Below are 144,179 nucleotides of genomic sequence, written 5' to 3' on the forward strand. Positions count from 1 at the left end.
TATATAGATCTTTCTTTTTCTACTTGGTTGATTTCAGCCCTGAGTTTGATTATTTCATGCCATCTACTCCTCTTGGGTGTATTTGCTTCTTTTTGTTCTAGAGCTTTCAGGTATGTTTTTAAGGTGCTAGAGTATGCTTTCTCCAGTTTCGTTCGGGAGGCATTCAGAGCTAGGAATATTCATCTTACCACTGCTTTCATTGTGTCTCATAAGTTTGGGTATGATGTGTCATTCTTTTTATTAAACTCTAAAATGTCTTTAATTTCTTCCTTGACCAAGTTATCATTGAGTAGAGCATTGTTCAGCGTCCATGTGTATTAATACCCTCCATTGTTTTTATTAATATTTAAGACCAGCCTTATTCGGGTGTGATCAGATAGGGTGCATCTTTTATCTGCTGAGGTCTGTTTTGTGATGAAATTTATGGTCAGTTTTCGAGGAGATACTGTGAGATGCTGAGAAGGCATATTATTTTCCTTTTGGATGAAATGCTCTATAAATAACTGTTAGATCCATTTGGTACATAACATCTGTTAGTTTCACTGTGTCTTTGTTTAGTTTCAGTTTCCATAATCTCTTCATTGCTGAGAGTGTGGTGTTGAAGTGTTCCACTATTATCGTGTGAGGAGTAATGTGTGCTTTCAGTTTTAGAAAAGTTTCTTTTATGAATGTGTGTGCCCTTGCATTTGGAGCATAGATGTTCAAAATTGCAGTTCATCTTGGTAGTTTTTTTTAAACATTTAATATTTTTTATTACGTATTTTCCTCAATTACATTTCCAATGCTATCCCAAAAGTCCCCCATACCCACCCACCCCCACTTCCCTACCCACCCATTCTCATTTTTTGGCCCTGGCGTTCCCCTGTACTGGGGCATATAAAGTTTGTGTGTCCAATGGGCCTCTCATTCCAGTGATGGCCGACAAATCCATCTTTTGATACATATGCAGCTATAGTCAAGAGCTCCGTGGTACTAGTTAGTTCATCATGTTGTTCCACCTATAGGGTTGCAGATCCCTTTAGCTCCTTGGGTAAGTTCTCTAGCTCCTCCATTGGGAGCCCTGTGATCCATCCAATAGCTGACTGTGAGCATCCACTTCTGTGTTTGCTAGGCCCTGGCATAGTCTCACAAGAGACAGCTATATCTAGGTCCTTTAAGCAAAATCTTGCTAGTGTATGCAATGGTGTCAGCTTTTGGAAGCTGATTATGGGGTGGATACCTGAATATGGCAATCTCTAGATGGTCCATCCTTTCGTCACAGCTCCAAACTTTGTCTCTGTAACTCCTTCCATGGGTGTTTTGTTCCCAATTCTAAGAAGGGACACAGTGTCCACACATTGGTCTTCATTCTTCTTGAGTTTCATGCGTTGAGCAAATTGTATCTTATATCTTGGGTATCCTAAGTTTTAGGCTAATATCCTCTTATCAGTGAGTACATATTTGTGAGTTCCTTTGTGATTGTGTTACCTCACTCAGGATGATGACCTCCAGGTCTGTCCATTTGGCTAGGAATTTCCTAAATTCATTCTTGTTAATAGCTGAGCAGTACTCCATTATGTAAATGTCCCAGATTTTCTGTATCCATTCCTCTATTAAAGGGCATCTGGGTTCTTTCTTGATTCTGGCTATTATAAATAAGGCTTCTATGAACATAGTGGAACATGTGTTCTTCTTACCGGTTGGGACATCTTCTGGATATATGCCCAGGAGAGGTATTGCTGGATCCTCCGGTAGTACAATGTCCAATTTTCTAAGGAATAGCCAGACTGATTTGCAGAGTGGCTGTACAAGTTTGCAATCCCACCAACAATGGAGGAGTGTTCCTCTTTCTCCACATCCTTGCCAGCATCTGCTGTCACCTGAATTTTTGATCTTAGCCATTCTGACTGCTGTGAGGTAGAATCTCAGGGTTGTTTTGATTTGCATTTCCCTGATGATTAAGGATGTTGAACATTTTTTTCAGGTGCTTCTCTGCCATTCGGTATTCCTCAGGTGAGAAATCTTTGTTCGGTTCTGAGCCCCATTTTTTAATGGGGTTATTTGATTTTCTGGAGTCCACCTTCTTGAGTTCTTTATATATTTTTGATATTAGTCCCCTGTCTGATTTAAGATAGGTAAAAGATCCTTTCCCAATCTGTTGGTGGTCTTTTTGTCTTATTGACAGTGTCTTTTCCTTGCAGAAGCTTTGCAGTTTCATGAGGTCCCATTTGTCAATTCTCGATCTTACAGCACAAGCCATTGCTGTTCTATTCAGGAATTTTTCCCATGTGCCCATATCTTCAAGGCTTTTCCCCACTTTCTCCTCTATAAGTTTCAGTGTCTCTGGTTTTATGTGAAGTTCCTTGATCCACTTAGATTTGACCTTAGGACAAGGAGATAGGAAGGGATCAATTTGCATTCTTCTACAGGATAACAACCAGTTGAGCCAGCACCATTTGTTGAAAATGCTGTCTTTCTTCCACTGGATGCTTTTAGCTCCCTTGTCGAAGATCAAGTGACCATAGGTGTGTGGTTCATTTCTGGGTCTTCAATTCTATTCCATTGGTCTACTTGTCTGTCACTATACCAGTACCATGCAGTTTTTATCACAATTGCTCTGTAGTAAAGCTTTTGGTAAGGCATGATTATTCCACCAGAGGTTCTTTTATCCTTGAGAAGAGTTTTTGCTATCCTAGGTTTTTTGTTATTCCAGATGAATTTGCAGATTGCTCTTTCTAATTCGTTGAAGAATTGAGTTGGAATTTTGATGGGGATTGCATTGAAACTGCAGATTGCTTTTGGCAAGATTTTTACAATGTTGATCCTGCCAATCCATGAGCATGGGAGATCTTTCCATCTTCTGAGATCTTCTATAATTTCTTTCTTCCGAGACTTGAAGTTTTATAATACAGATCTTTCACGTCGTTATTTAGAGTCAAGCCAAGATCTTTTATATTATTTGTGACTATTGAGAAGGGTGTTGTTTCCCTAATTTCTTTCTCAGCCAGTTTATTCGTTGTGTAGAGAAAGGCCATTGACTTGTTTGAGTTAATTTTCTATCTAGCTACTACACTGAAACTGTTTATCAGGTTTAGGAGTTCTCTGGTGGAATTTTTAGGGTCACTTATATATACTATCATATCATCTGCAAAAAGTGATATTTTGACTTCATCTTTTCTCATTTGAATCCCCTTGATCTCCTTTTGTTGTCAAATTGCTCTGGATAGGACTTCAAGTACAATGTTGAATAGGTATGGAGCGAGTGGACAGCCTTGTCTAGTCCCTGATTTAAGTTGATTGCTTCAAGCTTCTCACCATTTTTTTTAAGTTGGCTACTGGTTTGCTGTAGATTGCTTTTTATCATGTTTAGGTATGGGCCTTGGATTCCTGATCTTTCCAAGACTTTTATCATGAATGGGTGTTCGATATTGTCCAATGCTTTTTCTGCATCTAACGAGATTATCATGTGTTTTTTGTCTTTGAGTTTGTTTATATAATGGATTACGTTGATGGATTTCCATATATTAAACGATCCCTGCATCCCTGGAATAAAACCTACTTGGTCAGGATGGATGATTGCTTTAATGTGTTCTTGGATTCAGTTAGTGAGAATTTTATTGAGTATTTTTGCATCTATATTTATAAGGGAAATTGTTCTGAAGTTATCTGTACTTGTTGGATCTTTCTGTGGTTTAGGTATCAGAGTAACTTTGGCTTCATAGAATGAGTTGGGTAGAGTTCCCTCTACTTCTATTTTGTGGAATAATTTGTGCCGAACAGGAATTATATCTTCTTTCAAGGTCTGGTAAAACTCTGCACTAAACCCATCTGGTCCTGGGCTTTTTTTTTTTTTTTTTTTTTTTTGGCTGGGAGACTATTAATGACGGCTTCTATTTCTTTAGGGGACATGGGACTGTTTAGATTGCTAACTTGATCCTGGTTTAACTTTGGTGCCTGGTATCTGTCTAGAAATTTGTCCATTTCGTCCTGGTTTTCTAGTTTTGTTGAGTATAGCCTTTTGTAGAATGATCTGATGTTGTTTTGGATTTCTTCAGGATCTGTTGTTACGTCTCCCTTTTCATTTCTGATTTTGTTAATTAGGATGTTGTCCCTGTGACCTCTAGTGAATCTACCTAAGGGTTTATCTATCTTGTTGATTTTCTCAAAGAACCAACTCCTCCTTTAGTTAATTCTTTGAATAGTTCTTCTTGTTTCCACTTGGTTGTTTTCACCCCTGCGTTTGATTATTTCCTGTCCTCTACTCCTCTTGGGTGAATTTTCTTCCTTTTTTCTAGAGCGTTTAGATGTGTTGTCAAGCTGCTAGTGTGTGCTCTCTCAAGTTTCTTTTTGGAGGCACTCAGAGCTATGAGTTTCCCTCTTAGAAATGCTTTCATTGTTTCCCATAAGTTTGGGTATGTTGTGGCTTCATTTTCATTAAGCTCTAAAAAGTCTTTAATTTCTTTCTTTATTCCTTCCTTGACCAAGGTATCATTGAGAAGGGTGTTGTTCAGTTTTCACGTGAATGTTGGCTTTCCATTATTTATGTTGTTATTGAAGATCAGCCTTAGTCCATGGTGGTCTGATAGGATGCATGGGACGATTTCAATATTTTTGTATATGTTGAGGTCTGTTTTGTGACAAATTATATGGTCAACTTTGGAGAAGGTCCCATGAGGTGCTGAGAAGAAGGTATATCCTTTTGTTTTAGGATAAAATGCTCTGTATATATCTGTTAAGTCCATTTGTTTCATAACTTCTGTTAGTTTCAATGTGTCCCTGTTTAGTTTCTGTTTCCACAATCTGTCCATTGATGAAAGTGGTGTGTTGAAGTCTCCCACTATTATTGTGTGAGGTGCAATGTGTGCTTTGAGCTTTATTACTAAAGTTTCTTTAATGAATGTGGCTGCACTTGCATTTGGAGCATAGATATTCAGAATTGAGAGTTCCTCTTGGAGGATTTTTCCTTTGTTGAGTATGAAGTGTTCCTCCTTGTCTTTTTTGATAACTTCGGGTTGCAAGTCGATTTTATTTAGATATTAGAATGGCTACTTCAGCTTGTTTCTTCAAATCATTTGCTAGGAAAATTGTTTTCCAGCCTTTCACTCTGATGTAGTGTCTGTCTTTTTCCCTGAGATGGGTTTCCTGTAAGCAGCAGAATGTTGGGTCCTGTTTGTGTAGCCAGTCTGTTAGTCTATGTCTTTTTCTTGGGGAATTGAGTCCATTGATATTAAGAGATATTAAGGAAAAGTAATTGTTTCTTCCTATTATTTTTGTTTTTAGAGTTGGCATTCTGTTCTTTTGGCGGTTTTCTTTTTGGTTTTTTGAGGGATTACTTTCTTGCTTTTTCTAGAGTGTGATTTCCGTTCTTGTATTGATTTTTTCTGTTATTATCCTTTGAAGGGCTTGATTCGTGGAGAGATAATATTTGAATTTGGTTTTGTCATGGAATTCTTTGGTTTCTCCATCTATGGTAATTGAGAGTTTGGCCAGGTATAGTAGCCTGGGCTGGCATTTGTGTTCTTTTAGTGTCTTTATAACATCTGTCCAGGCTCTTTTGGCTTTCATAGTCTCTGGTGAAAAGTCTGGTGTAATTCTGATAGGCCTGCCTTAATATGTTACTTGACCTTTCTCCCTTACTGCTTTTAATATTCTATTTTTATTTAGTGCATTTGTTGTTCTGATTATTATGTGTCGGGAGGAATTTCTTTTCTGGTCCAGTCTATTTGGAGTTCTGTAGGCTTCTTGTATGTTCATGGGCGTGTCTTTCTTTAGGTTTGGGAAGTTTTCTTCTATAATTTTGTTGATGATATTTGCTGCCCCTTTAAGTTGAAAATCTTCATTCTCATAAACTCCTATTATCTGTAGGTTTGGTCTTCTCATTGTGTCCGGGATTTCCTGGATGTTTTGAGTAAGGATCCTTTTGCGTTTTGTATTTTCTTTGATTGTAGTGCTGATGTTCTCTATGGAATGTTCTGCACCTGAGATCCTCTCTTCCATCTCTTGTATTCTGTTGCTGATGCTTGCATCTATGGTTCCAGATTTCTTTCCTAGGGTTTCTATCTCCAGCGTTGCCTCACTTTGGGTTTTCTTTATTGTGTCTACTTCCTTTTTTAGGTCTAGTATGGTTTTGTTCATTTCCATCACCTGTTTGGATGTGTTTTCCTGTTTTTCTTTAAGGACTTCTACCTGATTGGTTGTGTTTTCCTGTTTTTCTTTAAGGACTTGTAACTTTTTAGCACTGTTCTCCTGTATTTCTTTAAGTGAGTTATTAAAATCCTTCTTGATGTCCTTTATCATCATCATGAGATATGCTTTTAAATACGGGTCTAGCTTTTCAGTTGTGTTGGGGTGCCCAGGACTAGATGGGGTGGGAGTGCTGCATTCTGATGATGGTGAGTGGTCTTGATTTCTGTTAGTAGGATTCTTACATTTGCCTTTTGCCATCTGTTTATCTCTGGAGCTGTGCAGAATACATTTGGCGGGGTCTCAGAACCAAGACGCCTGGTGCCTGATGCTCAGGCAAAGCACTCTCATGCTGGGAGGACTGCTTTCCTCTGGCCAGAAAAAGTGGCCTGCTATCTGGGGCCAGAAAAGGGGACTGCCTTAGAAGCTCTGTGGCTCCCGCCTGTCCCAGAAGCTTTTAGCTTCTGTATTCCATACTCTCACCTGTGCAGAATACTCTCAGCTGGGTCCTGGAACCAAGATGTCTGCGGCTGATGCTCAGGCAATGTGCTCCCAAGCCGAGCAGATTCCGGTAGATTTTTTTATAGATATTTTCTCCATTTACATTTTCAGTGCTATCCTGAAAGCCCCCTATACTCTACCCCTCCCCCTGTTCCCCATCCCACCACTCCTGCTTTCTGGCCCTGGCATTTTCCGTACTGGGGCATATAATCTTCGCAGGACCAAAGGCTTTTCCCATTGAGGTCCTACTAGGCCATCATCTGCTGTGATTGCTGGGAGGGTGTCTATGAGGTAGCCTAGAACTTCACTACTACAAAGGCAGGAATATTTAAACTAGTTCTGGGCATGGGATTTCAAACCGGTCTAGACACTGAATGAGGTTCTGTGTAGTCTGACTATGAAGTACTAGTGGAGTCACACAGAAGGGATCAAAGTGTACCCATTAGAGAGTGTGGTAAGTCTAGGTGTTGAGGGGTATGGTGGAGTAAACACATAAGGGGGCTCTGGGTGCATCCTACTTGAAGCCTAGAGCTTTGCTGCAACACAAATGGAGTAAATCAGACTAGGTCAAGGCACAGGATGTTGAATACAGGCTAGACAATGAAAGAAGATGGGAGGGTCTGTGTAACAAGTCAGTTGATGGGAGCCACATAATATGGATCCATTGATGGGAGGCCACACAATATGAATCAGGCTAGACCCTAAAGGAGGAGGTGTGAAATCTGGTTACCCAGTGGCATGGGGGAAGCAGCACAGTCAGGACTGTTGGTTTATTTCAAGTAGGGTAAGTCCTGGTTAAAGACTAGAGTTTGTCTATATTGAAGACTGAATTAGTCAGAGCAAAATATGTGGAACCCTTAGAAGTGTCAGGGTCCAGCCTTGATACAGGATCAGAGTTCTCAACTGGAATCAGGCATATCTGGAAGGCACATAATAAACACACCAGACAACTTTTTCGGGTACAAGCTGACAGGCAAATTTCAGGGCTTGATGTTGTGCTTTCTATTTGTCTCTCTGTCTCTGTCTCTGTCTCTGTCTCTGTCTCTCTCTTTCTCTGTGTATGTGTGTGTGTGTGTGTGTGCTCGATCACCTCTTGAGGCTACATATACTCTGCACTCTCCTGTGCACTCTGATTCTCTGTGAGGTTTTCTTTTCTTGAACTCCCATACTCCTACACACCTATGTGTTCTCTCCTTTCACTCACAAACACACCTAACACATACCCCATGCACTCTCCTTTCACTCACACACACTCTCTCACACTGTCCCCTCATGATCTCTCTCTCTTGCCTTTAACTTGCAGCAGTCTTTTATTGTTACTCCCAAAGCAGGTAGAAAAAAAGACATTGTATAATCATAGCCAAATCAAATTCAAAAGAATAGCCACATCCTACAAAGATTCAAGAATTACATTTGTTCCCCAAAGTTTCAAGCTTCCCTATTCCCAGGACTGTAGCCAAAATAATAATTGCAAACTTGTCATTATTTAAAATTTAACTTTAGATTTATTATACTTCAATAACTCAGAGCTCTGAGGTTAGCTACATGCATTTTCCTGTGAAGCTCTAATGATAAATGACATGGGCAATACTGCCAGGCAGTAGCCAGAGAGTCAAGTTACCCTTTAACTCAACAGTTCTGTTAGCTTTCTGCTTCTATATATTGCACACAATGATTCTCCTAAGAGTCCCAGTGTTTTGACTTAATTTTACTGATGTATGATTTTATGTATTCTATACTTTTTTATCCATACATATCCCATGGAGACCAGGAACCATTCTCAAATGTTGTATAAAACACACTTAATCTTTAATCCCAGCACTTGGGAGGCAGAGACAGGCAGATTTCTGAGTTTGAGGCCAGTCTAGTCTACAGAGTACGTTCCAGGACAGGCAGAGTTACACAGAGAAACCCTTCCTCAAAAACAACAACAACAAGAATAACAAGAAGAAGAAGAAGAAGAAGAAGAAGAAGAAGAAGAAGAAGAAGAAGAAGAAGAAGAAGAAGAAGAAGAAGAAAAAGAAGAAGAAGAAGAAGAAGAACAACAACAACAACAACAACAAACTTATTTCATAACTTCAAAAGCTTTTTCCATTCTCAGTGTCCCATATTGATTCTGCTTCATTTTCTAATAATTTCTTCATGCATTCTTTGCAAGTCAAATATTATTCTGAAACTACCATTGTGCAATTATTACATCATATCCAAGAGTAGAGCATACAGCATGCACCTGGACCATTAAGGCTGTGCTGTGCTCCTATGCCTCAATTTTAGATTGTTTAAGAATCATTATGCTAAGGAACATCTAGTTTCACAGAATTCACCAGAGCAGAGGGGGAAAGAAATGGGAAAGTCAGATATAATAGAATAATTATGTACACCAAGACCAAGTGAAAAGCAGTCACACACACATGAATCTATACAGCTGTTGTCCAGGTTAGGAGAAATGTAAATAACTGTTTTACAAATAGCTGCCCACAGGCTACTGAGATGTCTCCATATAGGCCTACTGTGGGCAGTCCCCTGGTTTCTGTCCCCAGAAAGGAAGCCTAGAGATCAGCTGCTGTGCAGGAATGGCTGGCCATATTATACCATGACAATGATTGTGCGACCCATGCTAAATATGATGGGTCTTGAAAAACACTATTGACAGGGATTCCAGGCATACTAGACCCTGGAGGAGGAAATGGGAAACCTAGGTACTTGAAGGGATGGTGAGGGATGGAGAGAAGCAACCTATGAGTAGTTGCAATTAGGAATGATTCTTCTTGAAGCAAAGAGCTTATTTGAAAGAGCTGGTAGAATTAGCCACAAGTGCAGGCATAGGATATGGGTCCCTTGATAGGCCTTGGAGGAGAATGTGGGGGAGTCTGTGTTCTAAGTAGGTTGATGGTCAAACAAAAGGGATTATGCTATATACTTGAGCATGCTGTGGAAAGTCTAGATACTAAATAGCATGGTGGAGGCAGCAAGGAACGTGCCTATGGGTGGAGACAGATAGGGTGGATCATTGACAAAGCCCAGAACTAAGTAGCACTGCAGTCTTGGCTACTCATATTAGGATAATACAGAGAGTTTGCTATGCTGTTAATGACTAGTGGCAGCTGCTATGCAGGGAGGGTATGAGGGCCAATTTAATGCTGCCACCTGGACCCTGTTACCTTGGAGTCAAATTGCACCCATTACATTTACTTCATCTAGATGAGCAGCAGCATCTCCAACCCTAATATCTGGCACAAGGAATAGGGCAAGAACAAAACCCTTCAAATGTGCTTGTGCCCCTTTCACAAGTTTGCATTTTAAAGGATTCGTGAAGGGCATATATTCTGGGCCTTCCCATTGTGGAGGTCTGGTTTTACACAACATATCCACTCTAGCATTGCAATTTCCCTGAACCTTAAAACCCCTTCATCAACAACAAGCCAAGGGATATCAGGCTTATCCACCTCCTTTTCAGTAGGTTATCTTTTGATAAACACTTCAGCCAACCATTCAATTAAACTTCTGACAATTTTTTTTTAATTATACAAGCTTTCATATTAAACCTAGAATCTCCACTCAGAGGGCCCATGTCAATAAACTCAGCCTTATCTAGTTTTATGTTCCTTCCACCATTATCCCACACCCTTAAAATCCATTCCCACACATATTCCCCAGACTTATGCTTGAATTAATTAGCAAACTCATTAAGGTCCTTAGTAGTGTTGTGCATTTCTTCATGTATTACACTTTCTATCTTCCTTCTCGGGGCCTGTTTTGCCTTGAGTGTAGTTATAGGTCTAGAAGAAACTATTGGTGGGCCTTGAAGAACATCAGTATTGTCTTGCCCAACATTTTCTTCAGGGAAAGTCACTGCTGATTTATCAGACTCCGAGAGATTAATTTCCTCATGTGAAAAAGTCATTATTTTCAAGGAGTGGAGCTGAAGGTACTACTTTGTCAGGTGGGCTAAACCCTTGAGAATCTGATGATTCAAAGTTCTCAGCTTCAACAGGCCCTCCAATACATCCACATTCCAAGTTATAGGATCCCTTTCTTTGCCAATTAATGCCATTACTTTAACTGCTGACCTCCTCTCAGGCTGAGACTTGAATGTTTGCTGTAATTCAGCCTACCTTATAGAGAGGGCTTCAGTTTGGTTTTCTGGAACTCAAGCCCTATTGCTGCTGGAGGGAAGATTCTCTACAAGGGCACATTTAGAACCCTTTAAATTATTTATTTGCATCTGGAGCCTTTAAATTTTATCATATAGTTCATTCTTTACCTTCATCAATTTTTCCAGAGATACTAAGAGCAACAAGACAGTAAAATCATTTTTTAATCCCCCCCCAACTTGGTCACCTAATTCATCTCCAGTTACAATCGATACATCAGGATATTCAAAGGCACTTTCTGCCCAGTCCTTTCTGCTGCGGCAGACAGTAAGCTAGTCTGCTCCAGTGAATAAACCATATCCTGACCAATCCTTGAGGATCCTCTGTACTCAGAGCAGTTGAGGATCAGCTGCACTCAGAGCAGTTGAACAGCTTTACTGCTCCAATGAAAACCCAACAGTATGAAGGACTCCCAGAAGATCTACTATAGCTAGCACTGCAGATTAAAAGGTTCTCTGCCTCTGTGAAGTGCCCCCAGTTGGAAGGCCCCACAGGTGGTATACAGCCATGGCTTCAGACCTACCAGGAGAACTGAAGTAACACAGGGATAAAAGAGGCAGACTCCAGACAGTCTCTCATACCAACAAACACCAGGTATATCGAGATGGTGAAAGGCAAGGACAAGACTATAAGCAACAGAAGCTATATTGGGCATCAACAGAACCCAGTTCTCCCACTACAGCAAGCCATGTATACAACAACACACCTGAGAATTAGGAATATTTCCTCAAATCCTATCTCATGAAGATAATAGGTGCCTTTAAGGAGGATATCAATAACTCACTAAAAAAAGTACAGGAAAACACGGGTAAACAGGTGAAGGAATTGAATAAAGTGATCCAAGACCTAAAAGTGGAAATTGAAACAATAAAGAAAACACAAATGGGGGCAAACTTGGAAATGGAAAACCTAGGAAAGAAGTCAGGAATTACAGATGTAAGCATCACCAACAGAGTACAAGAGATCAAAGAGTGAATCTCAGGCATAGAAATACTGCAGAAGAGATTGACACAACTGTCAAAGAAAATTCAAAACATAAAGAACTCCTAAACCAAAGCATTCAGGAAATTCAAGACACAGTGAAAAGACTAAATCTAAGAATATTTGGAATTGAGGAGAATGAAGATTCCCAGTTCAAAGGACCTGAAAATGTCTTCAACAAAATCATAGAAGAAAAGTTTCCCCAACCTAAAGAAAGAGATGGCCATAAAGGTACAAGAAGCCTATAGAACTTATTCTTCTGCCCAAGTAAATGGGACCAGAAAAGAAAATCCTTCCCCCGCAAGATTTGAGGTGTCCACCCAGGAGGGCTCTGCCTGAGCAGGTGAGGGAGGCATCTTGTGTCCCATATCCCTCAGATTCTAGTCTGCGCAGGTAAGAGTGGGGACTACAGAAGAGACACAGCTTCTGGGACAGACCCTGTTTCCGGCTCCAGACATCTGGGCACCCACCCAGCCAGAGGAGAGGTGTCCACACAGGTAGGCTCTAAAGGCACAGATGGAGGAGACATCTTGGATCCCAGATCCCTCAGAGACTAGTCTGCACAGGAGAGAGTGCTGACTACTTAAGCGACACAGCTTCTGGGACAGGCAGAAGCTACACAGCTTCTGGGATAGGCCCTTTTTTGTGCCTTCATCTTCAGCCAGGAGGCATGTCCGAACCCAAGATATTTGTGCACTTTTCCTTCAAGAGGAGAGCTGGACTGCAGAGACTGACCACTGAGACTCAGGAGTTTTCATGGTCTGCTGAAAGAGGCTAACAGAATCACAGGTGAATGTGTTTCTGTACAGTGTGCAGTGAGCATGGTTATGTGTGTTACTGTACCCTGAAGGATTAAGCAGGAATGTGAGTGTGTCTTTCTGTAGAGTGCTGGATAGCAGTGGGCATATGAATTCATGTTTTTGTAGTGTGCATCAATGGCAGTAATCATGAGTATGTGTGTCACTGTAGAGTTCACTATGCAGTGGGCATGTTTATGTGGGTTTAGGTACATTGCAGTATGCTGTGAGAATGTGAATGTGTGTTTCTGTTAAGTAGAGAATGGCAGTGGGCATGTTAATATGCGTTTCTAGAGTGCAGGAGAGATGTGGGCATGTGAATGTTTGTTTCTTTCCTCTGCAAGATAGCAGTGGACATGACAAAGAGTTTTTCTAGAGTGCAAGATAGAAGTGGGTATTGGAATGTGTGTTTCTTTAGAGTGCAGGATAGCATTGGGCATGGGAATGTGTGTTTTTGTAGAGTGAAGAATAGTAGTGGACATGTGAATATTCATCTTTGTAGAGTAATGTGATGGTAGGAGGCATGTGAGTGTTGTTTCTTTAAAGTATAGGTTGTTGGCCTGTGAAATTGTGAATCTGTGGAGGGAAGTACCTTAGCTGGCATTTGAATGTGTGTTACTGTAGATTGCAGTATGCAGTGGGCATATGAATGTGTGTTTCTGTAATGAGCAAGGCCTCAGTGGGAATTGGAGTATGTCTTTCTCTAGTGTCATATAGACATATGTTTGTGATTGTGATTGTTTTTTAAGAGTGCAGTGATGATGGCAGTGAAGATGTGAATGTGTGTTACTGTAGAGTGCATTATGCAATGGGCATGCTTATGTGTGTTTCTGTACAGTGCAGTGTGCATTGGACATGTGAATGTGTGTTCCTATAGAGTGAAGGATAGCAGTGGGCATATTTATGTGTGTTTCTGTAGAATTGAGGGCAGCTGTGTGCATGTGAATGTTTGTTTTGGTAAGGTGGACAGTTGGTAGTGGTCATGTGAATGTGTGTTTTTGTAGAGTGCACTGATGGCAGTGAGCATGTGTGTATGTGTTTCTGTAGAGTTTAGGATACCAGTGGTTTTTGGAATTTGTGTTCCCCTACAGTGCAGTATGCCTGTTAATGTGTGTTTCTGTAGAGTGCAGGATTGCAGTGGACATGGGTATATATATTTATTAGAATGCAGAATAGCAGTGGACAAGTATGTATTTCTATAATGGACAGGATTCCAGTGGAACTTGGAATGTGTGGTTCTTTAGAGAGTAGTAAAACAGTGTACCTCTGAATGTGTTATTTTTGCACTCTGCAGTGATGCCAGTGGAAATGTTAGTATGTGTTTCTGTAAAGTGCTGTATTATAGTGGACATGTTAATATGTGTTTTTTTTTTTTAAGTACAGGATCACAGTGGTAATGGGAATGTGTTTCTATAGAGTGCAGGATAGCAGTGAACATGGGAATTTTTGTTAACATACTGTGTGGGATAGCAGTTGGCATGTGAATGTGTGTGTCTGTAGAGGGCAGTATACCATTGGGCATGTGGATATTTGTTTCTGTAGGTTGCAGTTTTCAGTGGGCATGTGAATGTTTGTTTATGTAGAGAGCAGTACATTTTGAGCATGTGAAAGTGTGTTTCTTTTGAGTGCATGCCAACAGTGGGCATGGAATTGTGTGATTTGGTAGAATGTAGGATAAGAGTGGGTAGGTTTTTTTTATTTTTTATTTTTTTATTTTTTTTATTCTGTAGAGTGCAGGATAGAAGTGAGCATGTGAATTTGTGTTTCTATAGAGGGCAGTATAGAAGTGGTCATATGAATGTGTGTTTCTGTAGAGTACAGAATGGCAGTGGGCAAGTTGATTTCTGTTTTGTAATGAGCAGGATCACAGTGGTAATTGGAATGTGTGTTTTTGTAGAGAGTAATATAGCAGTGTGCATGTGAATTTGCATTCCTGTCAAATGCAGTGATGCCAGTGGGTATGCAAATGTGTGTTTCTGTAGAGTACAATATGCAGTGAGCATGTGATGTTAGTTATTGTACAGTGCACTTTGCAGTGGGCACGTGAATGTGAGTTTCTGTAGAGTGTTGTTTAGCAATGAGTATGTGAAAGTGTGTTTATTTAGAGTGCAGTTTGGCTGTTGCATGGCAATGTGTATTTCTGAAGAGAACATTCAGGTAATGGGCATTTAATTTGTGTTTCTGTCAGGTGCAGTATACAGTTGGCATGTGAATATATTTTTTATAGAGTGCAGAGTTGGTAATGGGAATGTGTATATGTGCTTCTGTACAGCTCATTGATGGCATCAAGCACATGAATGTGTGATATTCTAGAGTGCATTTTGCCTTTGGCATGTGAATGCATGTTTCATTAGATTGCAGGAATGCAATGTGCCTGTGAATATGTGTTCGTATACAGTACAGTATGCATTGACATGTGAATGTGTGTATCTGTAGACTGTAGAATAGCAGTGAGCATATGATTCTGTGTTTATGTACAGTGCAATACGTTTTGAGCCTATTAACATGTGCTACTGTAGAGTTTAGTTTGCATTGGAAATGTGCATTTGTGTTTCTGTAGAGTGCACAAGAACAGTGGGTATGGGAATGTGTGTTACTGTAGAGTGGAAAATTAGAGTGGGTAAATATTTGTTTGTTTCTGTAGAGTGCAGTATGCAATGGATATGTGAATATGTGTTTATATAGAGTGCAGGATGGCAGCAAACATTGGAATGTATGTTTCTGTGGTATTTCTTATAGCAGGGGGCATGTTAATGAGCTTTTTTCAGGCTGATGGAGATATGTGAGCATGTGAATGTTTGTTTCTGTATAGTTCATTGATGGCCGAAGGCATGTGAATGTGTGTTTCTGTACAGTGAAATAAGTATTGGGCATGTGAATGGGTCTGTTGGAAGAGTGAAAGATAGCAGTGAGCGTGTGAATAAGTGTTTCTGTAGAGAGCAGTATAGCATTGGGCATGTGGATATGTGTTTCTGTATGTTGCATTTTGCAGTGGGCATGTGAGTGTGTGTTTATGTACAGTGCAGTTTTTTTCTGGGCATATGAATGTGTGTTCCCATAAAGTGCAATTTGTAGTGAAAATGTGAATTTCTGTATCTGTAATGTGCAGGACAGAAATGGGAATGAGAATGTGAGTTTCTGTGGTGTGTAGGATAAGAGTAGGTAGGTATTTCTTTGTTTCTGTAGAGTGGAATATGCAATGAGCTTGTGAATATGTGTTTCTTTAGGGATCAGGATATCATTGAGCATGGGAATGTGTGTTTATGTAGAGTGTAGTATATAAATGGGCATGTTAATATGTTTTTCTTCAGATGGCTGGATATTTGTTAGCTGGATATTTGAATGTTTGTTTCTGTATAGTTCACTGAGGCATGTGCTGGTGAATGTGTGTATCTGCACTGTGCAATATGCAGTTTGCCTGTGAATGTGTGTTTCTATACAGTGCAGTATGCATTGTGCATGTGAATGTGTGTTTCTGTAGAGTCCAGAATGTCAGTGGGCATGTTGATGTGTGTTTTTTCTTGTGAACAGTATCAGAGTCATAATTCGAATTTGTGTTTCTGTAGAGAGTAATATAGAAGTGTGCATGTGAATGTGATTTTTGGTAGAGCGCAGTGAAGCGAGTTGGTATGAGAATGTGTGTTTCTGTAGAGTACAATATGCATTGGACATGGGAATGTGTGTTTCTATACAGTGCACTTTGCAGTGTGCATGGGAATGTGACTTTCTGTAGCATGAAGTTTAGCAGTGAGCATGTGAATGTTTGTTTATTTAGAGTGCAGGTTGGTTGTCGCATGGCAATGTGAACTTAGGTAGGGAGCATTCAAGCAATGGGTATTTAAATGTGTGTTTCTGTAAGGTGCAGTGTGCAGTTAGCATGTGAATGTATTTTTTGTAGAGTGCAGCGTTGGCAATAGGAATGTATATGTGTGCTTCTTTACATTTCATAGATGGCATCAGGAATGAGAATGTTTGATACTGTAGAGTGTAGTATGCACAGGGCCTGTTTATGTGTGTTTCTGAACAGTGCAGTATGCAGTTGGCATGTGAATATTTTTTATCTTAGAATGCGGGATAGCAGTGTGGCTATGAATGTGTGTTTCTATACAGTTCAGTATGCATTAGGCATGTGAATGTGTCCATCTGAAGAGTGGAGGATAGCAGTGAGCATATGAGTAAGTGTTTCTGTAGAGGGCAGTATAGCATTGGACATGTGGATATGTGTTTCTGTATGTTCCATTTTGCAATGGGCATTTGAGTGTGTGTTTATGTACAGTGCAGTTTTTTTTTTCTGGGCATATGAACGTGTGTTCCCATAAAGTGCAATTTGCAGTAAAAAAAAAAATGTGAATTTGTGTTTCTGTAATGTGCAGGACAGCAATGAGAATGCGAATGGGAGTTTCTGGGGACTGTAGGATAACATTGGGTAGGTATTTCTTTGTTTCTGTAGAGTGGAATATGCAGTGAGTTTGTGAATATGTGTTTCTATAGGGTGCAGGATAGCATTGAGCATGGGAATGTGTGTTTATGTAGAGTGTAGTATATAAGTGGGCATGTATATATGTGTTTCTTCCAACGGCACGATATTTGTAGGCATTTGAATGTTTGTTTCTCTATAGTTCACTGAGGCATTGTGGATGTGAATGTCTGTATCTGCACTGTGCAATAATCAGTTTGCCTGTGGATGTGTGTTTCTATACAGTGCAGTATGCATTGTGCATGTGAATGTGTGTATCTAGAAGAGTACAAGATAGCAGTGAGCATGGGAATATGTCTTTCTGTAGAGGGCAGTATAGCATTGGGCATGTGAATGTGTGTTTCTGTAGAGTCCAAAATGGCAGTGGGCATGTTGATGTGTGTTTTGTTATGAACAGTATCAGATTTGTAATTGGAATGTGTGATTTTGTAGAGAGTAATATAGAAGTGTGCATGTGAATGTGCTTTTTGGTAGAGTGCAGTAATGCTTGTGGGTATGTGAATGTGTGTTTCTGTAGAGTAAAATATGCATTGGGCATGGGAATTTGTGTTTCTTTACAATGAACTATGCAGTGGGCATGTGAATGTGACTTTCTGTAGCATGCAGTTTAGCAGTGATCATGTGAATGTTTATTTAGAATGCAGGTTGTCTGTTGCATGGCAATGTGTGTTTCAGTAGGGCGCATTCAAGCAATGGGTATTTAAATGTATGTTTCTGTAAGGTGCAGTGTGCAGTTAGCATGTGAATGTATTTTTTGTAGAGTGCAGCATTGGCAATGGGATGTGTATGTGTGCTTCCTTACATTCCATAGATGGCATCCGGCATGTGAATGTTTGATACTGTATAGTTCAGTATGCAGAGGGTCTGTTTATGTGTGTTTCTGAATAGTGCAGTTTACAGTTGGCATGTGAATATGTTTTATCTTAGAGTGTGGGATAGCAATGTGACTGTGAATGTGTGTTTCTATACAGTTTAGTATGCATTTTGCATGTGAATGTGTGTTCCTGTAGACTGCAGGATAGCAGTGAGAATGTGAATGTGTGTTCATGTAGAGTGCATTATGTTTGAGGAATATGAACTTGTGTTTCTGTATAGTGTAGTTTGGAGTGGAAATGTTAATTTGAATTTCAGTAGAGTGCACAAGAGCAGTGGTAATGAGAATGTGTGTTTCTGTACAGTGCAGGATAAGTGTGGGTAGATGTTTTTATGTTTCTGTTGTGTATAGTATACAGTGGACTTGTGAATATGTTTCTATAGAGTGCAGGATGGAAGTGAGCATGGGAAGATGTGTTTCTGTAGACTGTAGTATAGCAGTAGGCATGTTAATATGATTTTTCCTCAGACTTCAGGAGATCTGTGGGCATGTGAATGTTTGTTTCTTTATAGTTCAATGATGGCAGTGGGCATGTGAATGTGTGTTTCTGTACCCTGAAGTATTCACCAAGAATGTGAAGGTGTGTTTCTGTAGAGTGCAGAAAGGAAGTGGCCATGTAAATATTTGTTGTGTAGATTGCAAGACAGCAGTGGGGCATGCGAATGTTTCTTATTGTATAGTGCACAAAATGCACTTGGCAATTGAACGTGTGTTTCTGTAAAGTTCAGGATAATGGTGGGCCTATGAATGTCTGTTTCTAAAGGACAGTATGCAGAAGTCATGTGAATGTTTTTTCTGTAGAGTATAGGATAAGAGTCGGTAAGTATGTGTTTGTTTCTATACAGTGAAATAGGCAATAAGCATGTGAGCATATGTTTCTATAGAGTGCAGGATGGCAGTGATCATTGGAATGTTTGTCTCTGTGGGATGTATTATACCAGTGGGCATGGTAATGTGCTTTTTTTTCAGCCTGAAGGAGATCTGTGGGTATATGAATATTTGTTTTTCTATAGTTCATTGATGACCGAAGGCATGTGAATGTGTGCTTCCATACAGTGCAATAATCATTGGGCATGTGAATGTGTCTATCTGAAGAGTGCAGGATAGCAGTGAGCATGTGAGTGTTTATCTAGAGCACATTGATTACAGTGATCATGAGTATGTGTGTTCCTGTAGAGTGCACTATGCAGTGGGCATGTTTATGTGGGTTTCTGTACAGTGTAGTATGCAGTGGAATGTATATGTTTGTTTCTGTTAAGTACAGAATGGCAGTGGGCATGTTAATATGAAGTGGGGGGCGCTATGGGGGACTTTTGGGATAGCATTGGAAATGTAATTGAGGAAAATATGTAATAAAAATATTAAAAATTAAAAAAAAAAGAGTTTAGAGGCTAACCTGTAGCAGGGTAGGTAGAATACTTGCTAGAGCATGGAGAAAGCCCTGGTTTCAATCAGCAATATATAAAAGCGAATGTAGTGGCTGAGTGGAATCCCAACACTCAGAAAGTACAGAAAACAAGATCAGAAACTCAAAATCATTCCTGGCTACCAAGTTCAAGGCCAGCAAAGACATTAGGAATGCAAATGTGGGTAGTAGGGTAGCTTAGTTACCCAAGGAGCTGAAGGGATCCGCAACCCTATGAGTGGAACAACATTATGAACTAACCAGTACCCCGGAGCTCTTGACTCTAGCTGCATATGTATCAAAAGATGGCCTAGTCGGCCATCACTGGAAAGAGAGGCCCATTGGACATGCAAACTTTATATGCCCCAGTACAGGGGAACGCCAGGGTCAAAAAAAAAAAAAAAAAAAAACCTGGGAATGGGTGGGTAGGGAAGTGGGGGGGGGAGGGTATGGGGGACTTTTGGGATAGCATTGGAAATGTAATTGAGGAAAAGATGTAATAAAAAATATTTTAAAAAAATATGTGTTTCTAGAGTGCAGGAGATATGTGGTCATGTGAATGTTTGTTTCTTTCCTCTGCAAGATAGCAGTGAGCATGACAATGAGTGTTTCTAGAGTGCAGGATAGAAGTGGGCATTAGAATGTGTTTTTCTTTAGAGTGCAGGATAGCACTGGGCAGGGGAATGTGTGTTATTGAAGAGTGCAGAATAGTAGTAGACATGTGAATATTTATCTTTGTAGAGTAATGTGATGGTAGGGGGCATGAGAGTGTTGTTTCTGTAAAGTGTAGGTTGTCTGTCGGCATGTGATTTGTGATTCTGTAGAGGGAAGCACCTCAGATGGCATTTGAATGTGTGTTACTGTAGATTGCAGTATACAGTGGGCATATGAATGTGTGTTTCTGTAATGAGCAGGACGGCAGTGGGAATTGGACTATGAATTTCTGTAGTGTCATATAGAAGTGTGTTTGTGATTGTGATTTTTTTAAAGAGTGCAGTGATGATGGCAGTGAGGATGTGAATGTGTGTTACCTTAGAGTGCATTATGCAATGTGAATGTTTATGTGTGTTTCTGTATAGTACAGTGTTCTTTGGATATGTGAATGTGTGTTCCTATAGAGTAAAGGATAGAAGGTGGCATGTGAACGTGTGTTTCTGTAGACTGGAGGGCAGCTGTGTGCATGTGAATGTTTGTTTTGGTAATGTGGACAGTTGGTAGTGGTCATGTGAATGTGTGTTTTTGTAGAGTGCACTGATGGCAGTGGACATGTGTGTATGTGTTTCTGTAGAGTTTAGGATACCAGTGGTTTTTGGAATTTGTGTTCCCCTATAGTGCAATATGCCTGTGCATGTGTGTTTCTGTATAATGCAGTGATGGCAGTGGGCATTTAATTGTATATGTTTATAGAGTGCACTATGTAATAGGTATGTGAACTGTGATTTTGTAGAGTGCCTTAGGTAGTAGGAATGCGAATGTGTATTTCTGTAGAGTATAGGTCAGCAGTGGGCAATGGAATGTGTGTTCCTGTAGAGTAGTATAGCAGTAGGCCTATGATTTTGTGTTACTGTAGAGTGAAGTGATGGCAATGGACATGTGATTTTGTGTCTGTGAATTGAAGGAGCACAGTGGTGACGTGAATGTGTTTTTCTGTAGAGACAGGAACAGATGTGGGTGTGTGAATCTGTATTAATGTAGAGTGGAGTGATGGGAATGGGTATGTGAATGTGTGTTTCTGTAGGGTGCAGGATAGCAGTGGGCACATGAAGTTGTGTTTCTGTATAGTTCAGTATGCAGTATGCCTGTAAATGTGTGCTTATGAGGACAGCACTCTTTCCAGTGGGCATGTGAATGTGTGTTTCTCTATAGTTCAGTTTGCAGTTGACATGGGAACGAGTATTTTTTTTAATAGTGGTCATGTGAGTGTTTGATTCTCTAGAGGTCAGATTGGCAATGGGCATATTAATGTATGTTTCTGTAGAGTTCAGGAGATCAGTGGACATGGAACACTGTGATTCTGTAGAGTGCAAGATCATAGTGGCTATGTGAATATGTCTTTCTGTAGAGTGCAGTGTGAATATGTGATATGTGAATATGTCTTTCTGTAGAGTGCAGAAGACATGGGAATGTGTTTTTGTGTAAAGTGCAAGAGCAAAGAGGCAATATGCATATTTGATTCTGTAAAGTGCAGTATGCAGTATTACTGTGAATGTGTTTTGTGTAGAATGCAGGACAGCTTTGGTTATGTGAATGTGTGTTTCATTGTAGTGCAGTGATGGCAGTGGGCATTTGAATGCATGTTTCTATAGATTGCACTAAGTAGTGGGCATGTGAACTGTGCTTGTATAGAGTGCAGAAGGCAGGAGAAATGTGAATGTGTATTTTTATAGAGTGTAGAACAGCAGTGCACATTGGAATGTGTGTTCCTGTAGAGTGAAATATAGCAATGGACCTGTGAATGTGCATTACTGTAGAATGCAGTGATGGCAGTGGGCATTTATATGTGTTTCTTTTGAGGGCATTGATGGTGTGTGCATCTGAATATGTGTTTCTAGCAGTGCACTATGCTGTGGGATTGTTACTGTTGTTGCTGTAGGGTGCAGGATGACACTGGGCATGTGAATGTGTGTTTGTGTAGAGGGCAGGACATCAGTGGACATGTGAATGTGTGTTTCTATCGGGGGCATGATAGCAGTGGTCATTGGCATGTGTGTTTCAGTATTGTGTAGTATACCAGTTGGCCTGTGATAGTGTTTTCTGTAGAGTGCTGGATATCTGTATTCGTGCTCATGTTTGTTTCTGTAGAGTTCAGTGATAGCAGTAGATGTATGAATGTGTGTTTTCCTAGAGTACACTGAGGAGAGTGGGCATGAAAATGTGTGTTTCTGTAGAATGAAGGAAAGCAGTGGGTCTGGAAATATGCTTTTCTGTTGAGTATAGTATAGCATAGGTCATGAAAATGTGTGCTTCTGTAGAATGCAGTGTTGCAATGGCTATGAGAATATATGTTTCTCTTTAATGCAAGATAGCAGGTGGCGTGTGATTGTTTGTTTCTGTGGAATGTAATTGGATAGTGGGTCTGTGAATGTATATTTCTGTATTATGCAGTATGTAATGGGTATGTGAACATGTGTTTCTGTAGAGTTCAGTGATGGCAGTTGACATGCCACTCTATGGTTCTATAGAGTACAGTCGTGATAGTGGTAATGGAGATATGTGTTTCTTTAGAGTGTAAGATTGCAGTGGGCATGTGAATGTGTGTTTCTGTAGAGTGCAGAGATGGCATTGGGAATATGACTGTGAGTGTCTATAGAGTGGAGTATTGTAGATGGCATGTGAATGTGTGTTTCTCTAGAGTACAGGATGTCAGTGGTCATGTGAGTGTGTATCTGTAGAGTGCAGTATGCAGTGGTCACATGAAGTTGTTTTACTATAGAGTATAGTATGCATCAGGTATGGAAACATGTTTTTATGTAGAGTGCAGTACAACTCTTTGCATGTGAATATGTGTTTCTGTAGCATTCAGGATAGTAGTGGGTATTGGAATGTGTGTTTCTGTAGGATGTCTTATAGCTTTGGACCTGTGAATTGTGTTTCTGTGGAGTGCAGTCATGGCAGTTGGCATGGGAATGTGTGTTTCTGTAGAGTTAAGGATAGCTGTGGGCATGTGAATTGTTTTTTCTGTAGAGTACAGTGATGACAGTGAGCATGTGAATGCTTGTTTCTGTAGTGTGCACTGAAGGCAGTGGGCAGGAAAATGAGTGTTTCTGTAGAGTGAAGGATAACAGTGGGCCTGGGAATATGGGGTTCTTTATAGTGTAATATAGCAGTAGCAATGTAAATTGGTGTTTCTGTAGAGTGCAGTGTTGACAGTGGTCATGTGAATGTGTGTTTCTCTTGAGTGCAGTGATGGAAGTGGGAATGTGACTGTGAGTTTCTGTAGAATGTACTCTGACAGTGTGCCTGTGAATATATGTTTCTGTAGTGTGCAGAACATAATGAGTATGTGAACATGTGTGGGCAGGATATCAGTGGGCATGTGAATGTGTATTTCTATAGAGTGCTATATGTAGTGAGCATGTGAATGTGGTTTTTTTTTTTTTTTTTTTTTGTAGAGAGCAGTACATGGGGTTCATGTGTTTGTGTGTTTCTTCAGAGTGCAGGATAGCAGTGGACATTGGAATGTGTGTTTCTGCAGAGTATAGTATGGCAGTGAGGCTGCGATTGTGTGTCTCAGTAGAGTACAGTGAAGGCAGTGGTCATGTGAATGTTTGTTTCTGTAGAATTAAGTATGGCAGTGGACATGTGAATGTGTATTTCTCTATTCTTCAGGATAGCATTGGGTATGTGAAGATTAGATTTTGTATTGTGCAATATGTTGTGGGCACTTGACTGTGTGTTTGTATAGTGTGCAGTATATAGTGGGCATGTGAACTTATGTTTCTGTAGAGTTCAGTATTCAGTAGGAATGAAAATGTGTGTTTTAGTAGGGTGCAGTCATGGCGGTTGCCATGTGAATGTGTGTATAGAGTGCAGTATGCAGATGGAATGTGAATGTGTGTTTCTGTAGAGTGAAGGACAGCAGTTTCCATGGAAGTGTGTGTTTCTGTAGAGTGTAGGATAGCAATGGGTTTGTGAATGTGTGTTTTTGTAGAGTGCTAGACATCAGTGTGTATATAAATGTTTGTTTCTATAGAGTGTAGGAAAGGAGTAGGTATGTGAATGTGTGTTTCTTTATACTGCAGTGATGGCAGTGGGTATGTTAATGTGTGTTTAAGTAGAGTGCATTGATGGCAGTGGGAATGTGAATGTGTGTTTCTGTAGAGTGCAGGATAGCGGTAGGCATGAGAATGTGTGTTTCTGTAGAGTATAGTATACAGTGGGCATGGGAATGTGTGTTTGTGTAGAGTACAGGATGGCAGTGAAGATGTTAATATTTGTTTTTTAGAGTGAAGTATGCAGTTGTCATATGAATGTGTGTTTCTGTATAGTGCAGGACAACAGTGTGCATGGGAATGTATGTTTGTGTAGAGTGCAGGATAGAAGTGGTTATTTGAATGTGCATTTCTGTACAGTGCAGTGATCACAGTGTGCATATGAATGTGTGTTCCTTTAGAATCCAGACAACAATGTGCATTTGAATGTTTGTTTCTGTACAAGCAGTAGCAGGCATGGGAATATGTGTTTCTGTAGAGTGTAGGATAGGAGTGGGCATGTAAATGTGTGTTTCTGTAGATTGCAGTGATGGCAGTACCCACGTTAGATTGTTTCTCTACAGGGTACAATATCTGCTTGTTTGTGAAAATGTGTTTCTGTAGAGTGCACGACAGCAGTGGGCAATTGAATGTGTATTTCTGTAGAGTGCAGAATGCAGTGGGCATGTGAATGTGTGTTTCTGTAGAATGCTAGATAAGAGTGGGCATTTGAATATTTGTTTCTGTAGTGGAGTATAACAGTGTTCCTGTGATTGTCTTTGTAGAGTGCAATGATGGCATTGGCCATCTAAATATGTATTTTTGTACAGTGCAATGGGGATGTGAATGTGTGTTTCTTTAGAATGAAGTAAAGCAGTTTGCATGGATATGTGTGATTCTCTATAGTGCAGACATCAGTGGGCATGGGAATGTGTGTTTTTATAGAGTGAAGGATATGAGTAGGTATGTGAGTTGTGTTTCTGTAGAGTGCAGATATGGCAGTGAGATTTTTTTGTTTGTTTGTTTTTCTTTGGTTTTTCGAGACAGGGTTTCTCTGTATAGCCCTTGCTGTCCTGGAACTCACTCTGTAGACCAGGCTGGCCTCAGACTCAGAAATCCACCTGCCTTTGCCTCCCGAGTGCTGGGATTAAAGGCTTGCTCCACCACGCCCGGCGGCAGTGAGAATCTTAATGTGTGTTACCGTAGAATGCATGATAGCAGTGGGAAGTGAATGTGTGTTTCTGTAGAATGCAGGATTGCAGTGGCATGGGATATGTGTCCATATGGTGTAGAATAGGAGTTGGTATGTGAATTTTTGTTTTTGTAGGGTGCAGTATGGCATGAGAGTGTATGTTTCTGTAGAGTGTAGGATGGTTGTTGGCGGGAACAAGTGTGTTTCTACATAGTAAAGGACGGAAGTGGGAATTTGAATGTGTGTTTCTGTAGTTGCAGGTTGTCAGTGGAATTTGGAATATATTTTTCTTTACAGTGCAGTACACAGTGTACCTGTGAATGTATATTTCTGTAGAATACAATGATCGTAGTGGGCCTGTTAATATGCATTTCTGTTTGGTGCATTGATGGCAGTGGGCATGTGAATGTGTGTTTCTGAAAAAGTGCAGTGTCTTAGTTAGGGTTTTACTGATGTGAACAGACACCATGACCAAGGCAAGTCTTACAAAAACAACATTTAATTGGGGCGGGCTTACAGGTTCAGAGGTTCAATCCATTATCATGAAGGTGGGATCATGGCAGTATCCAGGCAGGCATGGCACAGGCAGAGCAGAGAGTTCTACATCTTCATCCAAAGGCTGCTAGAGGAAGACTGACTTTCAGGCAACTGGGGGGAGAGTCTTAAGCCCACACCCACAGTGACACTCCTACTCCAACCAGGTCACACCTATTCCAACAAGGCCACCCGTCCAAATGGTGCTATTCCCTGGTCCAAGAATATACGAACCATCACTGTGCAGTATGAAGGGGGAATGTGAATGTGTGTTTCTTTAGAGTGCAAGATACCAGTGGGCATGTGAATGTGAGTTTCTATAGAGTGAAAGATGGCAATGGGCATATGAGTATGTGTAGAGTACAGTATGCAGTGGTCATGTGAAGGTGTGTTACTATACAGTGTATTATGTAGTGGGCATGGTAATGTGTGTTTCTCTATAGTGCAGGATAGTAGTCAGTATTGCTATGTGTGGTTCTGTAGAGTACAGTATAGAAGTGAGCCTGCAAATGTGTATTATTATAAAGTGCTGTCATGGCATTTGGCATGTTTATGTGTGTTTCTTTAGAAGGCAGGAGCGCAGTCACCATGTAAATGTGTGTTTCTGTAGAATATAGTATGCAATGGGAATGTGAATGTGTTTTTCTGTAGAGTGCAGGACATCTGTGTGTATGTGAATGTGTGTTTCTTTAGAGTACAGTGATGGAAATAGCCATTTGAATGTGTGATTCTGTAGAGTGAAGTAGCTAGGGGGCATGAGTTTGTGTGTTTCTTTAGAGTGCAGTAAAGCCGTGGATATTGGAATGTATGTTTCTGTAGAATATAGTATGGCAGTGGGAATGTGAGTGTGTGTTTCTGTAGAGTCAGGACAGCTGTGGGCATGTGGATGTTTGTTTCTCTATAGTGCATTGATGGCAGTGCTCATGTGAATGTTTGTTTTTATTGGGTGCAAGATACCAGTGGGCATTGGCATGTGTGTCTGAGTATAGTATAGTATAGTATAGTATAGTATAGTATAGTATAGTATAGTATAGTATAGTATAGTATTGTATAGTATAGTATACCACTGGGCCTGTAAATGTGTGTTTCTGTAGAGTGAAGAATAGCAGTGGGCATATGAAAGTGTGTTTCCCTAGAGTGCACTGAAGGCAGTGGGCATGTAAATGAGTGTTTCTGTAGTGTGAAGGATAGTAGTGGGCCTGAGAATATATGTTTCTTTCCAGTGTAGTATAGCAATAGGCAAATAAATGTGTGTTTCTGTAGAGTGCAGTGATGGCAGTGGAATGTGACTGTGGGTTTCTGTAGAAATTCCTCTGGCAGTGGGCCTGTGAATGTATATTTCTGTAGTGTGCATTACATAATGGGTATATAAATGTGTTTGTCAGTAGAGTGTAGGATATCAGCAGGCATGTGAATGTATATTTCTATAGAGTGCTGTATGTAGTGGGCATGAGAATTTGTATTTATGTAGAGAGCAGTAGGCAGGGTTCATGTATTTGTGTGTTTCTGCAGAGTGTAGGATAGCATTGGGCATTGGAATGTGTGTTTCTGCAGATGTGTGGCAGTGGGCCTGTGAATGTGTGTCTCTGAAGAGTGTGGTGAAGGCAGTCGGCATGAGAATGTGTGTTTCTGAATAGAGCTGAAGAGCAGTGGGCATGTGGATGTGTGTTTGTGTGGAGTTCAGGATAACAGCTGAAATGGGAATGTGTGTTTATAGAGTGTAGGATAGGAGTAGTTTTGTGAATGTGTTTTAATGTCGAGTGCAAGATAGTAGTTGGCATGTGAGTTTGTGTTTCTGTAGAGTGTAAGATGGATGTTGATGTGTAAAAATGTGTTTAGGTAGAGTGCAGGATGGCAAGGGGAATTTGATCATGTGCTTCTCTTGAGTGTAATATGCAATTTCTGATGAGTGAAGTATGCAATGGGCATATGAATGTGTGTTTCTGTAGAATGCAGGGAATGTCTGTTTCTTTAGAGTGCAATGATGGCAGCATGTATGTGAATGTGTGTTTCTATAAAGTGCAGTATGCAGTTGGAATGTAAATGTGTATTTCTGTAAGTGCATTTACAATGGGCATGTAAATGTGTTTTTCTAAAGAGGGCAGGATAGCAGTTTACATGTGAATATGTGACTCTCTAGAGTGGACATGTGAATGTTTTTATCTTTAGAGTGCAGCAACCAGTGGGCATGAGAAAGAGTGTTTTTGTATAGTGCAGGATAGCATGAGGAATGGGACCATTTTTTTTATGTAGAATGCAGTGATTGCAATGAGAATGTGAATATTTGTTTCTGTAAAATGCAGCACAGCAGTGGGCATTGAAATGTGTCTTCCTGTAGAGTGTAGTATAGCAATGGGTATGTGAATGTGTGTTACGGTAGAGTGTAGTATGAAGTAAGAATGTGAATATATTTTTCTGTAGAGAGAAGCACAGATGTGGGCATGTGATTGGGTGTTACTGTAGAATGCAGTGATGGCAGTAGGTATGTAAATGTATGTTTCTGTAGAGTCATGGATAGCAGTGGGCATATGAATGTGTGTTTCTGTAGAGTGCAGTACTTATTGAGCATGTGATCCTGTGTTTCTGTAGAGTGCAGTATGCAGTGGACATGTGAATGTTTATTTCTGTGCAGTGCAGTAGGCAGTGGGCATATGAACATATGTTTCTGTAGAATGCAGGATAGCAGTGGGCATGAGACTATTTGTTTCTGTAGAGTGCAGATTAATAGTGGCCATATGAATGTATATTTCAGTAGTGGGCAATGTGGAACCAGGCATGTATGTATATGTTTCTGAAGAGTGAAGTATGCAATGGGCATATGAATGTGTGTTTCTTTAGAATGCAGGGAAGCAGTGGACATGGGAAAATGTGTTTCTGTAGACTGTAAGATAACAGTGAGCATGTGATTATGAGCTTCTGTAGACTGCAGTGATGGCAGTAGGCATGTGAATGTTTTTTTGTGTGTGTAGAGTGCAAGAAAAATATGAGCATGTGAATATATGTTTCTTTAGAATGAGGTGATGGCAGTTGGCATTTGAATGTATATTTCTATAGAGTGCACTACATACTGGGCATGTGAACTGTGTTTGTGTAGAGTGCAGTAGGCAGTAGGAATGTGAATATGTATTTCTGTAGAGTGCAGCACATTAGTGGAAATGGGAATGTGTGTCTGTAGAGTGCAGGACGGCAGTGGGCATTGGAATGTGTGTATCTGTAGAGTGAAGTATGCGGTGGGCCTGTGAATGTGTATTTCTGTAGAGGGCATTGATGGCAGTGGGCATGTAAACATGTGATTCTGTTGAGTGCATTGATGACACCAGACATGTGAATAAGTGTTTCTGTAGTGTGCAGCATGTAGTAGGTATGTCAGTGTATGTTTGTATAAAGTACAGTTGCAGTGGGCATGTGAATGTGTGTTTCTTTAGAGTGAAGAATAACAGTGGGTATGTGAATTTGTGTTTCAGTACAGTTCAGTATACAGTGTGCCTGTAAATGTGTGATTGTGAGGAGTGCACTCTTGGCAGAAGGCATGTGAATATGTGTCTCTGTAGAGTAGAGTATGCAGTGGACATGGGAATGGGTATTTCTGAAGGGTGCAGGATAACAGTGGACTTGTGAGTGTTACTGTATAATGCAGAGTGGCAGTGGCCATACGAATGTGGATGTCTGCACAGGGCAGTGTGTCACTAGGCCTGTGAATATATGTGACTGTACTGTGAAGTATGCAATGGACATATGAATGTGTGTTTCTGTAGAGTTCATGAGTTCAGTGAGCATGGGAAAGTGTATTTCTGTAGAGTGAAAGATAACAGTGGGCATGTGAATATGTGTTTCTGTAGAGTGCAGTGATGGCAGTGGGCTTGTGAATTAGTTTTTGTGTAGAATGAAGGACACTTGTGGAGATGTGAATGTGTGTTTCTGTATAATGCTGTGATGGCAGTGAGCATTTGAATGGATATTTCTCTAGAGTGCACTATGTAATGGACATGTGAACTGTGTTTGTGTAGAGTGCTGTAGGTAGTGAGAATATGAATGTGTATTTCTGTAAAGTATAGGACATCAGTGGGCAATTGAATGTGTGTTTATGTAGAGTAGTATAGCAATAGGTATATGATTTTGTGTTACTATAGAGTGCAGTGATAGCAATGGACATATGATTTTGTGTCTGTGAAGTGCAGGACCACAGTGGCAATGTGAATGTGTTTTTCTGTAGGAACAGATGGGCATGTGAATCTGTGTTACAATAGAGTGCAGTGATGGCAGTGGGCATGGTAATGTGTGATTCTTTTGAGGGCATTGATGGCAGTGGCATGTGAATGTGTGTTTCTATGCCATGCAGTATGCAGTGGATATGTGAATGTGTGTTTGTGTAGAGTTCAGGACATCAGTGTGCATGGCAATGTGTGTTTGTAGAGTGTAAGATAGGAGTAGGTATGCGAATGTGTGTGTCTGTAGAATGCAGTGATGTCTGTGGGCATGTGAGTGTGTGTTTCTGTACAGTATTGGATAATGGTTGGCATATACAAGTATATTTCTGTAGAATGCAGTTGGCATGTGAATATGTGCTTCTGTAGAGTGCAGGATAGCAGTTGACATGTGAATGTGTCTTTCTATAGAGTGCAGTACATATTGGGCATGTGACCATGTCTTTCTCTAGAGTGCAGTATAGAGTGCGAATGTTAATTTTTGTTTCTGTAGGGTGGGAAACAGCAGTGTGTTTATAGAGAGCAGGTCAGCAGTGAGCATTGGAATGTGTGTACCTGTAGAATGAAGTATGCAGTGGTCCTGTGAATGTGTATTGCTGTAGAGTGCATTGATGGCAATAGGCATGTGAATGAACATTTCTGTAGAGTGCAGTATGCAGTGGGCATGTAAATGAGTGCTTCTGTAGAATGCAGGATAGCAGTGAACATGTGAATGTGTGTTTCTGTAGAGTGCAGTACATATTGGGCATGTGGCGATGTGTTTCTGTACAGAGCAGTATAGTGTGGGCATGTGAATGTATCTTTCTGTAGAGATCAGGATAACAATGGGCATGTGAATTGTGTTTCTGTACAGTGCCAGATGGCAGTGTGCATGTAAATATGTGTTTCTGTGGAGTACAGTGATTACAGTGGGCATGTGAATGTGTGTTTCTGTAAAGTGCAGTATGCATTGTGCCTGTGAGTGTGTGTTTCTGAGGAGTGCACTTTTGACAGTGGGTACGTGAATGTGTGCTTCTTTTTAGCACATTTATGTAAACAGGCATGTGAATGAGTGTTTCTGTAGAGTGCAGTGATGACGTGGGCATGGGCTCATGTGTTTCTCTAGAGTGTACGATAGCAGTGGGCATGTGAATGTGTTTCTGTAGAGTTTAAATATGGAAGTGGGCATGGTAAAATATGTATTTCTGTATAGTGTATGAAAGCAGTGGCCATGGGAATGTGTATTTCTGTAGAGTACTGTAAGAGGTGGGCATGGCAATGTGTGTTTCTATGCAGTGCTGTTTACAGTGGTAATATGAATGAGTGTTTCTGTAGAGTGCAGTGATGGCACTTTAGATGAGACTGTGTTTCTATAGAGTACATTGATGGCAGTGGGCATGGGTCATGTGTTTCTTAGAGTGTAAGATAGCAGTGGGCATTTGAATGTGTGTTTTTATAGAGTGCATTACATATTGTGTAAGTGATCATTTGTTTCTGTACAGTGCAGTATATACTGTACATGTGAATGTGCGTTTCTGTAGAGAGATAGAAAACATTGGGAATATGAGTGTAGGGCAGCAGTGGGCATTGGAATTTGTGTTCCTATAGCGTGTAGTATAACAATAGGCCTGTGCATGTGTTTTCCTCTAGAGTGCAGTGATAGCAAGGGGTAAGTGCCTGTGTTTCTGTAGAGTGCAAGAGCACAGTGTCTATGTGAATGTGTGCTTCTCTAGAGTGCAGCATAGCATTGGGAATGCAAATGTGTGCGTGTGTGTGTGTGTGTGTCTTAGTTAGGGTTTTACTGTTGTGAACAGACACCATGACCAATGCAGGTCTTATAAAAAACAACATTTAATTGGGGCTGGCTTACAGGTTCAGAGGTTCAGTCCATTATCATCAAGGTGAGAACATGGCAGTATCCAGGCAGGCATGGCACAGGAGGAGCTGAGAGTTCTATGCCTTCATCCAAAGGCTGCTAGTGGAAGACTGACTTCCAGGAAACTAGGGTGAGGATCTTATACCCACACCCACAGTGACACACCCATTCCAACCAGGTCACCCCCATTCCAACAAGGCCACACCTTCAGATGTTGTCACTCCCTAGTCCAAGGATATACAAACCATCACAGTGTGTGTGTGTGTGTTTTTAATTCAGTGATGGTAATGGGCATGTAAGTGATTGTTTCTGTAGACTGGAGGACAGCAGTAGGTATTGGAATCTGTGTTCCTGCAGAGTGTACTGTAGCAATAGCCCTGTGAATGTGTGTTACTGTAGAGTGCAGTGATTTCAGTGGCCCTGTGATTGTGTTTCTTTACAGTGCAGAAGCACAGTGCCCATGTGAATATGTGTTTCTGTAGAGTGTAGTATGCACTTGGAATGTGAATGTGGTTTTTTGTATAGACAGGGACAGAGGTGGGCATGTGAATGTGTGTTACTATAGAGTGCAGTGATGGCAGTGGGCATTTGAATATGTGTTTCTGTATGTAAAGCAGTAAGCATGTGAATGTGCTTTTCTGATGACTGCAGATATGGCAGTGAGCTTGTGAATGTGTGTTTCTGTACAATGCAGGATAGCTGTGGTCATGGGAATGTGTGCATCTGTGGAGTGCAGTATGCAGTTGGCTTGTTAATGTGTGTTTCTATAAAGTGCAGTATGCCATAGATATGTGAATCTGTGTTTCTGTAGTGTGTAGACTTGAGTGGACATATAAGTGCATGTTTCTGTATAGTGGAGGGTAGAAGTTGTCATGTGAATGTGTGTTTCTTTAGAGTGAAGTGTTGGCACTCGGCATGTAAATATGTGTTTCCATACAATGTAGTATATTGTGGGCATGAGAACGTGTGTTTCTGTAAAGTACACTATGTAGTGGGCATGAGAATGTGTATTTGTGTAGTGTGCAATATGGCTGGGGCATGAGAATGTGTGTTTTGTAGAGTGTAGGAAGCAGTGGCCATGTGAATGTGTGTTTCTGTGGAGTGCAGGATAGCAGTGGACATGTGAATATGTACTTCTGTAGAGTGCAGGGATGGCAGTGGACATGTAAATTTGTGGTTTCTTAGAGTGAAGGGTGGCAGTGGGAATATGTATGTTTCTGTTGAGTAAAGAAGTGGTCATGTGAATGTGTGTTTCTGTAGAGTGTAGGTTTAGTATCTCTCATGTGGGTTTGTGTTTCTGTAGAGTGCAGACTAGCAGAGGGCATTTGAACATGTTTTCCTGTGGAGTGTTTAATTCCAGTGGGCATGTATTTGTTTATGTAGAGTGCAGGGCTGACAGTGGGCATTTAAATATCTTTTTCCTTAGGATACAGCATGGCAGTTAGAATATGAATGTGTGTTTCTGTTGAGTGTAGTATGCATTGGGCATGTGAATGTGTCTTTCTTTAATGTGAAGAATAGCAGGGGTTGTGGGAGTGTGTGTTTCTGCAGATGGTAGTATGCAGTGGGTATGTGAGTGTTTTTCTCTAGAGAGTGTAAGATGATAGTGGGCATGTGAATATGTGTTTCTGTTGAGTGCCGGATAGCAGTAGGCATGTGTTTTTGTGTTTATGTAGAGTGCAGGTTATCAGTTGGCATGTGCGTTTGTGTTTCTGGCAGAAGACCTGGGAATGTGTGTTTCTGTAGAGTACAGGAGGGCAGTGGAGATGGGAATGTGTGTTTCTGTAAAATGTGTTATTATGTAGTAATGTTAATGTGTTTTTATGTAAAATGCAGTATGTAGTGTGCATGTGAATATGTTATTTTTAAAGTGCAGTATGGCAGTTGGCATGTGATTATGTGTTTCTGTAGAGTTCAGGGATGACAGTTGGCATGTAAATGTGTGTTTCTATAAAGTGTAGCAATGCAGTGGCTATGTGAATATGTATTTCTCTAGAGTGTACTATGGCAGTGGGCATGTGAATGTGTATTTCTGTAGAGTGTAGGATAGCAGTGGTCATGTGAGTGTGTGTGTTTTTTTAGCATGCAGGATAAAAGTGGGCATATGAAGTTTTGTGTAGAGTGCAGCTTTACAGTTATCATATCAATATGTGTTTCTGTAGAGTGCTTGATATCAGTGGGCATGTTTGAGTGGAGGTGCCTACAGAGACCATCGTATATTTTGACATTTAGTTACAGATTTTACAGAGTTCAGATGTGGGAAATGTGCCTGTGAGTGTTTTTCCTGGGGAGTAGAAATGGGCACAGTAGGCATGTGAGTCCTGATACCTACTGATGCCACAAGTTGGCAGTGTGCCTGTGAGTCCATGTAACCCCAGAGCAGAGTTCAGCTTGGAACTCTGAGTGTATGTGTCTGCAGTTTCATGGTGGTGAGTAAGTGGCTACAGTTGCAGACGGCCCAGTGTTCAATAGACATGTGAGATAAGATGCCTGCTGACAGAGGACATAGGTGGCATTGGCCATGTGAGTGCGGGTGCCGGTAGAGAGAAATGGATGCTATGCACATGGGACTGCAGTCTCATATCAATTCTTGAGCTGAGTTGTTGACATGTTACTGCAGATTCCTTTACGGGCCAGGTAGTCATTGGTTTGTGAGTACAGGTATCTCTAGAGTACAGAGAGATGCAGTGGGAGAGTTCATACAGGGACATGCAGAGGTCAGAGGGAACTGAGTATGTGAATGCAAGTGCTGCAGAGACCAGCAAAGGGCAGTGTGCATAGGCATGTAGTTGCCTGTACAATCCAGGGAAGAGCTGTAGGTATGTGACTGCAGGTGCATGCAGAGGAAAGAGAAGGCAAGTGGACCTGGAGTCCAGGTGCCTGCAGAGAGCAGGTATGACTGGACATGGGCATGTAAATACCTGCAGAGAACAGAGAAGTCAGCTTGTGAGTTCTTGCTCCTGCTGAAGACAGGATTGCAGTTTACCCATGAGTGTATATGTCTCCAAAGGTCAGAAGGGGGAGTTTGGCCTGTTAATTCAGTTTCCTACAGAAGCAAGGGAAGGGAAGTGGGCATTTGAGTGCAGGACACTTCCGAGGGCTAAGTTAAGTAGTAGGTATTTAAGTGTCCATGCCTGAAGATGCCATGAATGCAGTGGGCATGTGAGGCCAGGTGCTAGTAGACACCAGGAGGGCAGTGGCCTTGTGAGCATAGTGAAGCACCATGACCAGAGGTTGGCAGTGGACATGTTTGTTCAGATTCATACAGAGCCAAGTAGTCACTGTGTATGTGTACTGGCTAGTTTTGTGTCAACTTGACATAGCTGGAGTTATCACAGAGAAAGGAGCTTCAGTTGAGGAAATGCCTCCATGAGATACAACTGTAAGGCATTTTCTCTATTAGTGATCAAGGGGGGAATGCCCCTTGTGGGTGGGACCATCTCTGGGCTGGTAGTCTTGGTTCTATAAGAGAGCAGGCTGAGCAAGCCAGGGGAAGCAAGCCAGTAAAGAACATTCCTCCATGGCCTCTGCAGCAGCTCCTGCTTCCTGATCTGTTTGAGTTCTAGTCCTGACTTCCTTGGTGATAAACAGAAGTATGAAATTGTAAGCTGAATAAACCCTTTCCTCCCAAACTTGCTTTTGGTCATGATGTTTGTGCAAAATAGAAACCCTGACTAAGACAAAGTGGTACCAGCATAGTGAGGTATTCCTGTGACAACCTGACCATATTTTGGGGAGGACTGTGGAAGGACTTTAGAACTTTGGGATTCAAGATCCATTCGTTGTTAAGAGATCTGTCAGATATTGTATAGGAGCTTGAAAGATAATGTTGAGAACAGTGCCGAATATGGAGTTCTGGCTTGTGAAATTTCAGAAAATTAGACTCTTTTCAGGGCCATTGCTGTTTTGATTGTGAAGATTCTGTAGTTCTGGTTAGCTGGGGCTGAAGAATCAGCAGTGATTAAGAAGATACCAGAACTTGGCAAAACTTGGCATTACTGGGACTATGGATGCTGGTTAGCTGGAGCTAAAAAAATTAGCAGTGATTAAGAAGAGACCAGTAGCTGGGCATGGTGGCGCATGCCTTTAATTCCAGCACTCAGGAGGCAGAGGCAGGTGGATTTCTGAGTTCGAGGCCACCCTGGTCTACCGAGTGAGTTCCAGGACGGCCAGGGCTACACAGAGAAACCCTGTCTTGAAAACAAAAACAAAAGAAGAGACCAGCATCATTGAGGTGACATCTTCTAGGAAGTGTTTTCTGAAAGTACAAAGAGGCTGTGTTCCAGAGACAGCCAAGGTTGTACTCCTGCTGCAGCAGGACTTGGTAATGTGTAAGGGTCACCCAGGTGGTACTGGTTTTGGAGGCATGAAGGGGTCACACAGAGCAGCTGAGGTTCAGCACTGTGAGAGGCCATGGAAGGCCATTGGTGAAGGTGTATCCAAGTGACTGCAAGTGCAAGGTTTCAGTTACTAGGTAGGTATAGATCCCAGAAAAGATGAGGGTTTTAATATGCATGTAACTACAGGGGTCTGCAGAGGTCACAGGGAGATATTGGCATGTGAGTCCATGTTCATGATGAGCCCAGGCTAGCAGTTTCCATGGGTGTAGGTATCTCCAGAGGTAAGAGGTTGGAGGTCAGTCTGTGAGTATAGCTGCCTACAAAGTGAAGAAAGGGGGTATGGGCATGTTTGCAGTTGCCTGCTGGGGCCATATGGCTTCAGTGAGCATGGAATTGCAAGTACCTACAGCATGTCTATAAGTATGGGTTCCTGCAGAGGTCAGAAAAAGGCAGTCGGCAGTTGTGTGTAGTTACCTGAAGGGGGTAGAGAAGGGTAGATTGCATGTGACTGTAGGTGCCTTCAGAATCCAGCAAGAGGCAGTGGACATGGAAATATAGCTTACTGTACTGGCCAAAGAGAAGCAGTGGGCATGTGAGGGCAGGTGCCGAAAGAGACTAGATGGTGCTTCTGTGCATGTGAGTGCAGGCTTCTCCATAGGACAGGCTGGCAATGAGCATGTGAATGCATGTGCATGAACAAGACACATGGGGGCATTGGTCCTTGAGTGCAGGTGTCTGCTGAGGTCATAGATGTAGTTGGACTGTGAATGATGATATCTACAGAGGCCTGTGTAGGCTATGGCTATGTAAGTGCAGATTCTTACAGAGGGCAGATTGGGTCAGCATGTATGTGAGTGTAGGTTCACGCAGGGGACAAAGTCAGTGGGCACATGTGTAAGTTTTTCTAATTGGAAGATAACAGTGGGCACATTAGTGCAGGTGCCTACAGAGTTTAGGGTGTCCATGGACATGTAGGTATAGATACCTTCAGCAACCAGAGGTAGGCATTGGACAAAACAGGGCAGGTGCCTGTAAAGACAAAGGGAGGCAGTGGACATGGAACTGTGTGTGACTGTTGATACCACAGTTCAATGAGCATGTGACTGCAGGTGACTTCTGATGCTAGTGGGGCATTGTGTGCATTTGAGTACAGCATTCATCAGAGAGCAGACTGGAGCAGTGGGTATTTGAATGCATGTACCTGCAGATGCCATAAAGGCAGTGGACATACCAGTGCATGTGCCATCAGATGCCAGCAGGGTAATGAGTATGGGAGTGTAGCTAGCAAGGAAGCCAGAGGTGGGCATTAAACATGTGAATGCAGATTCTTGTGTGGGGCAGGTAGTAGTTGTTTATATCATTAGAGGTATATGGATAGACCAAATATATACAGTGTGAAGGTGAGTGTGGGTGAATGCAGAGGCCATTTCGGGGCAGTGCACTGTGAGTGCAGGTGCCTGCCGAGGACAGGGCATGATAGTAAGTATGTGACTACACTTGCCTGCAGGGAACAGAGGAGGGCATTGGCCATGTGTGTTCAAGTACCTGTAGAGAGCAGAGTGGGCCCATGGAATATGATTATAGGTGGCTGCAGAGCCAGAGAGAGTAAGTGGCCCTTGTTTGCAGATGCCTATATGGGGTAGAGTAGGGTGGGTTGCAGGTGATCTTAGATGCTTGTAGAGGGAAGTGGAGGGAGCAGTGTACATGTGGCTGTAGGTACATGCTGAGGCCAGCAAAGGCAATGGGCATGTGAGTATGCTCATCCAAGGGGCAGGATGACAGTGGTCAGGTAAGTGCAGGTATCTGCAGAGACAAGAGAAAGGAGTGGACATGTGAGTGCAGGTTTCTCCAGAGGCCACACAAGGTTCCTGAGTAGTCAAGATGTATATTGGATATGATAGTGCAGATTATTAGAACAGAGAGTGTAGCCACCTGCGGCCACACTAACTGAGTTCCTAAGTGGGAGGCCAGAGCTGTATAGAAGTAAACGGTGAGAGAAATAATGGAGGCTAAGACATGTTTCTGTTCAAGGCCCCCAAAGTTTACTAAGAGTCTGTGCTTATAAACAGGGGAGGCCCATCCCCTGACAATCCATTCTTGATGCCTGTTGACATCCTGCAGGCCAATCTGCCTAATGCTGTCTCCAATCTGCCTCTGCCAGATGAAGTCTCTGGAATATCTCCAGAGCCTCTCAGCAGGTAGCAGTATCTTGGAAAAGAGCAGCAGCAGGTGACAGAAAAATAGAGCCATCTAAGTCAGAAGGGTCCACCCCAGGTGGTCTCATTCTCAGTAGCAGAGAGGTCTGAATCAACCTGCTTCAAGGCTGGGGGAGGCTAAGAGGGAAAGGTAGTGGGATTATGAGTTCAGGTGCCTGCCTAAACTGGAATTTGGGGGGGGGCTGTGAATTCACATGCCTGCAGAAGCAAGAAGAATGTCATGGGCACATGAATTTAGGTGTCTGCAGGGTGGACAGGTGCAGAGTAGGCAAAAAGAGTGCAGGTGTAGTGTAGAAGTGTGTATCAGTTTCCTGGAAGTAGAAGTCCAGAAAGTTGTGAGCCTGACAATATGGAAGCTGGGAAAAAAATCTGGGTCTCTGAAGTAACAGCAAGCACTCTTAGTCACTAAAAATTCTCTTCTGTCCAATGACATCTTAAGAGAAGAGCCATTAGAATGTATTGTTCTTATCTGGCTCAGATAAGAGTGCCATGCCTTTTTGCAATATTAGTGTACAGGGAAAATTGAGCTAAAAGGGCCATTCTGAGCCTTCTTTTTGAGTGTGATTTAGATGTTGCAACATTAGACTTTAGGTTACATTGTAGTTTATGGAACCTGTTGTTTTATGTTTTGCAATTTTTCAACCAATTGGGAAGGGAATCATTAATAAAATTCATTGGTCTGTCTGTGAACAACAAAAAAAGAGTGTCATGCCTTTACCGGGGACCAGAGTTCCAAGTCATATTTCCATATATTGAATCATAACTGCATCCCTGGGATAAATCCTACTTGATAATGATGAATGATCATGTTGATATGTTCTTGGATTCAGTTTGCAAGAATTTCATTGAGTATATTAATAATCTTTGGCCTAAAAGACTCCAGTGCTCTCAACATTGAACTACTGTTGTTTATAGTCAGGCCACACTGAGATGGTCCTGAACCATATAACTCATTAACTCTATAGGAAATACATATAGGAGATTTATAAAAAATTGGTCTGTCTTCTTTATATGCTATTTGTCTGTTAGAAATTATAGAAACACATACACATCACAAATGGCTGCCTGTGGTCTAACAATTAAAAGCTTATCAATTAATTGATATAGTTAAATCTGTCTGTATTTATTTTCATTAAATCTAGTCTGTCTATAGTATAAATTTAGACAATGGCTAAAATATATAAATTAAAGGAAAATGATACTTCACCACAGTTATAAAAATCCATACTTTGAAAACTATAAATTAATCACTTTCAAAATTGTAAATGCTCTCATGTAAAGATAGCAACTTAACATAGGAACCATATGTTGTGTTCCTTTCATCTTTTCGTCTATCATACATTCTATGCTGACTGCAGTTGCCCCTCTCTTCCTCCCCTCTATCCTCTCTATCCTCTCTATCCTCTCTATCCTCACAGGATAAACAATGTTTCTCAGGTATGCCTGACTTGAAAGTCACTTCTATAGCTCACATGCTTGAAATGGGCCTAAAGAGTTTTTTTGGCAAGCATTGACATCTTTCTTTCCTCTACCTCCCATCTCCCCAGATCCATCTCCCCTCAGAAAAGAACAGGCCTTCCATGGACATCAAGCTAATAAGGCATAACAAACCACAGTTAAGTCCAGGCACCTCCCATTATATCAAGGCTGGACAAGGTGACCCACTAGGAAGAAAAGGGTCCCAAAGGCAGGCAAAAGAGCCAAAGACAGACCTTGATCCCACTGTTAGGAATGCCACAAAAACACTGACCTACAAGACCATACCATATATGCAGTGGCCCCATACAGGCTGCCTGATCTCTGTGAGCTCACTTGGGTCCCGGTCAGTTGATTCTGTGGGACTTGTTCTTGAGGTCTCTCTGACCTCTCTGGTTCCTTCAAACCTTCCTCTCCCTCCTCCCCAGGACTTCTCAAGCTCTACCTAATATTTGGATGAGGGACTCTGCATCTGCTCCCAACTGTTGCTGGATGAAGTCTCTCTGTCCTCTCTGATGATGATCATGCTTGCTTCCAGTCCTAATACATCCTGCAGGCATGACAAACTATAGGTTAGAAGTTTTGTGGCTGGGTTAGTATCCCAATCGCTTTACTTGAGGCCTTGCATGAAGAAACCAATTCTTATGTCTAATGCAACATGGTGTTCTCAAAGAAATTGTTCTTTGTGATGAACTTGACTTTGTTTTCGTTGAGAATTTGTTTTATGTATTCTTCTGTTTCTGTTTCAGGCATTTGGCTATGTAGGAACTTTTTTCCACAATGTCTAGCTTCATTTAAGGGTCATATAGGTTGAAGTATTTTAAATCACCACTTTGTAAGCAATCATTCTAAATAGATTCTACTAAATAAACCTAGTCTACCAAAGTTTATAGATTTTTCATCTGAAGCAGATTTTATATAATTCTGGGTTATACTCATTGTTTCTAGTTCTACATATAAGAGGAGATTTAAACTATCTAAGCCTTCTAAAAGTACTAGGTATCTGTAAATTTGTATGTAATTATTCAATTTTCAAAACATGAAACTTTATAAGGAACTACTGTCTGTGACTCAGGAGTTATATTTTTATGTGATCTTACCAACTGAAATGTCTACAGATAATCTTCTGTTAAAAGAAACTGCACATGTTTGAGATGCTAAGACATTACTCACAGGATAAACAATGTTTCTCAGGTATGCCTGACTTGAAAGTCACTTCTATAGCTCACATGCTTGAAATGGGCCTAAAGAGTTTTTTTGGCAAGCATTGACATCTTTCAATTTACCCCCCCCCAAAACAAAACAAAACAAAACAAAACAAAAACCATGGGCACAAATCAGACTCACCAGGGATAGTCTAGCATTGTGAGACAGATGGTTAATTGGCATTGTCTTCAGAGAATATTTTACAGACAAGGAGAAACATAGTCAAAACTGAAATAAAGTTATGCTTGGCATGGTAGCATGTTCCTGGAATCCCAGCCCACTGGCAGCAATGTTTCATGAAGAAACACTGTCTTTAACCAATGTAATGCACTTGCTTGCTTATGGCAGTCCTTCCAAGAGTAACTAAGTGCCTAGAGATTATGAAAAATAACTCCAGGGTAGAGAAAAGACCCAGTAATCAAGAACACTGGCTGTTCTTTCAGAGGACATAGATTTGTTTCTCAATATCCAGATGGCATTTTATAATGGTCAATAGCTCCAGTTATAAGGGTTCTGACACCTGCTATGACCATGTGCACTGCATACAACAATCTCACACTAAATAAATATGTTCTAATTTTGCTTCCTACTTGCAGTTTATTATGTATGGGACATAGACACTTTCCACTGCAAAGCTGGGATATAAAGGTAAAAAGTGGCTGAAAATAAGGACATTGAAGTGTTGTTCATTATCCACCAGGAAAGACTACTCAAACATAGATATAAGCCAAAAACAAGTGTATACTTGGGGGCTGGAAATGACAGTGAGTGATTGGGATCCCAGAGTAGCCCTGAGTCTTTCTCAGAGTGAGTTTTTAAGCACACAAACCATATCCTGGGTTGACATACTTCTTTTAACAAAAACAGTTAGCCAGAAGTACAACTCTAGAACCTAAAAGCAAGGTTACTACATTAACAAACGTTCTCAGAATGAAGGATTTGATGGATTAGGCCTTTGTTTTAATTTTGGTGGTAGGTGCTATCTATGTGCTAAGTTTTAGAGCCTGAATGGTACTTCCATGAAGTCAGTTACTAAGGTCTGGGGCCTACTAAGTCTGAAGCTTTGTTACATTTTCTACTGGTCTTAGTGAATGAGTCATAGACTCATCCTGCTCTAAAGTGATGTTATTTGTCATAGGACCATTAATTTTACTAAAAAGATACATAATTGGATATATATTTTAATATGTGGCTGTCCACTATTAATCCAGTCAGAAGGAGAATTAAAGGCTCAGTCAGTGCTGAGAGCAGTTATCCAGGGGTCCAAGAGAATAAAGACTGGTAGCAATTATCCGATTTATGTTTTTGTCTCTTTCTCGTTTTGAGATTTTTGCCCACTGTTTCAAGACTATTTTAATCACTCCTGGTCAATCATACAAACATTTTTTTTATATAACCAGACCTAATTTTATTTATTTCATAAGAAGTAAGTCTGAGCATCTCCAATTTTACAGAACCATTTCTGCAAGGGAATCTAACTGATTTTAATTGAGAAAAAAATGTAATCATACCTCTAGTTCTTCTTGAATGTATCTTCTTAGTTTGGAAAGAATAAAAGAGACACATTTAGTCAAACCATTACTAGAACACTCCAACCAAGTATTCTTAGGGGCTCAGTATTGTTGATGTTATCTATATGAATTAACTCATAAGGCAGTATAGCAGGCATCAGATTAAAGTGAAGTTCCTAGATTTTATACAATTTTTGGATATTAGACATGCCTTATCCCCTTATACATCCTCTAACATTAATTTAGGCGGTCCCCAGTCTCAGTGAGTTAGGTTAGGCAATGGACTGACTATCCTCTTAGTTCATATCCCTGTGTATTATGGGTCTTGGGTGTGTAAGCATAACCAACATTCCTGGATGATTTATGGCTGGGAATTATTAATGTTATCTCCAGAATCCTTTCCTTTGAAAATGAGTCTTATTCTCTGGACTTTTCCTTTTTTCCAAAGGCTAGAATCTTTTAAAGGAATTTTTCAGGAAACCTCAGTTTTATAACCTCAATTTTTTTTCAACAGAAACTCCTTTGTTCTGGCAAGTAGAGGTTCAGATACAGAACATGCATAGAGTCATAAACTCTGTGTTCCTATTTTAAATGACAAATTCCCTTATCTTCCCTTTTCTCGTTACAAGCTGTCACGTACAGTGGGCAGCATTAAGAAAAGATCAATATGAAATATATATAAGTTGCTGGTTTGTAGTCACAGTAAAAAACACCTGCCTTGTATTTGTCTCCCTCAGTTTCCAGTCCAGACCTGAGAGCACTGAATGTTGTGTTCTGACCTATATTCATACCTATAGTACAAAACACAAGACATAGGAGGACATAGAGGGGCAGAGATTAAAAGGACCTGGGTGCACAGTGAATTCTCATTTCAGTCGGTCCATAGTCCAGAGATCATTGATTTTGTAGCAGCATCTTTGCCTACACTCTCTGGGTATGTGGGCCATGGTGTAATGCCAACTACTTCCACCACCACAGGAGTGGAGAGAATCACCTTGCATGGTCCTTTCCAGGTTAGTTCTAGCATTCCTTTGCCTACTCACTTGATACAGAAAATATCACTGGATGTGAAGAGGGAGAAACTGGAGTTGAACCAAGAGGGTTGCTGGGTCTCTCAATAAAATACCCTTTTAGGGAGAACTGGAAGGCCGATTGTGAAGTGAAAATGAAATGGGTTAGAGATTTCTACTAGTTGCTGGTCTCTGAGCCTGGGAAGCAGTGGAGGCCCCGCTGGTCTTAGGGCCATTTGTTAGGCAAACAAAACTGGCAACTTAGAATAACAGTTTGTAGAAGAATCCATAAAGACTTTAGAGGACCAAGCTTTATTAAAGGTCCATTTTACAGCAGGGAGAAGCCCTATTTCACTATAGAACATACTTTGGACAAACCTATTATTAAAAGTATACATTTTTTTTTAAATACTGGAGTGTAGGCTTTAATTTTTTTTTCAAAACCTACTTCTAATAAGGGTTCTTAAATGCTTTAATTTTCATTCTAGTTCATCACCCACCAGACACAGTGGTAATGGAAGGTTAATAATGCAAAAAAGGATATCGACCTGTTTAGAAATAGTTCTTTGGAGAGAATCCAGTCTGCGTGTCAGGATATCAGCACTTCAATTCACATAAATTACCAGCAGTAGCTTGATCCACTCATAAACACTTTTCATGAATCCATGAGGACAATGATAGATTTAGGAGAAACTGTGAAGCTCTGTCAGTTGGCCTGAGTCTGTGGAAGCAGCAAGAAGCCACCGGAACATCACCAGATGTTCTTTGTTGCACTTCTCTTTATGAAGTCACAATAAACAATGACTAGCAAAGACTGGCCTCTAGTAGCCACAGAACATAGTTAATGCTAGATTGTTTGGAAATGTCCCCTGTCAAATCTGTTAATCCATAACTCTTCACTTTAGCCTCAAGAAGATTTTCTTAGACAAGGAAAGAAATCAACCACAATCATTGCTAAAATAACACAAGAATAGCTACAGGCCACATATTAATATTTTTCACCTCTGAAAACTCTTGAGCCAGGCCCCCAAAGTTCCAATTACCCGCAGGACCACTGTCTTCCATGTACCTACTAGGATGATCTAGTAAGCCCAAATTAAATATTTTATCTGCTTTCTTAATCCAAAGTCTCAACCTCCACATTCTACCAATAAAAAGTCACATGGTCAGGCTGTCACAGGTTTGAACTTCTGTCTTTGTATTTCTCTCATTATGAAAAGACACTATGACCAAGTCAACTCTTTTTTTTTAATTTATTTTTTTAATTAGGTATTTTCTTCATTTACATTTCAAATGCTATCCCAAAAGTCATCCAGATGCTTCCTCCCACTCCCCTTTCCACCCACTCCCACTTCTAGGCCCTGGAGTTCCCCTGTATTGATTCATATAAAGTTTGCAAGACCAAGGGGCCTCTCTTCCCAATGATGACTGACTAGGCCATCTTCTGATACATATGTAGCTAGAGACACAAGCTCTGGGGGTACTGGTTAGTTCATATTGTTGTTATACCTATAGGGTTGCAGACCCTTTAGCTCCTTGGGTACTTTCTCTAGCTCCTCCATTGGGGGCCATGTGATCCATCCAATAGCTGATTGTGAGCATCCACTTCTGTGTTTGCTAGGGCCCAGCATAGTCTCACTAGAGACAGATATATCAGGGTCCTTTCAGCAAAAATCTTGTTTGTGTATACCATGGTGTCAGCATTTGGAGGCTGATTATGGGATGGATCCCCGGGTATGGCAGTCTCTAGTTGGGCCATCCTTTCGTCTCAGCTCCAAACATTGTCTCTGTAACTCTTTCCATGGGTGTTTTGTTCCCAGTTCTAAGAAGGGCAAAGTGTCCACACTTTGGTCTTCATTCTTCTTGTGTTTCATGTGTTTTGCAAATTGTATCTTCTATCTTGGGTATTGTAAGTTTCTGGGCTAATATCCACTTATCAGTGAGTACATATCATGTGAGTTCTTTGGTGACTGGGTTACCTCAGTCAGGATGATGCCCTCCAGGTCCATCCATTTGCCTAGGAATTTCATAAATTCATTCTTTTTAATAACTGAGTAGTACTCCATTGTGTAAATGTACCACATTTTCTGTATCCATTCCTCTGTTTAGGGGCAACTGGGTTCTTTCCAGCTACTAACTATTATAAATAAGGCTGCTATGAACATAGTGGAGCATGTGTCCTTTTTACCAGTTGGAATATCTTCTGGATATATGTCCAGGAGAAGCATTGCAGGATATATCGGAAGTACTATGTCCAATTTTCTGAGGAACCGTCAGACTGGTCTCCAGAGTTGTTGTACAAGCTTGCATTCCCACCAACAATGGAGGAGTGTTCCTCTTTCTCCACATCATTGTCACCTGAATTTTTTATCTTAGCCATTCTGACTGGTGTGAGGTGGAATCTCATGGTAGTTTTGATTTGCATTTCCCTGATGAATAAGGATGCTGAACATTTTTTCAGGTGCTTCTCAGCCATTTGGTATTCCTCAGGTGCGAATTATTTGTTTAGCTCTGAGCCCAATATTTTAATGGGGATATTTGATTTTCTGGAGTCCACCTTCTTGAGTTCTTTATATATATTGGATATTAGTCCCCTATCTGATTTAGGATTGGTAAAGATCCTTCCCAAGGCAACTCTTATAAAGGAATACATTTAATTGGGAGCTGGCCTACATTCAGATGTTTAGTCCATTATCACCATGGCAGGAAACATGTTGGCATGTAGGTAGCCATGGTGCTGAAAAGCAGCTTAGAGTTCTAGAACAGGAAGAGATAGTAACACTGGGATGGCTTGAGCATGTGAAACTTAAAAGCCACCCCCAATGGCACGCCTCCTCCAACAAAGCCACATATACTCCAACAAGGCCCTACCTTCTAACTGTACCACTCCCTATGAGCTTATGAGGGCTGTATATATTCAAACCATTACACCAGAGAAAGACACTGGTCAATATAGGGAAAAAGAAGTAACAGACATAAGCACCATTATTATAAAGATAACCAGGGGTGACCAACAAACATTCATATACCAAACATTCATACTACTGAACAGACAGGAGGATACAGTGACTGTAAGAAGAAACCAAAGTGCAGCCATTTTGAATAAAACTTGTATTTTTGAATGGGAGGTGTCAAATAAAGTTTAAGTTCCCAAGACCTCCCTAAGAAACTGACATCCTGCATGACAGCAAGTGACATTTACATGGATAACTGACATCTAGGCTGACAAGTTGTGATATGAAGGCTATACAAGTTGTCCTTCTACATTTGAATAAGCTAACCCAGGATAAATGTACCATGAAGACATGATCCTAAGGAAGTCCCAATCTCTAAATCCTGATTGGTAGGATAAATTGGCATAGATGTTTATGGATTGGAATCATAAAATCACTTGTGGTGGTTTTAATATTCTTGGCCCAGGGAGTGGCACTGTTAGGAGGTGTGGCCTTGTTGGAGGAATTGTGTCACTGTGGATGTAAACTTTGAGACCCTCCTCCTAGTTGCCTGAAGATAGTCTTCTCCTGAATGCCTTTGGATCAAGATGTGGAATTCTCAGTCCCTTCTCCAGCACCATGCTTGCCTGGATGCTGCCATGCTCCTCCCATGATGATAATTGACTGAAGCTCTGAACCTGTAAGCCAGCCCCAATTAAATGTTGTCCTTATAAGAGTTGCCTTGGATCTCTGCTTAGGTTCCTAGTACCCTGCCTCTCCACCTTCCTTCCAAATACTTCAAATTTACTGTGACCCCCCTTCCTTTCTCCTTAGCCTGATGCAGCAGCACTTGGTCTCCTCACAAACCCACACTCTCCACAGGTGCCATGGCTCATCACACCCCACCTGAAGCAGGACAATCATTGAATAGGCTTGGGCACTAACACAAACCCCAGTCACCTGCTGAAGGAAGAGGTGTGGACACTGTCAGTGGCCTCCCTGTGGATGTTAAACCTACAGAACTCTCCTGCTCTTCTGGCAGTTCAAGGGATTTGAAGGGTCCCTGATCAAGCTCACCTTGAGACATCCTCATGGTTTTGAGACCTTTGACAGCCCAGCATTAGCAGAAGTAGCCAAATTCACATTCAATAGTATTCACTTTGATCTGGAGAACCCACAGACCCTGAGGCTAGAGTTTGCCAAAGCCAACAGCAAGATAGCCAAGAGCAAACTAATAATGACACCAAATCCCACCAATGTCCACCCTGCCTTAGGAGCACACTTGATCACAAGAGACCCTTATGACTTGATGTGGGCTGCTCTGATTCCTGCATCCCTATACCACAGAGCTGACCCCAGCCATTTCACCTAATATATTAACCTACACAGCTGCCACTAGTGTTGCTATGTTGTCCCTACATGTTCAGATGCACTGGTACTCCTCATCTGATAATATTCAGCAAGGATTGCATTTTGTCACCTAGAGATGGTCATTTTTTTTGTGGGGCCAAAACAGAGCTCTGCCTTCACTGCCACTCAAGGCCTGTACGGAACTTCTGCTTCCCTCTAGACAATGAATCTGAAGCCTGACTCAGGGAATGGCTCTTGTTTTCTTCCCCAGTTCTTCCAGACCTTCAGGAGGATCAGGGGAATTTACTGGGATACCTAGGCCCAGCTTGAAGACATAACTGGGACCCACAGCCTGACCTCCTGCTCAAACTTGTTTCTATAGTTCCCCATCAAGGAAAAGGAAGGTTTAATTTTGCATGTTAATGAATTGTTATACTTGTTATATATTGTGCATATGGTTTGTTCTCACACTGTCACTGTAGCAACAGGTCTTGGCACTAGAGGCTGGTCAAGCCTATTCCTTTGACTCCTGCACCTACCCTGCTTCAGGTGGGGCTGAGTCTTGTGACCACATCTGCCTTAGGGGCCCCAGCTCCTAACACATGCATACACACTTGCAGTCTCTATCCTCATTCAGCAGGAGATCCACAGCCTCTGAATTTCACTTCAAATCAGAGTCCTGCATTATCTCCTACTCCAGGGGCCCAACAAGTCTAAGTAGCCTTCCTTATGCTTGCCTGACTCAGTGTACCCCACTCTGCCACTGCTCTTCATTCCTTCTGAACTTTGAAACCAACCAAACCATGAAAAGTATTTATGGACCCCGTGTAATAAAATATATAGAGCATAAGGGTTTTTCATACATATACCATTAATTATTGAAGAGGCCTTACTGAGCTTGTTAGGTAAGTTTAATGTGTGACACCTGAGGAAGAAAAGGGTTTCCATTCTTAACAACCAGCCTTTGGTTTAAGAAGAATGACATGGATGATAAATTGTGCAGTTTTGTTTAATGTTACAAGCATGTACTTGCTTTACCTTTCACATCAGCTCCAATGTTGGGTCATTTCACACATGGGCAACATCTGCAGGTAACTGTTGTAATTGGTGACTTTATGAGAATGTGAAAGTGGATCATAAATGAAATGCAAAATAAAAACCTAAAGTGACAAAAAGTGCTGCATTGGCTATTGAATCTATTCACAGTAACAGACAACCTAACAAAAACAGAAGTGGATACCAGGAGTGGGGTATTTCTGTGATATCCCTGTCCACAGATTTGTTTGGAAGAATATGGAGGTTGGGACTTTAGAAAGCAGTGAAATGCTTTATGTGTGGCTTAATTGGTCATCCTAGTAAGAATATGGAAGATACTGGTGTTAAGGGTGATTTGAACTATGCAGACCAAGCCCAAGAGGTTTCAGGGGAGAAGACTTGTAGTATGTGGTCTAGAGACTGTTCTTGTGATATTTTAGTGAAGAATGTGGCTGCTTTTTGCCTTTGTCTGAAGAATCTACCTGAGGCTAAGGAAAAGAGATTTATATTAATTGCATTGACAATGTAAGTCTGAAAAAAGCCCAGCAGAGACTTTGTTTTCTGATTCAGCCTCATGAAAAGTGTTCTGATCAAGCTTATCAAGCTTAAAAAGGAAAAATATATAATACATGTTTAATGTAATAAAAGAGCACCAGGAAGTGAAATGGAATTGAATCCTTTGTTCAAGGAGATAAACAGATTAAGGAAGTGATGACCTCAGGGCAAGATCCCACCCTGTATTGTTTATTGTTTATGTTTGCAGTTAAAAGAGTTATGTCATGTTGGTTGTCATTAGGTGATTATTGTTTTCATTTTGACTTTTAATCTGGAATAAACTACAATCCAGAGAAGGAGTGTGCACTTGTGATCCAGATTTTGAGGCTGAAAAACACAAGTTTTTGTTCTGGATCTTGAGGACTAGTGGCCACAAAAAGCTTAGGTTCAGGCATGGTGGCACATGCCTTTAATCACAGGAGACAGAGATAAGCAGATCTCTTGAGTTCAAGGCCAGGCTTGTACAGAGCAAGCTCCAGGTAAAGAAAAGCTTAAGTCCATGTGTGTTGGTACATGCCTTTAATCCCAGCATTCAGGAGACAGGCACACAGATCTCTGAGTTCAAGGTCAATGTACAGAGAAAATTCCAGGACAGCTAAGCTTAAGCAGCGAAAGAGTTTGAAAACAGAAAGCTGGTGGTAATGTAATAGAAGGGGGACCATGCTCCAGCTCCAGCAAACAGCAGAACTCAGCAGATTTCCTCATGTGTCTCTGACTTTAAAGTCAAGAATAGAAGGGACTACTAAGAAAAATCAATCGATGCTGGTTAGTTGGATCTAAGAAATTAGCAGTGATTATGAAGAGACCAACATCACTGAGATCAAATCTTCTGGGACGTATTTTCTGAGAACACAAAGAAGTTTTGTTCCAGAGATAGCCAAGGTTGTACCTCATGCTTCAGCTGAACTTGGTAATTTGTGAGAACCACTTAGGTGGTACTTGTTTTGAAGGCATGAAGGAGTCATGGAGAGCAACTCTGGATTGACACTGTGAGAGGCCAGAGAAGGCCATTGGTGAAAGTGCAGTCACAGTTGCAGTTGACAGCCCAGGACTGGAGGGGTAGTGTAAAGAAGTTGAGATTTGGCACCATGAAGGGAGCCTATCAGACTCTTTTGGTGAAGCCTAGTTGTAGTAGAATATCACAGTGTGTTGGTGAAAACAGTACCATGGTATGACTACCAATAACAACAGCAGCAGTGGAAAGGAGTCAACCGGAATGCTACAGAGGGCAGAGCTGGAGATGTTACCCTTTGGAGGAGCCCAGACATTGGAAAAAGAATCTGTAAAGTTGAAGTTGCCTTGGATACCTGAAGATTTTAGGGATATATCAGAGCTATGGGATACCTGTCAAGCAAAGCAGCTAATAGGACATGGAACCAGCCCAAGAGATTTTTGCTGTTGAATGCTGGATCTGCCAACAGCAGTCAACTTGAATAAAAAGAGTCAGATATCTGAAGAGCACTTTGACTCCAGATGTGAAAATGTGGAGTTTGAAGTTTGCCCAGGTGGTTTTCTGTCTTGCTTTGGTACCTAATGAGAATTGCCTTGGTCATGATGTCTCTCCTCAGCAATAGAAGCCCTAAGGCAATACTGTTACATTCTGGCCTAAGGTCACAGTTCAGCTACCAAGTCTGTTCTGCAGGCCTGATTGAACAATTGCAGGCTAAGTACAATAAATTTTTGTCATCTGTTTAAATTACTTACAAAGATGAACTTTCACAATTGCAGTCAGCTCCCAAGTGTGTGGTGGTTTTCTGAACTAGTCAGTTTGTTTTGTGTAGTTGAAATAAGGATTTTGGATTTTTGGTTCCCAACATTATATCTTACATGGATCCTGGATATTGAATCAGCAGCCATGTCTCACCTCTCCTATGTGTGTCCAACCGAAGTATTTTTTTTTTCTTTTGGGGGTGGAGGTGTCAGACCCTTCTGATGCATCAGGCAGTGATTGTTCAAAGGGAGCCCTGGGGACATAGAACAACTCAGACTATGCACCTCCAGGAATTCCTTAGTCTACCCATCTCTGAGATCCCTGGTTTCTTGATGTCTGGTCTCTGGAATCCCAGTGGAACCTCTAGAAACATTGTGGGGCATGCACCAGAAAAGACTGTTCAGACATGGGTTTAAGCCAATAAATGTCTTTATTTGCAGCCTGGTGACTGCAGGGTGTATTTGGGATCCCTGTGTAACACTGAGCTTTTCTCAAGATGAGCTTTTAAGCATAAAAACAGTGATCTGTGGTGACAGACTTCAGTTAACAAGAACAGTTAACCAGAAGCAGAACCACAGAAGACAAAAAGCAAGGTTAGTACACTTAAGCGACTTTCCCAGAACAATGAACTTGGATGGATTAGGCCTTTGTTTTGTTTTTGGCAGGTGGTACTGTATTTGTGCAGTTTTGCGTGCTGAAGGGTACTTCCAACATGGAGTCAGTTGGGCTAAGGTCTGGTGGCCTTCTATTTCTAGGACTCTGTTACTATTCTAAAGAAAAGTTGATGTTTCTCAACCTAACTTAATACTGTTGAAACAATGATCTCCCCCTTCAGAAGGGGGAATTTTGCCAGAAATTTTATTCTTGGAAAAGGAAGATGACCCAGCTGGAGGAAGAACTTGACTTATGGAAAGAGATTTTACATAGTTCTAACAACTTGTCAGGCCTTGTTTTAGTCACTATTCTATTGCTGTGAAGAGACTCCATGACCTTATCAACTCTTTGTTGTTGTTGTTTTTGTTGTTAGTTTATTTGGCTTTGACAATTACTGGGGGGTAACCCCTAATCTAGTTTTCTAACTGCTGGCCTTGTTGCCTCATGGTGGTGTTCCCAGATACTTGGAGTTTCTCCTGGCCAAAGGCTTATGGTCCATCTTCTTCATGGCAGCTTCTCCTATCCTCTTCTTCCTCTTTCTCTCCTTGATCTCTCCTCTCTCTCTTCATACCCAACCACACTCAAAACCCACCTTCCTCTAATCCCTCCAGTAACTGGTTGTAGCCAATTTTATTTAACCGATAGTTTTAAATTAAGGAACAAGATTTGCACAACGGAAGCTTGTAAATGTGAGAATTCACTCATAGGCCTAGACCTTTGGGTACAGGATTTAGCATTACAATACAATACATACCATCTGACAAAACCTCAACACCCAAAGACCTATAATTAAATGGTTTCCCTAATTAGTACACATTTCACATTTTTTGAAGGCTTGGCGGGGGGGGGGGGGGGGGCAAAGAGGAAACAAAGCTTCAAACTGTCCCTTTGAGCCAAAGGCACTTAATGTCAAAAGAAAAAGGACAGTAGAGTCACTCCATAGGCATTCCTGTGTGTTCAGAACTCCAAACTTGAACAGTATAAAAGACACTGATTTCCTTGAAAGAACAAAGTGCAGTATGAATATAAAAGACTGGAACCCCACTCTTTTCTGAAAGTAATATGTAAGATAACTCTCACCTTATATGATTAGTATTACTCAAGATTCACACATGACAAAAAATAGCTAAAAAATAATCTGTCATAAATTCTCACTATGCAATCACAATACACTCTGCTAGTTTGAATAGAATCTGCTAGTTCAAATAGAGTTGGAGAGAGCCTCAAAGATCACGTTTTCCATTCCTCATTTCATGAGTAGACAGAGGTCGAGGCAGACGAGGTGCTGGACTCCAGGGTCTAACCCTGTGGCAGAGTCTGGCTAGGACTTCATGGTTCTCGGCTCTCTCCTCTTCAAAAGGCTTTCAAAGTAAAACATGGCGATGATCTCCAATGATACACAACACAATAAAGCACAAATGCTGACTCGCACCAGGCATTTGGTCACGTGAGACAGTTCCTTTGGCCACTGAGTGGACATGGAATCCTCCTCAGTTGGAAATACTTTACATGAGATCAGTTCAGATTTCCGGGGGAGGCCAGCTGCGAGTAAGAAACACCTTCTTGAATCTGGAAAAGCTCCTCTTGGCTGTCAGCCTGCAGTGGGCAGGTGGTCGGCTGCACATCGGAATCCCAGGTTGGGTGCAGAGCTATCTGGTGTGTTCTGGCTTCGAGCTGCACAGCTGTACCTATAGCAATAGGACTTATGGCATCGGTAGGATCCACCCTTCTTCACTCAGTCTTTCCCAGAAGTGGGACCCTTTGGGCTGAGCTTTTCCTCAACAGAATGGTGAACGGGCCACCAGTCTGAGGTCCACTCCCATGCGTTCCCCACTATGTTGTATAAGCCATAGCCATTGGGAGGAAAGGAATCAACGGGGGCAGTTCCTTGGAAGCCATCCTCGCCAGTGTTGCTGACAGGAAACTTGCCCTGCCAGATGTTGGCATAATGCTGTCCTTTGGGCTGCAGTTTGTTGCCCCAGGAGGAAAAACCTGTTCTGTAGGCCTCCTTTACAGCTGTATTCCCACTCTGCCTCAGTAGGCAACCTCTTCCCCACCCATGTTCAGTGCTGCAGACCCTCTGGGTCCCTGTGTCTGCGTGGAACGGGGTCTCTCGACGCAGGTGGGCAAAACGTGGATCAATGACAGACAGATGCACCAGGAGAGGTTGTGTGTAGAATCTGAAGGTAATTTTACAACTCGAGCATCAGACTTTTTATACAGAAGACAATAAGGAAGTTGAATGACATACCCGCAAGGTACAAAATGAGGTAACCGGATGCTTAATGACTCTTACACAGAATAGAGGAATGAAAACACAAAGACTGGCAGGAACTGGGCAATAAAATAACTGAGACAAAGTCAGCCCTATCTAAGGTCAGCTATAGTCTTAGAAGCCAGGTGTGAGAACTTTTCACTCCTAGGGCAAGGGCTTTCACACCCAAGTCATGGTTCTAACTAGGGAGTTCCGTTCTAGCTAACCATCTCATGAATAATGCAATACTCTAAAACCACAGCCCGATCTGCTTCCTAAACCATTGTAAATTCCTGTAAATAGGTGTAACTCAGCTATAATTCTAAGCATCTATTCTGGTTTCCCCTATGGTCAGAAACTTCTTTCTTCCTAGGTGATGGTAGATTCCTGTGAAGGGCAGTGACCTAACTTTTACTCAAAGAGATACTGAATTCCATGCCCAAGGTCTTGCTAAGGATGAAATAGGACTGTTGGAACACTGGCGGACAGCTTTAGCTATGTCAGAATTCAATCTTAAAAGGCACTTATGATAGGAAAATATTGAAGGAGGGCACGTGGATCCATATACTAGATTAATGCAAGAATGGAACTCGGGAGTGAAAAATTACTGTATGAGTAGGGAACACTAGACTCCAGGAGGAGAGCTTCCTTTAAACTCTTTTGCCTCATGAGTGACTTTTAAGCCTCTTGGCTTGTCCAGTTGACTCGACCAGAGAGCATAGCAGTTCAGTAGGCAACAGAGTCGTTCCAGGAAACATGGAGAACCAGATGATTTGACCTGTGCAGAATACTGGAGTCTGGACCCTCTGGGTGTCTCCAATTAGCTCTCTTGACAGGCAACCACCATGGAGCAGCTGCAACTGCCTGGTGGATATGCGTTTTTACTTGTTCGCTCAACATGTCTTCAAAAACGAAAGAGTCTCCAAACTTCTCAGCCTCTGTCAAATAGCCAGTGGAGTTCACAAAATTCTCAGAATTCGCATTGCTGACTTCATGGGCATCAATGTAAAAGCCATCAACAGTGACTCTCCTGGCAGGGACTTCTCCATCCTGCCTGATCTGAGGATCATCAGTGCCCATTGTAAATACTCCAGCAGGGATGGGGACCATCTTGGTGAGCTCGAGCTGCCAAGGGCACAAGGTCAGGCCCAGGGCATTCGCCTCCCAGGAGTAGCACTGCACAGCCACTGAGCTGCCTGCCAGCCCTTGGGGTGTTCCACAGCCGAACTAACCTGGGAGGGACACTGTACCTTCCTGAGCCTCAGCCTCCTTGCTCCCACCACCTAGCACACCAACACCAGCAGCAAGAAAGCGACCTTATCAACTCCTATAAGAAAAAACATTTAATTGTGTATGGCTTACAGGTTCAAAGGTTTAGTCTGTTGTTGTCATGACAGGAAGCATGGTGGCACACAATCAGACGTGATGCTGGAGAAGTAGATCTACATCCAGATCTAAAGGCAACAAGAAAAGAGAGGCACTGGGTCTGGCTTGAGCCTCTGAAATGTCAAATCCCACCACCAGTAACACTTTTTCCAACTAGGCATCAAGTAGTACAAGGCCACACCTAATTCTTCTCAAGTAGTGCCACTTCCTTATGGCTAAGCATTCAAATAAATGAATCTGTGGGGTATCGTTTTTTACTCAAACTATCATGGAACCCTTTACAGAATAAGACTGAGTCTCAGACAAGGAAGGGTCAATGATGCACAGAATCATACTTTGACTGAGACAGCATATCTCTAATTCTGTATTTAAGCATTCATCTCAATTCAGGACCCCAAGAACAGACTTCAGGAAGTCACTTATTCTCTTCCTAATGGCTATATTGATTAAATCTCCCTTTTCTGCCTTGCACTTAAAAAATGTTTTAGAGATAAATTTCAGTCATGCATACTATCAATGGTGTTAATTGTATAAAATGTACTTTTAAATATTAAGTTGTGGTAAAGGCAATTGGTTACTATACTTTAGTACAATTACACTGAGCTGCCTGCCAGCCCTTGGGGTGTTCCACAGCCGAACTAACCTGGGAGGGACACTGTACCTTGTCATGGCCCAGGGCATTCGCCTCCCAGGAGTAGCACTGCACAGCTATTCTGTAAAGGGTTCCATGATAGTTTGAGTAAAAAACGATACATTTCAGAGGCTCAAGCCAGACCCAGTGCCTCTCTTTTCTTGTTGCCTTTAGATCTGGATGTAGATTGTACTAAAGTGTAAGATCCAAATATCTGCTTTATGTTCTAGTGACTAAGTTCCTCTGAAACATACTTTTTTATAGATATTTTCTTTATTTACATTTCAAATGATATCCCTTTTCCTACTTTCCTCTCTGAATGTCCCCTATACTGTCCCCCTGCCCTGGTCCCCAACCCACCCACTCATATTTCCTGGCCCTGGCCTTCCCCTCTACTGGAGCATATAATCTTCACAAGAACAAGGGCCTCTCCTCCCATTGATGGCCAATAGGCCATCCTCTGCTACATATGCAGCTAGAGACAGGAGCTTTGGGGTACTGGTTAGTTCATATTATTGTTCCACCTATAGGGCTGCAAACCCCTTCAGCTCCTTAAATACTTTTTCTAAATCCTTCATTGGGTGCCCTGTGTTCCATCCAATAGATGACTGTGAGCATCCACTTCTCTATTTTTCAGGCACTGGCATAGCCTCACAAGAGACATCTATGTCATGGTCCTGTGAGGAAAATCTTGCTGGCATTTGCAATAGTGTCTGCGTTTGGTGGTTGATTATGGTATGGACCCCCAGGTGGGGCAGTCTCTGGATGATCTTTCCTTCTGTCTCATCACTAAACTTTGTCTCTGTAACTCCTTCCATGGGTTTTTTGTTCCTCATTCTAGGAAGGATGAAGTGTCCATGCTTTGGTCTTCCTTCTTCTTGAGTTTCATGTGTTTCGCAAATTGTATCTTTGATAATCTAAGTTTATGGGCTAATATCCACTTATCAGTGAGTTCATATCATGTGTGTTCTTTTGTGATTGGGTTACCGCACTCAGGATGATATCCTTGAGATCCATTTGCCTAAGAACTTCATAAATTCATTGTTTTTAATAGCTGAGTAGTACTCCATTGTGTAAATGTACCACATTTTCTGCATTGATTCCTCTGTTGAGGGACATCTGGGTTCTTTCCAGTTTCTGGCTATTATAAATAAGGCTGCTATGATCATAGTAGAGCATGTGTCCTAATTACATGTTGGAGCATCCTCTGCGTATATGCCCAGGAGAGATATTGCTAGATCTTCTGGTAGCACTCTGTCCAATTCCCTGAGGAACCGCCAAACTGATTTCCAGAGTGGTTGTACCAGCTTGCCATCCCACCAACAATGGAGGAGTGTTCCTCTTTCTCCAAATCCTGACCAGCCTCTGCTGTTACCTGAATTTTTGAGCTTAGGCATTCTGACTGCTGTGAGGTGGAATCTCAGGTTTGTTTTGATTTGCATTTCCATGATGATTAAAGATGTTGAATACTTTTTCAGGTGCTTCTCAGCCATTTGATATTCCTCAGTTGAGAATTGTTTAGCTCTGTACCTCTTTTTTAATAGGGTTATTTGGTTTTCTGGAGTCCACCTTCTTGAGTTCTTTGTATATATTTGATATTCATCCCCTATCTGATTTAGGATTGGTAAAGACCCTTTCCCAATCTGTTGGTGGCCTTTTTGTCTTATTGACGGTGTCTTTTGCCTTACAGAAACTTTGCAATTTTATGAAGTCCCATTTCTGGATTCTTGATCTTACAGCGAAAGCCATTGCTGTTCTGTTCCAAAATTTTTCCCTTGTGCCCATATCTTCAAGGATTTCCCCCACTTTCTTGAAACATACTTTTGAGTACTTTGTAAATTAGTGGTGTGAGGAGAAGATGCTAACTGCTATTCAAAGAAAATGCCCTTGGTACTGATTAGTTTGAGCTACTACTATAAAGAGTGAGTGATTGTAATGATTAGCACTGAAAAAAAAATACCACAAGGTGGCAGTAACATGCAAAAAAGCTTGGTTTGAGATGGCAGGCTAGGAGCTGGAGAGATGGCTCTTCTAGACGTCCAGAGTTCGATTCCCAGCAACTACTTGGTGGCTCACTACTATCTGTATGGGATCAGATACTGTTTTCTTATATGTCTAAGGACATATAAAAAACTCATATACATGAAATGAATAAATCTATTTTTTTAAAAAAACAAAGAAAGAAAAAGATGGCTGGCTGGCTTGGTTTTGTTCTTCTTGTGCTGTTGTTTCTTATTTTTTTTTTCTTCCTACTTTTTGGCATATTTTCCTGTAGCCCAGGTTTTCCTGGAACTCGCTATGTTGTTGACATGTTTGCATGTAAAAAGAAATGCCTTCCTTGTTTAGAGGTGATGGTTTGACAAAGCTTGTTGACAGGCCATACAGGAAGAGTAGAGTCTGGGTTTGAGAGCTCCAAAGAGCAGCAACAACAGAGGGTTTGTAAAGTCCCAAGGCTTATCTATAACTAGCAGATTTTTGGTGTTGTTTTATGGAAATGCAAAGCAATCAGACTTTACATTGGCAAAATTTTGCTTACTTGGGGATATATATCTTAAAACTATGGGATTTATAAAAATTTGACTGTGTCATTGATAAACTTTAGTTGATAAGCTTCTGTCTGCTGTGGAGAAAGTAGCAACCTCAAATCCAAACTGCAATTGTCAACTTTTGTTCATTTTTACATCTATTAAAATATACTGTAAATGAAGGATGTTATACATAAAAGGGGAAATAATTTGATTTCATTTATTCCATGAAGTTTTCCTTCAGAGTCATGATAGATGAAAATATCTGCCAGTTAGTTTTGTTTACTATTGTGACATTCAGAGTTAAAATTTAAAACACGTAAAATTTATATAGTCTGCATTTCTGCCACATTACATGCTAAGCTATATAATATAAATCATAGTTGCTCAACATATTATTTATTTGATTGTCCTCTTTCAAATTTAAAGAGACAATAAAATGATATACAAGGAACATTTTATATTTTGAAGAACATGTCTGCATTTTTGGTATTTGTTTGCAAAATTAATAGCTTTTCTGACTGAGTCCTAAAAATCTTTCAACCCAAGCTACAAGTTGTACAAAAAAAAACTCAGCTTAGACTTTAGTTTTAGTTTTATCTCAGTCACCAGATTTCATGAGCACTTCTCTGCCGGGAAAGATCCACTGGAGCCTTTTATATTGTCTCCAGTGACTAGAATTTAGCCAAGATCATCCTGAAGTGTATTCACGTCTCTCATTTTAGTGATTGGTAAAAAGATGGCTGGAGTTCTGTTCCTATCTCTCTGCAAGGAGACTCCAAGCTCCTAACCCAACTGTGTCTAATACATTTTCCCCCTCCCAAAGCTTCATAAAAACAAGAATTCCATTTTAGCCCAGGAAACAGGATACTCAAATGCTTATTAGAAAAAGTTCTGTCCCAAGGAGATTTTTTTATCCATGCAAAGTCCCTAAAATGAATTTGTAGAATTAGAAATCATCTTTAATTAAACATGGTATAGATAAAGCCATCATGCAGCAATTCATTAACCTGATTTTATCATAGCTTCAAGAATAAGAGATGGAATAAAAAAATGGACACAATACAACATCTAGATTAACAAAATGTGACATCTGTGTATTGGCTCCTAGGTTGCTAATTTTTCCACAGCAGAGTGATGCTCATTACCCATTAGTCTGTCAGTAAGAAAGCCAAATATTTACATATCCTATTGTTTTAGATATATCCTCAAGTAAACAAACATTTTTACATTTAGAGTCTTTGTGCTTTGATACTCCATAAAATACCACCCAAAATCTGCTAGCTGTAGATAAGCTTCTGGACTGTACAAACCCTCTGTGCTGTTGGTGCTCTTTACAGCTCTCAAACCCAGACTCCACACTGGGTGGCTGGGCTGCCATCACTCACATATCCATCCTCTTCAACTGTATCCTTCCAGAGATTTCCTCTTCTGAGTGATGACGATAACCCAATCTCTAAGTAAGTCATATTGTAAGTCCACAAGCAAACTGATATTCTGAACATTCTGCTATAAGTGCTATGATGGAAATTTATCACAAGCAGTCCAACCACATTACAAATCTCTGTGTTTTTATCTCTTCAAATCTCAGGGACCTCTCCTTTGACCTGATTCAAGAGATGTCCTCCTTTATGAAAACTGTGACCCTAGAAAAATGATTGTGACTTGGACACAATTTCATACTTTCAAGTCCACATGGTGAGAATCAGTGTCTACAGTGAAAAGGAAATTAGAAGGCATTATTGTGTAAGAGTAGCAATCTAATGCTGAAGAGTGAGACAGGCTGTGTTATATAGGAGCTGGGATAAAGACTGTTAGAGTCAAGGATGGCATGGTTATTAAGTTCTCATGACTAATTTCCCATCCCACCATATACTGTTTGGATTGGGTTGCTTCCACCACACTCAGAGACATTGAGAGGTGTTACTGAGGTATGGTTTTTCCCACAACTGTGAGTATATTAACAGATATGAGGGGACATTCACCCAAGTGGGCTACAAGTTTGTAAAGCAAGGTCAGCTTGCAGGAGGCTACAACAGTCATAGCCTCCCAGGTCCTCATGCCAAGGTTAATCAGTATGGACATGAGGCAACAAAGATCACTGTTTAGCTGGAGTAGGTGGATAACTCAGGCAGGACCCAGCTTTCACTCTACCCAATTTAGCTCATTTATTTACTAGAACTGAAGAAGAACATAACAGACATCTCTCTCTCGGTACTCACAGAACTCTCATATCAAAAGGCTGGAAAAATCTCATTCACAGTTTTACTCATGGGTCTTGATTAATTCTTAGTCTAGCTAAAAGTTTTATTCATTGATTTGTGAAAGAAACTTCATTTGTCTTCTTGTTCCATGTTTCTCCAGTGTTAATTTATCTCACTCTTCTCTACCATTACTTTTCTCTCTTCTGCTAAATAGAACTTACTCTTTTCTAATTTCAGAGGTATGTAATGTCATAATGTGTATTTAATGTCTTATAGTCTCACCTCTTATATTATCCCATACTCATGCCCAAACTCCCCAATGGGTCTGGGCCATGATATGAAACCCATGAGACTTCCCTGCTCTTGCTCACTTATTTTGTCGTTTTCATATATATATATATATATATATATATATATATATATATATATATATATATATATATATGAAATATATTCTTATATATATTATATATATAAGAATATATTATATATATTCTTATATATAAGAAAGAATATTTCTATATATATATAGAAATATATATATATATATATATATATATATATATATATATATATATAGAGAGAGAGAGAGAGAGAGAGAGAGAGAGAGTCAGGTTGATGGGTTCTTCTTCCTTCTCCTCCTCCTTCCCCTCCTTCCTCCTCCTTCCCCTTCCTTCTTCTCCTCCTTCCCCTCCTTCCTCCTCCTTCCCCTTCCCAAAATTCCTCTTTCTTCTTACATGGGGTTCCCCCATTGGAGGCCAGACTTGGATACACAATAAATACCAGGTCAGGAAACTGTCCCACCTTCATGCTGGAATTTGTAACTGGCTTGATAATGAGTAGGTATTGTGCAACAGTCACATCATGTCTAGAGGATACCATTTGCACAGTGCTTTTCCCAATCCTCTGGCTTTTGCATTCGTTGTACTCCACCGTCCTTGATGTTCCCTGAGTTTGTCCCATCTATTGAGTCTTCCCAGTCATTTGTTCTCAGCACTTTGAACAGTAATACATCTATATATTAATTACTGCCCACCTAGCACAAGAAGCTTCTCTGCCCTTGGTTAGAAGCAGCACTAACCTAATGATATAAACACATATATTTAAAAGACATTTTAATAACGTGACTAGTCAGGAAAATATCAATCAATAGGTTCTTTCCTAGGACATTTGACTTCCCTAGCCATGGGTTTTGACCATTTTTAAAATAACAGGCATGGGTTTTCTAGTGTGGAAGAGCCCTCAAGTACAATAGAAGAAGAGTTGGTTACCCCTTATAAGTTATCTAGGCATTATTGCAGTACTGGACACACCTTGCATGGTAGGTCATTGTTAACTTTAATTTTTTTCAAATTTTATTTTTAATGATGATCCTTAAATGCTTTATCCTCCCTTCTAGCCCACCACCTACCAGATGTAGTAGAAAATAAAGGATACAGGGGAAGTGGACCTATGTAGTGATGGTTCTTTGGAAAACATCCCATCTGTGTTGTCAGAAAATTAGGAGTTCAGTTCACAGGCCAGCAGTGGCAGCTCAATACACTCTCAAACACTTCATGGATATTCCAGCAGTCAAGTTCAGTACTGTATGTGTTATGATCTTGATCGTGCAGCTTCAGAAAGACCACACCAGGCCAAACAGCTCCATGTGAGGTTTGCTGAGAGGGGTGGGGTGGGGCGACAAGGTGGCAGTGGAAAGAGAAGGGGATGAGAGAGAGAGATCAGGGGGCCTTTCTTTACATATAGATGCTGACGTAGTCACAGGTAAAGTTGGGAGGTGAGCCAAGTGGATTCTGAGAATATAGTGGCTGTTGCCTTGGCAACAGGTGTGTGGGTACCACCTATGTGACCTCACGGGTTTCAGAGGTCCTGATACCAACTGTAGGGATAGCAGCATTGGTGACACAACCTAGCAGGAACAGCCAGGCCTTAGCCAAATCAGCATGAGTCAACAGGAGAGACTAGGATTACCAGGAACACCAGAAGTTCCGCAAAGACATGAGACCAATAAACTTTTAGCTGTGCAAGAAAGCCAAGCTCAGCCTCTGTCACAGATGGTTGGGTCCTATTTATACTCCCTCTAAACATCATGGATCTTGCCTTATCGTGTCTTGCCTCAGCATGTGAGTCTGTCTGTCTTAGCTGACAAGCAGTGAGTCTGCAGAAGTGGCAAGAAGCCAAGGCTTACCACCAGAAGTATTTTGGTGTGTTTCTCTCTACAGAGTCCCCAAAAATTGGAGTTCAACTACTCAGTGTAAGGTAGACTAATACATGTATGTCATTAGTGAAGAATCCTTGATCACATGTCCTTTCACATGCTTGCTTTAGCAGAACATGCTTTCATCTGTGGCTGCTTCAGGAAAACTTTCCTTCACTTGTTTGTCCCAGCAAATCATCATCCAATACAACTGTCTTTCTAAAGAACCCCTAAGCTTCCACTTCAGGTCATTATTGCAGTATGCAGTATCTAGTGCTGAGCAAAATCTTCTCCAGCAGTCTGCATAACAACTTCCAGCACTATGAATACTAGTTTATAGAGAGAGCATTTCTTGGTCATTTGAGTTTGATTTCATTATGTTCTACTTTCAAAATGAGTGATGTCTTCAGCAATATTCTTACTATCTAGTTATAGTAAACAACCTATTTCTTCATTTTTTTTTTTTTTTTGAGAAAATGTTTCACTAAGAGACCAGGCTGGCCTGAAACTCACAGAGATCTGCCTACCCATTACTGCCTCCTGGGTGCTGAAACTAAAGCTGTGTACCACCATGACCTGCCATATTTCCTTGTCTTTTGTTTTGAAGGTTTATCCACAGCATGTTATTAGGTTCTGCTTATGTCTATACTTGGTCCTAATCCCTCTTGTGTATATTTATCTATAACTTTTCCAAGACTATGGATATTTTCAGCCACTGTTTCACTGAATAGACTTCTATGTCCACACATCTCATCCTTCACTGTCCATAAAATGAGGGTATTTATTCAATGAATGGTTTTCCAAAGATTTTGCATACTTTCTTCATACTTTCTAGGTTTCCATGTGCAATAATATTTAAAAGGTCATCTTAAATTCCCTTATTTTTTCATCTGCTTCTTTAAATCTGTTTCAGCTTTCAGTAATATATTCATTTGACTAAGTAAACTGTTTCTTTCGAAAACTTTCTTATCTTAGCAGTTTTCTCATTCACACCCTATATTGTCTTTCTAATCAGTTAACTGATTATCAGGCTTTCTTGGAACCTCCTAAGCTTTTCCTTAAACAATCCTCCTTTAGGATCCCAAAGAGAAATATACATATTCAGGAATCTTTGACTCCCAGAGCATTCTAGATCAGACAATAGCTCAGCTCTTGGATGGCTCCTGGCCCTGACATTCTGAAACTTTTTCTAAAGCTGTGATGATTTCTGGTTATTTCTGTAAGTGTCATCAAGCTTTGTGAAGAGTTTGAAACTTTCCAGTTTCTTGAGTTGCCAGTATCCTCACCTATAAACCTGCCTTTGGGAGAATCTCTCGCCAGAAACTAAGGAATTTGCTGTCTTTTCCAGTGCTGTTGTCAGGTCTCAGCATGGCTCCACTCTTTATAGCCAAACAATACCCTTTTCACAATTTCCTTCTGTTTAGAGAAGAAAGTTTGTGCTGGGCATTTCCAGATAGCCTAATCTTGAATGTCCATTTGCCTTCACCTCACTGTCTCTGGCATTAATAGAACAAAATATTCTAATTTTCTCCTTTGATTATCTGTACCATTCCCCCTCTTTATTCCTGTCTTTTTGTTTGTTTGTTTCTTTGTTTGTTTTACAATGAGAAAGCTGGCTTCTGATACATGAAAGTGGCCACAGTATGTAATATAATTTAGTTTTATGTGCCTTTAAGATCTGCCACATCCTTCCTAGTCTCAGGGTGGAGATGCTCACATGTTCCTTTTGGCGCCCACCATTTGATGATGTCTATTTCTTTCATCTGATCAGGAACCTGCAATTTTTTTTTCATAGCTTTCTGTATACAAGCCAGAAAAAAAGAATGTCTGTATACAACACACTGTGGTATGATGTGCATGTTACCATAATACTTTTTAAATATAATAAAGAACCTTTCTAAATATTAAATATTTCATTTGTTTAATGATGGATCTGTAATATGTGTGGGCCACAAGGCCTGATGGCTCAGTAGGGAGCACTTCCCGAAATCCTTTCTGAATAATATCATTTATAGTAGGTATAACTTGAAAAACATGAGTCCCTACTAGTTATTATATTAATGCTTTTCTCTGTCCTTAGTAGTTCATTATCATATAATATGACAATAATGATTCCCTGAGCTATGCTACATAGATTTGAAAGACTTTACTCAGATTGTCAAAGCAGAAGCATTGGTTAAAAACACAACTTGGCTATTCTAGGCATCTGGTATAATTTTGCTAATAGATAACACTATTTTATTGCTCTGAGTTTCATTTCAGGCACCAAATGGATTCTATTGTTGTGCAATTGATCTATTATTTTGTTTTTCACAGTTACTTTTCCATCTATACTTTAGTATTTACCAGAACCTATTCTACTTTGGAAAGGATAGTGAAAGATCCTGGCAGAATGTAAAAGGTCATAGAAGCCCTGAAATTGGTAAAATAGATTTTATTGTTAGTAGAACTAGCTTCACTGATTTAGAAAAATAAACATGCACAATGCTTTGGCCGCTCCTCGAGCATGTGTGTCTGCCAATGTTCTGTCCAGGTGTGTGCCCATTGCTGAACCTTCATTAGATTCTTTCCTTGTTTCCCTCCCATACCCATTTCTTGAGGAATCAATCATTTTAGAATAGATATTGTTTAGATCTGGAAATTCCCTACTCCCCCCTTCTCCTTTCCCCACTGAGGGCCTATAAAAACTGGGACCTCTTTCCCTTGAGGTCGACTCCTCTACCCCTGCATGGGATATGAGTCGTCCCCAGAGCTCTGGCTTTCCGCGAATAAAGCCTCATGTGGTTTGCAACAAGCTCAGTCTATCGTGAGTTCTTGGGTGTCCTCTGTTGTCCTGAGGCCTGAGCGAGGGGCTCCTTTCAGAGTCTTTCAATAGAAGTTTCAGTCACTGTAGCAGGAACAATTAAGTACCTGTCATTCATCCCACTCCTGTGTGCATGAAATAATATAGATTAGTTACATTGCATAAAACTAATTGCTCTTCTTTTTAAATTTTTTTTAGATTTACTTATTTTATTTTACTTTATGTGTTTGAGTGTTTTGCTTACATGTATATCTGTGAACCACATGTTTGCCTGGTGCCCCTAGAGATCAGAACAGGGTGTCAAAGTCCTGGAACTGGAGTTTTGGACAGATGTGAGTTGCCATGTGGGTGCTGAAAATTAAACCCAGGTTGTGGAAAGCCTTCTGGGATACTGCTTGGCAGGAGTCTGACATTGGCCAAGGACAAGGAAAAGGGCTTCAGACAGGAATCTGACTTTGGAAGTAAACTCAGGCAGGAATCTGACATTAGGGCATAATAAGGAAGTAAGTTTAAGCAATAATCTAACTTTAGGCTGTAATAGAGAAGTAACATAAAGCAGGAATTTTAGTCTTAGGGTAGAACAGAACTTGGCTTGAGGCAAGATTTTGGGCTTGGACAAGGAAGTAGGCTTCAGTATTTCGGTCATTATGACAAGCCCTTTTAGACAACTGTCATGGGAGTAATCACAGGACTTTGCTTACTGCTTTGTTAGTTCCTTATTGTACCACTTGCCCAAAATACTTGCATGTAATTAAAATGGTATAAAAAGTGGACTGTAAAAATTAAATTTGCCTTCAGTCTCAGAATTGACTGGGGTCATGCTACAATGTTGTCTAACTGTCTTTTTCTCTTTAATTCTCACTCCCACACTGGAGAATCTGTTGACTGAGTAGACTTGGTCAGATGGCGCCTCAATGGTGGAGCTCTAGTAATTGGGATACAGTGATGTACACCTCAGGAATTGGAAGCACGTGTAAAAGGAAAGTAAAGAAGATTTTGGCCAGCAGTGAATAAAACTTGTAGAAGGACAAGGTAAAGGTAAAATGTGTTTTCTGTATGTGTTTAGAACTATGTGAAAATCTAGAGAAGCAAAGGTAATTCTCATAGGTGCTTTTAATCTTGTTCCCTGATTAGAGATAGTTTACACCTGAGACATGAGAATGAGTTTCAGAAAAGGAGTCCTCTCTATCTGGGAATGATTTGGTGAAAGAGAAGGAAAATGAATGCACGCTGTTTCAGAGCTCTCCCTAGGGACACGAGGAGGTCTGGAGATGTCCTGCCTCCTCTCTGGCTCCTACTGGAGGAATGCTTGGTTCTGGATCTCTTAGGAGGCTATCTGGGTCCCTTAGGGATGTCTAATTCTCTTTCTTCTCTGTATATTGTCTGTCCTTGACACACCAGTCCGTCCATGTCTGCCAAAACGGACTGTTTTATGTTAAGTCTGTGTTTTTGTTTTGTGGTTTAATTGACTGTTCTGTGTTTCATGTTCAAAATAAAAAAACAGTTGAAACTTTATTTTCTGGTTGCTCAGCCCTAACTGACAGAGAGAGAGAGAAAGAGAGAGAGAGAGAGAGAGAGAGAGAGAGAGAGAGAGAGAGAGAGAGAGAATGACTAAACAGTATGAATTAGCCTTTGGAGCCCTATACCTGTAGCTAGGAGTCTAGCACAGCTGGAGAAGCCCTGCCAGGAGCTTCTCTGAAAAGCCACTCTTAAAGGGACCAGCAGCTTCTCAAGTTCTATGGTAAGGAAACTGATGGTTGTTTCTCCTAGAATAATATCTGTGCTTGTGATTATTGGATTCATCAGGTGCAAAGGAGTTCTTCTTCTAAAATTACAGCTAGAAAGGTTAAGAATTTTGTTTGGTTTCATTAAGTAAATGTATGCAGACTCTTCATTTTTGTTTCTGACTGGTTTTAAAAGTATAAATATTTTCTACATGTTTTGTTTATAAGTTATTTGGTATGGTTAAAAATTTGTAACATTGGTAACAGAAAGTTGGATTAAAACTGATAACTCCGAGTTGGAGTAATTCAGAACTAAAACATGTGGCAGGAGTCAACCCATGGAAACAGATCTCTAAAGATACACCTAAATTGGGTAATATTTCATGTAATTCTTATCCTAGAGACCAGACTTATAAAAGATAGGATTTAGGGCAGTGTCTCTTTGAGGTATGCATTCGTGTGCAGGAACAGGCACACAAACTTTGTAGCATGGAGGTGATTCACTTGGTGTTTTTGGGAGACTAGATTGTTGGAGTTTGAGTTTTGCTTTCCAAAGTTCTTGCGTGCTTTGAATGACCCAGGCTTGCTAACTGCAGTTCAAAAGTAGGGAAACACTTAAAAACTTTATAACGTGAAAGTAATACTTTTGGTGTTGATTTTTAAAGAGAATGGATTGTTTACACTGTTAAAATTAGGTTTTGCTTCTCAAAATTGTGGTTGTGCTCTGGTGTTACAAGAGAAACTTAAAATTCAAGCACGGGCTCAGGATTCTAACTTGCACATGTTTGTAATTAAGAAAAAATCCAGTAGATGGAGATTGTTGCAGGGTTTGCAAAAGGTTCATGAGGCTATGGAACTTGTAGAGGCATTACAAACTGGCCTGCCTACTCCATTATAGAATTATTATGGATTTGGAAGATCTTTCTTTATTCCTTTGAATCCTGATGATTGTAAAGGGTTTGCTTTTACTGACCTTGCTTGTAATTTTAAAGAATCCATGAAAGTTTTGCCTCAAGGAAAGGCTAATAGCCCTACCTTATCGTAACCTTCCCCGAACCTGAAGCTGGCTGGGCTAGACCTCGATTTTGCTGCCACTAAGGAGATTACCTAAGGTGGAGCCTGCCTCCCTAGATCACTCTATTGTTCAGCCACTGTAGCTGTACCTCTTCAAGATACTGCTACCTGCTCGGAAGCCTGAGACTATGCCCTATCCTGCATGTAGTCACCTGCAGCTGGTTCCAGGCTCCAAGGGTGAATTGGCGGGAATAGTCCTCCCCCCTCTTTTATAAGCACATCCACCATTAAACATTTGAGCCTTGAGCAGTCTAGCATGTCTTGGTTTCCTTTATTTCTTGACCTGCCTATGTTCCCTCTTCTCTTTCAGCTCTAGTTGCCTCCCAGGCTCGAAACCGGACATGAAAGCTGCAGGCCAGCCTCAACACATTATGTAAAAAATTTTTGTCACTACTTCAATACAGTGTATATTATTGATTATATGGATATTTTATTAGCTGGTTCCTCTGATGGAATTTTACTACAAGGCTTTGCTCTTATACAAAGAGCTTTAGAATTTTGGAGTTGTTGTTGCTCCAGAAAAGATTCAAAGGCAAATTCCTTTTTCAATATTTGGAATATAAGTTATATCTTAAACAAATTTCAGCACAAAAATTCAAGTAAGGAAAGATAACTTATTTACTCTAAATGATTTTCAAAGTTTGTTAGGAGATATTAATTGACTAAGACCTCACCTTAAGCTTACTACAGGAGAATTTAAATCTCTATTTGATACCCTCAAGGGGAGTGCAAATACTAATTCCCTTGACAATTAACAGATGAGGGATGAATAGCTTTGCAGAAAGTAGAGGAAGCTATTACCCAACAACAGATACATTCTATAGACTATGATCAGTTGTTGGCTGCTTGCATTATTGCTACAACTCATGCACCCACAGCAGTCCTTTGGCAAAAGCGACCGTTAATGTGGATTCATCTTTCTTCATCTCCAAAGAAAGTTTTAACACCTTATTATGAGACTGTTGCTGTGTTAATACAGAAATGTAGGATAGAGTCACAGAAATATTTTGGGAAAGAACCTGATGAAATATTTATCCTTTATTCCAAACAGCATTTAGATTGGTTATTGCAAAATACTTATATTTTGCCTATTGCATGTGCAAAATTTTTAGGCAAAAATGATAAAAATTATCCAAAAGACAAATTGTTATAATTTGCCTCTATGCATGCTTTTGTTTACCCTGTAAACTTACCCATGAAGTCTATAGAGAACGCACTTACTATATTTACAGATGGCTCATCTAATGGGAAGGCAGCATATGTGATTGGATCACATGTTCATTCTATTGAATTTCCCCCTGCTTCAGCACAAATAATTGAACGACATGCTGTAGCTGCTGTTTTTGAAATGCTAAAAAATCAAGCTTTTAATTTGTGTACCATCAGCCAATATATAGCTCATGGTTTACAACTACTTGAAACTGTTCCCTTTTTAGATACTGCTAATTCTCAAATTTTGCAATTATTTATGCAAACACAACTCAATTTAAGAGAACGTACAGTTCCTTATTTTGTAGGTCATTTAAGAGCTCATACTTGATTGCCTGGACCCCTTAGTGAGGGCAGTGCCACAGAAGATTTTTATACCAGGAAAGTTGTAGGCCTTATACAGGAACAATTGGCTAAACAATCTCATTCTTTACATCATCAAAATAACAATAGCTTGAGACAACAATTTGGTATTTCTAGAGAATGTACATGTCAGATTATAAAGACTTGCACTGAATGAATTGAATTGTCCTCAATTTCTACCTTTGCCACATAATGGTGTTAATCCTTGAAGATTTATACCTAATCAATTATGGCAAATGGATGTTACTCATATTTCTGATTTTGGAAAATTAAAATATGTACATGTGAATATTGACACCTTTTCAGGCTTTCTAGTTGCAACTGCTTTAACATTAGAAGCAACTAAAAAACGTAATTAAACATTGTCTCCATTGTTTTTCTATACTGGGTGTTCCCTGTCAGATTAAAACAGATAATGGAACTGGCTATTGCAGTTGAACATTTGTCACTTTCTGTCAAAAATTTAACATTACCAATACTACTGGGATTCCTTACAATCCTCAAGGACAAGGCATTGTAGAATGGGCCCATGGAACTTTAAAACAATATCTTCATAAAATAAAAAATGGGGAGTTATACCCCCCTGTACACCAAAAAACTATTTAAATCATGCTCTTTTTATTTTAAATTTTTTTAATTTGGATATGCATGGACATTCAGCAGCTGAGCGTTTTTGTCATCCTCACACTTCTACTACGTATACTTCAGTGAAGTGGAAGGATCCTATGACAGGCCAATGGCATGGACTCGACCTTGTACTCATATGGGGATGAGATCACATTTGTGCTTTTTCATAGGAAGAAAATGAGGCTCAATGGTTGCCAAAGAGGCTGGTGCAACAAATGGAACAACCCCTGATTCCCCTACTGATGATGATGATTTCTGCACATGGTGATGCCCATTGGGCCTATGTTGCTGACCTACTACTGATACATCCAACAGTGTGTACCAGACCCGAGGTTCTTGTGACTAGTAATAATACTCAATTTCTTGGATCCCCTTGGAAAAGGGATTCAATATATAATAAGGCTGTGACTTTCAATGCATTGGGTGATGGGATCCCTATTTACTTTGTGAAGAATAGTACAAATAATGGGTATATTTCAGTGTTTCCTCAAACGTGGGAAAAAAGGTTTCACAAACTGTAATTCAGATCATAAACATAGGCATGCCAAAACATTATAAGGGATTTGCCCTTGACCCTTATGAGCTACAACCTTGTGGATCTGTACCCACAGAGGATGTGGAACAGGCATTTAACAAAGTTATTATTTGGGAAGAATGTCTTAATCAACCCCCAATGTGGTTTAATGTTTCCAATATAATGCAAATTATTGATTGGGCAGGGAATCAGTCAGACATTGGCCAAAAGAGATGTCCATAGGCCTTTTGCAATCAGAAGCAGGCCCAAAGGCATATATGGAAGTTAACTGTATCTCTCTATAAAGTTACTTTAGTTACAGATAAAATTGAGCCAGGATCTGGATTTCAAACAAGTGATAGTGCATGTGTTAAAGCTCACAATCTTTTCTTACTTGGTCATGTCAAAATTACTTTTGATTCTTTTACAGTATTTAATGTGAGTTGTATTGATTGTACACTTTCTAATTGTGTTAGTGTGCTGAAACCTGGCATGTCTGTTATGGTGGTCTATTAACCAGTTTTTGTTTTATTGCCTGTGAATATTACAGGAACTTGTTATTCAAAAAAAAAAAAAAAAAGCTTGCAGGTACTGGAAGAAGTGAGTCAGCTTTTAAGCAGAAGCAAAAGGGCAGTAGGCTTAATTATTGCTGGTATAGCAGCTTTAATTGCATTGATAGCTAGCACCACTGCCTCTGCAATTGCTTTGACACAAGAAGTTAAGACAGCTACTTTTGTTAACTATTTAGCAAAAAATGTTACTAATGCTCTGAGTATTTAGGAGGATTTAGATAGGCATTTGGGGTGATGGATTGATGCTCTTTATATATAATACAATTCAAATTATTGAAGAGTAGTGAAGAGTAGGTTCAGAGCCTGAAAGTGAGGAGCCATCTCAAGTGCCATGCCAATACCAGTGGATTTGTGTTACTTCTAAGGTTCACAACAATAGTCACTATAATTTGGAAAGGGTTCAAAGACACTTGCAGGGTATTTGGCATGATTCCAACACCTCTCTGGATATCTTAGCCTTGCACACAGAGATTATGAATTTAAAGAATGCTGCTCCACTAAGCTTCGATGCTTCTGATGTAGCTGATAGGATTATTCATGGCCTGAAGTCAGTATTTCCATCCTGGTCACGCTTCAAGAATGGCATATATGGCTTGATCATGCTAGCTCTTCTTGTCGTGGGAATAATCTTATTCCAGCCCATCCTGTTAAAGCTTGCCTTTAACAGCATCAATATGTTAGGGGCCCAAGTACATGGCTTGAAACTAAGAATGAACCCCCAAACAGAGTTATTTTTTTTTAGAATTAATTTTTTATTAAGTATTTTCCTCATTTACATTTCCAATGCTATCCAAAAAGTCCCCAATACACTTCCCCCCACACTCCCCTAACCACCCATTCCCACTTTTTGGCCCTGGCATTCCCCTGTACTGGGGCATATAAAGTTTGCAAGTCCAATGGGCCTCTCTTTCCAGTGATGGCCGACTAGGCCATCTTTTGATACATATGCAGCTAGAGTCAAGAGCTCTGGGGTACTGATCAGTTCATAATGTTGTTCCACCTATAGGGTTGCAGATCCCTTTAGCTCCTTGGGTACTTTCTCTAGCTCCTCCATTGGGGGCCCTGTGATCCATTCAATATCTAACTGTGAGCATCCACTTCTGTGTTTGCTAGGCCCCGGCATTGTCTCACAAGAGACAGCTATATCTGGGTCCTTTCAGCAAAATCTCGCTAGTGTATGCAATGGTGTCAGCGTTTGAAAGCTGATTATGGGATGGATCCCTGGATATGGCAGTCTTTAGATGGTCCATCCTTTCGTCACAGCTCCAAACTTTATCTCTGTAATTCTTTCCATGGGTGTTTTGTTCCCAATTCTAAGAAGGGGCACAGTGTCCACACTTTGGTCTTCGTTCTTCTTGAGTTTCATGCACCAAACAGAGTTATTAATTTAACAGGCTGGCAAGCCAAGGACGGGTAAGATTCTACACAAGGGCCTTGCTGACCTAAGACAAAGGCATGTGCCAAAAGGCCATGTTTGTTCATAACACTAACAGGCCATGTTTGTTTATAACAAACATCAAAAGGCCATTTTTGTTCATATAACAAAAACAAGCTTCTGCACATGTCTTGAGGACGCATAAGGAAGGCATTCTTGTCAGAACAACCTAAGACAGGCTAAGCCTTGTTTATTAAATTAAAAGGGGGGAGATGTGGAAAACCTTCTGGAGTACTGTTTAGCAGGCTTCTGATATTGGCCAAGGAAAAGGAAATGGGCTTCAGGCAGGAATCTGACATTAGGTCATAATAAGGAAGTAAGTTTCAGGAAGAATCAAAATTTAGGCTGTAATAGGAAAGTAGGGTAAGGCTTTGTTAGTTCCTTATTGGTGGATATGTCACACATCACTGACTCCACAGACAAATAATTAATTAGTTACCTAATGAAGTGGCAAGTTTTTGAACATGGATCTTTATGGTAATTCAATTTAACTAGCTTTAATAATCTAAATTCTATGTTTTACTACAAATTAAATTTTAAGGGGCTGTAGAGATGGCTCAGTGGTTAAGAGCACTGACTGCTCCTCCAGAGGTCCTGAGTTCAATTCCCAGCAACCACATCTGTAATGAAATCTGATGCCCTCTTCTGGTGTGTCTGAAGACAGCTACAATGTACACATACATAAAGTAAATAAATATTTTTTTAAAAATTATAATATAATAGGTTGAAAAAAATTCTACTGAAAGATCCTGGCAGAATATAAAAAGACACAGAAGTGCTGAAATTGGCAAGATAGACATCAGTGTTAGCAGAACTAGCTTCACTGATTTAGAAAAATAGAGGTGCACAATGCTCTGGCCACTCCTTGAACCTGTGTGTCTGCCAATGTTCTGACCAGGTGTGTGTCCATTGCTGCACCTTCATTAGACTCTTTCCTTGTACCCCTCCCATACCCATTTCTTGAGAATAGACATTGTTTAGATCTAGAAATCCCCTACTCTCCCCCTACTCCTTCCCCCCCCTGAGGGCCTATAAAAAGAGGGACCTCTTTCCCCTTGGGGTCGACTCCTCTACCCCTGCGTGGGATATGAGTCGTCCCCAGAGCTCTGGCTTTCCCCGAATAAAGCCTCATGTGGTTTGCAACAAGCTCGGTCTGTCGTGAGTTCTTGGGTGTCCGCTATTATCCTGAGGCCTGAGCGAGGGGCTCCTTTTGGAGTCTTTCAGTACATGCTTGTCAACTTGACACTGCTAACTACTAAGATATCTGAGAGTTCTCTAGAGTAGTGATGCTCAACCTTAATGCTTCAACTCTTTAATGCATTTCTTCAAGTTGTGGTGACCCCTAACCATAAAATTATTTTCATTGCTACTTCACAGCTACAACTTTGCTACTGTTATGATTAGAAATGAAAAAATTTTTGGAGATACGAGTTTGCAAGAGCGGTCATAACTCACAGGTTGGGAACTACTGCTCTAGAGGAACAGATCTGATATATATATATATATATATATATATATATATATATATATATGTGTGTGTGTGTGTGTGTGTGTGTGTGTGTTTGTATGTATATATATATATCCAAAATTTTAAAATAAATATACAGAAAATTATTTGTTACATTTATACATAATAATATATAATGTTATATTTTATATATACTATATGTTATATATTATCTATATATAATATTATGAAGGTGGCATATTAGATTGGCCTACACAATATAGTCTAGGTAGTCCTACAATGTCTCTCTACATATGGGAGAATCTAAGAGCCTGATAACTGATCCACAGGGCTAGACATCTCAGCATTCCCAATATGATATTGACAACCTAGACGATTTCTGGAGAGTTTCTGGTCTTTAGTCTGAAGAAACTGAGTTCTGATGGCAGCAAAAAATAGTAGCAGTGGCAGCATGAGCAACAGAGTAGATGCACTCATAAACAGGAAGGTAAGGTAAGCAGACAAAGGCAGCACTAGTTTTCTCTTGGGCCTATTTACACCAGTACTGCAGCCAGAGGTGTTTCCCACTCATTCTGTCTTAGGATTTCAATTGCTGTGAAGATGTACCATGACCAAGACAACTCTTATAAAGGCAAACATTTAATTGGGGCTGGCTTACAGTTTCAGCAGTTCAGTTCATTATTATCATTGTGGGAAGCATGGTAGTATACAGGCAGACATGCTATCTAAAAGGAGCTAAGGGTTCTTCAACTTGATCCCAAGGCAGCCCAGAAGAACACTCTATCCTGCAGGCAGCCAGGAGGAGGCTCTCATTTCTCTTTGAGCAGAACCTGAGCATAGGAGCCTCAAGACCCATCCCCATAGTGAGATACTTCCTCCAACAAGACCACACCTACTTCACAAGGGCACACCTAATAGTGATACTCTCTCAGCCAAGCATATTCAAACAACCACATCTACTAAAGAGTAGTCTTTGTAATTTCTAACATCTTGTTATCATCTGTGTCAATAAACTGGTACAGTATGAAGCTCTTAGGAGCTTATAGGCCTGTTAGTTTCCTAACATAGATGTTGGTGAGCTCCAGAGGCTCTTTCCTTGGCTTGACACTGGTTAGTGTTCATGGTTACATTTAGTCTTCCAGGAGAGACTAATTCTTTTTCTATGGCCTGGAACTATTGGGCAGGGAGGGGCTTGTATTCAATCAGACTTTCAAAAACCTGGTTCTTTTGAATACACGATGAGGGGAGTTTATTATCATTTATTCAGGCCTTTAGAAATCAAGGAATGAAGTTGAGTAGTCCAGTTTTAAGCCAAAATTCTGTATGTAATTTTTCAGGATTTATCATAGGCAATTGTAGTTTGTTAGTTTGGAAGCTTTCATTAGTAAAGTTGCCCCTTCCCAGACACATTTTTGCCTAGCCAGTACATTACAGCCTCAGGAGAAGCTAAAGTGAGGAACTCAGACTCGTATGTGGAAATTACTCCTAATGAATATGTGCACTGTACTTGGAGGCCTACTTAATGGTGGTGTCTGCTGGGTGAAGCTCAGCCAAGACTTTTACATTCCTCTGCTTTTGATCACCTTCTCAAAGGTTACCCTACTCTGCAACTTTAACTTTTGTGTAATGTTTAGCTAAAGGTTGAATAAAACTCACTCTTTGGATCAATACTTGTCTACTCCAAGTCTTTCCCTTTCACTTGACTGTAGCTACGTGAGTCCAAAAATAATAGGAAACTTCTTTTCAGGGATCCTTTAGGCCAGGGATTATTCCCCATTTATATTGATCATATGTATGTTTCATACTTGTTTCACTCCTTGTCAAAAACATGGAACAATAAGAAAATTAATACCTTCTTTTATGAGTCTTGATTATATTATCAAAGAAAATGAGTAATCGGCATAAGATTCTGAGGGTCACTGTAAAATATATCACATGCATTATGGCTTGAACTCTCAGAAATTTGGGCTGAGTATATAGCTCAATGTTTGGAGTACTTTCCAAGAATTTGTGAGCTGCCCGAAGCTGCCTGCTCAGTTTCTATCAATTGTTTTATTCACCTCCCATGCTCAGAATAGATACCTCTTAACTGCCTTTTAGGGAACTAGAGCACTGTTCTAGATGACTTCCTCAAACTGTGTGGGATTGTCAGGTGCGACAGTTGTACTCTCTGTTGAGACTACTTAGGGAATACCAAAAGTGTAAGAGTACTTGCATTTATATAGGAGTTGGTTATAAAAAGACAATAAAACCCTTATTGGTGCCTGGACACAGACATGAGAGACAGGAAGGGCAAGACAAGAGTTAGAAAGAGGTGAAATTAGAGCCCTTTCAGGAAAGGAAAGGAAAAAACAAAAATGTATCTCTAAGTTTTTTGTAAATATTTGTGTTTTACCCAAGCATTAGCTAAACATTATACAAAAGTTAAAAATTCCAGAATAGTGTAAGTGACCTTCTGGGTGTCAATAACCATACTTAGCCTATACAAATGTAGATAGAGGGATTAAAAGAGAATTTTTGGCCCTTGCCCTCCATGATCAGCTAGATTGCAAGAGATTGACAGGCATCTCTCAACAGTTGTGGCAAGGTCTCTTGTTTCAGGAACCATGAAGACCATACAAAGTGGACTCTAACCACTGTGCATTCTTCAGAGTCAACACAGAAAGACCTTCCTTTAATGCTTTCAAATAAAGCCACAGTTGAACAAAGTGTTCAATTAATCATCACACAAAGGGAAAAGGTGATAAAATAAAGCGAAAGAGCCAGAGACTCCTCCCCAGTCTGAGTGATACCTGAGAACTAGATCCTCAACTGATCTTGATTTAAAACAATGGGTTAATTTTGGCCATCTGCATGGTCTAAAACACCCAATAGAAAAGTGTAGCTAAAGCGTAAAATCATTGAAAAAAACAAAACAAAACAAACAAACAAACAAAACAAAACAAAACAAAACAAAACAAAACAAAACAGAATCACCAACTCTCTAGCATTTAGACTTAAATCCAAATGAGATGTTTTTAGACAGTTACCCCTCACTATTTTCTTCTTGATAATAAAAATGTTGTCAAGATATTGGACATTACAACCTTGGCTCAATTTCAACACAGAAGCACATCCCTACAATCCAGAGAGATGGGCCCACTGTTGTATTAACCCTAAAAAACCTAAATTATTGCTAAATATCATCTCTCCCTTTCTAGATGACATCTGAGAGGGATCTCACATTCATTTTAGCCACTCCAACAGTTTTAAAGTGCTTGCAAGCAAATCCTGGATTTATCACTCTCAACTCCAGCTTTGGTGACCAAGGTCAAGGTGACAAGAAAAAGCCCAAAGAATAGATGCTTTTGTGAGACTATCAAGAAACATACAAGTAACATTCTACAGACGGAGAAGGTTGTATTTATTAATTATATATATGCATGAAGTAATAATTAGTGAACAGAGAGGCCTTGCATGTAAAGAAGAGCTGAAAGGGGTAAACGGGAGGGGTTGGAGGAAAGGTAATGGCTAAATGTTATAATCTCAATGACAAAATTTAAAAGAATTAAATAAATAAATTGGACCTCCATTCAGACATTTTAAAATGTCTTTTGTTCTGACTTCTGTTCTCTGCTTAGGTTTTAAATTATTAAGCTATTGTGTTACTTCTTGCTGGCTTCTATCAGGGTGGAACCAGTTTCTCTGTTTCAGAAGGCTTCAATTTCCCTTTTCTCCAACAATTTCTTTTTATAAGGGAGAAATTTAATGGAAAAAAGGGACATGTGAAGCAAGAAAAAAACTTAAAACTAAAATAAATTTAGAGTTTGTTTTGTTTGTTTATTTTGAGACAAAATCTTTTTCTATAGCCTAGGATGGCTTGGAACTCACCATGAGGTTCATGTTGGCCTTGAATATTCTGTGACTCCCCTGTCTCAGCCTCACAATTTCTGGAAAGGCACATAGTATTATACATGTATCAATCCCACTGACTTTTAAGTCTCAGAATAGTCATCAGTGGCTTGATGCTCTCTGTATTTTAGAATCATCAGGGTGTCAGCCCACTCCCTGGGTGGCAGGCCTGTTATCTCTGTCATGCAGAAAATGGAATCCTCATGTACTATTTATGAATATAAAATTTCACAACAATTTTGGGAACTGCTAGTGAATCTTCAAATAGTTAAACATAGAACTACCATATGGCCACGCTATCGTTCCTCTAATATAACTCTAGGAAAGAAAAATTAAAATGTATCTAAACAAAACATGTACAAATTTACACTAATATATAACAACATTATTCATAATAGCTCAATATAGAACAACACATGCTCATCAAAAGTTTAAAAAGTATAAACATGGCATGTCTAATGCATTAGTCGTATTTTCATTACCATAACACAAATCAACTTAAAAAGAGGATATAGTTTTGGAGGTTTCAATCCATATTCAATTGACCCCACTGTTTTGTGCATGTGATATCCAAGTGTATCCGTGCGTGTGTTCATAGGGTGAAAGTCAATTTGTTCCATAGCCAAGCCCACCCCCAGTGGCATACTTCCCCCAACAAGACCACACCTCCTAATAATGTCACTCCTTAGAAGTCTATGAATAACATTTCCTTTCAAACCACCACAACCACTATGCTTAACCCAGGAGCTATCACCAAATGACAAGCACTCACTGGGTATACAAACAACACTAAAGGGCAGGCCTCATGCCCAGCAGTAGATGAGTAGATGTCTAACAGAGAATAAACTCAGCATCAGTTTTGAATATGTTTTGGTCCATAATTCTTTGTTTAAACTGTTGTGCTTTTTTTTTTTTTACCTTGCAGGTTTTTTGCTTACATATTATGGTTTCTGATTATACATTTTCATGAGTTTGGGGTATGTGTGTGTTTCTCATGATTTCTTTAGGTTTTTGCTTTTTGTTTTCTATTCTGGTTTGAATTTTTTTTCTTGGTTTTTCGAGACAGGGTTTCTCTGTATAGCCCTGGCTGTCCTGGAACTCACTTTGATTTTTTTTTTTTTTTTTTGTGGTTTTTCGAGACAGGGTTTCTCTGTGTAGCTCTGGCTGTCCTGGAACTCACTTTGTAGACCAGGCTGGCCTCAAACTCAGAAATCCGCCTGCCTCTGCCTTCCGAGTGCTGGGATTAAAGGCATGCGCCACCACTCCCGGCTTGGAACTCACTTTGTAGACCAGGCTGGCCTCGAACTCAGAAATCCACCTGCCTCTGCCTCCCAAGTGCTAGGATTAAAGGCTTGCACCACCATGCCCATCTGGTTTGAATATTTTATTTGACTTTTTTTCTAGAAAGTGAGAGAAAGAAGGCATGGAGATGGAGCAGTGGGAAAGTAGAAGGATCTGAGAGGAGATAAAGGAGGGAAAGCCATGATCAGAAAGCGCTGTGTGGTGCAAGTGTTTTTGCAGTTTTAAAATAAGAGGCAAATTTGAGCCTCAAAGAAGAGTTTGGATTCGACAGAATCTTGAGATTGTCAAACACTATGGGAACTTTTGAAGTTGGACTAAATGTATTTTGGATTAATGATATATGGCTCCAAGACTATGAGGCCAGGGTAGCTTAAATGAGATGTTTCCTATAAGTCTCAAGCATTTGAATATTTGGTCCTTAGTTGGTAGACTTAAGAGATATGACCTTGATAGAGGAAATTATTCTGCTTCCAGTGTGCTTTCAACTTTTTTTTTCAGTTCATGATGAAAGATCCCTGGAGGGCAGACCCTCACTCAAGCCTCGGGACAGCCGCGTACCCAAGAAGACACTGAGACCGAACTTAAGATGTAGAGAGTAAGATTTAATAAAGCAACAACAAGAAAGCACATAAAAAGCACATAAACCAGAGCTCTGGGGTCGAAACTCATACACCAGGCATGGTGTAGAGGAGAATCGACCACGACCCAAATTTTTTACAGGCTTATATAGGAAAAAGCCAAGTGGAGGAGTGGGGCAGGGAAAAGTACAAGTTTGCTTAACTGAGGGGTTTTGCCAAGGGTTTTACGTAACCAAGGGGTCGTGTCCTATATTTTGGCAATGTACCCGATCTATTGGAACATTCTGGGGTTGTTCCAGGAGGCCCTTATCTCAAAAATGTTCTTGGAACAGTCCTCAGTTAGGAGGGGTAGGACTCTGGGGCGAAGAGTTCAGGTCTTCAGTTGGGAGGGGTTGGACTCTGGGGTGAAGAGTTCAGGTGGCCAGTAATTTTCCTCCTTCATTGACATTAGCTCTCAACTGCTGTTTCAGTTGTCTGCTACCTGCTCCCTCCACTTCAGCGTCATGGACTACTAAGCATCTGGAACCATAACCTTAAAATAAATTATTTTTCCATAAGTTATTTTGATCATGAAGTTTTATTAAAGTAACATATCCAGAGTTAGTTCAATAGATTGGATCAATAATGTTAATACAAAAAAAAAATTAGAAGTGGTAAAGCAAAACCAGTAAGCACTATGGGAGTTAAAATCAAATCTTTTATAGTCAATGTGTCAGTAAATTGGTGTTAGAGACAAAATTGCTTATGCAATGTGGCAATTTCACTTGTAGATAGTTTGGAAAGTTTCATAAATCTGGCATTGGATAGTAAGCTTCATCAAGAGTAGAACTGTACACTTCAATTTTGACAGTTAGTGTTTGGTTTCAGACCCCAGAACAAGGGACTGAGGTGCATATCAAAACCGATCTGTGGGAACTATCCCCCTCTCCACTTGCCTAATCCTGAGAGTGGGATTTGTTCCCTTTTCTCTGGTCCTGATCCTGGGACCCCCAACTCCACCAACTACCAAGACCGTGGGCCTAAGAGTTTCAAGAAAGGCTGGCGTGGTGGTGCATGCCTTTAATCCCAGCACTTGGGAGGTAGAGGCAGGCAGATTTCTGAGTTCGAGGCCAGCCTGGTCTACAGAGCGAGTTCCAGGACAGCCAGGGCTACACAGAAAAAACCCTGTCTCGAAAAACCAAAAAAAAAAAAAAAAAAAAAAAAAAAAAGAGTTTCAAGAAAAAGGTTTACTCCCTAAACTCCTTAACTTTATCTTCTGTCCCCTAATATCCAGGTGTTTTCTCAAAACCTGCATACAGGAAAGCTCCCAAACAGTTACTCACAGCCTCACAGACTGCTTTAATTGGACCTACACATTCCTACTCAGAGATGATCCCACAACCTGGACAGCAGGGAAACAACCAGTTCTTCCATGACATGACCAACATTCCAGCTCTTTTAGTCCAAATTCCAGAATTGTGTCCCAGTGTAAGCAGGGAATAGTCATAGATGATTACACCACATGATGCGTTTATAAAACGATAAAAAGAAATAGAATATGTTCTATGGATGTGTAGTCAGGAAAGGGATGTCTCAACGGGCCCATGCCAAGGCATCCCTTTCCCCCTCCCCTTCCTGAGTGACCAGCCACACGAGTTTATTCAGGGCATGGGGAGGGGAGTTAAGAGGGTAATAGGGGCAGAGAAAGAAGAGAGGGGGAGAGAGTAGAGAAGTAGAGGCCAGCCACGACCATGTGGAGAGAGGGGGAAGGGAATGAGGAAAGGAAGGGAGAAATGAAGAGCCAAGAGGGCAAAAAGTAGCAACTGGGAATAAGAGAGCAAGAGATCCAGAAAGGGAGGAGGGGGCAAGCAGCCCTGTTTATAGTAGGTCAGGCCTACCTGGATGTTGCCAAGTAACTCTGGGGTGGAGTGTAGACAGAATGTTAACACCATCCATTATTCACTGGTTTCAGACCCAGTACAAAGGACTGAGGTGCATATTTTAAATATCAAACCCTACCTGGCCTCCAGATTCTCTCATCATCCTTAAACTCCTTCCTGGCATACTCTGCCCCCAACCCTGAACTTTCCAGCCTAGGGGAACTTTTTGTCCCTTCTCTCTGTGTACACCCTCTCTCTTTCTCTCCCCCCTACCCCCACTTTCACCAAAGTGACTTCTGTGGCCTTGTCACAAATTCTAACAATTTAGATAGTGCATACTAATTTTGGGGCTTTATTTCAGTCTCATCAGAAACTGTTTTATTACTGCGGTGATCACATGCATTAATAACTCCATTTTGACAGTAGCAACAGACTTTTTTTCTAGTTTTTTCAGCCCCAAGTGTCAAACCCAGTAACAAATCCATTTCTTATATTCTTCTAGTCAGACAAAGTATACCAGACTTCAGCTAGAGCAATGGTTCTCAACCTTCTTAATGCTGAGACCTTTTAATATACTTCTTCATGTTGTGGAGACCCCAAGTATAAAATTATTACTGTTACTACTTCATAACTGTAACTTTGCTACTGTTATGTTATTGTGATGTAAATATCTAATATGTCAGATATCTGATATGTACCTCTGTGAAAAGGTGGTTTGCCCCTTCAAGGGGCTCACAACCCACAAGTTGAGAACCATTGATCTAGAGAAATATGAACCAGACCTGTGAAAATGGTCAAGTATTTAGCCCCAATTTTGTGAATCAAGGTCTTTTCATCTAGCCAGTACTTTTGTAGATGCAAGAGTCTGGGTTTGGATATTTCTGAAAGTGGCAACAACCACCTTTTCATTTAAAGCATATTTCCATTACGGCAATTGTTAGAAACAATGTTATTCATAAACAAGGCCTGTTGAGTCATGTTATAGGTATTTTCGTGTGAATGAAAATATCATGATCCACAGAAGGCAATAGTATGAAAAAGAAGGAGTAATAAATGCTCAAAATTGTGTTTCATGTGTCATCAATTTCTAAAATGGACTTACAGGCATGATATCTGCAACAGCTCAGGCCATAGCAGAAATGAATTTGATGATCTCCTACAAGGTTTCAGCTTCTGTTATAGATTTTATAGCACTTAGGAAAATAAAAACCTTTATTCTTCCTACCAGTACCTCCATTAAGCATTAGAGAAAGGATTTGATTTTTCCTTCCTTTTCCTGAGATTCTGTTTTCTCTTTGTTGAACCAACCAAAAAAGGATGGGAAGGGGAAGAAATCAAAGAATTGATGTTCTACAAACATTTTCCACATGGGCCAAGAAATGCAGGCAAACAATTCTTAGTACATGTAGGATGCACTCTGATGTGGAAATATAATTTAATGTATGTATAACTGTCTAACATCATATTGATCCTCACTCCAAATGAGACACAACACCCACATGTCTCCAGTAGCCTTTGCCTGCATTGAGCTTGGTAGGTAGAGATATTAGGCATCTATGCTTAATAGAGTGATCACAAGTATTTCACAAAACAGCCCATTCTACTCAAGGGGTATTTATGGCATTAAACACAGGGTCCATGGCTCCAGTTTATAACTATTTTCTTCCTGAAAAGTACTCTGGTTGTGTTGTAGAAAAAAAGTGGAATCAAAGGACACACAGGACAAATTATTCTGAGCCTTTAGAAGGAATTATTTTTATTATTATTATTTTATTTAGAAGGAACAACCTGACAATTATTTTTCATTCTGTATGATATAGTAATGATTTATGCCTTATCAGATGGAAATATACAGTTTTAGTATTTCTTTTTTTAATATATTTTATTACGTATTTTCCTCAATTACATGTCCAATGCTATCCCAAAAGTCCCCCATACCCTCCCCCCTCTCCCCCATTTCCCTACCCACCCATTCCCTTTTTTTTTTTTTTTTTTTTTTGGCCCTAACGTTCCCTTGTATTGGGGCATATAAACTTTGTGTGTCCAATGGGCCTCTCTTTCCAGTGATGGCCGACTGGGCCACCTTTTGATACATATGCAGCTAGAGTCAAGAACTCTGGGGTACTGGTTAGTTCATAATGTTGTACCACCTATAGGGTTGCAGGTCCCTTTAGCTCCTTAGGTACTTTCTCCAGCTCCTCCATTGGGAGCTCTGTGATCCATCCACTAGCTGACTGTGAGCATCCACTTCTGTGTTTGCTAGGCCCCGGCATAGTCTCACAAGAGACAGCTATATCAGGGTCCTTTCAGCAAAATCTTGCTAGTGTATGCAATGGTGTCAGCGTTTGGAAGCTGATTATGGGACGGATCCCTGGGTATGGCAGTCTCTAGATGGTCCATCCTTTCATCACAGCTCCAATCTTTGTCTCTGTAACTCCTTCCATGGATGTTTTGTTCCCAATTAAAAGAAGGGGTACAGTGACCCCACTTTGGTCTTCATTCTTCTTGAGTTTCATGTGCTTAGCAGATTGTATTATATATCTTGGGTATCCTAAGTTTTGGGCTAATATCCACTTATCAGTGAGTACATATTGTGTGAGTTCCTTTGTGATTGTGTTACCTCACTCAGGATGATGCCTTCCAGGTCCATCCATTTGCCTAGGAATTTCATAAATTCATTCTTTTTAATAGCTGAGTAGTACTCCATTGTGTAAATGTACCACATTTTCTGTATCCATTTCTCTGTTGAGGGGCATCGGGGTTCTTTCCAGCTTCTGGCTATTATAAATAAGGCTGCTATGAACATAGTGGAGCATGTGTCCTTCTTACCGGTTGGAATATCTTCTGGATATATGCCCAGGAGAGGTATTGCTGGATCCTCCGGTAGTTCTGTCCAATTTTCTATGGAGCTGCCAGACTGATTTCCAGAGTGGTTGTACAAGCTTGCAATCCCACCAACAATGGAGGAATGTTCCTCTTTCTCCACATCCTCACCAGCATCTGCTGTCACCTGAATTTTTGATCTTAGGAATTCTGACTAGTGTGAGGTAGAATCTCAGGGTTGTTTTGATTTGCATTTCCCTGATGATTAAGGATGTTGATCATTTTTTCAGGTGCTTCTCAGCCATTCGGTATTCCTCAGGTGAGAATTCTTTGTTCAGTTCTGAGGCCCATTTTTTATGGGGTTATTTGATTTTCTGGAGTCCACCTTCTTGAGTTCTTTATATATATTGGATATTAGTCCCCTATCTGATTTAGGATAGGTAAAGATCCTTTCCCAATCCCTTGGTGGTCTTTTTGTCTTATTGAGAGTCTCTTTTGCCTTGCAGAAGCTTTGCAGTGTCATGAGGTCCCATTTGCCAATTCTTGTTCTTGCCGTGCAAGCCTTTGCTGTTCTGTTCAGGAATTTTTTCCCCTGTGCCCATATCTTCAAGGCTTTTCCCCACTTTCTCCTCTATAAGTTTCCGTATCTCTGGTTTTATGTGAAGTTCCTTGATCCACTTAAATTTGACCTTAGTACAAGGAGATAGGAATGGATTGATTCGCATTCTTCTACATGATAAAAACCAGTTGTGCCAGCACCATTTGTTGAAAATGCTGTCTTTCTTCCACTGGATGGTTTTAGCTCCCTTGTCGAAGATCAAGTGACCATAGGTTTTTGGGTTCATTTCTGTGTCTTCAATTCTATTCCATTGGTCTACTTGTCTGTCACTATACCAGTACCATGCAGTTTTTATCACAATTGCTCTGTAGTAAAGCTTTAGGTCAGGCATGGTGATTCCACCAGAGGTTCTTTTATCCTTGAGATGAGTTTTTGCTATGCTAGGTTTTTTGTTATTCCAGATGAATTTGCAGATTTCTCTTTCTAATTCGTTGAAGAATTGAGTTGGAATTTTGATGGGGATTGCATTGAATCTGTAGATTGCTTTTGGCAAGATAGCCATCTTTACAATGTTGATCCTACCAATCCATGAGCATGGGAGATCTTTCCATCTTCTGAGATCTTCTTTAATTTCTTTCTTCAGAGACTTGAAGTTTTTATCATACAGATCTTTCACTTCCTTATTTAGAGTCATGCCAAGATATTTTATATTATTTGTGACTATTGAGAAGGGTGTTGTTTCCCTAATTTCTTTCTCAGCCTGTTTTCAGTATTTCTTATTATTTTATTGTGGAGGTAAATTACCAATTGCTGGCAGCATATAGTTTAGCCTTAAAAAGGCTTTCATTCAATAGCTATAGTCAAATACTTTCCAGTTAAGAATGTTGCATTTTTTGTTTATATTTATATTTGTATTATTTTATTTGTTTTCCAAGACAGGATCTCTCCCTGTAGCCCTGGCTATCCTGAAACGTACTATGTAGACCAGACTGACTTCAAACTCAGAGATATGCCTGGATCTGCCTCCTGATTTCTGGGATTAAAGGCATAAGCCACCACCATTCAGCTGAATGTTAAGGTATTTACCCTCCAATGAATTTGCTTGAGACAGCAGAAAATTTATTAATGACATTAATCATACGGTGGGAGGGGCAAGATAGGATCTTTACTGTTGTCATGTGCTTTGGACACTAGGGTTAGCAATGAATTCACAAAGGCCATATTGCCCAGAAAATCAATATTCTTCGCCTCAGCATTTTATTTCTACATGGGGATACTGCCAGATGGATTGCTCATCTGGGTAAGGATCCACATAAATACTAATAAATAACTCATCTATAGTGCTGTGATGGTTTGTATATGCTTGTCCCAGGGAGTGGTGGTGTGGCCTGATTGGAGTAGGTGTGTCACTGTGGGGGTGGGTTTGCTGCTGGTGTTTTTGGTGATCATCCCATGATAGTGGCATCTCCAATACCCTTGGGTCTTCTGCTACAACTAGGCTTTACCAATAGCCTCTCATAGGCTCTCTTCATGGTTACAAGTCTCAACTTCTTTCCATAACCCCTTTACTCCTGGGCCATTAATTTCAACTGAGGCTGGACCTTCCTCAATGGCCTTCCACGGCCATTCACAAAGCCAAGCTTCAGCTGTTATCCAAGATGCCTTTATGCCTTCAAAACCAGTACCACCTGGGTGACTCTTACACATTACCAACTCCACATGCAGCAGAAGATACAACCAGAGCTATCTCTGGAGCATAGCTTCTTTCTGCTCTCAGAAAATACTTCCCAGAAGACTTCACCTCAGTGATGCTGGTCTCTTCTTAATTACCACTAGTGAGAGACCAAACTGTGGGAAACCAGACCTTCAACAACTCTCACCCTGAAGATCCAGCTGACCCTTTGATGGGAGCGGTATCACGCCCTCCTTCTTGTCTCCACTTGGCACCTGGGATTGTTTTGATAAAGCCTGCATTCCAAGATAAATTGCAAGATGTTTGAAGCCTGCAATCAGCATCCGCCCCAGATGTCCATCCCTTTCTCTGTACTTTTATTTTTCCCCCTTGGCCCCTCCCTATTTTATCCCATTGTGTGCTTATAATCAGGCTCCTAGCCTCCATTAAACAGGCCTTGACAACTCTTTGCATGGTCTTGCTCCGTTTTCTCGCCCGTTTCTTTTTCAGGGTTGGTCCACCTCGATCCCATGTATAACTAGGTCCTGTGGGTCGGGATAACCACTAATTTCTTAGCTCCAGCTAACCAGCATCAATTGTCACAGTAGTCCCTTTTATTTTTCACTCTAAAGTCAGACCCACTCTAAAGTCAGCTCCTGCAAGTAGCTGCCGAGTTCTGCTCCTTGCAGGAGCTGGAACATGCCCCCCCCTTTTTATCTATTACATTATCACTAGCTTTCTCTTTTCCACCTGCTTCACTAACTAACTTTGGCTGTCTTGGATCTTGATCTGTAGATTGACCTAGAACTCAGAGATTTGCATCCTTACCTCCTGGAATTAAAAGTTTGTGCTACTACCCCTGTGTACTACAATTTATTCTGTCCCACTCTATCAATGAACTCAGACATCTCCTTGGCTTTGTCACCTGGCATTAAAGGTGTATACCAACATGGTGGACCTAAACTTACCTGGGAGAGATCTTTCCCCAAGGTCCTACTCCCTTAATCTAGTATTTTCTAGAACTTAGAATTTAGCTCTATTCTACTTCCTGATGGCCCTTTAATTGAACTCTTGAACCATTTACTTTGTAATTTTCCTTTCTCGGCTTGCTACACTTGTTTAAAATGTTCTTCATGAGTGTCTTAGTCATGGTTTCAATTTCTGCACAAAACATCATGACCAAGAAGCAAGTTGGGGTAGAAAGGGTTTATTCAGCTTACACTTCCACATTGCTGTTCGTCACCAAAAAAATCAGGACTGGAACTCAAGCAGGTCAGGAAGCAGGAGCTGATGCAGAGGCCATAGAGGGATGTTACTTACTGGTTTGCTTTCCCTGGCTTGATCAGCTTGCTTTTTATTTATTTATTTATTTATTTTTTTTTTTTTTTTGGTTTTTCGAGACAGCCTTTCTCTGTATATCTCTGTCTGTACTTGAACTCACTTTGTAGACCAGTGTGGCCTTGAACTCAGATATCCACCTGCCTCTGCCTCCCAAGTGCTGGGATTAAAGGCGTGCTCCACCACACCTGGCCAGCTTTCTTTTATGTGGAACCCAAGACTACCCGTCCAGTGATGGCACCACCCACAACGGGCCCTGTTCCTTGATCACTAATTGAGAAAATGCCTTGCAGGTGGATCTCATGGAGAGATTTCCTTAAGGGAGGCTCTTTTCTCAGTGATAACTCCAGCTTGTGTCAAGTTGATGCACAAAACCAGCCAGTACAATGAGATGTAAAAAGAGAACAAAGTCTATTCTGGGCACTTCTGAGACTTCCTTTGTCAATGTAATTAATCTGGGTATCTTTACCTTAGCCTCAGGCAGATACTCCGACTAGAGCAAGAAGTAGCAGCATTCACCACCAAAACACCACAAAACATTCTTTATTCCACATACTGAAATTCTTCTTTTTTAAAACCTCTTGGGCAAGGTCAGCCTAGTACAAATCACTCTCAACAACAAAATCTTCCATATTCCTATTAGGATGGCCCATTAAGCCCCATTTAAAGCATCCCACTCCTTTCAAATCCAAACACACTAAATCCACATTTTCCCAAAAAGTACATGGTCAGGCCTATCATAGCAATACCCCACTTCTACTACTAATTTCTGTCTTAGTTAGAATTTTACTGCTGTGAACAGACACCATGACCAAGGCAACTCTTATAAGGACAACATTCAATTGTGACTGGCTTAAAGGTTTAGAGGTTCAGTCTATTATCATCAAGGCAGGAACATAGAGGCATTCAGGCAGGCTTGGTGCAGGAGGAACTCTGCATATTCATCTGAAGGCAGCTAGCAGTGTACTGGCTTCTGGGCAGCTAGGATGAGGGTATCAAAGCCCACACCCACAGTGACATACCTACTCCAACAGGACCACATCTTCTAATCATGCTACTCCCTGGTCTGAGCATACACAAACCATCACAGGTTTGGAGATCTGAAGACCACTTTGATATCAGACATAGAGATGCAGAGTTTGGAGTTTGCCTAGGTATATTCATTTCTTACTTTGGGGATTAGTTATAGGATTGGATGAATATCAGAAGAGACTTTGTACTTTGGAGTTTTAAAATTGTTGAGACTGCTATAGACAATTGGGGACTTTTGAAGTTAGACTACATGTATTTTGCATTATGCTATGATTCTGTATGGCCCCATAGATTCATATGTTCAAACAAGCCTACTGGGGCCTGGGAGTGGAATGTGATGGTTTGAATATGCTCAGGCCAGGGAGTAGCACTATTAGGAGAAATTGCCCTGTTGGAGTAGGTATGACCTTGTTGAAGTAGGTTTGTCACTCTGGAAGTGGGTTTTAATATCCTACTTCTAGCTGCATAAAAGCCAGTATTCTCCTAGTAGCCTTTAGATGAAGATATAGATCTCTCAGGTCCTTTTGCACCATGCCTGCCTAGATGCTACCGTGTTTCCACCTTAATGATAATGGACTAAACCTCTGAACCTGTAAGCCAAACCCAAGTGAGTGTTGTCCTTATAAGAGTTTCCTTTGTCACAGTGTCTATTCATAGCAGTAAAACCCTGATTAAAACAAGTGCATAAAGACATATGTTTGACATACACAGTCAGACCACACTGAGTGGGGCAAGATACCGAAAAGCATGGAAAAAGGAAAATCCTTTGAGTAATTGTTATTTTCAAGAAAATCTCAGGTCTAGCAGGGCACAAGGTTCTTATGAATAAATGTATTCTCACCTACTTCCAATGTGGAATTGATATATTTTATTTTTGTGCTCCAACTTCCAAGATTTTGAGATGATTTTCAGGAGTTACTAGAATGTGCATCTTAAAATACAACACAAATTGGGCTATATTTCAGCTTAAAATGAACCAACTTGTCCCGCACTCACACAAGGTAAAGGAAAAATTACTCTGTAGAAGTTGTAACATACAGGGTTTTGAGCTTTCCAACTACCCAGTGACTTCTGGGAAATCACCTCAGACAGTTCTCTACCTTCTTCCATAAGCTCCATCCATGGTGGAGAAAGACCCCCGGAGGGAGACCCTCACTCAAGTCTTGGGAATAGCGCTCACCCAGTGAGGCACTAATACTGAACTTGCTGTAATCACACGAGGCAGTTTATTGGAAAAGAAGTGGAAAGAGACCTCAGACTAGCATGCTGGAGTCTAGACTCATACACCACGCAGGAGTAGAGGAGTTCGAACCCGACCCAAACTCTCTACAGGCTTATAAATAAAGGCAAAAACCACAAAAGAGGGGGAGGATTGCGGAGGGAATAGGGGAAGTCCAAGACCATAAATTTCCTAACAGTTAGGACATGTGCTACATTAAGCAACACACCTGGGGCGTTGGAACATTCTGTGGTTGTTCCAGGAAATGTTTTTCTTAAAAATGTTCTGGGTACAGTCACCCAGTAGGGGACTGGGTCCCGAGGGTGAAGAGTTCATGTTCTCACAGGCAGCTAGTAATGTTCCACTCTTCATTCCCCACTTCTTTTTAGTAGCTCTAATCTTAGAGCGATTCTTCAGCTTCTTGTAGAACCTGATACTGCTGCCGTAGGACCATTACCTGAACAGCACTCACCCTTTCTTTTATAAAAGCCATCAGCCTATTGAGAATACATGACCCGAAGGTAAGTAAGAGCACAAGAATTATTAAAGGCTCAGCTAGGGTGGATAGAAGGGTGGTAAACCATGGAGACTTATTAAACCAACTTTCAAACCATCCCTGCCTGTCTTCTCTCTCCTTTTTACATATATCTAAGCATTCCCTGAGTGTGGCCATAGAGTCCCTGATCACCCCTGAATGATCAACATAAAAACAACATTCTTCTTTTAGGGCTGCACAGAGTCCTCTTTCTTTGAGGAATAATAAGTCTAGTGCCCTCCTATTCTGCAGCACTACTTCTGACAGGGAAGTTAAAGACTCTTCTAATTTGGTTATGGACTGTTCTATAGCTCCTAGATCAGTATCCATAGCGGTACGTAGTTCTTCATAATATTGGGGGGTCTGAATCAAGGCAGTGATACCTGTGCCTACCCTGGCCGCTATTCCTAGTCCTAAAAGCACTGCTAAAGTTAAGGTGATGGGTTCTCTCTTCCAGCAGACCCGGTGATCAAATTCATCTACAAAGGAGCTATCATCATGGAATAGGAGACTGGGAACAAGTTGAACCAGAATGCAGAACTCTTTGGAATCATTAAAAACAGAAGTAGACACACAAGGAGTGAGATCTGTGTTGCAAGCCCATACTTTGTCTCTGGGGGGCACTAGATACTGTCACCTTTGCTAGACTGAACGTGCTGGGTCTGATTACAGAGGTGCCGTCTGCCATGAGGTACTGGCCTAAACAAAGTCCACTTCCTGAGACTGCTGCCAAAGTCAACTTTCTGTTTTTCCCCCAGAGGCATTGAGAATGGTCTGCAGTTTTATTATAAATTCTGATTTGAGCAATCCCCTCATAATAGGGGGGGGCTAGAGGCATAGCACAGCCAGCAAGACTAAGTAATGTTGGGATTGGTACGGTTGAGGACCAAGAATGCCCCTTGTATTAGGCTAAACAGGCGATTTTTGGTATCTGGGGGCATGAGGGTGGTTGGAACCAGATCCAAGGAAGGAGTGTGAGCCTTGGTCAGATAGTCTGATGGAGACACAGGGATGGTAGGTTTGGGAAGCAGTGATGGAGGCTTTTCAACTAGAACAGAGTTAGGTCCTACTGGTTGGGTTGGGGGACTACTGAGGCTCAAACGAACCATGACTGATGACCCTGGATTTCCACGCTAGTCATAAAAAACCAATCCCCACTGCATGCCCTTTATCCACGCCTTGGTGTCATAATTTTTTCCTGTAAATTTGATCAGTACTCTGTCTAAATCACCAGAACGACAGTCGGCCCTTTTATATAGTTCCATTATGGCATGCAGTCCAGGCCCTGGTTTCTGAAAAGAAAACTCAGCCCTGTCAGGAACATGACCACTAGCCCATTTCCAGTCACCATCATTGGAAGTAACACAATTCCATTGGCCACAATAATGGGAAGCTGACCCTCTGCACAAGGATCACTTGCTGTGTTCTGGGCAGCAGTAGAATCCATAGCTCCTTACTTGATTAGGGGGAGTGCTTCTAGCAGCTGGAATAATCTGTTTGAGGCAGAAAACTAGGTCTGGCCACCATGTCCCTGGCGGCGCTGTTCTAGAGGTGGTAAACAATACCTGGTCCAAATCAGGACTGAGAACCTGCCAAGTTAGAGTCAGAGGCTGGTGTGGGTTGTGGTTCTTTATGCCCAGGGTGACTCTTGCGACGCAAGCGAAACTTAAGAGGATTGTCAGTGGCTGCCATCATCCAGTTGTTTTTATAGTTGTCTTCGTCTTGGCTGGGTGCCTTCTTGACATGGGAGGCGTGGATCCAAGCAGCAATCCCGTCTACTTTTACTGCCTTGGGGGTGGTCAACAACACCAGATACGGTCCTTTCCACCGGGTCTCAGGTGTGCCAGCACGATGTCGTGACCAAGACAGAGTCTCCAACCTGGAACCCGTGAGGTTCCCGGCATGTAGGCTTCTCTGATCTGGTTCCAGATCTGTGTTTTAACAACCTCTAGTACCTTTAGGTCAGCAAAAAGAGCAGAGGGTGAGGATGAGTCAGTGCCAAGATCCAATATCCCACCTGACTCAGTTAAGGGGGGCGGTCCCCCCAAAAGAATCTCATAACGGGTAAGACTGAAATGTCCAGGAATGTTTCAGACCCTGAGGAGCACGCAAAGGGAAGGAGAGTCACCCAGTCCTTTCCTCTGGTCTCCATGACTAATTTAGTAAGGGTCTCTTTTAGAGTCCTATTCATTCTTTCTACCTGTCCTGAGCTCTGGGGTCTATAAGCACAATGTAACTTCCAATTAGTCCCCAATTGTGTGGTCAATTCCTGACTTACCTGGGCAACGAATGCCGGCCCGTTGTCTGAGCCGATTACCTTAGGGATCCTGAACAGAGGCAGGATTTCTTCAAGAATCTTCTTGGTTACCACTTGAGGAGTCTCAGACTTGGTAGGGAAAACCTCTACCCATCCTGAGAAGGTGTCTATGAAGACTAATAGATATTTATTGCCATATTTTCCTGGCTTGATCTCAGTAAAGTCTACTTCCCAATATGCTCCAGGCCTGTCTCCCCTAAGCCTTTGTCCTGGTTCTTTGAAAGGCCGTGCTGCATTAGTAAAGGAGCAGGCTTTGCAGGAGTCTATCACTTTTTCAACCACTGAGTTGAGCTTTAACACATGGTACTTAGAATTTTTAATCAGGTCTTTTAGTTTGTTTGCTCCCAGGTGAGTAAGCTGGTGGAGGCGCATCACATAATCTTGTCATTCTTTTGAAGACAGGATGATCTTGCCATCTTTAGTTTTAGCCACCCCATGGTGGCTAAACATTTGGGTTTTTCCTTCATCTGACATTTCTTCAGTCATGTCATAATCTTTAAATGGGTAGGTGAAACTGACATTTGGACTGGCCTGCGGTTCAGACAATGATTTGGTTGTCAAAATAGTTTCTCCTTGGGCTGCCTGCTTTGCTGCCTGGTCAGCCATCTGATTCCCTTGTGTTACGGGATCTTGCCCTTTTTGGTGGCCTGGACAATGAACTATAGCCACCTTTTTTGGCAGATGTATAGCCTCTAGGAGAGCCAGGATCTCTTCCTTATTTTTAATTTCTTTGCCTGCTGAAGTAAGTAGGCCCCTTTGTCTATAGATGGCTCCATGAATGTGGGCTGTGGCGAAAGCATAACGGCTGTCAGTGTAAATGTTGATCGCCTTACCTTCTGCCAGTCGCAGAGCTTGAGTTAGCGCCAGGAGCTCAGCCTTTTGAGCAGAAGTTCCTTCTGGGAGACTGCTGGCCAAATTACCTATTTTCCATCCACCACCACTGCTCCCACTTTTCTTTTTCCCTCTAATACGAAGCTGCTACCATCTGTGTACCAGTCAGGCACACCTGGCCAAGGTTGATCAGTCAGGTCCTTTCTGGTTCCGGTCTCTTCAGCAAGGATGTCAGCGCATTGGTGCACTGGGGTGGAGTCATCTGTCTCGGGGAGGAGAGTGGCAGGATTGAGGATGGCAGGTGGGGCAAAAGTAACTCGATCATTTAACAACAGGCTCTAGTAGTGGGTCATCCGGGCATTAGTCATCCAATGGTCAGGGGGCTTCCTCACAATACTTTCTAGAGCATGGGGAGCAATTACAGTCACATGCTGACCCAGAGTTAGTTTATCAGCATCTTTGACAAGTAGGGCGACTGCAGCAATGGCTTTTAGGCAAGAGGGCCAACCACTGGCGACTGGATCTAGCTTTTTTGATAGGTAGGCCACTGGCCGCTTTCAGGGCCCCAGAGTCTGAGTCAGGACTCCTCGGGCTATTCCAGCCCGCTCATCAACGCATAGGGTGAAAGGCTTAGTCAAATTTGGCAAGGCCAAAGCAGGGGTTGCAAGCAGAGCAGCCTTTATGTTGTCAAAGGCTTTTTGGTGTTCCTCTGTCCAGGAGAATGGGACTTTTTCTTTAGTGAGTGGATACAGAGGGGCTGCCAGCATTGCAAACCCCAGTATCCAGAGTCTGCAAAAGCCTGCCGTCCCCAGAAACTCACGTACTTGTCGTGGGTTGGTGGGGGTCTGGATCTGCGTCACAGTCTTCTTTCGAGCTTTGGTGAGCCACCGCTTTCCTTCTTGGAGGGTATAACCTAGGTAGGTCACCTTGGTGCGACATAGCTGAGCCTTCTTAGCGGATACCTGGTACCCCAACTCACCCAGTTCGGAGTTTCTTGGTCCCATCGAGGCACAATTTCTGGGTTGAGGCTGCAAGCAGTAAGTCATCTACATATTGCAAAAGAGACACTTGGGGATTCTATGCCCTAAAAGGTGTGAGATCCCGATGGAGGGCTTCATCAAAGAGGGTAGGTGAGTTTTTTAATCCTTGCAGCAGCCTGGTCCAGGTCAGCTGACCTGTATGCCCTCCTTCTGGGTCTCGCCACTCAAAGGCAAACAGAGGTTGGCTACTTGGGTGTAATATGAGACAGAAAAAAGCATCTTTTAAGTCCAGGACGGTGTACCAAGTCCGTTCAGGTGGAAGGGAGCTCAGTAAGTTGTAGGGGTTGGGTACAGTTGGATGAATGCCCTGAACCCACTTATTGACTTCTCTTAAGTCCTGAACAGGCCGATAGTCATTGGTCCCTGGCTTAAGCACCAGCAGGAGGGGGGTATTCCAAGGAGACTGGCACGGGAACAATATACCCTGTTGTAGCAGTCTCTGGATATGTGGTCAGATACCTCTTTTAGCCTCCTGGCTCATGGGGTACTGCCGGACTGAAACAGGGGTGGCAGCCGCTTTGAGCTCGACTACGATGGGTGGCACTTGTCTGGCCAGTCCCATCCCAGCCTGCTCTGCCCAGACTTCTGGAAAGGCTTCCAGTCACTCCTCAGAGGGCAAAGACCCAGACTTTTGTTCATGGAGGCGGTACTCTTCTTCTAAATTTAGAATCAAACATGCTATAGGGGGTCTCTCCCCAGGTGACTTCTGGTCCCTTTGAGGTGAACTGAACTTGAGCCTTAAGTTTGGTCAACAAGTCCCTCCCCAGAAGGGGAGCAGAGCACTCAGGAATCACAAGAAAAGAGTGAGTCACTTGACTTTTTCCAATTTCTAAAACCCGCTTGGTGGTCCAGGGGTAAAATTTACTGCCAGTGGCTCCCATTACCATAGTCTTTTTGTTTCCTAATTGTCCTAATGGTTTGGTCAGGACTGAATTTTCTGCTCCCGTGTCCACTAAAAAATTAACAGGAGTCCCCTCCACAGAGAGCGTCACCCTGGGCTTGGGGAGGGGGACCGAGCCACGACTTCCCTAATCTTCTTCGAGGGCCAGCACTTTAGGTCCTCTCTGTCTCTTTTTGGGGCATTCTCTGGCCCAATATCCCTTTTCTTTGTAGTAAGCGCATTGATCTTTTTCAAGTTGTAGTCTCTGTCCTCCTGGAGGTCGTCTTGCCCTGTTGCCCAGGTACCCTGACTGTCCTCTCTCTGACTTTCCTTCACCTACTACTGCAGCCAAAAATCTTAGTCAAGTTTCTCTCCTGGCAGGGATCACGCCGATTCTCTCTCTCTTCTACCTCTTTCTTTTCTCTTTCTTGCTGCTCTTCCTCTGTCTCTCTTTTGTGATACACTTTCTCAGCTTCTTTTACTAAGTCCTGTAAAGGATAATCTTGGAGCCCCTCTAATCTCTGTAACTTTTTCTTGATATCAGAGGCGGACTGACCAATGAAAGCCATAGCTACAGCCGCTTGCTGTCCCTCCCAGGAGGGATCAAATGAGGTATACCTCCTGTAAGCCTCCATCAGTAGTTCTAAGAGAACAGAGGGCACCTCCACTGGATGCTGAAGAACCTCTCTTACCTAGGCCAAATTGATGGGTTACCGTGCAGCCCCCTTGAGCCCCACCACTAGAGTCTGGCGGTAAACCATGAGACGCTCCCTACCTTCCACAGTATTGAAGTCCCAATCCGGTCGGGCCAAGGGGAAGGCTGCATCTATAAGGTTGGGGAGATTAGTGGGGGTCCCATCTGGTCCTGGGACATTCTTCCTGGCTTCTAGCAGGATCCTCTCTCTCTCTCTTCAGTTGTAAAGAGGACCTGCAAGAGCTGTTGACAGTCATCCCAAGTGGGCTGATGGGAAAAAATCAGGGACTCAAGGAGTCCCATCAAGCCTGAGGGGTTCTCTGAAAAAGAGGGGTGATTAGTCTTCCAGTTGTACATATTGGCCGACAAAAACGACCAATATTGCAGTGGGACCAATTCCCCTGGGACAGGGGCAGATCCCCCCACATAAGCCCGTAAGTGTAGGGCAATGGTAGAATCCAGTCCTGATCCATATCCCTCTGGGCTGCGGCCCCTGCGGCTCTGAGTCCCTGCTGCTGGCCCTGTTTCAGAAGCCATCCTGGGGTCCACTGGGGCGGGCAGCTGTGGAGGAACGGTTTGAGGAACTGGTTGGGGGTAAGGAGGCGGAGGAGGGTCAAGGAGAGAGATATCATCAATTTCAGGATAGATCCGTGGGGGAGCCGATGGAGTTGGCACCAGCGGATACGAAGACATTGCTTTCGGTTTCGAGGCCACGGCCACAGTCGCTGCCTCAGCTCCCGATGTCGAGGGTCTTAACCAGGGTGGTCGATTTTGGAACAGGACCTGCCACACGATAATGTATGGGACCTGATCAGGGTGTCCCCCTGTGGCCTGAAAAACAATTCACTTGACAGCGAAGATAATAGGTAGGTTAAAAGTTCCCTCTAATGGCCATCCCACACCAAAGTTTGGCCACTCAGAGGAGCAAAAAGTTTGCCAAGGTCCCTTTTTGACCTCGACAGAGAGATTATGGGCCCTAGTTCTTACTTCAGTCCAATGGTCAAGAGTCAACGTCAAATGGGGTCGTCACTCTCTGTCCCATTTCGAGCTCGACAAAACACACCACAATAACAGACACCAAAACGAGAACAAAAAGAAACCAAAATCTGCATCTACACCATGTCGACCAGAGACACTGAAAAGAGTCAGTCGGCCTAGAACTAGGTCGCCGACACAGATCGTCAAGGAGTAAAACTACTTCCTGACTTTCCCCACGGGGGTCCACCAGGCATCCCTGGTCCTCCCCCTATCCTCCTCGGACATCTCCCAGGGCAAACAGACGGTGGACACCTGGACACGTCTATCCTTATCTACTCTGCTCTCCCTCCCGGAGCACAGCCTCAAAAAAGCGTCTGCAAAACTGAAACTGCGATCGCAGCAGATTCCTAGACAGAACACAGACACAGAACTGAAACCAGACACAAATCCTTACCTCCAAGTGGGTCTAGGACCCCTGGGTGGTCGCGCAGATCCCAGATGAGCCCCCAAATAAAAGATCCCCAAAGGGAGACCCTCACTCAAGTCTCGGGAATAGCGCGCACCCAGTGAAGCACTGAGACCAAACTTGCTGTAATCACATGAGGAAGTTTATTGGAAACAAAGCAGAATGAGAGCTCAGACCAGCATGCTGGGGTCGAGACTCATACACCACGCAGGAGTAGAGGAGTTCGACCCCGACCCAAACTCTCTACAGGCTTATAAAGGCAAAAACCACAAAAGAGGGGGAGGATTGGGGAGGAAATAGGGGAAGTCCAAGACCATAAATTTACCCAACAGTTAGGACATGTGCTACATTAAGCAACATGCCTGGGGCGTTGGAACATTCTGTGGTTGTTCCAGGAAATGTTTTTCTTAAAAATGTTGCGGGTACAGTCACCCAGCAGAGGACTGAGGCCCAAGGATGAAGAGTTCATGTTCTCACAGGCAGCTAGTAATTTTCCACTCTTCACCACCATCCCAGCTGCTTCTCCTCATGCATACCAGATCTTCTCTGACCAATGAGCCTCAGCAACTGTCATCACATTATCTGGAATGCATATTCTTCTTGAATGCTGCTGGAGGCCACACTCTCTATCTGCATGTTTTCATTCCAAACCTAGAGGTTCCTTGATACCTTTCCTGGATACTCTGACGATCTGAAAAGAATGCTCACCCTGGAATTTCATTTTTTTAAAGTTAGGTTGTCATGCTCCCTCTTTCACTTAACAATATAAAAATATTTCATACTGACTTAATAGCTACCTGGCGATATGGCTCAGCTCCCACACTAGGATGAGAACTCCATGAGGATAAGATCTGTTAATTTGCTGCCTCTGGTCATTGCAGTGTCCAAAACACTGCATGGCAGAGACCACTCACAGTGTTTATGGGACAAAGGTAAAACAAATGAACTGAGTGAGAATCCGTGGAATTGAGCATGTAAAATTAGACAGGTATGCCTGGGTCTAGCCATAAAGCTACCTACTAATGCACTTTGCACCACAGTCTAGGCTTGCAGGGCAAGATGAAGTAGGGCAACTGGAGACATGGCCAACAGAAATCTTTAAAAGGTTGAAATGAGATAGACCTTTCCTCATACCAGGGTGCTTGTATACTTGTTAGAATGTGGGTCCTATTCCAACGCCTTTACATGATACAAACTGTAACTATTGCTTTATTTACAGATAGTGGGATGTGATGAGAGCCATTTCCAAGCTCTTCAGATACACAGTTTGGGCAGATAGTTTCTCTGTAATACATATCTCTAGGCCAAAGCTTGGAAGCTTCTAGGCCCCATACGGTATAATCTTCCAAGCTGACTGATTCCATTCAACTTCTCTCAGCTTCTCAATATGTTGCTCTGCTTGGCATCATACAATAGTGGCAGTCTATTCTAATCTTCTGGCTCATTCTCATTCTCTGGCTCATCTTGTCATCCTCTGTGTCTAGCTTGTTCTTTCTGCAAACTGTCTCTGTAATAGTGTCCTGGGAAAATTGCCTTGCAGGTACACATTCCACCACAACCACCACCACCACCACCACAAAAACAACAACAACCTGTGCCTAGATCTAGCTTGTTGTCTCCCTGTGATGTTCTTAAGTTACCTCTCTTTCTGTTCCCTTCCAGCAACCTTGAGCAGGCTAAATCAGACCTTGTTTTGTCACAGTCCAGTAGCCCTCCTAGGGTGGAGTCTTCCAACCTAAGTGAAGTCTATTGTCCTGCCACATATGCAGCTTCCTGCAAAAAAACACTACCTGCTGAGCAGCTGAGCTTGTTTTCCTGAGGAGATTCTGTTGAAGTGGGGGATGGGTTTCACCCTTTAATTTCAGACACAAGAATTAAACATATGGCCTTGATCAAAAACTTTGTCTTAGTCTCATTTGTCTATCTTCTGTCTTTCCCATCCATCCCCAGCTCTCCTTCCAGGTACCCACTTCTCCATGGATGCTGGCAGCTACATCATTCCTGTGCTGTTCTCCTGAGTTGCGTGTATCTTCTGTCTGAATCATTCTGACAAACCTTGCTCTGATTTGTTAGTCTTCTCTCAATAAGAAGTCACTTGCAAAAATAAAGGCTTCCTTCTACAAAATAAACTTACCTACATTGTTTGCTATTAAAGGTGTAAGGGCCTGTCTGTATTCTAGCCAGATCATACAGTAATCCAGAATGTTTACATTCCAGCCAGATTACAGAAACCCAGAAGAACTTTGGCTATGATCGCTTGCCAGAGCAGCCATGTTATTGGGTATGAACTTATCAAAAGTCAAATTGGGGAGCCCTCTCAGCCAATCCAAGCTGCCCGGAGCAGCCTGCTATTGATAATCTTCAGAGGTCCGACTCGGGATATATGTGGGGGGTTCCCCACTAGGTTCTTTCACTATACCTGAGGGACCTCTATTCTACTACCACCTCTCCTCTACCTTCATCATACTTTTTGATGATAGAGGATAGAATCCCTTTTCCCACCCATCTTCCCTACTTGCTGAGCCTTATGGGCCAAACCAAGCTGCCTTGAACAGCCTGCTATCCCAGGGAGCCTCCTAGTCTTCACCACCTCTCCTCCACCTTCATCAGACTCCTGAACAATTCCTGAATTCTTCCCTTCCCCGACCCATCTTCATTGCTATCTGAACCCCCAGGGCCAAACCAAGCTGCCCAGAGCAACCTGTTATCTCAGGGAGAACACCATTCTCCTGCCATGTCCCCACCCAACTCCAGCAAACCTGTAGTTCCAGAACCATATAGACCACAGTTTTGGACCATTAAACCCGAGGATACACATCAGAGGTCTGCAACACCAGGTCCATTGAGATTAAACCCCTCCCAAAACCTACTACAACAAGAACATCCAGGGAACAAAACCATCCATATGGCTAAAGGCTCCTGAAATGACAAAGTCAAACAGCGTAATATGACACCTTTAAAGCACAGCCACCCGACTAGAACACACTTGGATATTCTAACACAAATGAATCACAAGAAAATGACCTTAAATCCAATCTTCTAAAGATGATAGTTTCCTTTAAAGAGGAAACAAACAAATCCCTTAAAGACATACAGGGAATAAAATTGTGTAAGACCTGAAAGTGGAAATAGAAGCAATAAATAAAACACAAACTGAGGAAATCCTGGAGATGGAAAACCTAGGAACAACAGATGTGAGCACCAACTGAATACAGTGGATGGAAGAGAGAATCTAACCTAAGAATAATAGGAATAGAGGAAGTGAAGAGTCCCAGCTCTGAGGTCCAAAAAATTATTCTCAGCAGAATTATAGAAGAAAACTTTCCCAAACTAAAGAAAGAGATGCCTATAGATATATCAGCTTATAGAATATCAATTAGATTGGACTAGAAAAGAAATCCTCCCAGAAAATAATTATCAAAACACAGGATCTACAGAACAAATAAAGAATGTTAAAAGCAGCAAGGGAAAATGGCCAGGTAAATGAAAAACAGGATCCATCATTGTGCTGCAAACAAGAAACATATCTCAGCAACAAATATAGAAATTGCCTCAGAGAAAATGGCTGGATTATTTTCCCAAACAAATTGACCCAAGAAGCAAGCTGATGTAGCTAATTTAACATCTAATTAAATAGACTATCAACAAAAATGAATCAAAAGGCACAGGGAAATGCAAAAGAGACAGGGAAGGATACTTCATATATATCAAAGGAAAAAATGGATCAAAATGATATCTCAATTCTGAACAACTATGCCCCCCAAACAAAGGTACCAACATTGCTAAAATTTAATTCACACATAGATACCCACACATAACTTAATACTGGGAAACTTCAACACACCTCTAATACCAATTGACAGGTCATTCAGATAAAGACTAAACAGAGAAATAATGAAACTAACAGATATTATGAATCAAAAGGACCTGACAGACATCTATAGAATATTTCACCCAAACACAAAAGAATATAACTTATTCGCAGCACCTCATGGATCTTTCTCCAATATTGACCATATAGCCAGTCGCAAAGGAAGCCTCAACAGATATAAGACAATTTGAATAGCACATTGTATCTTATGAGACCACATGGATTAAAGTGGTCTTCAACAACAATGGAAACACTGAAAAACTTTACACACTCACGGAAATTGAACAACACAATGATGTTCTGGTAAATCTCCAACCTAGAAAAGCTCAGGCAAAGAAATCACAACTCACTAAATAGGAATACAAGCTACACTCCTAGGTTGGGCATATCTATCATTACATTACTATATTCACCATCTATGAGATCCCTTATAACTTGTGATTTCTCCAGGCCACATGGTTCGTCTCCATTTTCCTTACACCTACTCCTCTCCCTCCTCTTCCATAGTCCTCTCTCTCCTCCTCTCTTCCTTCTCCTCCCAAATTTGCAGCTCCACCTTCCCTTCCACTGCCCAGTCACCTGCTCTAGCCTTTACTTTACAAGTTAAAATGGGGAGAAGGTACACCAGAAGTCACCAGTGATGAGTGATTCACTCATCATTTGCAACATGCCCTAGGATAGCAAAATTAGCATCAAAATAGATGTCCAGGGCTATCCACAACAGGAAATTAAAGACTTTCTGGAATTCAATGAAAATGAAGGCACAACATACCCAAGTGATTGGGACCCAGTGGAAGCAGTACTAAGAGGAAAGTTCAAAACATTAAGTGCCTCCATATAGAAATTAGAAAGTCTCTATACCAGCAATTTAAAAGTACACCTGAAATTTGTAGGAAAAAAAAAAAAAAGAAGCAAGCACACCTAACAGGAGTAGAGGGTAGGAAATAATAAAAATCAGGGCTGAAATCAATCTGTTAGAAACTGAAAGACTCTGAGAGGAGCCCCTTGCTCAGGCCTCAGGACAATACCCGACACCCAAGAACTCACGATAGACCGAGCTTGTTGCAAACCACATGAGGCTTTATTCGGGGAAAGCCAGAGCTCTGGGGACGTCTCATTTTCCATGCAGGGGTAGAGGAGTCGACCTCAAGGGGAAAGAGGACCCAGTTTTTATAAGCCCTCTGGGGGGAAAGGAGAAGAGGGGAGTAGGGGATTTCCAGATCTAAACAATGTCTATTCTAAAATTATTGATTCCTCAAGAAATGGGTATGGGAGAGAAACAAGGAAAGAGTCTAATGAAGGTGCAGCACTCCGGATTGGCCCTGACTATGGTTGCTGGGGAGATTTCCTGACTTTTCCTAGCAACCAATATCACAAACACCTGGCAGTGAGGTGCAGCAATGGGCACACACCTGGTCAGAATATTGGCAGACACACACAGGTTCAAGGAGTGGCCAGAGCATTCTTCACCTCTATTATTCTAAATCAGTGAAGCTAGTTCTACTAACAATGAAATCTATTTTGCCAATTTCAGAGCTTCTGTGACCTTTTACATTCTGTCAGGATCTTTCAAAACAAAGAAAACAATACAAAGAATCAACAAAACCAAGAGCGGGATCTTTGAGAAAATTAACAAGTTAGACAAAACTTTAGCCAAACTAACCAAAAGACAGAGAGACATTTCCTGAATAAACAAACTCAGAAATGCAAGTGGAGACCTAACAAGAGACACTGAACAAATTCAAAGAATCATTAGGTCTTGTTTCAAAAACCTGTACTCCACCAAAAGGGAAAACCTTAATGAAACGGATGGTTGTCTAGAAAGATATCTCATACCAAAATTAAATCAAGATCATGTAAACTATTTAAACAGCCCTTTAACCCCTAAAGAATTAGAAGCAGTCATCAAAATCTCTCAACCAGAAAAGCCCAGGGCCATATGGTTTTAGTGCACAGTTCAATCAAATAAGAGCTAATTCCAATACTCCTCAAACTATTCCACAAAATAGAAACCGAGGGTACACTGCCGAACTCATACTATAAACCATACCTCCCTTATTTTTAAACCACACAAAGATTAAAAGGAAAAAGAAGGACAATTTCTTTTATGAACATTGATGCAAAAATACTCAATAAAATACTCACAAACTAAATCCAGAAACAGGTCAAAAACATGATCCATCAAGAAGTAAGCTAGATCAGTGGCCCAATACCTGTCCAAATGTAAGAGCATAGTTACCTCCCACAATGTCCACAGTAATCAAAGACACAGGGGACTCTCTCTCCCAAATTTCCACAAAGGCTGGAACATGCACCCAGCCAAGCTGACAAGGGACTCACTCCCACTTCCACCTCAACCCCCAAGCTCCACTTTCCTTGGGCACCTTTTCCTCACCAGGGCCAGATCAGTGGCCCAACACCTGCACAAATGCTACAGCCTGCTTGTCTTCCAGGAGCTCCATAGTAACCAAGGGCACAGGACATCTTCAGTAAAAGAGGCACAGGATTTCTGAAGTAACCAGAGACACAGAATGTCTACCCTAACCAGAGACATTGGAGCCACACTCTAATCAGAGACAACACTGCCTGTCTCCAAGGAGATCAGCCCTAACTCAGATTACAGAGCTCTGTGCCTCCAAGGAGACCAGTTACAACCGGAGACACCAGGGCCATTTAACACCAGAGTGAACCAAAAGGCCAGAGGCAAGCAGAATATCATATGTGACAGAACCCAATGCAATTTGGCACAATCAGAAGCCAGTTCTTCCACCACAGCAAGCCCTGGATACTCTAACATGACTGAAAAGCAAGATAGTGGCCTAACATCCCATCTTTCAAAGATGACAGATGCCTTTAAGGAAGATATAACAAACACTATGTAAAGAAACAGGAAAACAAAGGCAAACATGTAGAAACAAACAAATCCCTTAAAGAAATACAGGAAAATATGAGCAAGCAGGTAAAGGCGTTGAATAAAACAGTACTAGAACTAAAAATTGAAATAGAAACAATAGAGAAAACACAAAATGGGGAAACACGGGAGATGGACAACTTACAGAATGTACCTAAGGAGTTGAAATGGTCTGCAAACTTATAGGTGGAAGAACAATATGAACTAACCAGTATCCCCCATTGATTGTATCTCTAGCTGCATATGTAGCAGAAGATGACCTAGTCAAGTATCAATGGGAAGAGAGTCCCCTTGGTCTTGCAATCTTTATATACCCCAGTACAGGGGAACACCAGGGCTGAGAATTTGGAGTAGGACGATAGGGGAGCAGGGTGGGAGAATTGTTTAGGGGACTTTTGGGATGACATTTGTAATGTAAGTGAAGTAAATATCTAATAAAAAATTGAAAAAAAATAAAGCTCCAAACCCATAATGTCCAGGAAATACAGGACACAATGAAAAGACCAAACCTAAAAATAATAGGAATAGAAGAGGGTGAAGAATCCCAGCTCAAAGGGCCAGAAAACATCTTCAACAAAATCATAGAAGAAAACTTCCCTAACCTAATGAAAGAGATGGTCATAAATGTATAAGAAGCCGACAGAACACCAAATTGACTGGACCAGAAAAGAAAATCCTTTCATCACAAAATAATCAAAACACTAAATGCACAGAAAAAAGAAACTATTAAATGCTGTAAAGAGGGAAGGCAAAGTAGCATATAAAGGAAGACCTGTGAGAATTGCACCATACTTTGCAACAGAGACTCTAAAAGCTAAAAGATCCTAGACAGATATCATCCAGTCCCTAAGAGACCATATATGCCATCACAGGTTACTATACTCAACAAAATATTCCAAAACCATACCAAATTTAAACAATACCATCTTTTTACTAATCTAGCCCTACAGAGGATACTGGAACAAAGTTTTCTATACAAGGAGGGTAACTACACCCAAGAAAACATAAGAAACTGAACATTTCACAACAAACCCAATAGAAGAGAATCATAAGCATGGAATGCCATCTCCAACAACAAAAATATCAGGAACTAATTATCATCTGTCTTTAATATCTCTTATCATCAATGAACTCAATTGCCTAATAAAAAGATACTGGCTAAAGACTGGGTATATAAGCAGGATCCAGCCCTTTGCTTCATACAAGTAATACACCTCAGTGACAAAAACAGACACTACCTCAGAATAAAAGGTTGGAAAAACGTTTTGCAAGCAAACAGTCACAAGAAACAAGCTGGAATAGTATGCGGCTATGGGCTGTGAGAGGAAGCCTGGTAAGGTTGACCTAAGGTTTAAAGCCCTGGGGACCCTGAAGGGACAGTAGAAGCTTTGCCTGCTTCTGGAACCAGGCCCCTGCCATGTAGCCACTTACCCACTTTAGAGAGGTTTGTGGCTTTCAGTCATATAAAGACAGCACCCCAAGCCCTCCCACATGTAGATGAGGTATCCCTGACCTCTTAGACCAAGCCAATAGTAAACACTTACTCTCATACTCTGTCCCACCCCAATACTTTATATAAGAATCCTATTGAGAAGAAAAAAAAAGGTGTATGAGAATTACTCTGTCATTATCTGAGAGACTCTGTCATAAGAGTTGTAACACCACCACCAGGGAAAGGACATGCTTTCCCAAAACACCACAAGAAGCTCCCACCACCTCTCTATGGCTAGTCAGCCTCTCACCAGCTCAGCCAGGTATGACTCAGCCTAGAGCATCTTGGAGCAACAGAAGCTACAGCAGTGGTGAATGCAGCTGCAGTAGTGGAGACAGCAAAGACAATTCCTCCTTCTTGGTAGCATTCTTTCCCCTTCTCCTGAACCCTCAGACCTGTTTAGGCCAAAGATCTCCATGGAAAGCTTAAAGTACACAGGCCCACATCATAGCCATCCTAATATCCAATAAAATAATATTTCAACCACAAATAGTTAAAAAAAAAGATGAGGAAGAATTTACACTCATCAGAGGAAAAATCCACCAAAGCAAAGTCTCAATTCTCAACATGAATGCCCCAAATGCAGGGGACCCTCGTTGTACTGGCTAGTTTTGTGTCAACTTGACACAGGCTGGAGTTATCAGAGAGAAAGAAGTTTCATTTGGGGAAATGCCTCCTGGAGATCTAGCTGTTTTCTCAATCAGTGATCAAGGGAGGAGGTCCCATTGTGGGTGGTGCCATCTCTGGGCTGCTAGTCTTCCTTCTATAAGAGGGCAGGCTGAGAAAGCCAGGGGAAACAAGCCAGTAAGGAACATCCCTCCAGGGCCTCTGCATCAGCTGCTGCTTTCTGACATGCTTGAGTTCCAGTCCTGATTTCCTTGATGATGAACAGCAGTATGGAAGTGTAAGTTGAATAAAACTTTTCCTCCCCAACTTGCTTCTTGGTCATGATGTTTGTGCAGGAATAGAAACCCCGACTAAGACACACATCCATAAAAGATATTTTACTAAAGCTCAAAACACACATTGATCGTCTCAAAATTATAGTGGGAGACTTCAACACTCCACTCTCACCAATGGACAGGTCATTGAAACAGAAAATAACAGAGACACAGTGAAACAAACAGAAGTTATGAACCAAATGGATTTAAAAGATATCTATGGAACATTTCACCCCAAACAAGAGAATATTCATTCTTCTCAGCTCCTCATGGAACATTCTGCAAAACTGATAATATAATTATTCATAAAACAAGCTTCAACAGATACAAGAAAATGGGAATACTCACATGCATTCTATCAGATAACATCAGACTAAGGCTAGATGTCAATAACAACCAAAACAACAGAAAGTCCACATAATCATGAAAACTGAAAAACTTTCTGCTGAATGATACTTGTTCAGGGTAGAAATAAGAAAGACTTCCAAGAAGTTATAGAATTTAACTAAAGTGAAAACATATCATACCAAATATCATGGGACACAATTTAAACAGCATTAAGTGAAAAATTCACAGCACTAAATGCCTTCGTAAAGAATTTTCAAGAGATGCTATACAAGCGAGTTAAAAGCACACCTAACAGCTCTAGAACAGAAAGAAGCAAAGTGCACCAAAGAAGAGTAGATGTCAGGATATTGTCAAGCTCAGGGCTGAAATCAACTGGTTAGAAACTAAGAGAATGATTCAAAAAATCAACAAACCAAGAGCTGGTTTGTTAAGAAAATCAACAAGATAGATATGATATACGTTAGCCAAATTAACTAAAGGGCACCGAGACAGTATCCAAATAACAAAATCAGAAATGAAAAAGAGACATAACAACAGAATCTGAGAAAATTCAAGAAAATCATTTGAAGCAATTACAAAAGCGTTTAGCTCTACAAAACTGAAAAAAATCTAGATGGCTTTCTGTACTAAATTCAAATCAAGGTCAGGTAAACTATCTAAACAGTCCTATAACACCTAACAAAATGCAGAGAGTTATCAAAAATCTCCCAGCCAAAAAAGCCCAATGCCAGACCATTTTAATGAAGAATTCTACCAGACCTTAAATAAGATCTAATACTATTACTCCTCAAACAATTCCACAAAATAGAAACAAAAGAAACACTACCTATTTCATTCTATGAAGCAACAATTACTCTGATACCTTAATCACACAAAGACCCAACAAAGAAAGAGAACTTCAGATCAATCTTGCCTATGAATATTGGTGCAAAAATACTCAACAAAATTCTTGCAAACTGAATCTAAGAACACATCAAAACCTTTATTTAGCATGATCAAGTAGGGTTTATCCTAAGGCTACAGGGATTGTTCAATATATGCAAATCCTTCAACATAATATACTATATAAACAAACCCAAGGAAAGAAACCACATGATCATCTCATTAGATGCTGAAACAGCCTTCAATAAAATGTAACACCCATTCATGTTAAAAGACTTGGAAAGATCAGGAGTTCATGGCACATATCTAAACATAATGAAAGCCATATAGTGCAAATAAACAGCCAACATGAAATTAAATGAAGAGAAATCAGAGCAATCCCACTAAAGCCAGGGACAAGACAAGGTTGTCCACTCTTTCCTTATCTATTCGATACAGTACTCAAATGTCTAGATAGAGCAAGTAGATAATAAAAGGAAATCAACGGGATGCAAATTGGAAAGGAATAAGGCAAAGTATCACTATTTTCAGATGATATGACAGTATATATAGGCAACCCCCAAAATTCCACCAGAGAACTACTATAGCTGAAAAACAAGTTCAGGGAGTTGGAGAGATGGCTGAGTGCTTAAGAGCACCAACTACTCTTCCAGAGGTCCTGAGTTAAATTCCCAGAAACCACATGGTGTCTTAAAACCATCTGTAATGAGATCTGATGCCCTCTGTTGATGTTTCTGAAGAAGGAAATGGTATAATCATATATATTAAATAAATAAATAAATAAATAAATAAATAAATAAATCTTTACAAAAATGCAACTTAAACAAAGTTCTAAAAATTGGTCCTGGTCTAACAGGATGTCTACATGTAGAAAGAAAATTGATCCATATTTATAACTCTGCACAAAACTCAAATACAAGTGGATCAAGGACCTGAACATAAAACAGGATGCTCTAAATCTGATAGAAAAGAAAGTGGGAAAGGCCTTTGAATGCATTTTTGCAGGAGAAAATAGCCTGAACACCATACCAATGGCTCAGGCTCTAAGAATAAATATTGGAAAATGGGACCTCATGAAACTGAAAAGCTTTTTTAAGGCAATGGACACTGTTAAATGGCAAATCGGCAGCCTATAGATGGGAAAAGGGCCTTCACCAACCCTACCTCTGACAAAGGACTAATATCCACATTCACAAATAACCAAATAACTCAATTAAAATATGGAGTGCAGAGCTAAACAGAAAATTCTCAAAAGAGAAATCTCAAATGGCCAAGAAGCACTTAAAGAAATGGTCAAAGTCCTTAGTCATCTGGGAAATGCAAATCACAACAAATCTGAGGTTCCATCTTATATCCATCAGAAATGGTAAGATCAAAAAGTCAAGAGATAGCACAAACTGGCAAGGATATTGAACAAGGGGAACATTCCTTGATTGCTAGTAGGGGTGCAAACTTGTATAATCTCTGGAAATCAATTTGGCAGCTTCTTAGAAAACTTGCAATAGTTCTATCTCAAGACCAAGCTATACCTCTCCTAGGCATATTCCTGAAAGGTGCTCCAACTTCCCAGAAAGACACTTGGTCTGCAATGATTAAAGCAGGTTCATTTGTAGTAGCAAGAATGGATGGAACTTGAGTATATCATCCTGAATGTGGTAAAAAATCCTAAAAGGATATACATACATGACAGTTGCACGGTGTCCTCTGAGAGGCTCCACCAGCAGCTTACTAAGACAGATACAGACACCCACAGCCAAACAATGAATGGAGCTTGGGGACTCTCATGGATTTATATGGGAAAGGATTGTGGGCCAAAGGGTATAGAAATTCGCCAATGAGACAAACACAATCCACTAACCTGCACCCTTGAGGATCTTGGAGTCAGATCCACCAACCAAAGAACATATACGGGCTGAACCTAGGCCTTCCCACATATATCTAGCAAATGTGCAGTTTGACCTTCATGTGGGACACAAACAATTGGACCTGGACCTACCCAAAATGCTGTTGCCTGTCCATGGGTTATCATTTTTTCTTGTGCGCGCCCGACTGGCCAGGAAGAACGAAGCTGCAACAGAGTCCTTCCACACACGTTTATTGGGAGAGCTTGATTGCAGAGGCAAAGTGACCCAAAGCCCAGAACTAGTGCTGCTTGTATAGGCCTAGGAGAGGCGTTCTCTCTCAATTGATTGGTTAACTTGTCTCTCATCTGATTGGTTAACTTTGGTTAATTCTCAAAACCTCATCTTGGCAAAAGAACCTTTACTGCCTATGTATATGTGGTGGCCAGCTGTAGCCAACTGCCACTCTGCAACTGCCACTCTGCAACTGCCACTCTGCAACGGCTTCCCACATCTCCACCTTTTTGTTTTAATAAAATGAGGCTGGTCTAGGCCTGTGCAATTATGTCCATCTGCCGTGGCTCCTGTTTTAGGTCGTTCCTTTAATGTCACAGCCTTTCCTGTCATAAACCCTATTGCCACTGCGCCCCTTGTCTTAGGTTGGTCTGTGCATGAGGAAAGTTGCCCGTCTCTGGATACCGCAGTGCTGTGTGACAGTAACTGCTAAATGACCTAGGGCGAACTCTACAAAAGAGGCTAGCCAAAAAATGAATTAGTGGGGGAATCATGATCACCCTATCACATGCAATGAGGAAACCTCAGTGATGTGCAAGGGCTGATCAATGATCATTGAGTCTCTCTCATCCCAGTACAATGGATCCATAAATCCGTGGAGTGTAAGAGCAGAGAACTCAGATGCCAACTAATTATTGAGCATAGATAACCAACCTTCAGGGGAGGTGCCGTTTTCAATAGCTAAAAGTGCCTGAGTTATAATCACCTTGTCACGTTTTTGTTGGGTTCTGAATTTGCATACCAACCAGAGCATGAACACCAGTCCACAGCATATGGCAGCACCAAACAAAATCACTCCCACCCATTCCTTAAAGTACAAAAATGCAGAAGTAAGCCAAGAGGTAAATTTTCCAAGGGTCACTGGTTCTACTCTGGTTCCATTAAGGTTCAGGATCTGTATCTGCAGCTTTGTCTGCAACCTTTCCAACTCTGCGACCAGTTCCCCATCAGATAATTCAATAGATCTGTACTTCTAATAAAAGAATCATTAATATACCTAACAGGAGTAGTGCACACATGCGGAGTGGATGCCACACAACTCATTTGTATGACATCCATCATCTGTTCCATGTTATGTTGTAAAATATCCATTCTCTGATTCACTAACATTAACCCTGAGGCGATATGAGAATCTGCCCTTTGCAGGGTAAGCAATGCCTCAGATGTTTTTTGTTTGTTTGTTTGGTTGGTTGGTTGTTTTTTTTTTTTGTTTTTGTTTTTGTTTTTGTTTTTGCTATCTGACTTATAGTGTTAGCAGTATTAATTTGATCTGCCCAATTAGAGATAATCTTTTTCTTTAAAAAAATATACAGGGTGTAAAAGGTTTATCCACATTATGCACAAAGCATAGTGTATAATTTACATGAAAACTAGTACTCTTATACACCCGTGGCTCTTGAGGAGTTGGTCATGCATAAGGCACATCCAAAAAGCATTCCTTTGCAAAAAACAAAGGCTTGGTAGAAGAATTGGAATGTACCGGTAAAGGTACTGGCCATGATCTTACTATGGCCCACAAAGGTATACTTATCCTGGTCTCAATCATCAGGAGCAGGATCATCTTGGGATTCATATTGATCTTTCACAGTCCTTGTCAGTCGTGTCGGAACCCAAAGTGGATTTTCTTCACCCTGCAGAAAAACACAAATAGCTCCCCAGGATCTAACTAATATAGGATCCGGGCCATACCATTTATTATCAAGGACATTTTTCCATTTGACCATTTCATTGGGCGATTGAGGCCATTGTCCGTGTCTTTCTTTTCAGAGAGTCAGAGTAGCCAGGAAACGTATCAAGGAACCTTTGGGTTTGGAATGAAAACATGCAGGTAGAGTGTGGTCTCCAGCAGCAGTCAAGAGGAATATGCATTCCAGCTAATGTGATGACAGTTGCTGAGGCTTAGTGGTCAGAGAAGACGTTGCATGCATGAGGAGAAGCAGATGGGATAGAGGCATGGCTGAAACTGATGGAGGGAGGCAGAGAACTGTGTGAGGTGATTTTCTAGAAGTCATAGTGGAGTCAGAAAGCTCAAAACTCTGCAGGTTACAAACTCTACAGGGGAATTTTGCCTTTACCTTGAGTGAGAGAAGGAAATATTTTGGCATTTGATGTAGGTAAGCTTATTATATTTAAATAGGATCACATTAGAAACACTTAACTTGTTTAACAACTGTTTTATTATTAGGCTAATATATTTATTAATGAAGTATATAATTACATCTTAGACTGATGTTTTGCTATTGATTGGGGTTAAAATTAGTTGTATTTCTTGTGTATCTCCCAAGTATGTCATGCAATTTTCTATTAATTACTGTGTGCACTCTAATGGGATTATTCTCAGTTTTCTGGATCTTTTAATGATTTTCTTCAGATGGACTCCTAAGGAAAACTGTAGATCACAGTTTCAGGTTTTACTTTCCAGATTTCGTTATCTGCTGCTGATGAAATGCCCAATGGATAATGAGAAAGTGATAGGAAAACGACAATATTTTTTTTGTTTGTTTTATGTTTTAGCTGCTTTGAAACTCTCTAGGGAATTTATGTTAGAATGGCTGAGAGTTAAGAAATGGGTTTTTGGTAATGCACCAGTGGGTAGTGAATCTAACGTTTGTCACATTTCACTTTTCAAATGGCTTTATGTACAATATAAGGCTTATACTTGAATTCTATCAGAGTAAATTAGAGATCCTTGTATACAGGAAATGTTCAATGTGTGTATGCAATGCATCACGCTATTCCCTACATTCCAAGCTAAACTGATAAAAATGGAAAGGTCTATTTAGACTAACATTTATTGGTAAGCACACAGTCAATAAATCTTACTTTGTGGATGTATTAGGATTAAACAGATATGTTCAGAGTTTTCTTTTTCTTGGCATTACTGGAGGCAGATACCAGGCAGGCATCAATGAATTAGGGTTTCTATTGCTCTGAAGAGACATCATGATCATGCAACCAATGCTAAGTCTCATAAAAGAAGGCAATTAATAGGGGCTGGCTTACTGGTTCAGAGGGTTACTCCATTGTCATCATGGTGGGAAGCATGCTGGAACACAGGCACAGGTGCTGGAGAAGTAGTGAGAGTTCTACATCCAGATTGGCAGGCAGCAGGAAGAATGAATGGCACTGGTCCTAGCTCAAGCATTTGAAACTTCAAAGCCAGTGACACACCTAGTCCAACAAGGCCACACCTCCTTATTGTGCCATTCTCTATGAGCCTATAAGGGCCATTTTCATTCAAACTACCCCAGCCAGTGCAAAGACTTCTTTTCTTTTTAACAACCGGCCACCATACATCTCTTAATATTTTCTATTGCCTTAGAGAAGCAGGGTTATCTATGGAAGGCTATTACTCTTATGTCTTACCTCTCTGATTGAATTGCAACATAGTTCAACATGAAGCCATAGTTGAGTTTCAAAGGAAAATAGAATGCATTTTACATGTTTATAACTATTTGAGATACAGACACACTAATCACAAAAGATGGAGGTCAAATATCTCTTTTATAATTGTCAAAACACAAATTGGACTACCTGCCTTCTGTATTTTCTTCCACATGCAGAGGATAACTGTAAACCACCTTGGGAAAAACACTTAAAGGTTTATTGTATGCCCAACTCTTCTCAACCTTATTAATGGAGAAAAATATTGACAGATATGATTTATTGAAATATGAATTTTATTGGACAATGATGATACATAATTTGTGGCTAGAGAAAATATGATTTCACTTGGCACAGTTAGTAAATTGAACACCATGTCAAAGCCCAATTTTAAGTGGATTATAGTTTATGGAGTAAATACTTAAAATACTGTTTAATTCCGTAGACTTTTGAGGTCAACTGTGAACTCCCCACTTATCTCATCTCAGAAAGCAAAAACATATATTGAAAGATGTTGGACCCTCATCAAATGGGGCCATGACACACTGCCTATCTCATTCTATGAAGCCACAATTACTCTGATGCCTAAAATCACACAAAGACCCAACAAAGAGAGAGAACTTCAGACCAATCTTGCCTATGGATATTTGTTGGAGACCATACCATGAGAAAGTAACCCTTTCACAGCTTCCCACCCTAATAAGCCAAATGGCCTTGTGTTGAGGAGCCAGTCGTCTCCTCCTCCCTATCTCATACTGGCACCAAAGACCCTAAAAGACTTAATTATAGTCCCTTCTTCCTTATCTCTTCCTGACTCCCAAGACTTCTAAGGACATGAGTTATGTGCTGAGCCCAGCCTGACACCAAGGACAGTTAAGGAGGAATCTACATTCCAGACATAAGACTCAGAGTGCCTCCTGCCTGCAGTCTGAATTCGACCTTCATGTCCTCAGATGCCCACTTCTTTGTTCTTTGTTAATTTCCCATGAGCCCCTCCCTATTTCCCCCTGCTGTGTGCTCATAACCTGGTGTTTCAGACTAATAAACTGAGTCATTGACAGGAATCCTCCCTGGTCTCTGCTCTTCTTTCTTGCTCATTTCTCTTCCAGGTTTGCAGTCCCCCTCGCACCCGCACATAACTGGGTCCTGCTGGACGGGACAGATATTGATGCAAAGATACTCAACAAAATTCTTGTAAACTGAATCTAAGAATACATCAAAACCTTTATTCACCATGATCAAATGGGTTTCATCCCAAGGATACAGGGATTGTTCAGTATATGCAACTCCTTCAACATAATATACTATATAAACAAACGCAAGGAAAGAAACCACATGAGCATCTCATTAGATGCTGAAACAGCCTTCAATAAAATGTAACACCCATTCATGTTAAAAGTCTTGGAAAGATCAGGAGTACAAGGAACATTTATAAACATAATAAAAGCAATATACTGCTAATAAACAGGCAACATGAAATTAAATGGAGAGAAACTAAAGCAATAACACTAAAGCCAGGGACAAGACAAGGTTGCTCACTCTTTTCTTATCTATTCAAAACAGTACTCAAAATTCTAGCTAGAGCAAGTAGACAATGAAAGGAAATCAAGGGGATACAAATTGGAAAGGACTAAGGCCAAGTATCACTATTTTCAGATGATATGACAGTATATATAAGTAACCCCCAATATTCCACCATAGAACTACTACAGCTGAGAAACAAATTTAGGTAGCTGGAGAGATGGCTCAGCAGTTAAGAGCACCAACTGCTCTTCCAGATGTCCTGAGTTAATTTCCCAGCAACCACATGGTGGCTTATAATCATCTGTATTGAGATTTGATGCCCTCTTCTGGTGTGTCTGAAGAGAGCAATGGTGTACGCATATACATAACATAAATAAATATATTTTTACAAAAACAAAAAAGAAAAAAAGAGAGAGAAAACAAAGCAACAGAAACATAAAACAAACTGGTAAAAATGATCCTGGTCTACCTGTAGAATGAAAATTGATCCTTATTTATTTATTTATTTAGTTAGTTAGTTAGTTAGTTAGTTTGTTTGTTATTTTGAGGGGTTTTTCGAGATAGGGTTTCTCTGTGTAGCCTTGTCTGTCCTGGAACTCACTTTGTAGACCAGGCTGGCTTGGAACTCAGAAATCTGCCTACCTCTGCCTCCCAAGTGCCGTGATTAAAGGCATGTGTCACCACGCCCTGGCTCTGATCCATATTTATAACTTTGCACAAAACTCAAATTCAAGTGGATCAAATACCTGAACATAAAACAGGATGCCCCGCCAGGTGTGGTGGTGCACTCCTTTAATCCCAGCACTCGGGAGGCAGAGACAGGCAGATTTCTGAGTTCGAGGACAGCCTGGTCTACAAAGTGAGTTCCAGGACAGCCAGGGCTACACAGAGAAACCCTGTCTCAACCCCCCCCAAATAAATAAATAAATAAAAATAAAACAGGATGCACTAAATCTTATAGAACAGAATGTAAAAGGTCTTTGAATGCATTTTTGCAGAAGACAATAGCCTGAACAGCATACCAATGGCTCAGGCTCTAAAATCAAATATTGATAAACGGGACCTTATGAAACCGAAAAGCTTTTATAAGGCAAAGGACTGTGTCAAATGGCAAATTGGAAGCCTATAGATGGGGAAAGGGCCTACACCAACCCTACATCTGACAGAGGACTAATATCCACATTCACAAATAACCAAATAACTCAATTAAAATATGGAGTGCAGAGCTAAACAGAAAATTCTCAAAAGAGAAATCTCAAATGGCCAAGAAGCACTTAAAGAAATGGTCAAAGTCCTTAGTCATCTGGGAAATGCAAATCACAACAACTCTGAGGTTCCATCTTATATCCATCAGAAATGGTAAGATCAAAAAGTCAAGAGATAGCACAAACTGGCAAGGATATTGAACAAGGGGAACATTCCTTGATTGCTAGTAGGAGGGCAAACTTGTACAATCTCTGGAAATCAATTTGGCAGCTTCTCAGAAAACTTGCAATAGTTCTATCTCAAGACCAAGCTATACCTCTCCTAGGCATATTCCTGAAAGGTGCTCCAACATCCCAGAAAGACACTTGGTCTGCAATGATTAAAGCAGGTTTATTTGTAGTAGCAAGAATGGATGGAACTTGAGTATATCATCCTGAATGAGGTAAAAAAAATTCCTAAAGGAATATACATATATGACAGGTGCATGGTGTCCTCTGAGAGGCTCCACCAGCAGCTTACTAAGACAGATACAGACACCCACAGCCAAACAATGAATGGAGCTTGGGGACTCTCATGGATTTATATGGGAAAGGATTGTGGGCCAAAGGGTATAGACACTCCCTAAGAAGGACAACAGAATCGAGTAACCTGCACCCTTGAGGATCATGGAGTCTGAACCACCAACCAAAGAACATATACGGGCTGAACCTAGGCCTTCCCACATATATCTAGCAGACGTGCAGTTTGACCTTCATGTGGGTCAAAAACAACTGGATCTGGACCTATTCACAAATCTCTTGCCTGTCCATGGGTTTTCGTTTTTCTAGTTGAGATGCCTCGTTTGGCCTTAGTAGGAGAGGATGCACATAGCCTCCCAGAGACTTGAAGTACCAGGATAGAGGGATAGGCAATGGGCCCCCAGTCACTCAGAGGAGAAAGGTAAGTGGGAAAATTGTGGGAGGTAGGGAGGGACCATGAGGGTGGGTAGGGAGAAGGAAGGAAAGTGAATACTTGAAAAATAAATAAAATTAAAATTTAAAAAGTCAAATTGGATGCTAAATACAACAAAACACTGGTGTTGGTTTAGCAAAAACACATGATGTAGAAAAGAAAACTAAAGCTGCCATGGTGAGGTGTGCTGATCTTGTGTCATTTTTGATGCAATGAACTTGAATTGAGTCAATGCTTTGTAGGCAGTGAGCATCAACAAGATTTGACACCTTCTTTCAATGTCTGGAAGACCCTTGCTTCTTCCATGTGTGGCCTTGGGAAGAACTCAGCAGCAGGAACAAGAAATGCTCTTCTTTTATGAGGCAATAACAAAGTTTGCTAAAAGAGGAAAGAGAACACACTCACAGAATCCTCAGAGGGGCTTTGGAAGCATGGGAAAGGAAAACAAAGAAAGCATGAGGACAGAGACTCATGCCCTGGACTCCACATGAATATATATATATATATATATATATATATATATATATATATATGGCAGAGCACTGAGGCACTTGGCTGACATTGACAAGTCTTCTTCCCAGGAAGCACACCTTTCCAATCAGCAGTATACAGTCAATGGAATTAGTTGGACAAAGCCTCGGTTCACATCCAAATCCCTTTTGTATTTATAGAACCCTTCCGCAAAAGAGAGGTATAATTTTAATGTTTTTAAGAGCCTGCTTTTAATGATGGTTCCTAAATGGTTTGAGCTCCCTTTTTGCCCACCACCCACCAGAGGTAGCAGAAAAAAAGGGATACAGGGGAAGTGGAACTGTTTAGGAATAGTTCTTTGGAGCAACTTCCATCTATATTTTCTGGAAATCAGTAGATCAGTTCACAAGTCAGCAACTGCACCTCAATCTACACCCAAACACTTCATGGATACACCAATAGTCCAGTTCTATAGAGTTGGGCTAGCAAACCTGAATCAGTATCAGTGACACTAACTACCAGAAAGAGCCAGGCCTCAGCCTTGGCATGAGTCATCAAGAGGGACCAGGGCCAAGAGAACCCCAAGAAAAGTTCCCCACTGTGCCTCTCTCAAGAAAATACCATCAGCAAAGGCACAAGATCAAGAAGTATTTAGCTATGCAAGTAAGCCAAACTCAGCCACCTTCACTGTTCATCTATCCCTTCTTACAATTCCTCCAAACATCACATGTCTATGGGCCTTGCCACAGCATGTGTCTTGTGTCATCATGAGTCTCCTTCAGCTGACATCACTCTGACAATCAGCTGGATTCCTCAGAAGTGGTAAGAAACCAAAGGCCACCACCAGAAGTTCTCCAGTGAGTTTCTCCCCAGAGTCCCAATAAAGTCTAACTATAAAGTGTAAGGCAGTCCAACACACATATTTCATTAGTGAAGAGTCCCTCATCACACATCATCTTTTCACGTGCTTGTTTAGCAGAACACCTTTTCACCTGTGTCTGCTTCAGTGAAATGTTCTTTTATGTGTTTGCCTTAGCCAAACACCATGCAACACAACTGACTGTCCAAAGAACCCATTTCCAATTCAGAAAGGTACACACATTTCCTTCGGGGTTAGCTCTCAATTTTAGAAGAAAGGGAAAACTTGTTTGAATAAGAGATACCTAGAAGGTGTCAGGAGCCATAGGTTTTGTAGGGAGTCTAACCAGAAAGGGCAGCTTCCCTTTGCCTGGGCAAGGAATGGAGCCACCTGTGGCTTCAGGCAGCTGTGACAGAACATGGACAGGCAAGTTCTCTCTATATCATGGAGACTTGAGGCACAATCAGCAGACGTCCCCTCCCCCCAGGAAAGGAAGGACAATTCCAGCAGCAAAAGGACAGTGACAAGACTGCTATTCCTGGATCCACTAAGGGTCCATTTCTGAAAAAATACTTGCCCTTTGCCCAGAGCAAGCTAGGAACTCTCACTAGCTTTTTCAGGCTGCTGGCTATCACAGACTCTGAAAAAAGAAAGGCCTGAGATAAATGTAATGTTGATTTGTGGTTGAAACTGTCAAAGTAGTCCCTGTTGAAATGGCCTTTAGTGTACATTCAATGCACCTGCATGCCCTCACAAGGCCATTTTTTCCCTGGGCCTTCGTTCTCCCCATTCCTCAAAACGACCCACCATGCCACCTTATCTCTCACCACTCAGAGACAGCCTTTCTTCTTGGAATTGCTCCTCCCAGGGGTATCTCTTTAATGTCTCAATCACTAGGTATGCATCCTTCCTTCTGGACTCCCAGATCCTTGGGCCTCGCCTCAGGGTCCTCTCTGAATGGCTCTCACCCTTGCTGTATACCTCTTTTACACTGCTGTGTGCATCCTTCTTCCTGAATTCCTTAATTTTCCTTTAAGCCAGAAGGTGCCACCATGCCTCACTCTGCTTCCACCCCTCCCGTTCCAATCTATATTTCTTTCTTTACTCTGTTCCTCTTCCAGGAAGCCTCTCTCTGCCACCCCTCTCTCTTTGGCTTCCTTCCACCTCTCTTTGGGCATTCATCTCCTTCTGCCCCCTCCTCTACCATCCATTTCCAGTTTCTGCTCCTCCACCCACCCCCAGTCCAAGACCAGACCAGCTATGTCCCATTCCATTTTTAGATGACTGCTTATGATACTAGCTCACTTTTCTCACAGGCTGAATTGACAGCTGCTCCATCCGTCCATTTTCTACCCACCAAGCACACCCAACAAAGTGCTTCAGGCAGCATGCCATACCCACAGAAGCCTGCATTCTTCAGGACAACTGGTATGCCTGCATTGAGCCCAGGACCCACTGAAGATCAGCAACCTGAGCCCATCTAGAAATTACAACTTCATTTCCAAAGAAATTACTTTAACTTTATTTCTACAGCTGTGGCAATGCCATGATAAATAATTAGAACTCTTTCTCCAAGTGAGTGACATGTATACAGACATCATCTTCATACTTGATGAGATACACTCTAGGTTTGGTTTCAATCTGGTAAATGATCAGGCCAAACCTCTTGGAGCCGTCATCATTTGTTAATTCCACGTGTTTTCCTATCAGGCCATCCACAAGCTCCAGGTCGATGTCTAAAGGAGGGGTTCACTGAACCCCTCCATGATTTGTAGGTCACCATCTTTAAAGTCATCCAGAAGCTGGTACGTGTATAATATGGGATGTCTCTCATAAGTAATATAAAAGCTGTTATCCAAGATAGGCGCTTGGCTCAGGACCATCCCCCTCCACTCTTCCTTAGAGCCATGCTCACCCTCAAATAAATGTTTAACTGCTTTGCCCACTATGGCATCAGCAAAGCTGGAATCAGTGACTCGGGATGATGCCACCCTCTTGGCGAGAACTTTTAGGGACAATACCCTCTTATCTTTGTGAAGTTCCACAGCATGCACAGAGTCAATCCCATCATATTTAACCAGGTACAGGGAGGGGTTTACTGGCACCTGATCCAGCACAGTCCCTTTCCACTGTGTTATCAGTTCATCTCCTTCTTTCCACTTATGAGAAATTCTGCAGCCCACGATATTCCTTTGGGTCAGGGTTGGAGATCTACATCTCTGCCTCTTCCGACCAGCTCTTTTCTTGGTCAGTTTTGAACTTTCCATATCCTGTTAGACAGCTTTGCTGCCCTTCTGCTTCCTGGGTCCTGGAGGGGTCCAAAGCTGCAGTGTGAAAGGGGGAGAGACAGTTGACTGTGGGGGTAAATGATGAACTTTTCCCAGTGAGTGCCTCCATGCCTTTTGCTGATCCCTAACTGCTGGTGCCAGGAACCTGAAGATGATGCTTGAAACCTGCCCAGGCACCTGGTTGTGTGGTGCTGTCTCTGGGGTTCCCTAGCGCCCCTGTGAAGGAAGCACTAGAGAGTGGTGAAGGGATGGGCTGGTGTCCAGTAGAATCGGGAATCCACCAACAGGGGAACAAGAGACTCTCCTCAGTGACTGGCTGTTCTGTTCCCAGAGACTATGTGCTCTGCTGAGTCTAGTGCCCTGCCCCCATAGGATAGATGCAAATCGGTTTGGAAGTCCAGAAGAGCTGTAAAGTGCCTCTCCTCCTTCCACTTTAGTGTCCTGAGCTTCCCTGCCTGCAGCTCCCAGTCCCCTCTGCTTTCCCTAGCTGCTTCCAGGTACCCACCTCCTGGCTCCACCTTGTTCTTTCCAGAACCTCAGTCTGGCTCTGAAGGACATTCCCAGTTCCTGCTGCTCACTGCAGATACCACCCCCCCCCAGCTCCCTTTGTCTTCCCCTGGCTGCCTCTTCCCACTGCTACTTAATTTCTCCTGTGGGGCTCCGTCCCATCCTCCCCCCTACCCCCCACCGCTCCAGGAAGCCCACCTTTTAGCCTACCCTTTCTGGTGTCCTGCTGCCAGAAATAGTGGCTGCCAGAGGGGGCTCCAGACACTTTGTGGCCACTTTTGCTAAAAGCCCTAGGTGAGGTGAAGGCGTCCAGCCCAGGGAGTGCTCGCCAGCAAGAGTTGTGTGAGCTGGTGGAAGAGCAGTTGAAGTGACCGTTGCTGGTGTCCTGGTGCTGATGGTGGGCTAACGCTTGTCCTGGTGCTGCTGGTGGGCTCGCGCTTCCTTCTGTCTAGCTCACACAACTCCCCTGCCACCTGCAGATTCTGTGGAAGCCTGCTGCTCATTTTTCTTTCTGTGTATTTATTAGTGTGCCCTCCGATTTATGTTATGCCAGCTTTATTGTTTCCTGGTTTCTTCATGTGCCTGGTGTTGTTTTAGGTTTTGTTGGTTGGTTGGTTGGTTGGTTGGTTGGTTGGTTGGTTGGTTTAGTTTGATTTTGTTGGTAGGTTTCTTTTATGCCTGGAGTCTTTCTCACACTTTTACTTTCAGTATGCTTTTTTGGTAAGTCTTCTCCTGGCTTCTTCATCCTCTTTAGTTCCTCAGTTCTTTTTCCTTGCTTCAGGCACATTCCTTCTGAAATTCTATGAATTCTTTCTCAAATAGTTAGAGGGCACCCCATTTTCCCCTCAAAGCACAGGGCCAGTTGGTCCAAATTTTAATCTAAGGTAGTCTTAAACTGAACTATATGGTATGATTGCTGGTAGTTAGATTAAAGCCAGAATTCCTCAGGAACTAGAGAAACTGGTTTGGCAGCCAAAAGGAGTTCCTTCCTTTTCCAAATGGCAGATACCTGTGATCCCATATCAAAGCCCATGCTGTCCTCCAGGTTATTTAAATTCCTATTCACACTTGTTAAAGGTCTCAAAGCTAGGGCTAGGATCCTGGTTTTTCTCACTCCCTATTCTACTCTAAAATCCCAGGCTGGTCCAGGTCATGGCTTTTACTCCTCAGCTTCTCTTCTACCTTATAATTAGCATAACTGCTCCATATCCTGCTTTTCCTGCCCTTTGTCCATTTTTTTTCTCACTGTTCTGGACGCTTCCAGATGTCTCTGGGTGTTCTCTTACCTACAATAAAAATCTTCACCATTAACCTTAGAGTGCCCATTCTATACTGTGTTCCTAGCTTACATGGTCAAATTTACATATAAACACAAAGATCACACATTTTTGCCATAAGTACATTATGGTTAAAGGTCATTTTACATACACAGTATATTCACCTTCATAAAAATAAAGGAATTAATGTACAATAGAGATGATTTTTGTCTGATGATACATATATTTCATAATTTACATATAATATATAAATGATATTCATACATATATATACACATATATTTGGGATATATTATATATATAATATATGTTTTATATATATGTATATATATATATATATATAATATTCATAAGGGAAATTAGTCTGAAGTTTCTGTTCTTTTGGGGAGTCTGTGTGGTTTAGGTATCAAAGTAATTGTGGCTTCATAGAACGAATTGGGTAGAGGACCTTCTGTTTCTATTTTGTGGAACAGTTTGAGGAATATTGGTATTAGGTCTTCTTTGATTTTTTTTTAATTAGGTATTTTCCTCATTATATTTCCAATGCTATCCCAAAAGTCCCCCATACCTTCCCCCCCCACCCCCCTACCCACCCACTCCCACTTTTTAGCCCTGGCGTTCCCCTGTACTGGGGCATATAATGTTTGCAAGTCCAATGGGCCTCTCTTTCTAGTGATGGCCAACTAGGCCATCTTTTGATACATATGCAGCTAGAGTCTTGAGCTCCGTGGTACTGGTTAGTTCATAATGTTGTTCCACCTATAGGGTTGCAGATACCTTTAGCTCCTTGGGTATTTTCTCTAGCTCCTCCATTGGGGGCCCTGTGATCCATCCAATAGCTGACTGTGAGCATACACTTATGTGTCTGCTAGGCCCCAGCATAGTCTCACTAGAGACTGCTATATCAGGGTCCTATCAGCACAATCTTGCTAGTGTATGCAATGGTGTCAGCGGTTGGAGGCTGATTATGGGATGGATCCCTGGATATGGCAGTCTCTAGATGGTCCATCCTTTTGTCTCAGCCCCAAACTTTGTCTCTGTAACTCCTTCCATGGGTATTTTCTTCTTTGAATTTTTGATAGAACTCTCCATTAATCCAATCAGGTCCTGGGCTTTTTTTGGTTGGGAGACTATTAATGACATTTTCTATTTCTTTAGGGGATATGGGACTGTATAAATCATTAATATGATCCTGATTTAACTTTGGTAGATGGTACCTGTCTGGAAATTTCAGACAGGTTTCCGAGTTTTGTTGAATATAGGCTTTTATAGTACGATGTAATGATTTTTTAGATTTCCTCAGATTCTTTTGTTATGTCTCCCCTTTCATTTCTGATTGTGTTAATTAAGATGCTGTCTCTGTGCCCTCTAGTTAGTCTGGCTAAAGGTTTGTCTATTTTGTTGATTTTCTCAAAAAAAAAAAAAAAAAAAAAAAACAGCTCTTGGTTAGGGTGATTCTTTGTATAGTTTTTTTTTGTTTCCACTTGGTGGATTTCAGCCCTGATTTTGTTTATTTACTGCTGTCTACACCTCTTGGGTGAATTTGCTTCTTTTTGTTCTAGAGCTTTCAGGTGTGATGTCAAGCCACTATTGTATGATCTCTCTGGTTTCTTTTTGGAGGTACTCAGAGCTATGAATTTTCTTCTTAGGAGAGCTTCAAGGTATCCCATAAGTTTGGGTTTGTTGTGTCTTCATTTTCATTAAACTCTAGAAAGTCTTAAATTTCTTTATTTCTTCCTTGACCAAGTTATCATTGATTAGAGTGTTCAGTTTCCACGTGAATGTGGGCTTTCTATTATTAATGTTGATATTGAAGATCAGCCTTAGTCCATGGTGATCTGATAGGATGCATGGAATTATTTCAGTCTTCTTATATCTGTTGAGGCCCTTTTTGTTTCCTATTATATGGTCAATTTTATAGAGAAAGTACCATAAGGTGCTGAGAAGTATATCCTTTTGTTTTAGGAAAAAATGTTCTATAGATATCTGATAAATCCATTTGTTTCATAGATTCTGTTAGTTTCACTGTGTCTCTGTTCAGTTTCTGTTTCCAGCATCTGTCCATTGATGAGAGTGAGGTGTTGAAATCTCCCATTATTATTGTGTTTGGTGCTATGTGTGTTTTGTGCTTCATGGAGCATAGATGTTCACAATTGAGAGTTGATCTTTGTAAATTTTACCTTTGATGAGTATGTAGTTTTCCTCCTTATCATTTTGGAAAACTTTAGGTTGATTTTATTCCATATTTGAATGGCTACTCCAGCATGTTTCTTTCGACCATGTGATAGTTTGTATATTCTTGGACAAGGAAGTGGCACCATTTCGACGTGTGGCCTTCTTGGAATAGGTGTGACCTGGTTGGAGTAGGTGTGTCACTTTGGGTGTGGGCATAAGATCCTCACCCTAGTTGCCTGGAAGTCAGTCTTACACTAGCAGCCTTTGGGTGAAGACGTAGAACTCTCAGTTTTGCCTGTGCCATGCCTGCCTGGATACTGCCATGCTCCCACCTTGATGATAATTGACTGAACCTTTGAACCTGTAAGCCAGCCCCAAGTAAATGTTGTTTTTTATAAGACTTGCCTTGGTCATGGTGTCTGTTCAGAGCAGTAAAACCTTAACTAAGACAGAATATTTGCTTGGAAGATTGTTTTCTAGCCTTTTATTCTGAGGTAGTGTCTGTCATTGTCACTGAGGTGGGTTTCCTGTATGCAGCAAAATATTGGGTCCTTTTTACCTAACCAGTCTCTTAGTCTATGTCTTTTTACTGGGGTATTGAGTTCATTAATCTTAAGAGATTTTAAGGAAAAAGCATTGTTGTTTCCTTTTTTTTGTTGTTGTTGTTAGAGTTGGAATTATATTTATGTGGTTATCTTCTTTTAGGTTTGTTGAAAGATTACTTTCTTTCTTTTTCTAAGGTGTAGTTTCCCTCCTGGTGTTGGAGTTTTCCCTTTATTATCCTTTGCAGGGCTGGATTTGTGGAAAGATATTGTATGCATTTCTTTTTGTCATGGAATATCTTGATCCAACTATGGTAATTGAGAGTTTTTCTGGGTTTAGTAGCCTGGGCTGGCATGTTTGTTCTCTTAGGTTATGTATGACATCTGTCTGGGATCTTCTTGCTTTCATAGTCTCTGCGGCGGGGGGGGGGGAGGGGGATCAGATGTAATTCTGATAGGTCTTTCTTTATATATTACTTGACCTTTTCCCCTTACTGCTTTTAATATTCTTTCTTTGTTTTGTGTACTTGGTGCTTTGATTTTTATGTGACAAGAGGAATTTCTTTTCTGGTCCAACCTATTTGGAGTTCTGTAGGCTTCTTGTATGTTCATGGACATCTCTTTCTTTAGGTTGGTGAAATTTTCTTCTATAATTTTGTTGAAGATATTTACTGGCCCTTTATATTGAAAATCTTCCTTCTAGTCTATACCTATTATCTTTAGGTTTGGTTTTCTCATTGTGTCCTGGATTTACTGGATATTTTGGGTTAGGATATTTTTGCATTTTGTATTTTCTTTGATTGTTGTGTCAAAGTTTTCTATCGTATCTTCTGCACCTGAGATTCGCTCTTCTATCTCTTGCATTCTGTTTCTGATGCTTGCATCTATGGCTCCTGACTTCTTTCCTAGGTTTTTTATCTCCATAGTTGTCTCCCTTTGTGTTTTCTTTATTGTTTCTACTTCCATTTTTAGATGCTGGATGGTTTTGTTCAATTCTTTCACCTCTTTGTATGAGTTTTCCTGTAATTCTTTAAAGCATTTTTGTGTTTCCTTTTTTAAGGGTTTATACTTGTTTACCTGTGTTCTCCTGTATTTCTTTAAGGGAGTTATTTATGTCCTTTTTATAGTCCTCCATCATCATCATGAAAAGTGACTTTAGATCCATATCTTGCTTTTTCTGGTGTGATGGTATATCCATCACTTGCTATGGTGGGAGAGGTGGGTTCTGATAATACCATGTAACCTTGGTTTCTGTTGCTTCTGTTAATATGCTTATCTCCAACCATCTGATTTCCTCATGTGCTTCCTGCCCTTGGTATATCTCATTGGAGCCTGTCCTTCCTGTAATCCTGGTTGAGTCAAAACTTATCAGAGGCCAGCTTTCTTTGTGATCCTGTGATTAAGGGATCCTTCAATCCTGAGATTCTGGATATGTCAGAATTCTTGGCAGTCATGATTCCTCTGAGATCCTGGTGTGACCAAGATCCTGGGATCCTGGGGGCCTAAGATCCTGGGTTTGTTAGAATGCCTGGAAGTGGTACCTCCTCTGGAGACCATGGGGCTATCTTCTGAGTTCCAAACCAATGTAGTCCAGAGCTACCCAGAAGGAACTGGAGCCACTGGTTGGGGGAGAGGGGCGCTCCTGTGTCCCTGCTCCTGCTGGCTCCAGGCACTTCCAATTGTGTTGGAACAGATGTTGCATTCTACTCCTCAGTGATACTAAGATCCTGGGCATGCTAGGATGCCCGGGGAATGGGGAGTCCTCTTTGGACCATGGGACTGTCCACCAAGCTTGAACACAAGGTGGCCCTGTGCTGGCTGCAACTGGAAGGAACCCCAAAGGAATCATTTTCAAACTGTCATTCTACATATAACATTTCTAGTGCTGTGTGTCCTTTTGGGGAGTTACAAAACTCTTCAGAGAATTGGATCAGTGTAATGTGTGACTATTCTTTCACATTCATAATTTTAATATGGTACAAAACACATGTTTAGATAACCTTGATTTCTGTTGCGATTTCTGGCGTGGATATGGGTTTTGAGCCAGCTGTATCCAGGCCAGAAATCGCAATGGGAATTATTGTTGATACAGATCACTAGAAACCAAGCATAGTGATGACCTGTCCTATTTTTTTCCAGTACAGCAAACTGATTAGTGTGGCAGGCTTGGTATGAAGTCATAGGGCAAGGTCAGGGATATTAAGAGTAACATTTCCTTTCCCCCGTTCTAAAAATCACTTTAAATATGTCAGCTTCTAACTGCTTTAGAACGCAAAGGCTAGACCAGTAACCAAAATATACAACTGTGTTTCATACCAATCACATTGTGCCTAATGGCTGCTGCCTGAAGAACTTTATAAAGGCTAGCTGGATGGGCTGCACATGGTTGTTCTCTCTCTCCATGTGCAAGGCAACCCCAACATGTTGGAAAAATAAATTTCTCTTGCTTTTTTCATCGATTTCCATCTTTGCATTGTTCATTCAGTGAGTCCCCAGTAAGCTAAGACTCAACAGAGTCTTACACTGGAACATGGCCTCCTCTTTATATCACATCTACATCAGATTTTGCTACTTAAGAATTCCTCTTCACAAGTTGGAAGCTTAGCTTGGTGGGGTCTTGCCCTGAGGTCACTAGTCCTTTGATCCATCCAGGATCAGTTTTTTCTTTAAACTTTTTATCTCCTTGAGGACTTAGCTCTATTTCCTGAAAGTTCTTTTTCTTCTCAAACTGCACATTTTGTATTTTTTCTTGTTCAGCACATTCCTTTTCATTACTAATCAGTGAAAGGGTGACTATTACTAGCTATACAACAGAGTCAATACTAGGCTGTTTTAAAATCTCCTCTGACAGTGCTATTGTAAGTACTCGACCCTCAGTCAGTGATACTTACTTTGAGATGTCCCCAAGTGAGACACCAAGAGCAGAGCAACAGATCGATGCAAAAGCAAGAGGTTTATTTTCTGGTGGTCTGAATCGACCTTCAATTAGTCCCTCAAGAGAAGTGACTAAAAAGCGACCTGAAATGACTAGTACAAGCAGTCTTTATACTTTTTAGGGGCACAGGTTACATCAGTAAGGTTACAGTTTAAACTTAATGGCTAAGTATATTGACCTTTAAATCTATTGGCTAGCAAGCATGGACAAAACATGACATGCATTTGAACTCTACCTGGGACTTTCCAGAGGGTCAGGTGATTATCAGTCAGTACATTCTGCAGGTTTTCTCAAGAATGTTCCAGCTCCTTTCAAGAGCTGTGGGTGAGGAATGGACTTGGCCTAGCCTTGATCCCAGGAGGGAGGGAGATGCTGTAGAGTTAGGGGAGTGTAAGACTGGCAAATCCCTTAGGGCCCTTCATTCCCTTGTTTTTTCTTTTATGAGCTCCAATTATGCAGCTCTCCTTATTACGAAGGCTGTGCTAGCTCATGTTCTTCCTGTCCTGATGCTAGGGATTCATATTGTTGCCTTAAAACCATCAGCTTCACAGTTCTTATTCTTTTACAAAGGCAATCAGCTTTTTAATAATGCAAGGACCAAAGGTTAGCACAAACAGCAAAATAAAAATGGTACCCAATAAAGTAGAGATTAGGGTTGTCATCCACAGTGAGGAATTAAACCCAAATTTTATGTTTCAATCTTCTCAATGTCCAGAATTATGGTGGCCCTGAGATTCTGGTATTGGTGACCTTGTAGCACCAAGGAAGAGGTACCAGTAGCCACTCCAGCCACTCCCAGTTTCAAGAGCAATGACATCCTGAGCACCCACCATGAAAGGTTTCCTTCTTGTTCAATAGAGGGTACTGTCCTATCTATCTAGAAGCTCTCTATAGTTGTGGTAAATAAGCCTTGGGATCAATTGGACCAGTACACAGTGAAAGACCAGGAAAAATCCAGGCCCCCTAGCACCAAGAATGTAGGTTAGCCAGTTCAGTGACCCTATTCCAGGAACTGGCCAACCACAAATGTTAGATTAAAATCTTGAGAACAATCTTGAGAAGCAGGGAGTTTCTCCTTGTGATTTTTAATACCCCCTTGTGTTTTTTCACAGGTATTTTCGGCATTTTCCAATAACACCCTCCCTATCCCCTTGGGTTGTGGGATTTTCCTTTAAATAGCTCATTTCCCAGCTACTCTGGGTCCATAGTCCTCTACCCCTGCGTGGTGTACGACTGTGGGCCACAGAGTGTGCCTGGGATAAAAAGTCCTCTTGTGGTTTTTATCAAGGCCATTTTTTTGTGAGTGATTTGGTGTGGCTCCTTTCCTGAGTCAGAATGCGGGGGAGTCCTTACTTTGTGGATCTTTCATTTGGTGTATTGCCTGGGAAACATAACCACCCCTCACACCCGAGAACTGACTAGGAGGTAAGGGGATCCCCTCTGGAATGTGTGCATGCTGGCCGACATCTCTGTTCTGAGTATCTGTTTTCTGACCTGTAGTTTCCCACAATCCTGAAGCAGGCTGAGCCAGAACTTGACCTTGCTGCCACTAAGGAGATAATCTACGGTGGAGCCTTCCTCCCTAGATCACTCAATTGTTCAGCCACTGTCTCTGTTCCTCTTCTAGATACTGTAGTCTGCACAGGTGAGAGTGCACACAGAAGGTAACAGCTTCTGGGACAGGGGGGAGGTACAGAGCTTCTGAAGCAGTGCCCTTTTCGGACTCCAAACATCTGACCACTTTCCTGGCCAGAGGACGGGTGTCCGCCAGGCCTGGGGAGGGGGGAACTTTCCCTCAGGATCAACGGGAGCCATCTTGGTTCCAGGACTCTGCCGAAAGTAGTCTGCACAGGTGAGTGTGTGGACTACAGAAGCTAACAGCTTCTGTGACAGGACAAAGTAACACTGCTTCTGGGAAAGGTCCTATTTTGGGCCTTCATCTTTAGCCAGGAGGGAGGTCCAAATGCCAAATATCTGTGTACTTTCCCTGTAAGAGGAGAGCTTGCCTGCAGAGAGTGCTCTGACCACTGAAACTCAGAGGAGAGAGCTAGTCTCCCATGCCTGCTGAAAGAGGCTAACATAATCACCTGAGGAACAAGCTCTAACCAGAGACAACTATAACAACTAAATCCAGAGATTACCAGATGGCGAAAGGCAAACATAAGAATCTTACTAACAGAATCCAAGACCACTCAACATAATCAGAATGTAGCACTCTCACCCCAAACAATCCTGGGCAACCCAACACACCTGAAAAGATAGACCCAGATTTAAAAGCATATCTCATCCTGATGGTAGAGGACATCAAGAAGGACTTTAATAACTCACTTAAAGAAATACAGGAGAACACTGCTAAACAGGTAGAAGACCTTAAAGAGGAAGCACAAGAATCTCTTAAAGAATTGCAGGAAAACATGACCAAATAGGTGATGGAATTGAATAAAACCATCCAAGACCTAAAAAGGAAAGTAGATACAATAAAGAAAATCCAAAGTGAGGCAACGCTGGAGATAGGATCCCTAAGAAAGAAATCTAGAACCATAGATGAAGCATCAGCAACAGAATACTAGAGATGTAAGAGAGAATCTCAGGTGTAGAAGATTCCATAGAGAACAAGGGCACAACAATCAAAGACAATACAAAAAGCAAAAAGATCATAACTCAAAACTTCCAGGAAATCCAGGACACAATGAGAAGACCAAACCTACAGATAATAGGAGTAGATGAGAATGAAGATTTTCAACTCAAAGGACCGGCAAATATCTTCAACAAAATTATAGAAGAAAACTTCCCAAACCTAAAGAAAGAGATGCCTATGAACATACAAGAAGCCTACAGAACCCCAAATAGACTGGACCAGAAAAGAAATACCTCCCGACACATAATAATCAGAACAACAAATGCACTAAATAAAAATAGAATACTAAAAGTAGTAAGGGAAAAAGGTCAAGTAACATATAAAAACAAGCCTATCAGAATTACACCAGATTTTTCAAGAGAGACTATGAAACCCAGAAGAGCCTGGACAGATGTTCTACAGACACTAAGAGAAAACAAATGCCAGCCCAGGCTACTATACCCAGCCAAACTCTCAATGACCATAGATGAAGAAACCAAAGTATTCCACTACAAAACCAAAGTCACAGATTGTCTTACCAGAAATCCAGCCCTTCAAAGTATAATAACAGGAAAAAAAAAAAAACACAACAATTAAAGGATGGAAAACACGTCCTAGAAAAAGCAAGAAGGTAGTCCCTCAACAAAGCTAAAAGAAGACAGCCACAAGAACAGAATGCCAACTTTAACAACAAAAATAACAGAAAGCAACAATTACCTTTCCTTAATATCTCTTAATGTCAATGGGCTCAACTCCCCAATAAAAAGACATAGACTAACAGACTGGCAACACAAACAGGACCCAACATTTTGCTGCTTATAGGAAAATCATTTCAGAGTAAAAAATAGATACTACCTGAGATTGAAAGGCTGGAAAAAATTTTCCAAGCAAATGGTCTGAAGAAACAAGCTGGAGTAGCCATTCTAATATCGAATGAAATCGACTTCCAACCCAAAGTCATCAAAAAAGACAAGGAGGGGCACTTCATACTCATCAAAGTTAAAATCCTCCAAGAGGAGCTCTCAATTCTGAATATCTATGCTCCAAATACAAGGACAGCCACATTCATTAAAGAAACTTTAGTAAAGCTCAAAGCACACATTGCACCTCACACAATAATAGTGAGAGACTTCAACACACACTTTCACCAATGGACAGATTATGGAAACAGAAACTAAACAGGGACACATTGAAAATAACAGAAGTTATGAAACAAATTAATCTGACAGATTTCTACAGAAGATTTTATCCTAAAACAAAAGGATATACTTTCTTCTCAGCACCTCATGGTATCTTCTTCAAAACTGACCACATAATTGGTCACAATACAAGCCTCAACAGAAGCAAAAATATTGAAATTGTCCCACGCATCCTATCACATCACCATGGACTAAGGCTCATCTTCAATAACAAAAGAAATAATAGAAAGCCAACATTCGCTTCCGGCCAGTGGAAAGGGGTCTGAGCTGAGAGGGAGCGCCTAGCCTGAGCATTGGCAGCAGACATCCTGGTTCCAGGACCCCACCGAGTGTATTCTGCACAGAGGTTAGGGTTCCGACTGGCACGAGAACGCTTTGCCTGAGCATCTGCAGCAGACATCTTGGTTCCGGGACCCTTCCGGGTTTATTCTGCACAGGCCCCAGACTTCCAGCCACCTTCTGGCCGGAGGAAAGGGGTCTGAGTGGAGAGGGAGCGCCTAGCCTGAGCATCTGCAGCAGTCATCCTGGTTCTGGGAACCTGCCGAGTGTATTCTGCACAGGTGAGAGTACGGAATACAGAAGCTAAAAGCTTCTGGGTCGGGGGGAGCCACAGACTTTCTAAGACAGCCCCCTTTTCGGGCCCCAGACAGCTGGCCACTTTTCTGGCCAGTGGTTAGGGATCCGACCGACCCAGGAACGCTTTGCCTGTGCATAGGCAGCAGACATCTTGGTTCCGGGACCCCGCCTAGTGTATTCTGCACAGGCCTCAGACATCTGGCCACCTACCGGACAAAGGAAAGGGGTCTGAGCGGAGAGGTAGCACATTGCCTGAGCATTGGCAACAGACATCTTGGTTCCGGGACCCCGCCCAGTGTTTTCTGCACAGCCCCAGAGATTATCAGAAGGCGAGAGGCAAACACAAGAATCCTACTAAGAGAAATCAAGACCACTCACCATCATCAGAATGCAGCACTCCCACCCCACCTAGTCCTGGGCACCCAAACACAACCGAAAAGTTAGACCCGGATTTAAAAGCATATCTCATGATGATGGTAAAGGACATCAAGAAGGACTTTAATAACTCACTTAAAGAAATACAGGAGAACATTGCTAAAGAGTTACAAGTCCTTAAAGAAAAACAGGAAAACACATCCAAACAGGTGATGGAGATGAACAAAACTATACTAGACTTAAAAGGGAAGTAGACACAATAAAGAAAACCCAAAGTGAGGCAACGCTGGAGATAGAAACCCTAGGAAAGAAATCTGGAACCATAGATGCGAGCATCAGCAACAGAATACAAGAGATGGAAGAGAGAACCTCAGGTGCAGAAGAATCCATAGAGAACTTCAGCACAACAATCAAAGAAAATACAAAACGCAAACAGATCCTAACTCAAAACATCTAGGAAATCCAGGACACAATGAGAAGACCAAACCTACGGATAATAGAACTTGATGAGATGGAAGATTTTCAACTAAAAGGGCCAGCAAATATCATCAACAAAATTTTAGAAGAAAACTTCCCAAACCTAAAGAAAGAGATGCCCATGATCATAAAAGAAGCCTACAGAACTCCAAATAGACTGGACCAGAAAAGAAATTCCTCCTGACACATAATAATCAGAACAACAAATGCACTAAATAAAGATAGAATATTAAAAGCAGCAAGAGAGAAAGGTCAAGTAACATATAAAGGCAGGCCTATCAGAATTACACCAGACTTTTCACCAGAGACTATGAAAGCCCGAAGAGCCTGGACAGATGTTCTACAGACACTAAGAGAACACAAATGCCAGCCCAGGCTACTATACCCGGCCAAACTCTCACTTACCATAGATGGAGAAACCAAAGTATTCCACGACAAAACCAAATTCACACATTATCTTTCCACGAATCCAGCCCTTCAAAGGATAATAACAGAAAATAACAATTCAAGGAAGGAAATCACGCCCTAGAAAAAGCAAGAAAGTAGTCCCTCAACAATCCAAAAAGAACACAGCCACAAGAACAGAATGTCAACTCTAACAACAAAAATAAAAGGAAGCAACAATTACTTTTCCTTAATATCTCTTAATATCAATGGACTCAATTCCCCAATAAAAAGACATAGACTAACAGACTGGCTACACAAACAGGACCCAACATTCTGCTGCTTACAGGAAACCCATCTCAGGGAAAAAGACAGACACTACCTCAGAGTAAAAGGCTGGAAAACAATTTTCCAAGCAAATGGCCTGAAGAAACAAGCTGGAATAGCCATTCTAATATTGAATAAAATCGACTTCCAACCCAAAGTTATCAAAAAAGACAAGGAGGGGACACCTCATACTCTTCAAAGGTAAAATCGTCCAAGAGGAACTCTCAATTTTGAATATCTATGCCCCAAATGCAAGGGCAGCCACTTCATTAAAGACACTTTAGTAAATCTCAAAGCACACATTGCACCTCACACAATAATAGTGGGAGACTTCAACACACCACTTTCATCAATGGACAGATTGTGGAAACAGAAACTAAACAGGGACACAGTGAAACTAACAGAAGTTATGAGACAAATGGACTTAACAGATATCTACAGAACATTTTATCCTAAAACAAAAGGATATACCTTCTTCTCAGCACCTCACGGGACCTTCTCCAAAACTGACCACATAATTGGTCACAAAACAGGCCTCAACAGATACAAAAATATGGAAATTGTCCCAAGCATCCTATCAGACCACCATGGATTAAGAATAATCTTCAATAACAACATAAATAATAGAAAGCCAATATTCGCATGGAAACTGAAAAACATTCTTCTCAATGATACCTTGATCAAGGAAGGAATAAAGAAAGAAATTAAAGACTTTTTAGAGTTTAATGAAAATGAAACCACAACATACCAAAATCTATGGGACACAATGAAAGCATTTCTAAGAGGGAAACTCATAGCTCTGAGTGCCTACAAAAAGAAACTGGAGAAAGCACACACTAGCAGCTTGACAACACATCTAAAAGCTCTAGAAAAAAAAAAAAAAGAAGAAAATTCACCCAAGAGGAGTAGACGGCAGGAAATAATCAAACTCAGGGGTGAAATCCACCACGTGGAAACAAGAAGAACTATTCAAAGAATTAACCAAACGCAGAGTTGGTTGTTTGAGAAAATCAACAAGATAGATAAACCCTTAGCTAGACTCACTAGAGGTCACAGAGACAACATCCTAATTAACAAAATCAGAAATGAAAAGGGAGACATAACAACATATCCTGAAGAAATCCAAAACACCATCATATCCTTCTACAAAAGTCTATACTCAACAAAACTGGAAAACCTGGACGAAATGGACAAATTTCTAGACAGATACCAGGTACCAAAGTTAATTCAGGATCAAGTTAACGATCTAAACAGTCCCATATCCCCTAAAGAAATAGAAGCAGTCATTAATATTCTCCCAGTCAAAAAAAGCCCAGGATCAGATGGGTTTAGTGCAGAGTTCTATCAGACCTTCAAAGAAGATCTAATTCCAGTTCTGCATAAACTATTCCACAAAATTGAAGTAGAAGGAACTCTACCTAACTCATTTTATGAAGCCACAATTACTCTGATACCTAAACCACAGAAAGATCCGACAAAGATAGAGAACTTCAGAGTAGGGCCACAGGCCTCATCCGGCCGGACCAGCACTGGGGTAGCTAGAGCACAGGGTCGGCTAACACCCGCCAGCTACCCACAACCCCCGCCACAGGATTTTGAGACTGCTGGTGAGTGGAACACAGCTTCTGCTCCAGTCCAATCACGCGGGACCTGAGATTGCTTTGGTTGGGGAGGCAGAAATCCGGCCTACATAGGGCCACAATCCTCTTCTGGTCAGAAAAGCACCGGGGTAGCTAGGGCTCAGGGTCGGCTGACACTCGCCAGCTACCCACAACACCCGCCACAGAATCTTAAGACTTCTGGTGAGTGGAACACAGCTTCTGCTCCAATCCAATTGTGCGTAGGACCTGAGACTGCATTAGTTAGGGAAGCAGAAAACCGGCCTGAGTAGGACCACAAGCCTCTTCCGGCTGGACCAGCACCTGGGTACCGCCAGCTACCCACGACCCCCGCCACAGGATTTTGAGACCACTGGTGAGTGGAACACAGCTTCTGCTCCAATCTTTAAACAGTGACAACGACAACAACTAACCCCAGAGATTACCAGATGGCGAAAGGTAAACGTAATGATCTTACTAACAGAAACCAAGACCACTCACCATCATCAGAACCCAGCACTCCCACTTCGCCCAGTCCAGGGCACCCCAACACACCGGAAAAGCTAGACATGGATCTAAAAGCATATATCCTGATGATGGTAGAGGACTTCAAGAAGGACTTTAATAACACACTTAAAAGAAATACAAAGGAACACTGGTAAACAGGTAGAAGACAGTAAAGAGGAAGCACAAAAATCCCTTAAAGAATTGCAGGAGAACACTGCTAAAGAGTTACAAATCCTTAAAGAAAAACAGGATAACCTAATCAAACAGGTAGAAGTCCTTAATGAAAAACAGGAAAACACATCCAAACAGATGATGGAAATGAACAAAACCATACTAGACCTAAAAAGGGAAGTAGACACAATAAAGAAAACCCAAAATGAGGCAACACTGGAGATAGAAACCCTAGGAAAGAAATCTGGAACCATAGTTACCAGCATCAGCAACAGAATACAAGAGATGGAAGAGAGAATCTCAGGTGCAGAAGATTCCATAGAGAACATCGGCACAACAATCAAGGAAAATGTAAAATGCAAAAAGATCCTAACTCAAAACATCCAAGAAATACAGGACACAATGAGAAGACCAAATCTACGGATAACAGGAGTGGATGAGAATGAAGATTTTCAACTCAAAGGACCAGCAAACATCTTCAACAAAATTATAGAAGAAAACTTCCCAAATCTAAAGAAAGAGATGCCTATGAACATACAAGAAGCCTACAGAACCCCAAATAGACTGGACCAGAAAAGAAATACCTCCCGACACATAATAATCAGAACAACAAATGCTCTAAATAAAGATAGAACACTAAAAGCAGTAAGAGAAAAAGGCCAAGTAACATATAAGGCAAGCCTATCAGAATTACACCAGATTTTTCACCAGAGACTATGAAAGCCAGAAGATCCTGGACAGATGTTATACAGACACTAAAAGAACACAAATTCCAGCCCAGGCTACTATACCCAGCCAAACTCTCAATTAACATAGATGGAGAAACCAAAGTATTCCACGACAAAACCAAATTCAAACATTATCTCTCCACGAATCTAGCCCTTCAAAGGATAATAACAGAAAAAAAACCAATACAAGGACAGGAACCACGCCCTAGAAACAACAAGAAGATAATCCCTCAACAAACCTAAAAGAAGACAGCCACAAGAACAGAATGCCAACTTTAACAACAAAAATAACAGGAAACAACAATTACTTTTCCTTAATATCTCTTAATATCAATGGACTCAACTCCCCGATAAAAAGACATAGACTAACAAACTGGCTACACAAAGAAGACCCAACATTTTACTGCTTACAGGAAACTCATCTCAGAGAAAAAGATAGACACTACCTCAGAATGAAAGGCTGGAAAACAATTTTCCAAGCAAATGGTATGAAGAAACAAGCTGGAGTAGCCATTCTAATATCTGATAAGATTGACTTCCAACCCAAAGTCATTAAAAAGACAGGGAGGGACACTTCATACTCATCAAAGGTAAAATCCTCCAAGAGGAACTATCAATCCTGAATATCTATGCTCCAAATACAAAGGCAGCCACATTCATTAAAGAAACTTTAGTAAATCTCAAAGCACACATTGCACCTCATACAATAATAGTGGGAGACTTCAACACACCACTTTCACCAATGGACAGATCATGGAAACAGAAACTAAACAGGGACACAGAGAAACTAAGGGAAATTATGAATCAAATGGATCTGGCAGATATCTACAGAACATTCTATCCTAAATCAAAAGGATATACCTTCTTCTCAGCACCTCATGGTACCTTCTCCAAAATTGACCACATAATTGGTCACAAAGCAGGCCTAAACAGATACAAAAATATTGAAATTGTCCCATGCATCCTATCAGATCACCATGGACTAAGGCTGATCTTCAATAACAAAATAAATAATAGAAAGCCAACCTTCACGTGGAAACTGAACAACACTGTTCTCAATGATACCTTGGTCAAGGAAGGAATAAAGAAAGAAATTAAGGACTTTTTAGAGTTCAATGAAAATGAAGCCACAACATACCCAAACTTATTGGAAGCAATGAAAGCATTTCTAAGAGGAAAACTCATAGCTCTGAGTGCCTCCAAAAGGAAACTAGAGAGAGCACACATTAGCAGATTGACAACATACCTAAAAGCACTAGAACAAATGAAGCAAATTCACCCAAGAGGAGTAGACGGCAGGAAATAATCAAACTCAGGGGCGAAATCAACCAAGTGGAAACAAGAAGAACTATTCAAAGAATCAACCAATCAAGGAGCTGGTTCTTTGAGAAAATCAACAAGATAAATAAACCCTTAGCCAGAGTCACTAGAGGGCACAGGGAAAGCATCCTAATTAACAAAATCAGAAATGAAATAGGAGACATAACAACAGATCCTGAAGACATCCAAAACACCATCAGATCCTTCTACCAAAGGCTATACTCAACAAAACTGGAGAACCTGGATGAAATGGAGAAGTTCCTAGACAGATACCAGGTACCAAAGTTGAATCAAGATCAGGTTAATGATCTAAACAGCCCTATATCCCCCAAAGAAATAGAAGCAGTCATTAATAGTCTCCCAACTAAAAAAAGCCCAGGACCAGATGGGTTTAGTGCAGAGTTCTATCAGACCTTCAAAGAAGATCTAATCCCAGTTCTTCACAAACTATTCCACAAAATAGAAACAGAAGGTACTCTACCCAACTCATTCTATGAAGCCACAATTACTCTGATACCTAAACCACAAAAAGACCCAACAAAGATAGAAAACTTCAGACCAATATCCCTTATGAATATTGATGCAAAAATCCTCAATAAAGTTCTTGCTAACCGAATCCAAGAACACATCAAAACAATCATCCATCCTGACCAAGTAGGTTTCATCCCAGGGATGCAGGGATGGTTCAATATACGGAAATCCATCAACGTAATATAGTATATAAACAAACTCAAAGACAAAAACCACATGGTCATCTCCTTAGATGCGGAAAAAGCATTTGACAAGATCCAACACCCATTCATGATAAAAGTCTTGGAAAGATCAGGAACTCAAGGCCCATACCTAAACATGATAAAAGCAATCTACAGCAAACCAGTAGCCAACATCAAAGTAAATGGTGAGAAGCTTGAAGCAATCCCTCTAAAATCAGGGACTAGACAAGGCTGTCCACTTTCTCCATACCTATTCAACATTGTACTTGAAGTCCTAGCCAGAGCAATTCGACAACAAAAGGAGATCAAAGGGATACAAATTGGAAAAGATGAAGTCAAAATATCACTTTTTGCAGATGATATGATAGTATATATAAGTGACCCTAAAAATTCCACCAGAGAACTCCTAAGCCTGATAAACAGCTTCGGTGAAGTAGCTGGATATAAAATTAACTCAAACAAATAAATGGCCTTTCTCTACACAAAGAATAAACAGGCTGAGAAAGAAACAGTCCTCCATTGTTGGTGGGATTGCAAGCTTGTACAACCACTCTGGAAATAAGTCTGGCGGTTCCTCAGATAATTGGACATAGTACTACCGGAGGATCCAGCAATACCTCTCCTGGGCATATATCCAGAAGATGTTCCAACCGGTAAAAAGGACACATGCTCCACTATGTTCATAGCAGCCCTATTTATAATAGCCAGAAGCTGGAAAGAACCCAGATTTCCCTCAACAGAGGAATGGATACAGAAATTATGGTACATTTACACAATGGAGTACTACTCAGCTATTAAAAAGAATGAATTTATGAAATTCCTAGCCAAATGGATGGACCTGGAGGGCATCATCTTGAGTGAAGTAACACAATCACAAAAGAACTCACACCATATGTATTCACTGATAAGTGGATATTAGCCCAAAACTTAGGATATCAAGATATAAGATACAATTTGCTAAACGCATGAAACTCAAGAAGAATGAAGAACAAAGTGTGGACACTGTGCCCCTTCTTAGAATTGGGAACAAAACAGACAGGGAAGGAGTTACAGAGACAAAGTTCGTAGCTGTGATGAAAGGATGGACCATTTAGAGACTGCCGTATCCAGGGATCCATCCCATAATCAGCTTCTAAACGCTGATACCATTGCATACACTAGCAAGATTTTGCTGAAAGGACCCAAATATAGCTGTCTCTTGTGAGACGATGTCGGGGCCTAGCAAACACAGGAGTGGATGTTCACAGTCAGCTATTGGATGTATCACAGGGCTCCCAATGGAGAAGCTAGAGAAAGTACCCAAGGAGCTAAAGGGATCTGCAACCCTATTGTTGGAACAACATGATGTACTAACCAGAACCCCGGAGCTCTTGTCTCTAGCTGCATATGTATTGAAAGATGGCCTAGTCGGCGATCAATGGAAAGAGAGGCCCATTGGACTTGCAAACTTTATATGCCCCAATATAGGGGAATGCCAGGGCCAAAAGAATGGGAATGGGTGGGTAGGGAATTGGGGGGTGCTATGGGGGACTTTTGGGATAGCATTGGAAATGTAATTGAGGAAAATATGTAATAAAAATATTAAAAATTTTAAAAAAAAGATAGAGAACTTCAAACCAATTTCCCTTATGAATATAGATGCAAAAATCCTCAATAAAATTCTCGCTAACCGAATCCAAGAACACATTAAAGCAATCATCCATTCTGACCTAGTAGGTTTTATTCCAGGGATGCAGGGATGGTTTAATATACGGAAATCCATCAACGTAATCCATTATATAAAAAAAACTAAAAGACAAAAAACACATGATCATCTCTTTAGATGCGGAAAAAGCATTCGACAAGGTCCAACACACATTCATGATAAAAGTCTTGGAAAGATCAGGAATCCAAGGCACATACCAATTTATAATAAAAGCAATCTACAACAAACCAGTAGCCAACATCAAAATAAATGGTGAGAAGCTTGAAGCAATCCTTCTAAAATCAGGGACTAGAAAAGGCTGTCCACTTTCTCCATACCTATTCAAAATTGTACTTTACCCAGAGCAATTCTACAACAAAAGGAGATCAAGGGGATACAAATTGGAAAAGATGAAGTCAAAATATCACTTTTTGCAGATGATATGATAGTATATATAAGTGACCCTAAAACTTGCACCAGAGAACTCCTAAACCTGATAAACAGCTTCGGTTAAGTAGGTGGATATAAAATTAACTCAAACAAGTCAACGGCCCTTGTCTACACAAAGAATAAACAGGCTGAGGAAGAAATTAGAGAAACAACACTCTCTCAATAGTCACAAATAATATAAAATATCTTGGCGTGAATCTAACTAAGGAAGTGAAAGATCTGTATGATAAAAACTTCAAGTCTCTGAAGAAAGAAATTAAAGAAGATCTCAGAAGATGGAAAGATCTCCCATGCTCATGGATTGGCAGTATCAACATTGTAAAGATGGCTATCTTGCCAAAAGCAATCTACAGATTCAATGCAATCCCCATCAAAATTCCAACTCAATTCTTCAACGAATTAGAAAGAGCAATCTGCAAATTCATCTGGAATAACAAAAAACCTAGGATAGCAAAAACTCTTCTCAAGGGTAAAAGAACCTCTGGTGGAATCACTATGCCTGACCTAAAGCTTTACTACAGAGCAATTGTGATAAAAACTGCATGGTACTGGTACAGTGACAGACAAGTAGACCAATGGAATAGAATTGAAGACCCAGAAATGAAACCACACAGCTACGGTCACTTGATCTTCGACAAGGGAGCTAAAACCATCCAGTGGAAGAAAGACAGCATTTTCAACAAATGGTGCTGGCACAACTGGTTGTTATCATGTAGAATAATGTGAATCGATCCATTCCTATATCCTTGTACTAAGGTCAAATCTAAGTGGATCAAAGAACTTCACAGAAATCCAGAGACACTGAAACTTATAGAGGAGAAAGTGGGGAAAAGCCTTGAAGATATGGGCACAGGGGAAAAATTCCTGAACAGAACAGCAATGGCTTGCATGGTAAGATCAAGAATTGACAAATGGGACCTCATGAAACTCCAAAGCTTCTGTAAGGCAAAAGACACCGTCAATAAGACAAAAAGACCACCAACAGATTGGGAAAGGATCTTTACCTATCCTAAATCAGATAGGGGACTAATATCCAATATATATAAAGAACTGAAGAAGGTGGACTCCAGAAAGTCAAATAACCCCATTAAAAAATGGGGCTCAGAACTGAACAAAGAATTCTCACCTGAGGAATACCGAATGGCAGAGATGCACCTGAAAAAATGTTCAACATCCTTAATCATCAGGGAAATGCAAATCAAAACAACCCTGAGATTCCACCTCACACCAATCAGAATGGCTAAGATCAAAAATTCAGGTGACAGCAGATGCTGGCAAATATGTGGAGAAAGAGGAACACTCCTCCAATGTTGGTGGGATTGCAAGCTTGTACAACCACTCTGAAAATCAGTCTGGCGGTTCCTTAGAAAATTGGACATAGAACTACCGGAGGATCCAGCAATACCTCTCCTGGGCATATATCCAGAAGATGTTCCAACCGGTAAAAAGGACACATGCTCCACTATGTTCATAGCAGCCTTACTTATAATAGCCAGAAGCTGGAAAGAACCCAGATGCCCCTCAACAGA

General features: G+C 41.2%; 4 pseudogenes; 1 reads left to right on the top strand and 3 right to left on the bottom strand.

The window, feature by feature from the left end:
* The first annotated feature begins 46,286 nt into the window (after window positions 1-46,286).
* On the top strand, window positions 46,287-48,004 carry LOC110288979 (RNA-binding protein with multiple splicing 2 pseudogene; annotated as a pseudogene).
* A 5,412-nt stretch (window positions 48,005-53,416) lies between these two features.
* Window positions 53,417-92,728, bottom strand: LOC110288980 (formylglycine-generating enzyme pseudogene; annotated as a pseudogene).
* Window positions 92,729-93,194: 466 nt separating this feature from the next.
* LOC110289098 (uncharacterized) lies at window positions 93,195-100,870 on the bottom strand (annotated as a pseudogene).
* A 20,487-nt stretch (window positions 100,871-121,357) lies between these two features.
* On the bottom strand, window positions 121,358-122,067 carry LOC110289097 (spindlin-2A-like; annotated as a pseudogene).
* Window positions 122,068-144,179: the final 22,112 nt, after the last annotated feature.

Source organism: Mus caroli, unplaced genomic scaffold (genome assembly GCF_978045245.1).
Source record: "Mus caroli unplaced genomic scaffold, Mus_caroli_1 scaffold_5, whole genome shotgun sequence".
Taxonomy (NCBI): domain Eukaryota; kingdom Metazoa; phylum Chordata; class Mammalia; order Rodentia; family Muridae; genus Mus; species Mus caroli.